A 131,785-nucleotide genomic window follows, 5' to 3' on the forward strand; every position below is an offset into this window, starting at 1 on the left:
AAGCGCGCCGAAGATACCGAAATGATTTAATGCAGCATCGCACTTTTATGACCGATTTCGCACTTTGGATGGTACAATTTTCCGTGCAATTAGCAATAGCTGGGCAAAAATAGATCAATCTCACCAGTAGTCCTTCGAATGGAATAGCGTTGCATCATTTGAGTTTCCATGAGTGGTTACATTATTAATTTATTTTTTTACCTGGTATCCATGAGCATTATTTAAATTTTTTCGGCCAGTTTTCACTATACAGTAGGAAGTGCTTCATGAGTTAAAACGAAACAAATAATTAAAATAATATATATTAAGCTTACCTACTTACAAGGTCGTGTGGCTCAGCCGTCACCCAAACCCGCAGTTTTGAGATCAGACAGCCGGGAACAACCCAGCATCGCACATCCTAGCTTGGCTACTCTATAAAGCATTACCAGGTAAGGCCACGTGGAGGCGCTAGGTCGGCACTTGCCTTCCCCATTTCATACCCCTTATTTTCCAGCGGAGTTGTATACACGAACTCCATTAAGGTTGCTCGTATCTCGAGAAGGTAGAGATAAGGACTGTATCGAAAAGTAATTAGCAACTTTTAAAATGATATTACTCAAAAATGGGTGAAGTTAGTTTTGCGTTCGTGCAAGCAAAAGTTTGTGTGCAAGTCTAAAAAAACTTGTGCAATCAATTTTTTTCGGTTACTTTTTTCCTTTTGGCTATGCCTCGGATTGATCTTGAAGCCAGAAAGAAAATTCTGCACACTTGGTGCACTGAAAAGGGTGTTACCTACAACCAAACCGCAATACGGTTTAAAGTGCACCACACAAGCGTGAAAAATATATCGACATATATGGAATAGAGTTCTCCTTGAAGGATCTGCCTTGGTCCGGAAGAAAACCTAGTTCCAGTTAGCCCCTGGTGGATTCTGTAGTAGTAACTCATATCAAATGACACCGATCGGTGTCAACGCGTGATTTGGTTAAACTGCTTGAAACAAGCATTGGGATGATTCAGAGAATCAAGGTCAGGAACTCCTTAAAGACACACAAGAAGTGTAAGGTGTCTAAGAAATCCAGAGAGCAATAATCTCGAGCCAAAACAAGCGCACGGAAACTATAAACGGATACTGGGCAACAGCAATAAGTGAATCTATGGACGACGAAACCTACGCCAAACAAGATTCAAGAGCGCTTCCTGGGCCGAAATCCTACACGAAATAAGCGGACAAGGAGGTGGACGATACCGACAGTACGATTGCGCTAGAAAAAAATGGACAGAACTAGAATATGGCAAGTTATTTGTACTTGTGGTCTGTGTTCACGTATTTTCTTCCCAAAAGGTGCAATAAATGCTCAAATTTACAAAGATAAATACTTGGAAAAAAGAGTTTTGCCCTTCTATAAACAGCATCAGTCTCCCTGTCTCTTTTGGCCGAATTTGGTTTCTGCACATTGCGCTAGGCCTGTACTACAGTACCTTTTAGACAATAATATCCAGTTCGTCGAGAAAAACATCAATCCACCAAATTGTCCAGCTCCGACCAGTTGAACGTTTCTTGTCGATTGTGAAGAGGATCCTCAGGAGGGAAGGAACAGTTTCCCAAAGCATGAAGGAATTCAAGAAAAATTGGACAGCAGCACCAAGGAAATACAAATAAGCAAGTGTGCAGAATTTGCTGGAAGGCATTTCATCAAAAGTGCGTCGTACTGATCTTCAATAAACCGAAAACACAAATTGGAATAATAATCGTATTTCATTTTTATTCACGGATAGATGTTGCTAAAGACTTTTCGATACAGTCCTTATGAGTTGCTGCATGAGAGGCTAATGATCGCTGCAGGTCTATTTTATAACTGCAGGTACGCGAGGTACCGATGTTACTCATTAACCAGCCGTTAACCAGCCATTATGAACATTACGAAGCAATATTTCTACGGCAGGAGCTCAAATGGCAACATTCGAGCGCTGCCGTGCAGTAAAAAAGATTGATTTTTGCATGGATGATGAAATAACGCAAGAGTCGTATCTGTTTGTCTCTTCGTGCTATTTGTAATAATTTCGGAACATATTTAAACCAGAAAAATTAACGCAAAATAAGTCTGGAAATCGGGGAAATCGAAACATATCTGGACGGTTGGCATCGCTGGTTCCAAAATTTAACTGGCAGCGTACGCATGAATCGTATACACTTAAAATATTTTTCATATCGAAACTACTAAGTAGCTAAATCATAAATCAACCAGGGGTGATATTGCGATTGCGATTCTCGTTTCGAGTGATTTTGGTTCGTTTCGACCACGTTAAACAAATGGACGAACCAAAATCACTCGAAACGAGAATCGCAATGTCACCCCAGGGGTTCATGCTATCTAACTCGAACCCGAAATTTATGAATGATACACGCAGTTAAGGACCCCATATATGTACGCATATGTTGAGTTGAAAATGAACAAAATGTTGGCGGGTCATTCAGGTCAGGTTTGCGAGACCAACATCTTTTTCTGCCAGCTTGGCTCGTAGCAAGAGTGTAGTGAGAGTGAGTGTAGCGTAGAGTGAGTGTTTGCCTGTTAATTGGTTGGGTTTAGCCAAAATTTGGTTGCAACTACTCAAAATGCCCTTAAAGTGTACAAACTCAGATTTTGAGTAGTTTTTCAACCAAAAAATTGGTAGTAGGAACTTTAAAGTACATCATTTGTCACCGAGAATAATTCAATTGTCGGTAGCAGGTAGTCAAAATTGGTTCAATTTTTTACCCAAAATTTGAGTTTGTACACTTTAAGGGCATCTTGAGTAGTTTCAACTATGTTTTAGCTAAATCCATCCTATTTACAGGTAGATTCATTTAAGCGTGTACGCAATAAAAATAAGTATGTGCATTACGCGTTACGCAATATGTGAAGGTTTCCTTAATGAGCAAGACTCTGTCAATAAGACTGCCGCTTGATTCGAGCTGTTTTGGAAATGTCAAAAAAACATGAAACAGCAAAAGCAGAATGATTGTATAAAAACAAAACGCTGCACATTCCAGTCGTTCCATTCCAGATGCACCTGTTTTATGGAAGTGTTGTGTTGAATTAAAAGTTTAAAAATAAGTACAAGTTCTTGATAATGCAGGCTATGATTCTTCTAAAGTACGAATAAGTGCTGGAATCGACTGATTGTGCTGTGTCCTGTGCCTTCCAATGATCCTGACTTTCTAATAGTGAATAGTGATATGTTTGAATTAAGCCGAAATGAGTCAGCAAAATGTTGGGTGATGAAATACGTGAAATACCACAATACTTATCGACCCGAAAATTTCGTTTGCGACAGGCAAAACTTTAAAATCAAAGAGCTGTTTTTCAAATCTAAAGGCTATAAAATTTTAGAAAAATTGCTCATTTGATTCAAACATTTATTATTTTCGGTTATTATTTTCGGAATGACAAACTTCAAACGGCAAATTTTTGCAGTGCACTGTCGATCCAAATTCAGTTAATTTATAATCATTCGTTTTATTTTAAAGATGCAGTTATTTGATAAATAAAGATAGCATTTAGATTTAAAACTCGTTTTTGACGTAGGACTACGTCTTTCAGGAAGATATGCATGTATAGGGGGGTCATTTCAAAAAATCCATCTCGAAAAGTGGTCAGGTTTTAAACGCTAATAGCTTAGCGATTTTCGAATCGATTTTTTATATTTGTGCACCAATCGATCGGTCAACCTACGTGTCAACCCAAATAAAGAACACTTGATTCTTAGGTGTACACTAATGAAAACTTGTAAATAATGAAGCTTTCTCCAAATGGAAATCCCCGCTTCGTGATTGGTTGGAAAAGATGTCATCAAAGTTCTAATGTGTTTTATGAAAAAACGTGACAGTCTCCCCGTCCCAACAGGTCGAAGATTCTTTACGACGACGATTAAACCTAGACCAACTTAATGTATCTGCCTGGAGTGCGCCAGAAAAAGTAACCAAGTCCCCTCGTCCCACCAAAATTTCTTAACACCGCGATTACTTCTAGACCAATTTAATGTCTTTGCTTGGGGAAATACACCAGAAAGAGTGACAAAGTCTCCTCGTAGGGTAACCAACCTAATTTGGACCCCTAGAGGAAGTAATTTTACATTTATTGGAATAAAATATATATATTACCATCTTTTGTTATGCAATTCATGCAAAACTCTCTTTTAGAACAACTTACCTAAATGGCAAAGTGTAAATGGCAAAATGTATTTTGGACACGGCAAATATCAACGAATATATTTTGGACACTAAGGATTATTCAACCAGGATGATAGTCCAGTCTACTTTTAGTATTTAAATTCATTCTCAATATCAGAAATTTATCATGGGATGAGATCGTAAATTTGAATATAAAGTCAATCACGACTTTATATGGTTTAAATCCGTTTTTTAATTATGCTTGTTCAGAAGACTTTTCAGCACAATTTGATTAGTGGAAATAAAAAACTTTCCGTTTATCATGTAGCATAACAGTTTCACATGTCTTCATGTTGATTGATTATATCAGACATGAAATTAAAATATACGATTTAATATGGTTGAAACGTTAGCAAATATCCTCAGGCAGGAGGATAAAATATTCAAAATTTAATGTAAGTAAAGTCCAAATTATTGCATTCTTGGTATCCGGTTCGTCGAGAAATACATCCGAGTGAATCACTGGAAACGTTTTCAGGGGATTTTGAGCTCTAATTTGCAGCTCACTGCCAGTCTCAATTTGCGAATCGTTCCGTTCATGATACGGTATTTAATGACAGGGCATCCCTTCAGAGCCATTTTCTTTAGCCATTCAACAAGCTCAAGTTCGTCAGCATGATCAAGTACTGGAGCAGTTCCGGGTCTTGACTGGTTTTTGTATTGATTGCTTAGCCGAAACTTGATCGTCGATCTGGGAATACCGAACTGGCGACATGCTGTTTTAATTGCCACACCGTTACTGATTTCCTGCCAGCATTCATTAATTGCCTCCTCCGAGCGGGCCACTCTACATGATTTTGTTGTATTTTGCATGATGTATTCCCTGATAAACAAGATGTTTTAAATAATGAATTGTTATAAATGTTCTTTTTACTTAAAATGCTTACCAATCCAATCACAAATCGAAGAAATAGATAGACGGGTACATTAAATTTGGCTTTTCCACTGAATCTTAATAGGTAAACAAACTGCTGCCAGAAATCAAAATACAGGGGTGTCCAAAATCTGATGGTAAGAAAATTTTCACGATACAATTTGGACACTATTTTTTTGTGGTTTTTAATTAAAATCTTGAGAAGAAACCTTCGAAACCACGTAAAATACGTTTTCCAGAATAAAACTTACTGATTTCATCAATACAAATTCATTGGATTTAGCTATTAAAACCAAATCGAAAATGTGTTGCAAACATCGTTTCCTCTTCACCGACGTCGGATTGTAAGCGGTATGTGGCAATACACTTTACGATTGTAAATTTTAGCTAAATACAGGTAATTTAAAGTGATCCGAAAGCATTCAGGCTTAGAAAAGAATCCAAAGAATATTATTACGATATCAAACTAATCGAATTTTGAGCTACTAGTTTAAAATGTGGCTAAATATGTTGAAAGGGTCCAATTCATGTAGGGGTCCAAATCAAGTTGGTTACCCTACCTAGTGATGTCCGTTAATCGTTCGATTAATTCAACTAATCGAATAACTATAAAAATATTCGAATAATTTTTAATCGAATACTGCCAGCACGAGTAGTTGAATTGATTGAATAGTTCAAAGGAAATAATATGAATGCGAATAATCCCCGAATAATGCCCGCTAATCGTTCATAATCGTTCGATTGATCGAATAAATGAAAAAAATATTCGAATATTTCTAATCGAATACCACTAGCACGAATAGTTGAATTAATCGATTAGTGCAGACAACGCTCGCCGATTAATCGGTAATCGAATAATTGAAAATTTCGGACATCACTAACCCTACCAGCAAAGTTTCTTACGACTACGAATAAACCTAGACCAATTTGATATCTGTGTTAGGGAACTGTGTCAGAAAAAATGACGAAAGTTCCTTTTCTCAACAGATCGTAAATTCTTTACGGCTAGACGTTTCAACCAGAGATGCCATATTTTCTAAAACAAATGTCTGCAACTGCTCGAAAACCGAAACAATCGAGCAGTTTTCCGGCTACTCGAATTTTCTGGTTTAAAAATAATCTGCGAAAATCTGCACACTTTTTTAGGAAGTCTGTGAAAGTTTAAAGAGCTTCGAACAAAAATCTGCACCAAAACAATAAAAGTCAGAAAAACTGCAAATATCTGCAAATTTATAATGATCTGCAAGACCGTTCCAAAAATCTGCAATTTGCAGACAAATCTGCAAATCTGGTATCCCTGGTTTCAACCTAGACGAATTTGATATCTGTGTCTGTGTTAGAAAAGTGCGCTACAGCTGTAGTGCTTTGTTGCTATATTATTCTGTATTGTGCGCGCATTTGCCATTTCATTGGAAGAGTTGAGGCAAGGATGTGCTGCTGAAATGTAAATTTATATTTGAATGTAATCTACTTTCAGGAAATTTCAACTGCTGTATATGTCAGAGACTACGTGTTAATATCGTTCAACTAGTTTTGCAAGTGAGTTGGATGTGACAAACAATTTTTATTATTTTGACGTAGGACTACGTCTTTGTTTACTATACTGGGACTGGGTAGCACTTTGTGAAAATGAAAATAGAAGTGTAACGTTTAAATGAAAGATTTCAAATACTAGTAACTACTAAACTACTGAACGAAACTGAACAATTTATATGTCGCTGGATAGATAAAATGACCAGCAATTTTATGGGGTGGTAAGAGAACAATTTTAAGGAAGGTGTAAGAGGAGGGGGGCTCCTATACAGATGAAACACAAATTTCCCCAAAACTCGAGAACTAATCAAGCAAATGGAACCAAATTTAGCATGTGGGGGTTTTTGAAGGCAGGATTTCTTTCTACGGTGTACTGAGACTTCTTCCCATTCTAAGAGGGGAGGCTCCCATACAAATGAAATACTCACTTCCTCATAACTCTAGAACTAATCAAGCAAATGGAACAAAATTTGGAATGTGGGGGTTTCAGAAAGCAAGAATTTTTTCTATGTTAAATCGATACCCTCTTTAGGAGGGGGGCTCCCATTCAAATAATATACAAATTTCCTCATAACTCGAGTACTAGTCAAGCAAATGGAACCAAATTTGACATGTGGGGGTTTTTGAAGGTAAGAATTTTTTCTATGGTGTACTGAGACCCCTTCCCCTTCTTAGTGGGGGGGCTCCCATATAAATGAAATACAAATTTCTTCTTAACACTAGGATTAATCAAGCAAATGGAACCAAATTTGGCATGTGGGGGCTTTAGAAGGCAAGAGTTTTTTATGGTCAATTGAGACCTTTTTTAGAAGGAGGAGGGGGCTCCCATACAAAAAATAAATAAATTTCTTCATAACTCGAGAACTAATCAAGCAAAAGGAACCAAAATTGGCAAGTGGGGGTTTTTGGAGGAAAGATGTTTTTCTATTGTGTACTGAGACTCCTGAAAAGGGGGCTCCCATACAAATAAAACATAAATTTCCTCATAACTTGAGGACTAATTAAGCAAATGGAACCAAAATTTGGCATGTGGGGGTTTTTGGAGGCAAGAATTTTTTCTATGTTGTAATAGGACCTTTGCTTTCTTTAAGAAGGGGAGATCCCATACAAATGAAATACAAATTTCTTCATAACTCGAGAACGAATCAAGAAAATGGAACCAAATTTAACATGTGGGGGTTTTTGGAGGCATGAATTTATTTTGAATTTATTTATTTTATGATGGTTTCCTCACCCCTGTGGTAGGAGGATAAGGACTCTCCTACAAATAAAACAGAAATTTTTGTGTATGTGCCATATTTTCTGCTTTGTAGCAAGCGGTAAGCTGTGAAAGCACACTAGTAAAACCTTCTCGAAGCAAAAGACAGTGGATCGACGCCGCTAACTTACGCGCCTGTTGCCATTCATGTCAAAAGAGAAGGACATTCGAATGGCACGTCATATTTGCGATGAACGTGCTTTAGCTTTAATGTTATTTGTAACCAATGGCCCTTTTGAAGGCCTACACGCGAGTTAAAGTAACATTATTAAAATAAATCAAGCTACGCATAATCCTATTCAATACAATATTCTGTGGGCTGGTCATTCATTACCATTTCAACCTTTATGATGCACACGAGTGATTTTTAAAAGAAATCTATGTCTGAAAGGTTGCAGGCGTTGTACTTATGAAACCCCGTCCACGCATTTCATAGCCATAATTGCATTCAATGAAGAATTGAATCTGAGTATTTCGCTATTCTCTTTTAAACATTCACTTAAACAACGGCACTCACAGATTCTTATAAACATATAGAAATGCAGTTTACATTAGTCTTTGATCTGATGATCTGATATAGTCCTACATCACCCTTTCGTACAACCCTTAGGGCTGTATACCTTGTATTTTTTTCTGAATTCAGTGAACAAAAATCTATAAAAATCAGTTGAAAAATTTTGTACAGTTTTTTTGATCAATATATTAATGGGTATTAATATATTAATAGGCTATGCAAACAAATGAATAATCCTCTTGGTGAATGACCCTTTTGGGTTAAAACCACTCTAAAAAAAAATGAATAATCCGTTTGCTGACATGGTAAAAAGTTTTGAGAATATCGTGAAAGATATTGTTTGCAAATCCCAATGGGGTGATATACCCAAGAAACTTCCTTCGCATCAGTGTTGTATCCTTTTTTGAATCCATTTGCTTTTGCTGCCAAAATTTGAGTAGAAATGAACCCACTTTTTACCGCGTGGCAGTGTTCAAAAAAACTATCCTTCCCCTCTACAAAAGCGTGTCGTTTGTCATTTGTGTCAAAAAAAAATTAAGGAAATATGACAAAGATATCAAGGTACGCTAAAAAATTGTTTTTTAAACTGTCCAGTCACTGACGAGCGAGGGGTCGACTATTTCGATGTATTAAAAGTGGAATTCCCTCTTTTACAATTTTCAACCAACAAAAAATTTCAATATTTTAGATCACGTATCAATATGAGCCCTGTTTACTCAAATTGTCACTGCAGCAAAGCAATTACACATGATTGTGACTTTTATAAATAACTTACCATAACTTAGAAGAATTATTTTTAATAAATTTCCTTAAATTGACACCATACAAACACATCGATAAATGATGTTTAATGAACGAATAGAAAAGTAGTTCTGACTAACGCGTCCGTCACTCACATGGGGCATGGAACCGGTCTGTATCTGAAAAACTACAGTTTTTAACCGCGAAACAGATGTGCAAGCATCAACTATCTAACTTACACAAATTGGTGAGAAATTGTTTTAGTTTGCATCGTCGAAATCGAGGATAAGCTCGAAATAGAAGTATAGGACGACGAAATTGGTCTCGTCCTCTATAAAGTTTTATCAATATCGGATGAATATTTTTTGTCAAATGTCAGACTTCTATTCACGAAACTGTAAGTTTCCATTAGTTTATCAGTTGAAGGGCCTAACTTACGATCTTTTCTATTGGGTGGTTCAATTCAGAAGGTATTTTATTATCAAACTGTTTCTGGAACGCATCAGAAACGTTTGGCTCAGGTTCCTTCAGCCAAGTACGTATCGTTAGAAATCCTTTATTGCAAACGAATTCCCTATTGCCGCGATTCATACATCTAATTTGTGTGCTTTTTCGGGGTTTACATCTTCCAACGACAACCAGTTGCAGTAAGGGGACTGCTAACTAGCAACATAGTGCAGTTGGAAATTGCACTGCATTTGAATTGGCGCCGACAGCATTCGTTCTGTGGATGAATCGTAAGTCGAATTGCGACGGCTACCGAAGCGCAAAACAATTTTCTCGTAAATTTGTGCTGGTCTTTGTAGTAACTAAATGAAACGCGAATACTGGTTTTAAACACTTTATTCGTACTCTCCACTTATCGACCGTTACGCCGAAAATTCAAACAACAATTCCTCGAGCATAGCTCTCGTTTACGATACATAACCGTTTGTACAGAGTTCCCAGATATTCTTTCTATATGATTATAACTTGCGCACAGGGTTGGAACTATGTCGAATCCTACATCCCTCCTCTACACAATGGCCGTGAACTGATTAAGTCTGATAATCATGCAGATAAGCCGGTTTGCATACCGACCGTCCTGGACGATGATTAGCTTTCTCTAGTGGAAATGATTTTGAACTTTCGTCGACCTTCCTCTCTTGCGACGCAACGCCGTCATCGGATTTTGATGTTCCATCAGGTTCACCTTCCGGGAATGGTGGCTTGGTTAGAGCTTTAAGATGTGATGTATTCCTATGAATGATGCGGTCTGTCTCAGTCGATTCCAAAGTTGCATCCGATCCAGTTAACTCAGTAATCCTAAATTCCTCAGGTGCGAATGTCGACGACAGCTTATTTTCCTTCACCGTTCGCTTTGCAACGACAATATCACCTTTTTTCAATTCTGTATGTTTGGCGTGGCGCCGAGCATTTGTGTATCCAGCTTGGTTTACCTTTTTGCTCCAGTCTCTATCACGTATCTCCTCTTCTTCCATTCGAGTTCTTCTGTTTTCAATGCTCGGAAGTTTATCGCGTAACACCCGCCCAAACATCAATACAGAAGGCGCTACACCCGTTGTTGTATGTGGCGTGGAATTGTACATTAGTAAGAAAGTTCTTAGGTCCCAAACCCAGTCTTGACTGCCTGATTCTTGACTGATCTTCAAATGTTTTAGTATGGTCCTGTTGGATCGCTCAACTTCCCCATTTGCTTGTGGCCAATATGGAGTTGTTCTTCGCAGTTCGATGCCATACTCTCGACAATATGTAGCAAGATCTTCGCTGATGAATTGCGGTCCATTATCAGCCCGCATTGTTTCTGGTACGCCGAATCGACAAAATGATTCATGTAATGCCTGGATGGTATGTTTGGCGGTAATTTGTTTCATTACTACAACCTCAGTGAATCTGCTATAGTAATCCACCATAACTAGAAGATTGTGTCCTGATGGTAATGGACCCATAAAATCCACAGCTATGTCAACCCATGGTTTGGTCGGCATTTTTGTTCTTTGAACATATTCTGGAGCTCCTAAAGAAGAAACTAACGTACACTCTTTACATCGCTTGACACAGGACTCTGCTGCTTTATCCATCGATGGCCACCAAACTTTTTGACGTAGGCGTCGTTTCATTGCTGATATACCCGGGTGAGCTTCATGGGCTAATGATATTATGCGATCTCGAAGAGCTTCTGGAATAACCAAACGAGTTCCTCTGAGAAGTATTCCATCTAGTTCACATAGCTCAGTTTCGTACGGCTTATAATCTCTTGGTAGTTCTTTTTTCTCTCCATTTTTGAGAGCACATAACGCAGCCTGTATCACATCATCTGCCTTAGTTGCGTTAACAATTTCTGTTAGCGTTAACGCGGCGGGTAATGCTTGTTCAACTATGTTGCAAAGGTACTCGTGACCTTCTGAATCAAACTGTTTTGCGGAGTGCACTGTCAGCCGGGACAACGCATCTGCGATATTGGCACTTCCAGGTATATGTTCAACAACGTAGTTATAGGTTTGTAACTTTAGAACCCATCTTTCGATGCGAGCGCATGGACGTGACCTAGGACTGAACAAAAACTCTAAAGCCTTGCAATCAGTCATCAAAGTAAATTTTGTCCCCTGTAGATATAATTTGAACTTATCGACACTCCATACGAGTGCAAGGGCTTCGCGTTCTGTTTGAAAATATTTTTTTTCAATATCGGTTAACGCCTTACTAGCATAAGCTATTACTCTGTTACGTCCCTGAGAATCTTCCTGGAGCAAAACCGCTCCAAGACCTGTAGGGCTGGCGTCTGCTATTAGCTTTGTGTAATCATTTGGATTAAAGAATCCTAAACAGTGGATATTGGAGATGGCGGATTTGATTGCTTCGAAATCTGATTTTTCCTTGGATGACCATCTAAACTTTACGCCAGATCGAAGTAATTGTCTTAATGAATCGGTTTTTGAAGCAAGGTCTGGAATAAACTTTCCAACATAACAAACTAGTCCCAGAAAACTTCTCAGCTCGGATACATTCTGCGGTTCTCTGAAATTTGTAATTGCATCGATTCGGCTATCTAATGGCCGTATACCATCCACAGAAAGTTCATGACCAAGGAACGGTAAGCAACTCACGTTGTAAACGCATTTCTTGTCGTTTAACAGCACTCCGTATTCTGATAGTCTATTAAGTACAGCATTTAATCTCTCGTCATGTTCCTTCTGACTTTTCCCGTGTACCACAATGTCATCGAGATAAACCACAACTCCGTCGAGCCCAGCAACCATTGATTCCATAACCTTCTGGAAGAGCTCTGGTGCGCAGCTAACACCAAACATCAACCTTTTATATCTGTTTTAAATATTATCCGCGATAATATGAGAAAAGGAACGAAAACGCGCAGAAAAAAAAGGAAGAAAGGATAAAAATCAATTTATTTAAAATAAATCAAGACGAGAAAAAATAGAGGCAAAAAGAAAACTTATCCAAATCATCTACCTGAATAAACCGTGTTTTGTAATAAAAGTTGTAATAGGTCTGGACTTCTCTGATATTTCGACCTGGTGATATGCGTCCTTTATATCAATTTTCGAAAAGCGTACTGCACCATTCATTGAGCTTAGCAGCTCATCAACTAATGGAAACGGGTGCGTTTCTCGCAATACTGCTCTGTTTGCTTGGCGCATATCGATGCATAGACGTATTTCGCCAGAATCCTTAGTGACTGGCACCATCGGAGAGACCCAGGGTGATGGACCGTTCACGGGTTCTATAATGTCCTGTTGAAGGAGACTTCGCAACTTTCCTTCAATCATCTGTTCCAAAGCAATGGGAGGTCGTCTGTAAGGTTGTTGCACAGGTTGTATGGCGGTATTAATCGGTATTTCTACTACTACATTCCGAAATTTTGGAAATGGCTTCAGCTTATCCTTGACTGTTCCAATGTTAAATCCCACTTGAAGAACCTTCAAATTTTTGGCCGTCTGATCACCGAGCAGACACTGTTGACCTTCGTCAATTATATAGAATGTAGCATTATCTTGGTTTCCACCGGCTTCTATTATTGCTTTGAACATCCCGGTGATTTTCATGGGCTGTGTTGATGCATACGCAATCAGACTACGATCAACATTTGTAGTCATATTTGTCACTTTCACGCCTGCCTCCTTCATTTGATTCCATACATCTCGGTTGACAATATTGGCATCCGCCCCGGAATCAATCGTCATCGGGATTTCTACTCCTCCTATTTTGAAAATAAAAACATTTCGTCCCATAGCGTAAAAAATGTAATCAGCTTTATCTTTCTCAGATACTTCGAATGCAGCTCGTATACGTTTTTGTTTTGGTTCTTCTGTCGATGATAACTCAGGCACTCGTTTACCTGGTTGACGTCGACTGTAGCAACGTTTTGCCCAATGGCCAACTTTTCCGCAACTGGCACATTTTGTTCGTTTCGCAGGACAATCCAGACTACCCTGCGTGTGACCGCGTTTACCGCAGCTATAACATATAAATCTATTATTTTGCGTATTTCGATAGAATTTTGATTGTGCCGCTCCTTGAACACGACTATAAGGTCGTATATCGCTTCTTCCTTCATGGGCGCCTCGTGAAAATGATTGCCGTATTACATTGACATGTTGGTTTTGATTATTCAAATTTTTAGATTGTTGTGTAGATTCAGCCATACTTGTTCCCAAACCAATCATGTCTTCCAAGGTCCTGTCTTTTTGAAGTAGTTTAGCACGTAGATCGTCTGATTTGCATCCTTGGATTATACGATCAGCAATTAATTCTTCCTGCACTGATGAATCATAATTACACCTTGCAATTTGTTTCCGAAGTCTCAATACAAAGTCGGTAAAGCGTTCGTCAGGATTTTGGGCGATCTGATTAAATAAATGACGTTCAAAGGTTTTGCGTCGAAAAGGTTCAAAATAAGCGTTAAGACATTTTACTGCCACATCGTAATAAGGAGGATCCATTGCTACATGTGGCACATTATCTACACCAGGGAGATGTCGTAATAACTCTTGGAGGCCTGGTCCACCCAGATACGCCAATTGAGCTCGCTTTTCGTATTGCGTTTCAATTCTCTGAGCTACAAAAAACGATTCCAGGTCATATTTCCAAATTTCCCATTCCAAAGGTAGCCGACTGGCTTCAAAGGTTACATCAAATGGTTTTATACGACTGGAACTCATCCTGTATAATAAATAAATAGAACAAACTATTTTCTTCCATACAAGTTCACATAAGATTTTTTTTTATTATGCTGACGTGCCTGTATATACTTGTATATTACTTGTGAGAAATAATAATTATTCACTTGCAGCTTAAAATTACATTTATTTTTTTTTAAAAGAAAATCAAAACAGTTACCTCATATACTGATTATTTCAATAGTGATACGTTCACTATTTTCAGAAAATATTATTTATTTTGTTTTGAAAGAAATAAAAGTGTTTTCCATACCTTTTTCAACAAAGTGTCATTTTTTTCTACCTTTTCTCCTTGTTACGTAATATTTAGGTACTCAACCATATCTTGCTGTGATAATTTCTGTGATCCAAATTGGTACCAAACCATTCACTTCTTCATTTACAACGGGTACACAAGACACAACCCTTGCGCTTCTTCCAATTATGGTACACAACCAACAAATACATTCTGAGCATCCGCGGGTACACAACCCATCTACATTTGGAAAAAAAAATACACAACCATAACCTTAGCATCTACCCATTACTGCAAAAAAAAAAAAAACTCCATAAAAACAGCTACTAGGAACTTAACCATCAACCACCAATATCCTTTGTTCTTATTTACTCTGATGTAGGTACACAACCTGAACATATAATATGACGAACACTTCCTTATTTGGCTGGTATAGGTACACAACCTAAGCACAAAGCACAAACGCAATTCCAATTAGATATTTATTTTTTTGAGAATTCTTCCTCCGCCATTTTGGTTTTTCATTTCTTCTATTGCCATAATAATAATACATGCACAACTCTTAAGATAACTTTTTCTTTGATACCTGATAATCAAATTTTCATTTTATTTTTTTGCTTGAAAATTTTTCAGCATGCGAAACACATAAATTAAACTTCCAGGCACGTCTAGCATAATTTGAAAGTGAAGCACTCAGCAAACTTACGCTCTCTCCTTCGAACTAATCTTAACTGTAAAAACCTTTTCTTCCAAAATATAACTTATTTACCGAGCACTTTTTCGTTTTGTCGTTCGACATCCAAAATAATAAACCAATTCCAAATCACCGACACACAATTTCATCCACCGTCGCCAAAAATGTAGTAACTAAATGAAACGCGAATACTGGTTTTAAACACTTTATTCGTACTCTCCACTTATCGACCGTTACGCCGAAAATTCAAACAACAATTCCTCGAGCATAGCTCTCGTTTACGATACATAACCGTTTGTACAGAGTTCCCAGATATTCTTTCTATATGATTATAACTTGCGCACAGGGTTGGAACTATGTCGAATCCTACAGTCTTGTGAGTTCATTTCCTTCGCTCAGGGTATCGTCCATCCGATGTCGTCTACCGTTTCTGGTAGCCGTGACCTCACATCAGTGCTTGAACATGTAATTAGTATAGAGTGGAAGCCGGTCCATTACCCCGTTGGCACTGTGAAATTCGTTAGTAATTTTCTCACATAGAATTTTTGGCGATGTGCGCGCAGGTGTGACGAATATTTACCTCCTTTTGCATGTCTCATAGACGGGGAAAGTTCAGTAGCCGTTCGTCCGCACACCAGAGGGATGATAAATGCCGGCAATGTTAAAAACGTATATTTTCTCCGCCATCGAAGCTGCGCTTGTACGTAAAACCGTTTACGAGTCAAGAGGAGAATATACTCCAAATCGTCGACGAAAATCAGTTGAATCATTGGAACGCACCCGGACAGGTTGGGTCGAGTAACTGGTCTGATGTAAGAAGAAAAGCAAAGTACTGATAGACAATTTTTGGATCCCAGTGTGCCGATAAAAATAACCTATTTTGAATATTGATGCTCACGATCTCGCGACAGAAAAACAACTGCAACCAAGATATCAGTTTGTTGAACGTGATTGTTATTTGCGAAAATTGTGACATAAGAAAGGCTTGAAGTGTGATAAAAATATCAAATAATTGTTCGAAGCCAGTGAAAATTGTAGTGATTGAAGTAAATAGAAAGCAGCAATCATGGACGAGAGCAGCAGTGACGTTGTGTTATATATTTACGACTTGACCCAGGGCATGGCTGCGATGATGTCTCAATCGATGCTTGGTAAGTACTTACTGAATCTTAAAATGCGTAAATGAATCAGGTTCTTTTGAGTGACAAGTAGGGTGCTGGATGAGTTTGTCTACGGTGGGTCTTCGTCTACTTTCCAGACATATCCAGACAAGAAACCTGCATTATAACCAATTTCGATACGAATTACATTCAAACTAACCTGGTATTGATATTTATGTATTTTCTCTTCGCTATCGAAGAAAAGAATATGTTAGAAAATTACTATTTGTCACTATTTGTTCAAAAAATAGTGCAAAATACTTGAGTATTTGCGGATTAATTCTTATAGAAACTCATAATAAAGTATGGATCGTGTTTACGTATGACGAACAGGGTCCGTACCTACAATAGAATTTTAAACATTACACAATAATTTTGAATTCAAGTGTTTTATCCAGAATTGGCAAAATATTATTTTATTAAAAATTTATATGAATTGTTAAAGCTTTCACCTTAATTTTTAAATGTTTATTACCGCTTATAAAATTAGGCAACGAAATTAGATGGTTCGTTATCTGTATTGTTTTATCTGTATTTTTTTTTTTAATTTCATGCATTGCATTTTATTTCAATCTTTATATATACGTTTATTTTCTCTAACAAAAAAAAAATGTAGTCCGAACAAATGATTTTAGTTCAACTGCTTATAGGGAAATCGAAAGCAGTTAGCAAATGGCTATGTATTGTTTTGCGCCCTCAAAATGCGTCTACATTGGCAGAGCCTGCTTTCGCCATGTGATTAGTGCTTCCAGTGCTGTTATTATTACCCGAAGCTAGTCATTCCATTTATCGATCCGCTATACATGGTCGGCAGTTGTCAGCGGATCAACTGTGTTCATGTTTACAAATCTTGCTATTTGATATACTTTACCAATACAACACTCAACCAAACGTTCCGGTTTGGAACGAAGACAAGATGTATACTGTACTTGTGTTGTCACATTAACACATAAACGTCAGCTACTTTGGGTTTCCCCTTAAGGTCAAGCTACGGTGTGCTCCTACCTGTTGGAACACACAATTTTGGGGCAGACAGCAGCAAAAAATCATTTATAGTATCTCTGGCGATGATTTCTAAAATCTTATACCGAACTCTTATTTACATTGTACTTAATTAAGGAGACTAGAAATTCTGCCAGAAATCCAGAGATGGCAACAATAATGCTGTCTACTGAGCACAGCTGGAACTAACGTAAGCTAGTGTGCACATACTTGAGTGTAATACAACATTGACACGATTGCACACAACTTCTTTCTACCGCTACATTTACCTGAAGCCTCCAGTATTACCAAAAGAGATGCGCCTTTACATGAAACTATGTAAAGGTTCATTGAAAGGATGCCAAACCACAGTCGTTGAAACTTTATTCTTGAATGCATCGTTGTATCTCCTTATTCGTATTATTGTCCGCGGTGACCAGAGATCCCAAATATACGAACTCATCTACCATTTCCAGTTCATCGCCGACAACAGTCACTGTCCGTGGGAGGCAAACGTTGCTTGCTCTGGAGCCTCTTTCTACCATATATTTGGTTTTCGACGCACTCATTGTAACCCTATCCTCCAAGCCTCCTTTTTTAGTCTGGCGTAGATTGCATCCGCAAGCCCATGGTTCCTAGTAAGTAATGATGTCGAGGTCGTCTACGAAGGCTAGGAGTTGGCTACTCTTGCTGAAGATCGTTTTCCTCTCGTTTGGATACTCGCTCGCCGGATCACATCTTCAATAGGGATATTGAAAACACAGGACATACAGGACAGTTCATTCCCTTGTCGCAAGCTTCTGCGCGATTCGAAAGGACCCAAGAGTGTCCCCAAAACGCGCACGTAAACATCATTCGCTCCAGGGTAGCTTTGATCATCGGCGTCAGTTAATCCAGAAAGCCGTACTCGTGTATTATCTGCCATTCGCGTTCGCGTTCAACTGTATCGTACGTTACTCTGAAATCCACGAAAATATGATGCGTGGGCACGTTGTACTCTCGACATTTGTGGAGGAATTGTCGGAGAGTAAAAATTTGATCCGTAGCATGGGCCCCATAAAGCCCGCCTGATACTGTCTTACGAATTGCTATTGGGGATAGACGACGCAACAATCTGGGAGAGCCCCTCATAGGCGGCGTTGACCAACGTGATGCCGCGGTAATTACAGACTACACCTTCCATCCACTCCTCCGGTAGTTTCTCCTCCTCCCAAATCCTAGAAATTATCGAATGAAGTGCCGTTGCTAGCGGTTCTTGACCATTTTTGAAGAGCTCTGCCTGGAGTCGGTCCTTTTCGGCTGCTCTATTATTCTTCAACTGACGAATTTCTCGCCAGATCTCTTCCAGATCGGGAGCCGGCACGCTGTTGTCATTTGTAGGCACAAATGTCCCTACAAATGTCAGGTTTAGGTGTGTAGCCCTTACGAGTTTGGTTCACCTTCTCGTAAAGCTTGTGCGTGTCGTTAGCCCGGAATAGTTGATCTAGCTTCTCACGATTTCTGTCCTCATTCTGGCGCTTTTTCCTCCTTAAAATCGTAGTCAACTCATTCCGACGATACTTGGCCAAATTTTCTCTCGTGAATATGCTTAGATAGTTTTTCCAAGCTCTTTTTTCCTTTCTATTGCTTGTTGGCATTCGTGCACACGAAGTTTCCACTCCTAGCTCCGCGGTTGCGCCCTCGTTGATGGCCGAGCGTATCATACTCCACTCGTTTTCGAGGGTCGACTCATCTAGCTCCACAGAGGAAGGCAGAGCTTCATCCAGTACGCGCGCGCGTTCGGCAACTGTGTTTAACTGCCGAATATTTTTCCGAGGAGAGCGGCTTTGTCGCGAGGTATAAACCGTCGACATTGAGCGCACGTATACTGCTACTAGATAAAGGTCCGAGCAGATATCTGCGATCCTCGATAAGAATATGGTCGATTTGGTTCGATATTCGTTGGTCAGTTGATCTCCAGGTGGCTTTGTAGGGAAAGAAAGTGCTTTTGATCACCAAGCCTCGGGAAGCTGCAAAGTTGATGCATCGCTGGCCGTTATCGTTCGTGTCGGCGTGCAGGCTATGGGGCCCGATCACCGGTCTATACATTGCTTTCCTGCTGGCCTGGGAGTTCATATCCCCGACGATGATCTTGATGTTCCGTGGTGAGCAGCTGTCGTACGTTGCCTCCAGCTGCGCAAAGAACGCTTCCTTCTCGTCTTCGAGTCTACCTTCGTGTGGACAATTATGCCAATGTATGACAATGCACAGTCTGGCCCATCAAGCTGTTTGAAGTTCACCAACATATAGATTTCGTCATTTATCAGCACAAAATCCAGCAATTTCCAGCTTGTGGGATTGTGTTCAGTCCATTTTGTTTTTTTTTTATTCTTATAAGTCGACAGTCCGGCCCGTCTTACAGCTTGATACACTGTTGGAAATGACGCACCCAGCTTGTTTGTGACATCTCGAACGGTGATGTTTGGTTTCCGCTTGAAACATTGGCCACTCTTTTTGTCGACGCTAAGGCTTCCGACTTTCGATTACCCCCACCAACCCCTGCCGCTTGGTTGTCGACAAACGTTCCTTGACACTTTTGTTACTTTGATGATAATTGTTTTAGTCACTTTTAACGATTTTGCTAACTCGACTTTCTTTTGATGCATTACTGCTCTTGCTTGGACGCCATTTTGATAACTGACGAGCAAACGTCAAAGTAGAAAACGAAGCCATCGTTTAACACGCACACACCTACAAAATGAGAGGTTGTCAGGTTTTTAAATGCACGATTTTTAATGCGAAATGCGTCAAATTTTGATCGTAACATTAATTATTAATAATTTTTTGAATGTTTTTGGGTTTGGGCGATACGGGCGCTTCAAGTCTTCGGTGGTTGGTCGACTACATTTAAGACCCGTCTAATTAGTTTTTGGCACTTTTGTCGGTAAAACTTTTTAAGTCACTTGATGAGATTGGATTGTGTTTGATCAACACATGAAACTTCATTTTATTCATCGTTTTTTACAAAAATAATTCATTTACAATGGTTGAGTTCCATCCTTACAGGTTTAAAATAAAAATGATACACAAATTTTAATATGTGGAATTTCTAATGAACCCAGATTGATTTATTCTGTAACTTTATATTCTTCAAACTTAAGTTCTCGTATTACATACACGTTCACTTTCTTTTCTATGTCATGTTGAGTAAGCAGTATTCTTAATACTACTTTTTATACTCGTGAGTATGTTTTTATTCAAAAGTTCTTCAAAGTTTATTCTCAGTCAATTCAATGTCGTTCATTGAAGCGGAGTCACCCGTAAACACGGCGGTCCGGCAATCAGTGTATCGATTTTGCTTACTTAACTGTAACACCTCAACCAACCAAGCGTCATCGTTGTTTTTCCGATTCGAAAATTTTGTGTATAGGGCATTTATAAAGCAAATTATTATCTATAAGATTGCTGAGCTAAGTTTTGCTCTATCTTAAGCATTTACGGCGCGCTCCTTGTTCACACTGGGTGGTACGCAGAAAGAGCTCTTGATGGATGCACCACCCGGTGTGAACTAGGAGTGCGCCGTAAATGCTTAAGATAGAGCAAAACTTAGTTCAGCAATCTTATGGATAATAATTTACTCTATAAATGCCCCATACATAGCATTTTTGAATTATGCTTGGTTGAGGTGTTACAATAAGCAAAATTGGGGCACTGAATGTAGGACAGCCCTGTCCGTAAATTAAAATTCACTCTTGTAAACCTTCTTTTTAACGATTGAGCATCGCAGCCTTTGAATACTTCGCGATTTTCGTTAATTCGCACAACGATAGCTTCTCAGAGTACCCTTTGTGCAGAATTGATCTGCGTGTCAACATGCTAATCCTACTCATATCCTTGAAATTTGCACTTATTTTGACATTTATCAGTTGTATTGCAAAAATTAGCTTTTCATATACACATTGAACACACTAGTATACACTAGTATTTAATAGTAAATTAACCTTGAAGTATTTAAAAACAAGTGTCCACCTTTTAAAATGAACATTCCTTAGGTCTTAAACGTATGAGTCACTGTAGGCGACCTTTGTCTTGAAACTTGGAATCTAGATATATTTATTCGCCAATGACGTTGTTCATAACTTTGTATTATTTAAAATTTATCTACGAGCATGAACGTCATCAAACATAAAAAAAATCCTAATGATTTGTACCACCACTACTATTAAAAGTGTACAAACGTTCGATTGACGATTAGTTTAGACTCGTCATCGTTGTTTTTCCGATGGTCCTGAAAGCCGGCCGACTGACTATGTTTTCTTTCCAATTTATCATCTATTTCCAGGACGTCACATCGAAGGTATTTGGCACACGGCAGTGGTCGTTTTCGGGCGAGAGCATTTCTTCGGCTCAAATGGCATCACCAGCTGTATACCGGTGAGTACATATATCTCCTCACTGTTTCGGCTTTTTTTTCGACCACTATCGAATTAAACTCTTCACTGGTGGGCGTACCACGTGCGAGCGCACACTATGAATCGCAGCGGTTTCTTTAAGTAAACAAATAGCAAAAACAAATACAGTGAGGAGGAAGTATTGAATGAGTAATGGTCCGAGTAAAAATAAATATGTTATTTGGTCAACATACAGGCGTAATAAAACTAAAAGAAAAATAGCAACAAAAGGTGAGTGATACTAACTAAATTTGGATTCGTTTGGTGTTCCTAACAGAAAAAACCAGTAGGTATTTAGTATTTTGTAATATAAATATACGTACTTCTGTATATTTATCATTTTGCTTGTTACCTGTTTGAACCGTATATATGGATCAAATTCCAGGCAAACTAAATTGGCAGCAGCCGTGCCGTACTGTTTCCTGTTTATTCCAAAATGTGCATTTGACTCAAACGAAGCGTCACACAAAGATTTGCCTCGCGGAGCAATTTGGCAGTGGTAACGCTATACTTCGCATGTCATTGGAATTTATTGGTAGCGCTCCCACGTACCTGGTCTACCTAGCGGAGACTGCGTGGACTGTGTGGACTTTCTGCGACGCAAAACCTACCGTTTCGAAAATACATATTGCAAAATAAAACATTCAACCTCCGACGAACGATTAATCGTTTACCTTTCTCGTAATGGCGTTTGCAGGAATGTCCATTTTTCTGTGGTTTTACGAACTACTTGAACATAAAAAGTAAGCGAAAACTTGGCAGTTGACGGAGTGATTAACTTAGTCGTTGTGCTCAATCCAAAACATAATTTTCACCTGCTAGTTTACAAACACCGCCAGTACTGTATATAGCAGTCTGTCAAGATTTCAGATCATTATGTGCCGTTTTGAAATGTCATCTGCATATTTATATTCGTTCGCCGCATCGCAGAAAATGCATCTGTGGCTATTATTAATAGTTATTATTAGCCGCATCTCAGGAATGGTGAGGAATGTGTTATTTTTAACGGTAGACTACTTGATGCTGGTGTAGTCATAATGTTAGGATGCGAAGAAACTAACTGATGATCCCCTGTGCGGTGAAAATCCATGATATTTTGTTGCTCATCATCAACGCTCTCAGCTTGATCCAAAATGTGTACCCCTACAATATAAGCCGCAAAAATGTGATGGGCATAATCAATATGTGATGACTGAATTATAAAAAAAACACAAAAAAGATTAGAAGCCTGGTGTAATGTAAATCCAAAAATTGCCTACCCCTCCTTTTTATTAGAACTGATGGAGGCGCCTTGTTTAATATGCTTGCAATGATGTGATAAACGATACCGTTTGCAATTCTGCACCTACAAAACACGAAATATTTATAGCATAGCATAACATATATCGATTTATTCGAATGTTTCAAATGTATATACCTATACAAGAGATTCGAGTTTGAGCGCCCCTGTGGGACTTTCGTCGTAAATTACAGTGTAGCGGAATACATAGGTACATCGTCCTATGCAGGATGCCACAGCACCTCAAGGTAGTACATCGTCCTATGCAGGATGCCACAGCACCTGAAGGTGGTTAAGTCAAACACCGTCGTTGGGACCCAATGAGACATCTCGAGCGAAGTTCCTTCCCCGTGGTCACAGTTTAATGTTAAGGCCAACCTGCATCCTGCTCATGGAGAAATGCAGAGCCTTTCAACCAGATGATATCTGAACTGAACGTAAATCGGGATCCTTTTTCTACTTGGTGGCTTCGTCCCCTGGGTTCAATTTAGTCGGTGCCCACTACCACTTGTTTGAATGACTCAGACTAAGAATATCACCAATTCGTAAGGCGACGAATTTATTATACCAGTGACTATCTGACCCGACAAACTTCGTATTGCCACAAATTAAACTATGTTGTACATAAACCGTGAATCTCGGAAGACCTATGTCACAATCTCGAGTTTTGCAAATTTCTAAGGAGTTCAACCTTAGATGATTCATTTTGGCAGTTACGTAACTATGAAAGCATAGGTAGTTTAATATACCTACAAATGTTTAACTTTTCCACACAGTAAAAAAGAAACCAACTTCCCCCATTGCTTAGCCAGATAAAATAAAGCGGATAGCTTTTAAATATTCGCCGTGATTGTATAACATTTCACCGAATACCATTTCGCGGAAAACCACTTCTCGGTTGACCATAACGCGGAATATAGTGTTTCGCTGTTGCTCATTAAGACCCAACTGAAGGAAAGTAATAGAGGTCAGTAGACCTATGAAAACAAATAAACCTAGACAGAGGTGATTTCTGCGGGGGACTGCCACTTCCCCGCTCCCCCCGCAGTGACCGGCACCGACAACACCCGTGACCTGGTAATTTGGAAGAGTCTAAAATTTCTATATTATTTGTATGTATTTGTATTTGAGTTCTCCCCTTCTCCCCTACCACAGGAGTGAGTGTTCTCAAACCATCATAAAATAAATTTATGCCTCCAAAAACCCCCACATGCCAAACATGCTTGATTTTTTTTGTCGGAAGATTTGACCACTGTTTGATTAGTACTTGAGTTATGAGAAAATTCGTGTTTTATTTGTATGGGATCCCCTCCTCTTAGGAAGGGGAAGGGTCTCAATGCACTATAGAAAACATTTATACTTCCAAAATGCCACACATGTCAAATTTAGTTCAATTTACTTGATTAGTTCTCGAGTTATACAGAAATTTGTGTTTCATTTCTATGGGAGCCCCCCCCCCCCCTCTTAAAGTGGGGAGGAGTCTCCATCCACTATAGAAAAAAATCCTGCCTCGTAACACCCTCACATGCCAAATTTGGTTCCATTTGCTTGATTCGTTCTCGAGTTGTACATAAATTTGTGCTTCATTTGTATGGGAACCACCCCTTTTAGAGGCAGGAGGGGTCTCTTACCATCATAAAAAACTTCCCCGCATCTAAAAACCCGTGCATACAAATTTTCACGCCGATCGGTTCAGTAGTTTCCGATTCTATAAGGAACATACAGACAGACAGACAGACAGAAATTAATTTTTATATTTATAGGGTAGTTGATCCAATAGTTGTGGTAGTACCAATAGTTGCGCTACTGTTAATTATTAATGCATATTTTCGTTCACCGTAGCATTTTAAATAAAACAATTACGTTCATTATATAAAACAAGTTCTTAGGAGTATTAGTACACCATTTAAAATTAAAGCATTATTTGCTAAAATGCCGATTTTCTAAAATCTAACACAACTATAGGCGCAGTTGAAGCGCACAACTATAGGCGCGCATTTCTATAGTTGTGCTGCAATGTATTTACACCTAGCATCTAGCAACCTAGCAATGTATACGGAATAACATAATTAAAGGAACGCCAAACTTAATTAAGGGAACATTAGCGCAACTATTGGTACAATGTAATTGAATCGGAAAATTCATTTTGACGTAGGACTACGTCTTTGTTTACTATACTGGGGCTGGGTAGCACTTTGTGAAAACGAAAATAGAAGTGTAACGTTTGAATGAAAGATTTCAAATGCTAATAACTACTAAACTACTAAACGAAACTGAACAATTTATATGTCGTTGGATAGATGAAAAGACCAGCAATTTTGTAGGGGGGTAAGAGAGCAATTTTAAGGAGGGCGTAAAAGGGGGGCTCCTATACAAATGAAACATAAATTTCCTCAAAACTTGAGAACTAATCAAGCAAAAGGAACCAAATTTGGCATGCGGGGGTTTCAGAAGGCATGATTTCTTTCTACGGTTCAATGAGACCTCTTCCCTTCTAAGGGGGGGGGGCTCCCATACAAATGAAATACAAATTTCCTCATAACTCCAGAACTAATCAAGCAAAAGAAACCAAAATTGGCATGTGGGGGTTTTTGGAGGTAAGATGTTTTTCGATGGTGTACTGAGATCCCTTCTTCTTCTAAGAGGGGGGATCCCATACAAATGAAATACAAATTTCTTCATAACTGTAAAACTAATCAAGCAAATGGAAACAAATTTGGCATGTGGGCGTTTTTGGAAGCATGAATTTATTTTGATTTTATTTATTTTATGATGGTTTGAGACCCCTCACTTCTGTGGTAGGAGGATAAGAACTCGCATACAAATAAAACAGAAATGTTTGCGTATGTGCCATATTTTCTGCTATGTAACAAGCGATAAGCTGTGAAAGTAAACTAGTTAAACCTTCTCGGAGCAAAAGACAGTGAATCTAAAAGAGTAGGACATTCGAATGGCACGTCATATTTGTGATGAACGTGCTTTGGCGGTTGGCGATCATCTCATGTCTCTCAGAGGCCATATGGCCGATTTCAGGTCCCGGACAGGTTCCTCCGAAATCCGTTCCGTGCTTGAATCAGAAAAGAAACCCTCCCCGGACCCGGAACCGGCCATATGGCCTCTGAGAGACATGGGATGATCACCAATCGCTATTTTGTCGAATGCTGATGTTTTTTGATATGCGACACGACATGCTTTACTGATGCTGAAATGTCCCGTTACGGGAACCGGTTCCGGATTTATAGTGTCCTCCCGGATCCGGGTGGCGCGCACCATGGCTCCTAACTGCGGCAAAGTAACTGATATGTCCACAGTCGATGATATGTTTACAAAAATCAACAGATTTCAAACAAATTTTAGATATTTGGCAACTTTATCTATAAAAGCTATATATCGGTCCCCCAAGGAACTCCGGAATAACTCCGGGACCATATGACATATGGCCATTATCTATAGATATTATGAGAATAGAAAATATTTTCGGCAAAATTCCCAAATTTGGTGAAAAAATATTGAAAAATAAAAAAGTTATGGCCATTTTAGTAAATTTTGCGGTGTTAAAAATGATGTAGACCTTAGAGGGGTTAAAATACAATGTTTCATGTATTATTTCAAATATATTAGATAAATGAAAAGCGTTCGAAGTTTGAATCATGTTTTGAGGTGTGATTCAAACTTCGAACACCCACGAATAATATGAGGTTTTTCCGAATTTTCCTTCGGGAAAATGAATTATCTGCATTGTAGAGCTGTACAAAGTTGACTTGCTTCAGAGGTGGTACATAGAGTTTGAAAATATTAGCCCTCTAACGGGTAAGACCGTCTGTAGACGGCCTTCGCTTTTGGAGCTCCAGAGCCGCATGCGAAATTTGTTTTAAATTTGCATTATGCAAAATGTGTTCAGAACAGATTTCTTGACATATTGATAGTAGTATCATAGCATTCTGACCATGCATTCAAATGTTATCATCTTTCAAAAACAAAAATTCCGAAAAATTCCGAAAATAGGGTAAGGAACGAGTTAAGCAGTGTTACCTATTTTAATCAGTTGAACATAAATGATCCGAAAATGCACTTTTTTATTCATATTTTCAAAATCTTTTGATAGGATCATCTTCACAAATAACTTAACCATACATTTGATTCACACAAGCACAATTTACTGGGTTTCCGACAAGAAATATGATGAATTAAAAATTGTTGTCCAAAAACGTACATTTTTCAGCTTCTCTTCAGCAATCGCCACCTCGCTACTAACGAATTCATCAAATTTTCAGCACTGATTACAACCACTCTGAAAGTCAAGCACTCAATTGTCACATACCATATTATTCAGTCTCTTTTTTTCTATTATCTAAGGCTTTGTCACTAGCCAAAAGTTTTATTATTTTCTAACAAAACTGAAAACAAATTCTGAATTGACGGAACCTGTTCACCACTAGCAGCAGCTGCAGCACAACTGATGAACTATCGTGTTGCCAAGACACTGTTTCGGTTCTGGAAATAAGAATTTTAAGTTTGAAATTAACTGAAACCTCCTATGGTGAAAACGTGGTTCAATACTTTCAAGAGAAATGTATGTTCATAATTAATTTTTCTTTATTGAAAACAACACAAAAGACAGCTTTTTCAATAATTTTCGAAGATTTTCTCAGTGATTTAATAAAGCAACGATGTGTTTCAATGTTATTTGCTTTGACAACACTGTCCAGTCGGATCGTTTGTACTGCTATCTGTTTACCTCTTTTGTTCTTCCACCATCCTTATGAACAGCGAGTGAGACGTCAAACTCGCAGTTTCCCATAAGAACACCAGAGAATAAAAGAGACGACGAATACCGTTTGCCGAACGGTGCGGTGAGTGTATGCCCCGATAAACAATTTAGACAGATGGCATTTTACGCATCTATGCCGATACGCTATGCCGATTACGCATCAGATGCCGATTAGTAGGTCGCGGATAGGAACGCGAACTTACTGAATAGGGGCAAAAGTTCGAGGGATTTTTTAACGGGACGTAAAAATATTCAGATTTCAGGATTGCTTAAAATAGCACCTTGCGGGTGAAAATGGGTTCGGTGTGTTCAAAATTAGTTCCGCCGCTCCAACTTTTAAAGCGAAAAATCAAAAGTTTAGATCAACAATAGTGTCTTCCAATGGTAACAGCTTGAAGAACTAAAGATAGCTAGAAGATTGGTATGCTGATATCCCCCACTTAGTCAACCCATCGCTTGTAATAAGGTAAAACAATCAGTGACCCGCTTAGACTGCTTAAAACTAGTTCTTTACCCTAATTAATGCGCGAATATTCCCTTTACTTTTGAAGAAAAAGGACATCTAGAACAAAATGATTGCCCTAAAAAAAATTTCTATGAGTAAATTTCATGCATCATTTTAATTTTGTGATATATCTGAATTGAAAAAATATCTGGGCAGAGCGTTAAACACGAAAAAAGAAAAAGCGAAATTGAACTTTTTCATACCTGGCGCTCCTCCAGATAATTATTTTTGCATGAAAATCAGAACTTAAGGTTTTTTTGTGTGTACTTTCATGATAAAATAGTCATTAGCTTGATCGCATCGTTTTTACGATGTTGCCCGTTAGAGGGTTAGCAATTGACTACAGAAGTACGGATTGAAACTAATTATTGTGTGAAAAATTTAAATCAGACTGTTAGCTTATTTTAAAAAGACAGTGTTTAAAAAAAGGATGAAATTTCACTTATTTAAGTTAAATGACACTAAAAACATTAATACTTTTCAAAGTAATACAAGTATTCGATGTCTGAGGCTGAAATATTCGAGCTTTGAATGTCGACCATGAAAGTGTTCGAAGTTTGAATCAAAACCGAACAGCAGTTTTTTAGTGTTTTTCAATGTAAATTAACATTTTATCCTCATTTTCAAAATTTTAACACGAAAATAATTAAATTGTCATGCTATTAAACCATTTATGGGAGTAGAATAAAGATGTTTTCGAACCTTTTTCTTTGAAGAAAGTTTCAGCATAGCTGTTCGAAGTGTTCGAAGTTTGAATCAAAACGGTAATAAAGAATAAATACCTTCTATTTGGTAACAAAATAATTAAAGTCGCAAGTCGGTTCCGTGATTTAAAGTTATGAATTTTTAAACATTAGAAACGTTCACAGATCACTATTATTTTGCAATCTAATGAAACATATTTAATGTGACAAATCAAAAATAAGATGAACTGAAAATCTTGATCTTAGACGAAAAATATCGACTAAGCGAGGATGAGAGTCGAACTCACAGCTCTCAATCACTAGTTGAGCGTGTTGTTTAACCAATTACACCACCAAGCCGTCTGATATCTTACAGTCTATCATCAAGTTTTGTTGCGTTATCGAACTTTACCGACTCGTTTTGTTCTTGCCACGCTGGCTGATAGCTTGGTTTGCTATTCGGTTAGCATATGAGAACGGTGAATCGTGGTTGCTGTCCCGTCAACAGCATCCTGTGGTGGTAGCCACCTAGTGGTAGCCACGATAACGCAACAAAACTTGATGTTGAGACTGTAAGATATCAGACGACCTGGTGGTGTAATTGGTGTGTAAACAACAAGCTCAACTAGAGATTGAGAGCTGTGAGTTCGACTCTCACCCTCGTTGAGTCGATATTTTTTGTCTAAGATCAAGATTTTCAGTTCATCTTATTTTTGATTTGTCACATTAAACATTTACTCTTCCCGTAAAAGAAAAAAGTTAAGTGACTTATTGTCAATCAAAAAAGGAAGGAATAACGAATCATAATAAAAAGATCTAGCATCTAGGCACTTAAAATGATCATGTCGATAGAAAACCAATTTCAGAGTGTAATTAAACGCTCTCACTGCCACCAATATGGAAGCCTTCACGCTTACAACGACGACGACGTGAAAACTCTGCGCTACGCCGCCGGGAAGAACTTTTCCGAGCTTGTAGGTGTTTGCGAGTACATTTTTGTGCCCGCTGAGAGGAAAATGCGACGGAACGGCAGAAACCATGATCGTCTACTCAGTAGTCTCGCGCTCGTACAATCCTTAACGACTGTTCTCCGATCAGAGGGGAAATCTTTGGTGAAAAAACGTGCCCGATTGGGAATAAAAGATTTTCCGGCTTTGTGGGTAAATTGGTGATGGGTAAAATTTGGTAGTTCTGTTGATTCAATTGAAAACTGCTGTTAGCTGCGGTGACAGGTGAACAAACTTTATTGGATATTTGCGTATTAGTTTTGATTTTGTGGTGAATGCCGTTGAGTAATGAAGAATTTTTCTCTCTATTGTGTTGTAGGGTACTACTGTGCTTGGTGAGCCACTTAAGAAGGAAATAATCGGACAGACCTTCATACCGTTACCTGTGTTCACAGATTATGTCCGTGGATTAGCGGAAAGTACCTTCAGGTGAGTGCACTGACCCAAATCTGATTTATTTTCTTTTCCTCCTTTTTCCAATCTGTCCGTGTGTGTGATTGATGGTGGTTCTCTAACCTAATTTAGTGTATGTATGCTCTATACGCACCGCAAGCGCAAGAGTGTAAATGACGTACAGGGTGAGAATTTTGCCGCATTTACCGGTGCGCGGTTTTAAAAATAAATGCACAATGCCACTATGGAGACGCCCCATACATCTTGTCGCAGTAGAACTTACAGAAAATCCGCAGAGATTTTCCGTTGGTTCTTTGTTAATGTTGTTGCTCTGCGGCGGGAGCACACTGTTTCTTTTTTCCTGCTCGAAGTAAATGGGAAAGATTTTCTGGCTCGACCGACTAAAAATAACGCGGGCCGATGACAGAGACAAACCGGCAGTTTTCTGTTTTAATTTTTCTTTGGTAATTGGGCGAAGGCGTTTTCGTTATGCAGTTTCGGCTGCATGTTTGCTGTCGTCGTTAGCCAACGGTAACCAAAGGTTGCAGAAAATATGGCACAGGTTCGTGCCGGAAGAGATCATTTCTTTTTACAGACAGTGACCTGTTTCTAATTGCGCCGAATGAAATTTTGGCACTTTGTTCTAGTATTTAATTTACGATTCATCTTCTACCTCTTTGATCGTGGGAGGGTCCTCGATACCGAGTTCCATTTCCATGAGTTTCTTCAATTATCTGTGTATGTTATGTCGTAAGTAAAGATTCCTGCTGTGAAAGCATTGCTGATTAAAAAAAAAATACTCCTGATATGATCAAGTAGGAACTGATCTTTTTAAAAGATGAAGACTAAAGTATTATTTCCATTTTCATTTTTCTCAGGAAATATTGTTATATATTTAAACTATTGTTGCAAATCGAGCGGCACGCATACATTATCTACACACTCACAAGTAATTATATGGAAGACTTCTCATTTCTCACCCGCGAGCGACGGACCCAGAGAGTGGAATCACCCAAAGCCGTGTTGATCACATTTTCCGTTGAATACAGTGCGAGTGTGAACCAGTGAGCAAAAAATTAATACTTCTGTTTAGATCAGAAAATAAAGTTTTGAAGTCCTCCTTCCACAATTACTAGTGGAAATATTTCTTAAGCTGCAACCTGCAAGTGTATAGTTAGCAGAACATTAATTGCACAATTCGGCTATTTGATGCTTAATTGATGCTAATTAATGTAGGAGCATTAAGAGCACGCTGAATTTAATGCTTCATTGGTTCATAAGAAAAAAGATTGTTCTGCTACCTTAAGACAAACTTAGCAGTGCGATGTCCGGAAATGGTACTTCCGGTGTAGATAAAGCTGCCGAACTGTGAAAATCATTTAATGCTTAATTATTGTTCCGAAATCATAGTTTCGATCATTTAATGTACACTACAGGTATACCTCGATATAAGACAATTTATAATTTCTAAAAGTGGTCTTATATCGAAATTGTCTTATATCGAAACATGTTTTTTTCGAAAAAAAAAATGCATTAGCGGTCGCCAGTTTTGCTCTGTTTTATGTGTTTACGGTTTTTGAACTATTTATTATTGTTTGAGCTATTAGTTTTTTACTATTTTTGGGGTTATTTTGAAATAATGAACATCTTCATGGCACCGATTTCAGAATGGAAAACCAGCTCTGGTATCGTTACCAGCTATGTCAAAGGGATTTGTTTCGATATAAGACAAAATTGTCTTATATCGAATTGTCTTATATCGAGGTTGTTTTATAACGAGGCTGTCTTATATCGAGGTATGCCTGTAGTACCAGAAGCAAGCTGTTGTCATTGCAAAATCAGTATCTTCAATGATCCATTATATTGCCGGTATGTAGGCAACGCTTGAAAAACACTGACACATAAACCATCTGCCTTCCTTTTGGTCTGCTGTAGAAGTACAGTAATCCACCCAATAGGCCCTTGGGTGGTGCTGTTTGCTCATCGCAATTTCTCAAGGTTCTTCAAATAGATTTATCTGGATTTTGGTAGGCGATAAGCTATCGATAAGCCCCAGCAAAAAATCAGCTTTATTGTCAATTGTGCAACTAAGAAATTACGGTTGGAGCACGCGCAGTACCAGCCATTGAGTTATTCAGGGGATTGCGTTATGGTTTGTACCATATAGGCGCTTTCGGCCTGCTGGAAATCCAAACCACACAGATACTACAATAAAAATGAGCGCAGCAACCTCATCATTTCTCGAACCTGTAACTCAAATTTAGCGTTTCATTAAGATCTAAATGCACCCAGATATACAGTAAATGTTTTCCAACCAATTGGTATGAAAATCTTGTCTCGAATAAATATAGTTTCAACGTAATTAATGAATATTGTTCAGGCCACCGCTTAATAGGCTGAAAATACCCGCATGAACCCTCACATTTCAAGAAAAAAAAGATATATATAATTATAATTCTGATTGTCCTTCATTGACTATTAACAGAGGCTCCAAGTACAACCTAATAAGACACAACTGTAACACCTTCAGCGAGGACCTGTGTCAGTTCCTGTGCGGGGTCGGTATTCCCAAGTACATTCTTGATCTGCCCCAGGAGATACTGTCACAGTTGGGCGGGGGTCTGCTATCCCTAGTCGAGCGTCTGGGCTCGGTCGGAGATCCAACTGGCGATTTTCAGTACGAATCCAATTCCGTTGGTGGCAATCGAGCACCCAGTCCCGGTCTCGAGCAGCTGAATAATCAAATAGAACAAGCCCGGCAGCAGTCGCAGGAGCTGAACGAGCGACGAAACAAGATTCGTGATAAGATCGACAAAAGTACCAAGAAAAAGGAGAAGAAATCTAAGCGAGACTCAAAGAACTCGGCTGATAGTGATCAGAACTCGAACGGAATGTCGGAAGGCGAAGCAGAATCCCAGAATGGCCTCAACGGCGTCAACGGTTCAATCCCACCGGAAATGCTCCCATCAGAAAAGGTACTAAAGGAGGAAGAAGCGGAGCGACTTGCAGAGGAGGAGCGCAAAAAAAATCGAGAACAACCAATCATTTTCAAGGAAGTTGACGTAAGTAAATCCATGATTGTAGGTTCTTTTATAGTAGCTTGACAAACTTCTGATTGCAGCCGAAATTGGAGTTGGAATGTTTGGTAAATCTGGTTGACGGAAAGCTATCGGAGGAAGAACAAATAGCGGTGGACGAACTGCATCAATATTTACTGCTTGGCGAAGGCGCCTGGGCACTGGGCGACGGGTTCCTAGTATTCGTCGGACGCATGTTTCGTGACAGTTCACTATCGACAGAAGTTCGGGTGCATTTACTCCGTGCTTTGGCGAATGCGGCTCTTAAGGACGACATCATCCTGCTATTGCATCAGGACAGACGGGAGCACGTGTTGATGAACTTTGCCCAAGACATTGATAAGCATCCACCGGAAGAGCAACAGGCTATGGCGCTTTTTGTAAGAGTTTAAAAAAGTTAAAGTACTAAGAATCAACGAAATTTATTTTCAGATGTGCAACCTTTTCGAAAACGACAACGCATCTGAATGGTTGTTGTACATTTCGGAGTGGTCGTATAACAACCAAACCACTTCAAATATTCGTGCTACAACCAAGGTGGCTGTCCACTGCTTACTGGCCACCTGTCCCCGACTGAAGGACATCGGCACTGCGCTGGTCCATAATTTAGCAAGTAAGGAAGTCAAAACCGTAGTATTTGACGACGTTGCCGTTGAGATTTCGATGGCTCTACTGCAGTTCTTCAACTCGGAACCCACCGAGGAGCACCTGTACCGAACTATGAAGGCGTTGGCCAAATTCACTCTAGTAAATAGATTATCTTTTGTTAACAAAATATCAATGCAAAATCGAATCTTTTTTTTCACTAACAGGTCTCGCCGGATGTCCCTCAATTCATTCAAATGATTGGACCGCATCCGAAGACTCTGCGGGGTAAGAGTGATCGCATCAACGAGTTGATTGATCAGATTTCCAAAAAGGTTCGTTAGATATCAACCTACGAGGTAAAATCAGCAAAAGTAAACGACAAACAGTTACATCGTTTGATCGTATGTATAACTTATGTACAAAACCGTACTGAACCAAACAGCAAACCAAAATATCCCATATCCAACCCATATTATCCTGGGTTGGAAGCAGTTGGAAAGAATATTGTTGGCATTTTCTTTGCAATTACCTTTCGAATCATTATCATGCCGTAACTTCCAAAACGAACCATTTCAACTAGCGCAGTAACAGGGGATAAACTTTTGTTAGTGGTGAAAGTGGTGAATGTTAACGGTGGTTTACTGTTCACGCTTTCGATTGGCTCGAACGCCATTATCAGAAGTTTATCATAATAACTTTTTTCCTTCTCTTCCCTCTGATATGTTTTGCTAAACGAATATAGACGGACATGTTTTTAAAAGCAATGGTTTGGATTTAACTTTAAGTAATGCATTATACATATAAACCTCATATTGGTAACACGTGTTTCATTATTATATTTGAAAGAAAATCGTTGAGCGAGGTAGCATTACCATAAACATAAGACACCGCCCATACTTAAAATAGTACTTAAAATGGATTTTTCATGACAATGAAGTTCAGTATCATCAAAATGGACGAAAATAAGTCTCTTTTAACCAAAACACACGTCAAAGTTGTATGTCTACGATTTCGTTACAATTATTTCAATTTGGATGATTTAATACTTTTATAACTTAGGAGCACTGTTACTAGACATGTTTCATTGTCATTCTCTAAATAAGCTAACGCCACGTTTTTCTTTGTTTTGACTTGAAGGTAGTTCCAAAATACTTATTGTACTTATTTTTCAGTTTTGTATGTTTATTTTTGCTACAACAAAAAATTGCAAGCAATATAATGATAATATTTGAAATTCAAACGTTTCTATGTTATTTATCCAAGTATTTTACAAACTTCAATCTAAATATGGAATAGTTCCAACATTTCTTGAGGTAATTTTGGTTTGTTGGATTTGAAGAAAATTGCAATGAATGAATTTGAACTTAGCAATAATCATTGCAAAAGGTTTTGGTAGCTACCCGTGGTGGCATCTAACGGGTATGAGTGAAACGAAAACTTTCAATATATTTACTATTCGATTCCGCTGTTTCTTTAGACAATTCTGCAATTGAAACGAGTACGTGATAAATCACCAAATGATTATAAGTGGGCAATTTATTAATAGATAGAAGAAGATAATTAATATTATGAGTATTTATCTACCAGCATTCGAGCAGTTTATAGCTTATTTCTTAAATTTTACCGTATTGATTGCGTACCCAGAGGACGAACGCTACAAAATAGTTCTGCAATGTTCAAGTAATTTCACTTTTAAACCAATTACACGGTGTGACAAAAATTTTTTTTTAATATACTTTGCAAGTGACCTAGTGTACGTTGTTAGTCGCACCTAGTACATCATTAAAACACATATGACATCATCCTAACACCCCCAAAATTTCAAGTTATTGCAAAAAAAACGTTTTTTGGGTTGGTATACACATACTATCAAGAATAACTCAATAACTTTTCAAGCAATTTTCAGTGTTTTATATATTTTTGGAATGCCCAGAGGACAAGCTTTCAGTACTTTGTAAAACTGCAATATTCTACACAACAACTTGCTCTAGAAATTCCTCATACATTACTTTAGCAAATTCTGCTTGAGAGAGGCTGTATAGTAAAATGAATCAAAATTAGATCAAATTCATCGTGCCATACCTCTCAACTATCAATCCTTAAATCAAAGGCGCCAAACTCATTAGCAAGTATTAGCAGCTAAAACCTTCACAGGTTCATTTTTAAGACTTAAATGAATCAGTAGATAGTAATTTGATGATTAGATTCGGGTAGAATCATAGTTAAAAACTAAAGTCAATTTGAATGTTTTAGATTTTCTGTAACTTCAAAACTTCTGTTTCACTCACGCACAACAGTGAATTAAATATTAGTGAATATCTAGCTCAACTTGTAAGAAATAGATGCTTTTCAAAGTTCCTTGATGAAAACCAACTGAAATTTGCTTTACGGTGACAATATTCACAATCCAAAAACCACATGTTTTTCAAGCTTATATCGAAAATGTCAAATGCTATATCACATCTTACGCTCAAATATGAACTGTCACTCAAATATATTGGATGAAAATGTTATTTTTGCCTTCTTGGGTTTATAATAGATTCGGAAAAATTTTAGAAACCGGAAAACAAAACAATTGTTTTTTCGATTATTGGCCTATGGCGGTACCACAGTGCGCTCTTCAATTCCTCGGTCATCGAGTACCCTTCGCTCCGCTTCGCTCCACCTGGTCTAACCATCTTGCTCGCTGCGCTCCTGGTCGTCTTGTTTCTACCGGATTTGAGGCGAACACCATTTTTGCAGGATAGTTGTCCGGCATTATTGCAACATACCCTGCCCATCGTATCCGTCAAGCTTTAGTCACCTTCTGGATACTGGGTTCGCTATAGAGCTGTGCGAATTCATGGTTCATTCTCCGCCTCCAGACTCCGTTCGTCCGTACGTCACCGAAGATCGTTCTGAGGACTCGTCGCTCGAAAACGCCGAGCACTCGCAGGTCCTTCTCGAGCATTGTCCATGTTTCATGCCCGTAGAGAACAACCGGTCTAATAAGCGTCTTGTACAGGGTGCACTTTGTACGGGGACTTAGTCTGCTCGACCGCAATTGCTTGTGAAGCCTATAGCAACCACGACTTCCGCTGATAATTCGCCTCCAAATCTCACGGCTGGTATCATTGTCCGCCATTACCAGTGAAGCAAGGTACACAAATTCGTTGACTACCTCAAACTCATCGCCGTCGATCAATATACTACTGCACTAGGGGGGATTTCCATACAAGCAGGCGAACAAGAATATTTTCGAATTCATTTTAGAATTTTTTATGTTTTCCTAGTTGGTATGATTAGAACATGTTCTTAGAGTACATTTGCAAACATTTCACGAACATATTTCGAAAAAGGTTTACCTTTTTGCCTGTGTCATATGCGAAAAACTAATATATGACTTTGTAAAATCGCCGTTTTAGGATAAATTCTTAAACGATTTTCGATCTGTTTTTTGCATTGGGGCATGTTTTTTTTATATTGGACAAGATGGTGGTCATAAAACGTTAAAAATCTTTTATTCCTTAAAATTTCAAAATCGGCCTTCGACTTAATTTTTTTCCCAGTGCCCAAACTCAAAAAAAATTAGTTTTAAGTTGAAACTCATCAAAAAAGGAAGCTAGAAAAGAAGAAAAATTGAAAAATTGTGGCATGGTAGAATACCTGGCTTTTTAGCAAAGCCCAAAAAGCTGAGTGTCATTCATTGTTTAACTCAGGTCGATGAGATCGACAAATATCTGATTGTATATATGTATGTATGTATGTATGTATGTATGTATGAATTTATATATACACGTATGAGTTTCTCAATTTTCTACCAACGTTTTCTCGGAGATGGCGCAAACAAATTTCACACAATATGTTTCATTTGCAAGATACTCCCATAAAAGCTTTGTAAGATTTACCGAAATTGGTCCATAAGTTCAGCAGATCTAGAAGATAGATCTTGAAATAGGCCATAGGTCTAAGAATTCAGCCTACTCAATATGGATTGCAATTTTAAATTTTCGTAGACGTTTCTTCGATGAACTTAGTAGGAGGGGCGTATGTTTTCTTCATAGTTCTAATAACGTCGTTAGATGGAAATCTCGATGGTGACTCCCTATGAATTACTACATATTAAAATCTGCTTAACCCAGTTTCTAAATATGATTACACTAAACACTGCTTCTGTTGACATCCTTTCACGTTGATCATGTTAGCTGAGCGCGCGCCTGTGTGTGTGTGTATGTGCGTTCGCGCGCGTGTGTGTGTGTGTGTGTGTGTGTGTGTGTGTGTGTGTGTGTGTGTGTGTGTGTATGTGTGTGTGTGTGTGTGTGTGTGTGTGTGTGTGTGTGTGTGTGTGTGTGTGTGTGTGTGTGTGTGTGTGTGTGTGTGTGTGTGTGTGTGTGTGTGTGTGTGTGTGTGTGTGTGTGTGTGTGTGTGTGTGTGTGTGTGTGTGTGTGTGTTATTCGCTGGAAATACATTTAGTCTTGAAATCTCCCATAGTGACTAGAAATTTTCAAAACATTATATTTCGCAGAGTGGCACGTATTTCTTTCATAGTATATAGTAGTTCATAGTATTAGTAGTATATACTTGAGATTGAACCCAGAATGCGGAATTAAGCGTTGGTAGCGAGTTCCAGTGAACAATGTCTTTAACAAACAGTGATGAACTGTAGTCCCTAGTGCTATGACGCGGCACAGAAAAGTTTCTAGTACACAAATTCTCCAACGGTTGCAAGATACTAGAGATACTCTGGTGTTTTAGTATGCTTTATCTTGAAAATAGCTACACAGGATCTAGACCTGTAAAAATCCGAAAAGCTACAACCTAGCAGAGACTTATGCAGGTGAGGAACGTGGGAATATCTAGAAAGATTATACACGTACCTCACACATGCATTTAAAGCCATACGAAGTTTATTTAAAAATCCTACGGAAGAATTAGCAAAGAGTGTTCGCCATATGTAAAATGAGGTAATAATAAAGATTTGAAAAGCTGCAACTTGGTTGACGTGTGAAGATGCTTAGTAACCAAATACAATTGCTTCAGCGTGCCATATATTTTACTACACTGGGAAAACACATGAGCATCCCATTTAAGCTGAGATGTAAACATAACACCTAAATTAGTAACTTTATCACAAAATGAAATTCGTTCTTGTAGGAATAATTGGGGAGGAGGAAGAGTAATGTTACTGTTGCTTCTAGAAAATAACACAGCCTTAGTCTTACTGGCATTAATGGACAAAAGGTTGGTATTTGACTATAGCAATAATTTATGTAAATAATGGTTCATTTTTGCTGCGATATCCTGTAGATCAAAGTTATCATTGGCACAGTAATATATTTGAACGTCATCTGCGAACAAATGAATAGAACAATAGTCTACGGTGGTTGGCAAGTCGTTAATGAAAAGCGAAAATAAAAGAGGGCTAAGAACAGAACATTGCGGTACTCCAGATAAATTGGTTGTAAAGAAGATAACACTATTAGAAGAAACAGCTTGATAACGATCAGTAAGGTATGACTTAATCAAAATTAGTCAAGATAGGTTTTCTGATGCTTAAATTTGTTTTTCACCCCCGCTGGGTTACCCTTGACGATCACCTAAATTTTCAAAGCGGAAACTGTTGAATGTAGGATGGATTGCCTTGGAATCATCTAACGATGGAGTAACTAAATGACCTCGACCTAGCCGACGACATTGTCTTGCTCGCACAACGCCGAAACGATATCCAGAACAAATTAGAAGACCTCTGCGAGTGCTCTTACAGTCGATGTAGCAAAAACTAAAACTATGCGGGACAACAAGTCGAGCAGGTTGACACCTTTCAATATCTTGGTAGCCAGATAACGCCCAATGATGGTACCAAGCCCGATTCAGCCACACGGATCAGGAAGGCAAGGGGTGCCTTTGCAGGTCTGCGAACCATTTAGCGCTCAAATCAGATCACTCTACGGACGAAAACTCGAATCTTTAATTCAAACGTTAAATCCGTACTGCTGTATACCTGTGAAACGTGGTGCGTCTCAGCGGAGACAACGCAAAAACCGCACGTATTCATAAACCGATGCCGGCGATATATCATTCGTGCCTGGTGGCCTGATAACTGGATATCCAATGAGGAACTTCATCGACGGTGTCATCAACGACCGATAGCCACAGAAATAGGTGAACGTAGGTGGAAGTGGATCGGACACACCTTGAGGAAAGTAGCGAACGAGGTTTGCAGAGAAGCACTCGACTGGAATCCACAAGGACAGCGTAGAAGAGGCAGACCTAAAGGCTCATGGCGTCGCAGCTTAGCCAACGACATCCGGGCTGTAGACGAGAACCTGTCCTGGTGACAGGTAAAAGCCATGGCGAGTAACTGTTAGCAGTGGAGATCTCTGATTTCATCCCTTTGTTTTGCCGGACCGGCGGACATGGATACATAAGTAAGTAAGTAAGTTTAGAGTGTATTGTTTACACTGTATTTTATAGCTGTCAGTTTTTACGAAAATTGGAAAAAAATGCGTCTTCCGGAAAGCAACGACGCGAATTGATTTTGCGCAAGCACCTGGAAAAACCTCAACGCTCTTATCGCGACTTCGAAAAACAACGCGGAACCGTGCAGTAAACGGTGAGTCCTGTGAACGTTACTACGAAACTGAGCATCGAAAGGAAGGAGAAATGCGGTTAGAATGGATGGTCTGTTAGTTATCAGGATCACAATCGTGTCGTGAGCAAGTTTAAGCGAAATCCCAATGCTTCGGTCAGGGATGTGAACGAAAAGTTGAATCTGTCCAAGTCTTTCGTTCAGAGCGCCAAGGACCAGGGGACTGCATACGTACAAAGTGCAGAAGGCTCCAAATTGCGACGAACGGCTAAATACGGTGTGAAAGTCACGGGCTCGCAAACTGTACACCCGGATGCTGACGAAGCCTCATTGTCTCATCATGGATGATGACACTTACGTCCAAGCGGACTTCCGGCAGCTTCCGAAGCTGCTTGTTCCGTAAGCGAATATAGTTGTTAATTTTATGAATTTATTCCTCGTACGTATATAAATTATAAAATTCCTGTAGCCGAGTAAATTGCATAAGAATGATTACAGAATAGTGATTATAGAGAAACTTTATGTTAAACCTACTTTTAGTGATTTTGCTTTTAGGAACATTAATTTAAATCCGTGAATCCAATGCACTTTCTGCTTCTCGCTAGGTAGTTTTATGCTTCCTAAAACTATATTAAATGCTGTAAGCTGGCTTGATATTTTATTATTCTCACCTTCTATCCTCGCTCAAGCTACTTTTAGTAAATATAAGTGCACTTTCTATGATTATTTAACTAGTTTTAAGTTTAAACTTTAGAATATCTTTTAAGTAAATTTAAGAACAGAAATTTCTTAGTAGTATGTTTTACAGAACTTTTTCGTTTCTATAGCTTCTTTGTTCTGGTTTGTTTACAGTCGAATTGCCCTTTATTTACCCGTCACTGACGAAACGATCCCTCGCATGAGCATGGGTGTAGTTACGTTGCTGGATCAATGTGTTGGACGATGGTTGATCGATACGTACATCTCGACAGGGCGCACTCAACACTCCCCCCGGAATGCGCGAAGAATTCTCTAGTAGCGGATTCTAAACAACGCCTATGTCGAGCACAGCTATGGATACCGCAGGTCGCTCGTATATGCCCCCGGAAGCAGTTTGTACGGTCACGCGACGTACCTGCCCATCGTTTCCTTGATGCGCTGCGATGACTCTGCCCTTGGGCCAGCAATTTCTTGGCATTTTCGGGTCGACGATTAGTACGATGTCATTAACGGTTATCGGTTTAGCTGGAGTAAACCACTTTGTACGACGAGTGATACTAGGAAGATAATCTCGCACCCACTGCCGCCAGAATCTGTCCGCCATGAGTTGTGATTGTGTGTAGAAATTCTTCAATAGCACGGGGCTATCGTCGAGCGGTGCCCAAGATCTTAAGCCGTTCGATGACCCGAGCAGAAAATCATTAGGAGTCAACACGGGAGAGGAGTCATCTTCGATCGGGATTTCGGTAAGGGGTCGAGAATTGACTATATTTTCAACCTCCGCCAGTGCATTCTGCAGGACCTCGTCTGTTGGCAACCTGCTCGATTGTAATATGGTCAGATTTTTCTTGACTGTACGGATCAACCGCTCCCATGCTCCTCCCATATGTGGTGATAGAGGCGGGTTGAAAACCCATTGAGTGTGAGGTGAGTTAAACTCTTTCGCGAACTTATCGTGATCCAGCTGTTTAATTGCTGTCCGCAGCTCCTTACTGGCCGCTTGGAAGTTGGTACCCCGATCGCTGTAGATGACAGCCGGAACGCCTCTTCTAGCCATAATGTTTCTGATCGCCATAACACAGGAGTCGGTGGTCAGCGTGTGAGCGACTTGCAAATAGATGGCGCGAGTGGTCATACACGTAGCGAGAACTCCCCATCGTTTTTCCGAACGGCGGCCCACTGAAACCTGAATCGGACCAAAGTAGTTCACCCCCATATGGGTGAACGGAAGGCTGAACGCTGTCAGTCGTGCCTGAGGGAGCTTGGCCATCATGGGTGGTTGCGGTTGTGCTTGAGAGTTCTTACAATATTGGCAATCTTTGCGCACGGCTTGGTAAGTTGCTTTTAGACAAGGGATGCGAAAGCGCTGCAGTAATTGGTTTACGACTGTTAAGTGGTTTTGGTGGTTGAACCGTTCATGCACGTCATTGATGATCAAACGTGTAACGTGATGATTCCGAGGAAGAATAACGGGTTCAGCTGCGTCACGATCGATGAATTCATAGGCACTTGTTCGCCCCCGGACACGAACAATTCCACTCTCGTCCAAGAAAGCATCTCGGAAAAGCGGATTGTGGCGGATAATGTTTATTCGTGTTCTTTTCTGTGCGTTGTTTACGGCTAATGTAGCAATCTCGTCAGCATATACTTCAGACTGCGCTAAACGGAAGAGATAAGTTTCTGCTTCGGCTAGCTCCCGTTGAGTCAAAGGTCCAGATAGACGTTCTTTGCGGACTCGTTTCAGATTGTTGACAAAACGAAAGACATGTGCTGTACAACGCAGAAGGGAACTCCATTTAGAGAAATTTTGTGGGGAGATGGGTGATTCCACCGTGGCTGTGTGGACAAGCAAGTGTGGACGAAGTTCTTCTGCTGTCGTTCTTTCCAGGGAAGGCTTCCCAGGCCACGTGTCTTGTCTTAGAAACTGTGGACCGCAGAACCAACGGCAATTCTCAGAAAGGTCGGGGACCCGCGCCCACTTTGTTCCTTCATCAGCTACGTTCATTCTTGCGGGAATCCGTCGCCATTCATCGATATCTGTCGATTCTAAGATTTCGCTGACCCTAAAGGCTACAAATGGACTGTATCGTCTGTGATCGGACTTTAGCCAGCATAGCACGTCCTTGGAATCGGACCAGGAATAGCGCTTACGAACATTGATTGAGTACAGTACAGCTGCTTGTAGTTCCGAACGTGGAATAGACAGGAACTTCAAGGGTGCTACTCTGGTTTTCGCTGCTACGAAGGAGCATTCGATCACGTCCCCCTCACGGAACCTGAAGTAGACAACCGCCGCAAATCCGCTCTCACTTGCATCGACGAATGTATGCATCTCGACCTCGGCTTTCTTAGACAACACTGACCGGTAACATCGTGGAATTTTAATCTTCGTCATCTCCGGAAACACTGCTAGCCATATCATCCACTTTGCGAACTGCGCGTCCTCTATAGGGTCATCCCAACCGACAGCTGTTCGCCATATTTCCTGTAAAAGTGTCTTCAGGAACATCAACAAATGCGCAATGAACCCTATGGGGTCATATACCATCATCAGTATTCGGAGAACTTCGCGCTTCGATGGTCGTCGGCTGCCAGTTAGGACGGCTTCGTCGTATCGAGAGGACAACTTGTACGTGAAGCAATCAGTTGATGTGTTCCACCACATTCCAAGTATTTTTTCGGTGGTTGCTTCCTCGCCGATATTCATGTCTTTCTCTTCCGCCGTACCCTCTTTCAACCGAACCAGGACACTACTAGAGTTGGAGATCCAGTTTCGCATCTCGAAACCAGCTTGCATATGAATGTTCTTCACCTGCTGCGCCAGCGCCACTGCTTCATCAACCGTTTCCATGCTCACGAGCATATCATCGACGTAGTGTTGCCTAGTTATAGCGTCAAATGCTTCAGGGTGATCTCGTTCGAAAAGCTTCGCATTACGATTTTTAACGTATTGAGCAATACTTGGCGAGCAGCAGGCTCCGAACGTCATAACTTGAACGATGTAGACGCTAGGCTCTGAATCCTCGGCACTCTTCCAGAGAAAGCGCTGGTAGTGTTGATCATCGGTTCGCATGTGCACCTGGTGAAACATCTCCCTGATGTCACCGCATACTGCCACCTTGAACTCACGGAATCGGATTAGCACGGAGAGAAGAGAAGTCAATTGATCGGGACCCTTCATCAGCAGTGAATTTAGAGAGATTCCATGAGCGGTCGCTGCGGCATCCCATACTAGACGGGTCTTGCCTGGTTTATTTGGGTTAACTACTGCAAATATCGGTAGGTACCAAACTCGCTCGCGCGACACGGCTAACTCTTCAGAAGTAAGCTTTCTCACATACCCCTTGCTTACATGATCTTGGATTTTCATCTGTAGTGCGTCAGCCAAACGGGGATCTTTATGCATCCGGTATTCAAGGCATTTCCATCGTCTCAACGCCATAGTTTTGCTATCTGGGAGACGAACATGATCAAATTTCCAAAGAAGTTCGGATTCGTAGCGCTTATTTATCTGCCGAGTTCGAGATTCTAGCAACGATTGGGCTCGCTGATCTTCTCTGGACATAAGTATGTTTGATTTAATGACGCCCATACTATCCAGAGCGAAATACGACTTCATCGCTCTATGTAAGTCATTGTCATTTTGTGAGTTGCACTCGCAATGCTGAACGCTATGGTGGTGCAGTTCTCCACCGTTTATTTCCATTTTGGTGCAGTTACCGTAAACGGTCCATCCCAGACGAGTTTTCATCGCAATTGGCTCGTTTCCCTTTCCTTCTCGACTCTTACTTCCATGGCCGAGATTAGCATAGTTGAGGCCGATTAGAAGCCGTGGATTGACTTCGTTGTATCCCTCGAGCGGCAGACCAGATAGATAAGGAAACCTTTCCTGTAGTTCGGTAAGCATCAACGTCTGTGGTCGAATTTTCAGAGACTATATGGTGTAGACTCCCGAAAGGTCAAATTTCGTTGAGCTATGTAATCCTGAGATCTTCAGGTTCACCTGTTGAGACTCGTTTTCCACTTTGCAGGTTCTGCCGGTCCACTTCAAGCATAGTTGCTTTTTAGGTCCTTTGATTCCGAGTTCATCTGCCAAGCTTTGCTCCATCAACGTCAACTCGGAACCATCGTCAATGAAGGCATATGTTCGCACTACTTTCTCTGGCCCGTAAAGCATGACTGGGATAATACGGAACAGTACTGCGGATTGGCCTTGATGTACGTTGCAGCTTGCAGTTTCCGATCCCGTCGATATTGCAGGTAACACTTGTTTTGATGACGAAGGGTTAGCATTCTGACTTTCGTGTTTGTGAAGTAGTGGGTGGTGTAGAAAAGTGCATCCATTCACCCCACACTGTTTCTGTTGCTTACAGGAGCCGTTATGCTTACGAAGACATTTTCGGCACAATTTACACTCCTTTATTGTTGCCCATTTCGATTCGTAGCTCAGCTCCGCGAATCTGCTACATTTGGCGACGGTCAGGCAGCTTCCTTTGCATACTACGCACTGATCGGTAGAATTATCTGCTTTCATTTTAGCATAGGGGTTGGCATCTTCCGTGAAGCTTGATTCTGACTCAACAAGCAGATTGAGAAACCCATCTCTTTTAGTAATGCGAGTTCGCTGGTCGTGACATGGTGTAACCATCACCGCACTGGCGTCTTCTGCTATCGTATATAGCCACGCGCTGAAATGTGCGATATTTGCGTTAACATAGCCTCGTGAGAATCTTGCCTAGACTGGGAAAGGATCAAGGATGGTGGCAGACGCTCCACCAGCTCGTATCGAAGTGATGCATTGAAAATATAGTCGTCGACTTCATAGGCTCGAATCGTAGCAACCATATTTTTTACCGACAGCGAAAAGTTTACCACTGTTTCCAGTTTTTCCATATTTGGTGGTGGAAGGCTACGAATTTTCCTTATGATGGACTGGATTAATGCTTCTGGTCTGCCATACAGCATTTTTAGCGTTGACAGGACATCAGCCACATTTGTGGGATGGAGTAATTCACATCTAACTGCTTCCAGTGCTTTACCCTTGAGGCATTTACGTAATCGCACCATATTCTCCTCATTCGTGAAACCGCACATCTGCGTTGATGACGTGAGCATGGCGTAAAAAAGCGGACAATCTTCCAGCGTTCCATCAAACTCAGGTAGATCCTTGGAAACGGCTTGTCGCGCCGCGATTTGGTTTCGGTTAAGGATGCAGATTGTATCATCAGGAGCGATTGCTGTAGCTCTACTTCTCACTTGGCCCAAACTTGTCGGTATTGGGGCTGTTTCAGTAGCAAACGTTGTAGCTCGTTGTCTCGGTTGGCCCGATGGTATCGGCGTTGAACGCTGGTTCGGAGCAAATTCATTACGTGCGTTCATCGAGGGAAAGAACGTCGACTGGTGAGGTATTTGCAATCGGCTATACTGCGGGTAAAATGCGTCATGTGGCGCATTTACAAATGTTGGATTTACTCTCAAACGTGTGAGATCCGGTACAGGTCCGTGTGTAGTTTGTCGTGTGTCGACCGCTGCTCTATCGTGGAACTGCAACTGGTCGGACCTGGTACCCTTCGGGAAGGATAGACTCACTCTGTTTATGTGGCTTACCAGCTGGTTGTTCGTGAAGTTGGCGATTATGCTGCATGGCAAGACCGGATGGGGGAACTCGTGACATACTTACTGCCCATAAATGGAAGACAGTCACATCTGCAAAAACGTGCAACTGCGAAAAACACTGTTGAAGCCACGACAATTTTTGTTTAATATTGAATCGATTTTGGAAACAAATAGTCCAAATCGTCATAAAATCACTTGAATCTACATAACAGAATACTTTTACAAGCAATTTGTTCACAAGTGACCTAAAATTTGTTCCAAAACTTAGAAAAACTGCCGAAGTTACTGATATGCGTTTATTTGTGCTTGAATAAGCAAGAATAAACGCATAACAGTCACAGGCACAGCAAGCCCTGATCCTTGCGTTGTCGGTGACTCGGCAGTATTTTCAAGACCACGTGTCGTTGTTGTTTTATTGTATTGTAATTTGTTATCTTGAGATCTCAGAAGCTGGTCGCTTTCCTGTGTGTCCGGAACACTCCCAGAACGTGTCCGAGTATGACGAATGTGATCCTGGACACTATATGTGACAACAAATGAACTATTTCAAACTAGTTTTGCAATTTCGAGTACCGACTTAGAGATGTCACATGTTGTATTTTAGTTAAATTCAGAAACTGATCCCCGTAGAGGTATCTGGAACATTCACGGACAATGACGTATTGAACGCTTTATACGACTACCAATAGTCTAGATTTGCATATGCGTGTATTTATAGGTGTCACATGATGGGTTTGTTGTGATTCATGGTGCTTCTATGTTCCCATATATTCCGGAACTTGTTCCTACTGTAACTTCGGAATCGTACATTCGATCCAAATTCTCCTCAATAGTGTTCTTCTAGGCCATAAAATCTTTCGTTTGGTAGTTGCTGCAGGCGAATCGGTCCAGGCATTTCCCAAAAACAGATGCTTATTGATACATTTTTACTACTGTGACTGTTATGCGTTTATTTGTAATATGGGACTGACATAGTTTGATATTTTTTTCAACATCTTGGGAACAAACATAACTTTTTTGTTTGAAATATTGAAAGAACAGTTAATTTAAAGATGATTCCCAGGTATATCTCAAAAGTGGTGAAAAGTCAGATGGGACTGTTATGCATTTATGGGCAGCTTAGTTCCTGTTGAAACTGAACATCTCGTTGAAAGCGTTGCCCTTGTTGGTTTGTAGGAAGACACGACGGATTTCGGTTTTGATGGATGACATCCAGAGCTTGGTGCTCTTTGAGACCGACATGTTCGGTGTTTGTCCGCTTACCTCCTTTTCAGCTAGACCGGAGTCTGCGTCTTCACCGTGACGTTCGGTCTCGGCTAACCACTCTGCGACTTTCGATTGGTTGTCTTCGTTTACATCAGCTACCGATGACACTTCGCTTCCGCATCTTCTAAGCACTTTATATTTCCGATCGAGGAATCGCTTCGCCATTTCAAACTCCTCTTTAAGCCGATTCAATTCAAGCTCTTTCAATCTCCTTGCCTCACTTCGGGCGGAACTAGCCTTGCCTTTAGACTGCACTGATGGGGGTCTGTTGGGGGGTGGATTTTGACGTTGACGAAAGCCCGTTTGATTATGATCACTGTTGTTGACCAAACTCGTGACATTAGTCATGACCTTGAAATGCGGTCAGTCATATATTAATATTTTTTTTTTTTTTTTTGAGACGATGGTTCTACAATTGATGAAGGGACGGTAAGGGAAAGTAATGAAGGACTTTTTTTTTCCCGGGAATGAAGGGGAAGGGTGGAAAGGAGGGGGGGGGGTAAGTCCAGCGCCTCTGTGGTTCAAAGGTACACGGGTACCAGTGAGCGACACGCCCTGGCAGGTGTTGTGGGTTCAAATCCGGTTATAATTTCTGATTACAGCTTGGTTCGACTCATGCACCTTCCAGCATTGGACAAAAGATAGGAGTCACAACGACAACTTGTTAATCATAGCTACCTATTACCCCCCCCCCCTCCTTTCCACCCTTCCCCTTCATTCCCGGGAAAAAAAAAGTCCTTCATTACTTTCCCTTACCGTCCCTTCATCAATTGTAGAACCATCGTCTCAAAAAAAAAAATCACTGTTGTGGCCACGCTCTACATTTGCACAATTCGGACAGACCCAGCTAACGTTGGCTACAGCCTCAGTAACTTGTACGCATACGAAATGAAACCACCTATCGCAACTATCACATTGCACCATTTCGTCATTATCACGCTCTTCACACAGCTGACATTGAAAATCCCGAACTCTACGAACTTCGCGTAACGGATTTCGTCTTACATCGTTCGCGGAACAGGTGTTACGTTGACTAACGGCATTTAGGCTACTGGTTTTCCCAGATACACGGGATGGCTCCTTATTGGCAACGTCAACATTTACCTGGGTTTTAACGCTAGGAGGAACAGGGATGACAGCGGCGGGTATTCCATTCAAGCTTTTCGCTGCAGTTGACGGAACGTTTTTTACATTCTGTTCAACGGTTCCAAACTGGGATAGTCCGTTTCCATTCGGTGCAGAACTGGACGACATCTTCGGCATTATAAAAGAATTTTATAAACTGTTCCGTAAGCGAATATAGTTGTTAATTTTATGAATTTATTCCTCGTACGTATATAAATTATAAAATTCCTGTAGCCGAGTAAATTGCATAAGAATGATTACAGAATAGTGATTATAGAGAAACTTTATGTTAAACCTACTTTTAGTGATTTTGCTTTTAGGAACATTAATTTAAATCCGTGAATCCAATGCACCTTCTGCTTCTCGCTAGGTAGTTTTATGCTTCCTTTCCTTTTCCTTTTTCCTTTTTTTCGGGTTATCCAACTGGTCGCTTAATAGCGTATAAAACTCTGCGCTGGGCCCCTTTGTGTTGTCAACAAAGTGTCAGGGAGACCTCAAACATCAGTTCTACCTGACGAGACAGGCACTGGCGCCCACTAAACACAGGTAGAGCCCCAAGCATAGCCGTCACGCCTATACCCGCAGGCGGAGGTGTTTCGGCCCTGCGCGGACTCCACGAACTGACTCTAAGATCTCTCTGCCAAAGGCCGGAATGTCATATTTTAAATATAATGGTGATGATGACGATGATGATGATAATGATGATGATGAGAAGAAAAATAATAGATCGAATTTGTAAATGTGCTTTGGACTTTTTGTACCACTCGAGTTGCAATATGTGGTATAGTGAAGAAGTGGAGAATTCGTCAGCCTCGCCTGACACCGGTCTTCAACCGCGCGCCCGCTTTCAGTTTTCCAACACAAACAACCACAAATGAACCAATAGGTAAGACAAATTTCGGAGCATTAGTGGTTATCAACTTATCAGGGCAAATTTAATCTTTCATCCCCTTAGTATTCACAGTGCATTCCCACGATACAAAGTAAATTGAGCGCAGCACAAGCTGGACGTTCGCGGTAGTCGACAGAAGCTTCAAAATATAGAGACTCGCCCGCCTTCCAACCCTCGAGACCAAAGTGCTGTAAAGCTCTGGGCTTAAACGTCTCTTTAAGACTCGACCCCTTCCCATCGACAGAGCCCGCGGACGGCCATCAGAGCTCAGGACAGCCACGGGGCCAGTGCAAAAATCCTACTCTATCTAGCAGCACCGCCTAGCCGAAACTCGAACACGAGACACGAATTGACCTAATTTTCCCATCTGCTACCTAAGAAGTGCTATTACCCGTAATCATTACAGAGTGGTCCTTCGGCATCCAATCGGATCTGGTATCCCGCTTACATCCCCTTACTAACCCTAAGCCCCCGACCAACTCAATCAATCCGACATTTTTCGGAGATATTTGTGACAGTTGTGATAAATAAGGATGAATCCCAGAAAACTTCATCTATTGTCAGAGATCCCCATACTGGCCTTATTCTTAAACGGAATAAAAGCACTTTCTGAACAACGCAACAATCACATTTGGTAAATTTTTACCCCGAGTCCCACTTGAAATCACAAAAGTATTTTGATATATACCCACATTCAGAAGTAAACGTGACCGCTGTTCATTTACTGATTAGTTAAAAAGCCCTACACCACGACAAGGTTCAGTTTTATCGTAGGGCTTTTAGGAACATTAATTTAAATCCGTGAATCCAATGCACTTTCTGCTTCTCGCTAGGTAGTTTTATGCTTCCTAAAACTATATTAAATGCTGTAAGCTGGCTTGATATTTTATTATTCTCACCTTCTATCCTCGCTCAAGCTACTTTTAGTAAATATAAGTGCACTTTCTATGATTATTTAACTAGTTTTAAGTTTAAACTTTAGAATATCTTTTAAGTAAATTTAAGAACAGAAATTTCTTAGTAGTAAGTGTTACAGAACTTTTTCGTTTCTATAGCTTCTTTGTTCTGGTTTGTTTACAGTCGAATTGCCCTTTATTTACCCGTCACTGACGAAACGATCCCTCGCATGAGCATGGGTGCTGGATCAATGTGTTGGACGATGGTTGATCGATACGTACATCTCGACAGGGCGCACTCAACACTGCTGTTTTCACCACATAGTACAAGTTTGATGTTCCGGAGGAAATAAGGAAGCAGAAACTTTCAAAGTTTGCCAAGAAATACATGATTTGACAAGCGATCTGCTCATGTGGCAAACGGAGTACGCCGTTCGTGACTACCGGGGCTGTAAACGGGCGCAAGAAGCGCCTTCTGTTAAAGCAACACGAGGGCCCCGCAATCTTCTGGGCGGATCTAGCTTCGTGCCACTATTCAAAGGATGTCCTGGATGAAGCCAACAGAGTCACTTTCGTACCCATGAACCCCCCAACGCATCGGAACTAAGGCCTATCGAAAAATACTCGGCTATTACGAAGCAGGCACTACGGAAGCATTCCAAGGAGGTCAAATCTGAGGAAGAAATAAAAAAAGGTGGGTTTCCGTACTAGTCCTACGTAGAAGTAGCTGCAGCCAGATGTTGTACAGAACCTTATGACTGGAGTTAAGCGTAAGGTGCGAGCATACGGTTATGGTAGTGAAGTTGAATGAAATAAATATGCCAAAAGCTTATTAATGGGTTATGTTTCATTGTCTGAAAATTTGAAAAGGATCGGTCAACTAGGTAATTTTCTACAGTGTTTTTTGTTCGTGATACAATTTGATGTGGGACATCCTTTATTTTATTCACTTTCATTAGAAAATTTGAAGCTCTATGCAAATATGTAATAATATTTGGCAATCCCTTAACAATTTTCCAAGCTAAAACATGGAAAAAGAGTAAAGAAAAGTCAAAACATTGTAACATTTTGGTGGAATGTGTCATACAAATATATGAATTATAAAATATTCGTAAACAGGCGGCATATATTTAGGAGTTGAAACAACTTTTTTCTTCTTAGATTTTTCAAATTTAGATTTGTTTGGTCTCTCGCATGCGGTGACTTTGCAGAGTCTTGACCACTTTTCTATGCTAAATAAATCTACGCATTGAAATAGATGGTGAGCAGACCTTGTCAAAAAGGGAAAAACACAAGCAAACTCACTATTTGCTATGATATAACCTTTTCTATGAGACGTAACCATGTATACCTGATTTAAGCTATTTTTGTAAGACTAATTCGCACGTACAAGTAAGCTAAAGAATATACGCATACCGCACTGTAGCGAAAGTCCAAATCGGATTGAGCTGATACAGAAAAGGCTATGCTAAACATTAAGCCAAATCTTGGCCGATATTAGAATGAACAGCACTAGAAGCCGTAGAGCAGTAACTGAGGTGCATTTTCTTCATTTCTAGAAACTACTGCACGCCAATGTTGTGCATCAAATGTTGAGAACTAAGGGCAACAACAACTTAAGAAGGGTTCATGTCGTTCCATTTGTCGAACAGGTCGTTAAACTGTTCCCATAATGAGCTTTACATACATATATGATGGTCATTTGTGATGAAGTTCAACCACGTGCCACGATTGAGATGTTAGGTGATTTGCTGAAACTTATGGCAACTTAATTGGTAAGAAAATTTATTCATTTTCTTACTTCACCTGATGTTGAATCGGGCCTTTTTTAAGTTTTTGTTCGAATCAATTCTTGCTTTTGATATGTACGTTATTATTTTACATGCAAAAACCTACCTAAAAAGAGACAAATAGCATAGAGATAACTCGAACAATGAGTGTTAACACCTTTAGCACGAAACAGAAAAGGAAGTTCTAAAAAGTAATGACCAAGAAGCGGTAAAAAAAACTTTCTTCCATCGATTTTAGTACCATTTTCGCAAGGAAAATAATAACGGATATATGAATATTAAAGTTTACATGCTGACTAGCGCCAAAAGCTTATGAGAAAACCATGATTAGGAAATGAAACAGGAACGCAAACAGTGCTTCAATTTTGTTGAATGCAACCGTGTTCGATGCATTTGCATGCTACATAATAATGATTTAGTTTTTTTTTATAAAAGTTACCGAAATTAAATGACTTTTCGTAGTAGTAGAAAACAGTTTCCTAGTTAATTGCCGTGAACATTTTGTACAGTTCTTCCCTGCCATTGAATTTGCCTTAACGTTGTTTCACACTATCAGTAACGCACGTTTTAAGTCGGTACACAGTGTGCCAGAATTAATTGAGCCAATGGCCCTCGCCCGAAGAGGCTCTCGGCCAGATCTGAAATCGAATTCGATATTACCGGTAAAATAGTTTCCATTTACAATCCGTTATGGTGTCCTGGATTTTGATTGCAACAATACGACAGCACTAAACTAACTGAATGAGCTGAATTATTGTTTTAATACCGTTATCTTCCGGTTGTTCCAATGCAATCTTTATGAATAGCAGTTTCGAAGAAAGGTGTTGCAAGCAACTGATATAACTATATAGCTGAATCTTCTACATATATGCATAGTTACAGTATGTTCATCAGTTGATATCGTTAATGATTCTGATTCACTGAGTATGCATGGCCTCGCAGATAAATCTGGAATTGCTTGAAAAATAGCCTCAAATATACCGCACTGTCTCGTATGTTTAACTCAATTAACGACAGGTCCGGAACGTTATCCATGAGCACTAGTTGTCGTATGCCATCATTATCGCACTAGGTAAATATGGCAGATGACATGGTTTCTAAAATTTACAGCATCCATATCTTTTGTGCACGAAAAAAGTGCCTTGGATTTATTGACCTTAATATTATTTTTGTGAATCAGCATAAGTAAAGAGCTGACAATGTTTATCGTCTGACTCGTCCAACCCTACATTCGCAAGTTTTCTATATTCAATTTTTTCGTGTGCATAATTTAAAACAATGTAATCCTACTAGAGGAACTCAGTTGTAGGCGGATGGTTGAATTAGTTTCAGTAGCACTTCTGTACTAACTGCTTGTTTTGGCAACCACGAGGAAGTTAAGATACATCACATGCACTATGAGCGAGTCGGCTGAAGAGTTGGAGAAACTGCGATCCGCACCAAAAGTTACCACGAAATCATCTGGCCATTGTAACAGTAACTGCATTCGCAAACAGCTACGTCGAAGAGTACATATTGTCAACTGGATTACTTCATACGATAAAGAAGATTTGATTTCGGATTTTATCGCTGGTATTACGCTGGGTTTGACTATCATACCGCAGAGCATTGCGTATGCCTCGATCGCCGGATTGCCGTCCCAGTATGGACTGTACACGGCATTTATGGGTGAGTTTGGATTAACATAGCATTTACGTGAATCGTAGGGTAAGTTATCCTATGGTGGACCCTTTACCTATAATGGACCTCGGGTACAGTTTCGGCGTTTATTAGCTTGTGCTACTTATTTCCGAGAAAATATGACATGAAACAGAAAGTGCTTAACATACCACACATTCCAGTTTATAAAGAATTAGCTGCATTCAATTATTAATGCCTTTAAATCGATATTTTCAACAAGTGAGGGTCCATTATAGGTTAACAACACAAAAGATGTCGCCATAAGTGGACCCTCTCCATGCAAAATACACTAGAATTCCTATAATGGACCCGGTCGCTATCCTATTGTAAACCACAAGCTCCGCTAAAGGAAAACGGACATTTCAATCTGTTTTAAAGAATGTGCAAAATATAGAGATTTTCAACATAAAATGATATTTTTTAGGCTTATTTGAAAGTTACTCGTATTGTAAGTGCCATCGGTTGTGTTTTAGCGTTACCAGTTTAAAATAATTCGTGAAAGAAAACTACTCAAGTACTAACTGGTCCACTAATGGTTAATTTACCCTATATTGCAACGGTGCTGGTTGAATACAATCAGTAACGATTGTAAAATGACTACAACGCACAGTGGGGCAGATTGACCCGGCTCTCGGACAAAACCTCATAACTTCTTTCATATGCTTCGTAGAGCTTTGTTGTCTTCAGCAACATTGTGTGTTATAAAATTTCGTAACTTTCTGGAAATTTTAAGTAGTTGTATTTTTATTCCTATAGATGGCGTTGAAGTCTAACTTTTTAAGTAATGACTTTAGAAATGTTATGTCTTCAGAATAGTTATTTGTCCTGTAAAGTTACGTAAAGTTACTGAACATACACTCAAGTCTTTTTTACACGGTTTGTTTTTTCCGATTACTCAAGAATGGTGCAACTTAGGGACCATTTACAAACTATGCGACGAAAGTCGGGTCTCTCCCAAATGTATTGAGAAATAAATGAATGGTCCCTGAGTTTCCCGGTTCTTAATAATCGAAAAAACAAACCGTGTAAAAAAAGTACTTGAGTGTACCAGAATTGTAGGACCTGCGGGAATCAATTTATAGTCAAAATTGGTATTCGGACGACCTCCTGTACAAAATATCACAATTTGTATATCAGGAGTAATTCAGTATTATTATTCTGGTATAGGGTAAATCAACCATTTGTGGATCTTCCTATAAATCATTTTGAACTCGTAACGCTAAACACCCAACCGATGGCACTTACAATATTAGTAACTTTCGAATAAGCCTAAATATATCAATTTGTGCTGCAAATCTCTATGTTTTACATATTTTTTAAAACAGATTGGAATGTCCATTTTCCTTTTATGGACCCTTGTGGTTTACAATAGAATAACGACCGGGTCCATTATAGGAATTTTAGTGTATTTTGCATGAAGAGGGTCCGCTAATGGCGACATTTTTGGCATTGTTTACCATATAATGGACCCTCACTTGTAGAAAATGTCGATTTTAAAGCATTAATAATGAAATGCAGCTAAAATTTAATAAACTCAAATGTGTGTTATGTTTAGTTTCATGTCATATACCCTCAGAAATAAGAAGTATAAGCTAATAAATAATAAAATTTTATCCGAGGCTCCATTACAGCTAAAGGCTTTACTATATAGGTTAACTTACCATTGGCGGAACTAGGGGGGGCTAAGCCCTCCCTAGAAAAGATTTAGCTCCCCCTAGAAAGGTTGACTAAGTTTTTTAATTTTTGTAAAACCAATAGTTAGATAACTATAGGTACGAAAAACTTCAGAGTAAAGTTTATTTGCATGACTGTTATAAGATTCCAGGCATCAATGTGCATTAAATGTTAATATGCTGACGAAATAAAACGGTTGAAAAAAATTCCAGGGGCTGTAGCCCCCCCTAGAAATGAGCGCTAGTTCCGCCAATGTAACTTACCCTACTATCTGCTTTAGTGCATTCATGTGTTTTTGATGGACTAACAATTTTAACCGCATCTCATTGCAAAGATGAAAATATTTCATATTTATTTTGCTCTGTTAGCATTTGTTTTGATTTTTAAAAGATAAATTACGGACATCTTTGCCTATTTTATGGAATGCCTCTCGATCATTTATAATGCTAAGTTTTCGTAGTACGATCTCCGTTATATTTGAAATGTTTATTACATTAGTTTGGCCATACGCAGCAAAAGGATACGAGTGGCGAGAAAGGCCGTCATCGGCCTCAGCCAAAGCCTGGCAGAAGACACAAAAAATAACGAGTAACTGACAGAGTAGCAATCTGTTTTTCCTACAAACACATATCAACATGTTCGACTCTAAATAAACAAAATGGAGGCTAGTTCAATCGAGCTGAAAGTCCTACAGAGACTGTAGATTACAGAGGCGCCGAGACACTCAAAATCCGCTAAATTTTGAACGAAAGCGGAGAGTTACCTTTATTTATAATGGTACTCTCCGTTTTTTCCTCATTTTGGCGCTTTTTTCTCCTCAGGATCGTGGTCAACTGGTTTCTAGCTCGTCGGTATTTGGCCAGGCTCTCTAGTGGCAATACTTAGATAATTTTTCCAAGCATTTTTTTTCTCCTCCACCGCTTGTTGGCATTCCCCATCAAACCAATCATTTTGTGTACTCCGAGGCTCAATACCTAGTGCCGCGGTAGCGGCCTCTCCGATGGCCGAGCGTATTCTGCCCCAACCATCTTCGAGGTTTGAAGCACCTAACTCCTCGGAAGAAGGCAGTGCCTCATTCAGTACTCGCGCGTAGTTCTCGGCAGCTTGTGGGTTATCTAGCTGCTTGATGTTCAGCCGAGGAGGGCGGCTTTGACGTGTCCGGTATACGGTGGACAGCTTTGACCGCACATGTACTGCTACTAGGTAATGGTCAGAATCAATATCCGCACCCCGACGGGAGCGCACGTTCGTGATGTTAGAGAAAAACCGGCCCTCTATGAGAACGTGGTCAATTCGGTTCATTGTACGTTGGGCAGGTGATCTCCAGGTGGCTTTGTGGATATCCTTGCGCGGGAAAAAGGTGCTTCGGATCACCAAGCCTCGGGAAGCTGCGAAGTTTATACATCGTTGGCCGTTATCGTTTGTGTCGGTGTGCAGACTATGGGGTCCTACCACCGGTCTATACATTTCTTCCCTACCGACCTGGGCGTTCATATCCCCGATGACGAGCTTGATGTCCCGTGACGAGCAGCTGTCGTACGTTGCCTCCAGCCTCGCGTAGAACGCTTCTTTCTCATCGTCGGGTCTACCTTCGTGCGGGCAGTGCACGTTAATGATGCTATAATTGAAGAAGCGGCCCTTTATCCTCAATACACACATTCTCTCGTTGATCGCCTTCCAATCTATCACGCGATCCTGCATTCCGCCCAGCACTACAAAGCCCGTTCCCAGTTCGTTGGTAGCGTCACCGCTCTGGTAAAACTGGGCCCTTCCGCCACGGATCTTCCAAACCTTCTCTCCTTTGCGACAGATTTCCTGCAGAGCTACGATGCCGAGTTTGCGGGGTTCCAGCTGTTCAATCAGCACCCGCTCGCAACCTGCGAAAGCACTATGGGCCAGAAATTAAAATTTCGGGACAAAAATATTTGCGGTTAAACGGCATGTCTCAGCTCAATATGGTCTTCGGCAACTTTTTGAATAAAAAATTGATGCATATTTTGAAGGGGTCGTCCAACATTTAAGCGTTACTTAAACAACAATTTAAGTAATAACTTTTTGAGTAAACTTTTTTTCACCTTTTTGGTTTCAAAATATTAAAGATAAACCAATTTTACGTAATTTTTCTGAAGACATGAAACTTCTACCTTTTACCCATTTTCAGCAATAGTCCTTTGTTTATAAACGACCCCTCAAATCACATTTCTTCTTGTAACATGTTTGTTTCAACAGACAGCTCAATGTGATTTTCTAGAAAATATTTTGCACATAAAAGAGGAATATTTTTGCTGAAGACTGTTTTGCTTTATATGCATTAATTAATAAGATATAACTGATTTTAGGTTAAAAACCGTCTGATGAAAAATCCGAATATCTTAGCCATCTGCAAGTATTTGCAATTAGTTTGCATACCAATTTGTAGGGAATTATTAAAGCTATCTGCCCAAATGTGTATTTCAGAGAATACCTGGGAATACCATGGCTGGGAATACCTGGGAATAGCGCGGATTTTTTTTCGGATATTACTGAGCTCGTGATGATCATCGGTGCTATGCCAAGGAGGAAGATTATGTATTGTGACGGCGAATAGCCCCCATATGTTTGGCAGTGTAGACTACACGCTGAGCATTTAATTTTCACTGGGCATATTTGACATGCATCACAGTGACGGATCGTATTGAAAACAAAAACAAGTCTAGCAAAATCGGAAAGTCACGCTCACAAGTTATAAGTTAAAATTGATTAAAATTATTGTTTAAAAGTGTTAAAAAGCTACTCTATTGGATAAAATTAATTTGTTGATTAAAACCTAGCTAAATTATTATTTACAATTAAAAGTAAGTAAAGTTCAGATTATCTAGATACCTAATTTACAAAGCGTATAAAATTATAGTTGAATGATCTAAAAGTGCTCAACATAAAGGGAAGAATCTCGTCGGTGTAGATTGTACTGAAAATTTGTAAGTTGTAAAGTGATTATGACAAACATTGTTATTAAATTAATAAAATCTTGCAGCTAAAGCTAAACCCATCAAACCGTTGCGTTTTGCTACAGAAACAGTGCCAACAATTTCTTTAGAAATTTTCATCAAGAGATCCCCTGGAAATGAGCCGGATGAGTAACGACAATCTGCAATCCGCTTGCGCAGTCTGCGATCGACCGGACAATGATGAAGACATGGTGGCATGTGACTCCTGCGGTTCCTGGTATCACTTTAGTTGTGCGAACGTAGACGAAAGTGTAGCGGATCAGTCGTGGAATTGTTCTTCGTGTGGCAACGCAGGTCGCGCGCAGTCGCAGAAAGCAGGTCCCAAGACGTTGACTGTACCATCCAACGCAGGGAAGTCTTCGAAGACATCGGATGTAAACAAATCCAACACCGGAAAGAAGTCTACAGCCAAGGGGTCTGTAAGTGTTGCTACTAGTGTTAAGGATAAAGCGATTCAGATAGAATTAAAAATGCTAGAAGAGCAAGAGCGAATTAAAGAGCAAGAGTTGATAGAGGAAAAGGAGATTAGGCAAAGAAAGCTACAGCTAGAAAGACAAATGAAAGAGCGAGAGTTAGCATTAGAAGCCAAAAGGTTGGCTGAGGAAAAGGCGTTCGAAGAGAAACAGCTCGCGGATGAGGAAAAGTTTCGTAAAGCTCAGTCAAAAATGAGACAGCAGTCTCTCGAAAAAATGAATAGTCTTGTCCGGCAACTGTCGCAGCGCGGTAGTGATACTTCGAGCGTTTGTCAAAGTGAGGCGGCGAAGTCCGTGGAAAAGGTTAATTTGTGGTTGCAGCAATCAGATAAGCAAACAGGTGGAGAGAATAAGAAACCAGTTGACAATGTCTTGGAACGGAATTCCGGTAAACTGGTCAACACTGATGCATCCCGTCCCAAACGCGATCATATTCGTAGAAGTATCCAGAAGCCGAAGGAACCCGGGAGAACTAAGGACGATGATAGCCAGTATTCCAATGCACGAGCGGAGATACCACCGACCAGCCGTCAGTTAGCGGCGAGACAAGTAATGGGGAAAGACCTGCCGGTATTTTCTGGGAATCCAGAGGAGTGGCCAATCTGGATCAGTAACTTTGAACGGTCTACGGTTACGTGTGGGTTTTCCCAGGATGAAAATTTAATGCGGTTGCAGCGTTGCCTGAAAGGTCCAGCGTTGGAAATGGTGCGTAGTAGGCTTCTTTGTCCAACCAGCGTGCCGTATGTCATCAAAATATTGCAGTTACGATATGGTCGGCCAGAAACGTTGATTAAAATGCTAACTGAAAGGATTCATCGTCTTCCTCCACTAAACACGGACAGTTTGGAGAGTATAGTTGACTTCGGTATAGCAGTTGATAATCTGGTGGAACATCTGAAGACTGCCAAGCAGCAATCGCATTTGATGAATCCGTCTCTACTTCACGAGCTAGTGGGGAAGCTTCCTGTTGATTACCGGATGAAATGGTCGGCATATAAAAGTCCTTTCGCGGAGGTTGATCTTGGAACGTTTGGAGCGTTCACGTCTTCGTTGGTAAAGTTGGCATTCGAGGTGATGGACGACACTCCAACAGGAACGACATCCAAGGGAACTTACCAGAAGCCCAAAGACCGAGGGTTTGTGCAAGCTCATTCGGAGCAACCCACGGCTGGGCCATCATCGGCAAACAGCAACACAGTCGCTTACTTGAAACAATCAAACAAGTACTGTATCTTTTGCCAGATAGAGGGACACAGGGTAGCGGATTGCTTCAAGTTTCAGACCTTAAACATAGATGAGCGGTGCGAGGTTGTCAGTCAAAATTCGCTGTGTTGGATGTGTCTCAATCAACACGGGAATTGGCCGTGCAAGACCTGGCAAGGATGTGGGATTGAAGGCTGCCGTCTACGTCACCACAAATTGTTACATGCGACGACACCATCAGTAAACAGAGAAGTCTCTACGAGCCATACTGCCCAGCAGACTACTGGTGCTCCTCTTTTCCGGATTCTTCCAGTAACTTTGTACGGGGAACGGTGTCAGGTTGAAGTGTATGCGTTTGTGGATGAAGGTTCACAAGTAACACTGCTGGATGAAGCAGTTGCTGTAGAAATGGGAATTAGTGGACCGGTTGAAAAGTTAAATTTACAGTGGACTGGAAATGTTACTCGGAATGAACCGAACTCCAAACGAATACGAATGGAGATTTCGGGTAGTGGATCTACCGAACGCTATGCGCAGTTCAACGTTCGGACCGTAGCCAGCCTTGACTTGCCGATGCAGTCATTGCGATACCACGAATTGGCAAACAATCACTCACATTTGCGAGGTTTGCCAGTCGAAAATTACAGAGATATTACTCCAAAGCTACTAATTGGTCTTGACAACCTGAAACTCACGGTTCCGTTAAAGATTCGGCAAGGAGGTTGGGACCAACCAATTGCTGCCAAGTGTAGACTCGGCTGGAGTATCTACGGCTGCATACAGCCGGCATCGGAATCATTCACTTGTGGGTTTCACGTTGGAGGATGGACCAATTCAAAGCTTGATTTGAACCAAGAAAAGGGCCACACTCGTCAGGTTACGAAGGTGGCAAGGCGAAAGGCTGATGTCCTTGAATCGAACCGTCGGCATAATTCATCCGCCCAGTTGGCAAAGAACGGTGAACTAGATAAAGCGATGGTTCACAGTGCCGAGGTGCGATATCGTTTCCCGCTGGACGGTATATTGACGAAGACGATTCCGTGTCAGAAAAGTCAGCAGCTGCAGTGGAAGGGGCGAAGACAGGATGCCATCCACCAGTTGTGGCGTTACAAGGCCAATGGCAATGCGCCCAAAGTGCGAACAACGCGGAACTGTCCTGCGACATTCTTCAATCGGCGGAAGAACAAGTTCCATCAGCACGATTCGCAGTTCAAAAACGAACCTGATGTGCGCATGCTGGAGATGAGGAAGGAAGAAAGAACACGAATAGAGGAGGTGCTTGTGGGACCAGATGATCGGGTACGGCAGACTTGGGCGTGTACGAAAGGAGGAGTTGCTCGAAGACCGGTAGTTAAGTTGACTTTGTTCGACGTCAGGATGGATGGTGATCCTGAGCAAGGAGATTGCAACGGATCACGGGCTGGGGAATGTGACGGCGAATAGCCCCCATATGTTTGGCAGTGTAGACTACACGCTGAGCATTTAATTTTCACTGGGCATATTTGACATGCATCACAGTGACGGATCGTATTGAAAACAAAAACAAGTCTAGCAAAATCGGAAAGTCACGCTCACAAGTTATAAGTTAAAATTGATTAAAATTATTGTTTAAAAGTGTTAAAAAGCTACTCTATTGGATAAAATTAATTTGTTGATTAAAACCTAGCTAAATTATTATTTACAATTAAAAGTAAGTAAAGTTCAGATTATCTAGATACCTAATTTACAAAGCGTATAAAATTATAGTTGAATGATCTAAAAGTGCTCAACATAAAGGGAAGAATCTCGTCGGTGTAGATTGTACTGAAAATTTGTAAGTTGTAAAGTGATTATGACAAACATTGTTATTAAATTAATAAAATCTTGCAGCTAAAGCTAAACCCATCAAACCGTTGCGTTTTGCTACAGAAACAGTGCCAACATGTATAATTTTTAGACATTTGTTTTGAAACACTTGAATTTTTTTACGATGTACCAGAGCACAATTTGACCACACTGGAGAAGCGTAAGTCAGAATTGAACGGAATGCAGTTTTATACAGCAATTGTTTGTTGTTTGTGGACAATTTGGATTTACGATTAATGAACGAATATAATATTCTGAAAAGTTTTTCAGATTTTTCCAATGTGCGCTGTACATGTTTTTGAAAGGTTAACTTTTTGTCTAGAACTAGTCCTAAATACTTTACATCATCTTTCCAAGGAATGTCACATCCGTTGACAGTCAGCTTTCTATGTGGCAACTTTCTTCTATTTCTGCACCGTGTGAAAAATATTGCTTCACATTTACTTTCATTAATTTTAATTTTCCATCGTTTACAATAATTTGAGTATTGAGTAAGACTTCTATTCAGGTTTATAGTCACTTCTTTAGGATCATTCGAAGAAGAACTGATAGCTACGTCATCTGCAAATTGATATCGAATACAATCGCCAAAGTCAGTTATATCTTATTAATTAACGCAGAAAAAGCAAAACAGTCTTCAGCAAAAATATTCCTCTTTTAGGTGCAAAATGTTGTCTAGAACATCACATTGAGCTGTCTGTTGAAATAAACATGTTACAAGAAGAAATGTGATTTGAGGGGTTGTTTATAAACAAAGGTCTATTGCTGAAAATGGGTAAAAGGCAGCCTCGTAGCCAGAAGGGGGGGCCTATAAAGAAGGATTTCTGTCTGTCCGTATGTTCCTTATAGAATCGAAAACTACTGAACCAATCGGCATGAAAATATGCATGTAGAGGTTTTTTGGGGCCAGGAAAGGTTTTAGTGATGGTTAGAAACCCCTCCCCACACTAAGAGGGGGGGCTCCCATACAAATGAAACACAAATTTCTGCATAATTCGACAAATAATCAAGCAAATAGAACAAAATTTGGCGTGTGGGTGTTTTCGGTGATAAGAATTTATTCTATGGTAAATTGAGACCCCTCCCCTCTTTATAAGGGGAATTATAACTCCTCTCCTCTTTAAAAGGGGGGGCTTCCATACAAATTTCCTCATAACTCGAGAACTAATCAAGCAAATGGAACCAAATTTGGCATGTGAAGGTTTTCGAGGTCAAGAATATTTTCTATGGTGAATAAGGACCCCTCCCCACTTTAAGAGGGGGGGCTCCTATACAAACGAAATACAAATTTCCTCATAACTCGAGAGCTAATCAAGCAAATGGAACAAAATTTGGCATGTGAAAGTTTTCGAGGGCAAGAATCTTTTCTATGGTGAATAAGGACCCCTCCCCACTTTAAGAGGGGGGGCTCCTATACAAACGAAATACAAATTTCCTCATAACTCGAGAACTAATCAAGCAAATGGAACAAAATTTGGCACGTGGGTGTTTTTGGAGACAAAATTTTTTTCTATGATGAATTGGTACCCTTCCCAACTTTAGGAAGGGGGGCTCCTATACAAATGAAATACAAATTTCCTCATAACTCGAGAGCTAATCAAGCAAATGAAACCAAATTTGGCATGTGAAAGTTTTCGAGGGCAAGAATATTTTCTATGGTGAATTAGGACCCCTCCCAACTTTAAGAGGGGGGGCTCCTATACAAACGAAATACAAATTTCCTCATAACTCGAGAACTAATCAAGCAAATGGAACCAAATTTGGCATGTGGGTGTTTATGGAGACAAAAATTTTTTCTATGATAAATTGGGACCCCTACCCACTTTAGGAGGGGGGGCTCCTATACAAATGAAATTCAAATTTCCTCATAACTCGAGAACTAACCAAGCAAATAGAACCAAATTTGGCATGTGGAGGTTTCTGGAGGCAAAAATATTTTCTATGGTGAATTAGGACCCCTCCCAACTTTACGAGGGGGTGCTTCTACACAAATAAAATACAAATTTCCTCATAATTCGAGAACTAATCAAGCAAATGGAACCATATTTGACATGTGGGTGTTTTTGGAGGCAACCATTTTTTCTATGATGAATTAGGACCCCTTACCTTTTTAAGAGGGGGGGGGGCTCTCATACAAACCAAATACAAATTTCCTCATAACTCTAGAACTAATCAATCAAATGGAACCAAATTTGGCATGTGGGAGTTTTAGATGGCAAATTTTTTTTTCTATGGTGAATTACGACCCCTTCCCCTTTTAAGAGGGGAGCTCCCATACAAATGAAATTCAAATTTCCTTATAGCTTGAGAACTAATCAAGCAAATGGAACCAAATTTGGCATGTGGGAGATTTTGGAGTCTTGAATTCATTTGACGATAGTTAGAGACCTCTCACCCCTGTGGTAGGGGGATATGGACTCTCATACAAATAAAACAGAAATTTTTGCGAAACTCAAAAACTAATCGAACTCGAGAAATTCGAGACTCTTCCATAAAACATTAGTCAATACAAGACCACAAAAACTATCTATAGTAACACTAGATCATTCAGGACGAGACGGTCGCGAATGTTGCCGGTGACCCGCCGTCGGAAGCGCCGCCCACTGGGGGGCTTGCAAAACTCGAGATTGTGACAAAGATCATCCGAGATTCATGATTTATGTACAACACAGGTTAATTTGTGGCAATACGAAGTTTGTCGGGTCAGCTAGTCTTATATATAGAAATGGATTTCTGTCTGTCTGTCGGAATGTTCCTTATAGAATCAAAAACTACTGAACCAATCGGCGGGAAAATTTGCATGTAGAGGTTTTTGGGGCCAGGAAAGGTTTAAGTGATGGTTAGAGACCCCTCCCCCACTAAGAGAGGGGGGGGCTCCCATACAAATGAAACACAAATTTCTGCATAACTCGAGAACTAATCAAGCAAATAGAACAAAATTTGGCATGTGGGTGTTTTGGGTGACAAGAATTTATTCTACGGTAAATTGAGACCCCTCCCCTTTTTAGAAGGGGAATTATGACTCCTCTCCCCTTTAAGAGGGAGTGCTTCCATACAAATGAAATACAAATTTCCTCATAACTCGAGAACTAATCAAGCAAATGTAACCAAATTTGGCATGTGGGGGTTTTTGGAGACAAAATTTTTTTCTATGATGAATTGGGACCCCTCCCGACTTTAGGAGGGGGGCTCCTATACAAATGAAATACAAATTTCCTCATAACTCGAGAACATCAAGCAAATGGAACAAAATTTGGCATGTGAAAGTTTTCGAGGGCAAGAATATTTTCTATGGTGAATTAGGACCCCTCCCCACTTTACGAGGGGGGCTCCTATACAAATGAAATACAAATTTCCTCATAACTCGAGAATTAATCAATCAACTGGAACAAAATTTGACATCGCTTCGTGATTGGTTGGAAGATTCTTTACGATGATCTAAACCTTTACCAATTTGATCTGTGCTTGGGAAGTAAGCCAAAACAAGTGACAAAGTTTCCTCATTTCAACAAGATTTCTTAACACCGCGATCAAACCTAGACCATTTTGATGTCCTTGCCTGGGAAGTACGCCAGAAAGAGTGACAAAGCCCCTTCGTGTCAACAGATTTCTTACGTATGCGATTAAACCTAGTCCAATTTGATGTCTGTGTTAGGGAAGTGTGCCAGGAAAAATGACATAAGTTCGTTGTCCAAACAGATAGCAAATTCTTTACTGCGAAACGATTAAACTAGGGATGGGAAAACTATCATTAACTACTGATAGTTATCAGTAAGCAATAATATCACTAAGTATCAGTAAGCCATCGCTGTTATTGATATTTACTGATATACTGATTTACTGATTAGAAAAATTAATTAGATTAAAGTTATTAGTCGGTAGTTGGGTACAATAAACGTGGATGACACAATATATCGTCGTCATCGCCAATAGCCTAAAGCCGGGGTAGCTTGTGCTGATTCAAGCAGCCGTTTCCATTCAACCCTTTATAAGGTCGTGGCAATTATATTGCCACCAACGAAAAATATTTGTTTTGCGTCTATAATGACATCAATATAATTATAGAAGCAAAATAAAAATTTTTTGTTGGTGGCAATATAGTTGCCACTGCCTTATAAAGGGTTAAAAGTCACAAATCACTTTCGACCTGGTCGAGCCATCTCGCACGTTGAGTCCCTGTTCCTGGTGCCGGTGGGTTTGTTGAAGACAACTGTTTTCGTCACACTGTCGCCCGGCATTCTTACGACGTGTCCGGCCCACCGTAGCCTACTGACTTTCGCCAAATGTACGATAGGATTCTCTCCAAACAATGCCTATAGCTCGTGATTGATACATCTCCGCCACTCTGCGCTCTCAGTTTGTACTCCGCTAAATATCCGTAGTACCTTTCGTTCGAACACGGAACAAGGGCGCGTATATCGTTCTTGAGCAATCTCATGACTTAAAGTCCATAAAGATCTACTGGCCTAATAAAAATGTTGTGCATTGTCAGTTTCGTACGGTAGCGTATGCTTCTTGATCGTAGCGTTTTGCAAAAGGCAATGTAGGCTCGATTTCCCGCATGAATGCACCGCTGGATTTCCTTACTAATGTTGTCCGCGGTCACCAACAATCCCAAATACACGAATTCATCTACCACTTCTAGTTCGTCAAGGATTACCATCCGTGAGAGGCACGCGCTTGTTTCCCTGGAGCCTCTTCCTTTCATGTAGTTGATCTTTGACGCATTTATTTTTAATCTGATCTTCCTAGTGCTATCTACTTTCTACTTTCAATCCAGTGTAGATTTAAAGATAATATCTAAGATATCAGTCATCTTGCTCCCTTGTCTCAACCCTCACCGCGTCTCAAAGGGACTCGAGTGTGTACCCGAGATGAACATGAAACACACCACTCGATCCAATGATAGTTCTGATCAGTAGCTTCAGTTTACCTGGGAAACCGTGTTCGTATATTATGTGCCATTGCTGGTCTCGCTCGACTGTATCGTGTGATGCGTGTTCACGATGTGCTCCCAACATATCTGCTGGGTGGTAAAAATCTGGTCCGTAGTTGCGCGAGCCTCCAGCCCGCTTGAACCGCTTGAAGTAAACTTACAATGAAGAACGCAGTTATAATATTACAATTTCCTATTTTTTGCTTCAATGTTTTGATGGATAAAATTACTGATATTTACTGATATTTATCGATATTTATCAGTAACGTACAGGAAACTACTGATAGTTATCAGTAACGATTTTAATTGATAGTTCCCATAAACCTAGGCGAATTTGATATCTGTGTTGGAAAAATGTGCTACAGCTGTAGTGTTCGGTTATAATATGATTATGTATGAATACGCATGTTTGCCGTTTCATTAGAAGTCGTGGGGAACCATGGGTAATAAAAACTATCTTTAATTTCTGTAAGGTAGCAGGAAAGCCATAGTTTGTGTTCTTGATTTTGTTGAATTGTTTCCAAATGCACATAGAAATAACTCTAAAATCTTTTAAGGATTGAACGTATGCAATGTTACTACTTTGATACATGTTACATACAACGCATGTAGCATGTATATATGTTGCATATAGCATGTATACATGAAGAATCGAATAATTACAAGCATGGATACATGCTACTATCACTACAAAGAGACTTACGTATTCCTGCGTGACCTATATATGCGGTCGTGTCTTGTACACAACCCTCTTGTATTTTTTCGTGTAGCTGATGGGATTGTCGAGACTGCCATCAAAAATCTAAAATATTCGTTAGTAGTCGGACCTAATGGTATTCCATTTTGTTTCTGAAAAAGTATTCTATTGATCTCGCTAGACCTCTTTCGCTACTGTTCAATGCTTCAATTAAGCAGAGTCATGGAGAGCCCTATCCTATGGAGAGATTCAGAAATGTTTATCTTTCCAGAGATAGCTTTGATTGAGGAGCCATGGTTGGTGGCCTGAAGATTGCTTTCGTTAGGTGGCAGAAAGCACAGGTCCGTTCCTTTTTTATCAGGAGCCGTAGTGTTAAAATTTCGAAGCATTGCCGAAACTCGTTGAGGTTGATATCGTGATTGGCGTGGCGGAAACGGCGCTATTGCCAGTCCACAAAGAGGAATACAATTAAGGGATTATAGGATTATGGGTCGGTGCGTACGGAGCACTTGCATTGAGTGGTCTTAAGCAATGCTTCTTCAGCCCGACGGAGTTCGTCGCTGGTGAGGTGACCCATTTCCAAATTGTCCTTTATTCTATGTCGGCGGTAATTGTCGATGCCGCGGAGAACAACACAGCTGCTAAGGCCACCGTTCTTCAAACTCGTAGAGGAAGATCGGTTCTCGAAACCAGGGATCATTTGAACGCACTCACGTGATTACAGTGCCTATATTGCTCCAATAGTAGCGTTGAACAGTCTCCAACAAGCGAACTGGACCTTCGCATTCAGCTCAAGTTGAGGGATTGAGTGCGTCTTCAGCGGTGCAACCTTGGTCTTCACCCCGACGAGTGCCACCTCGATATCACGATCGCTTTCCAAGCGGAATGCATCCACGAACAGGTGAATTTGCAGACGAGCGAAGTCATTCGAAAAACAAAAACAGCATCTCGCAATACGGCACCTCGTTCTTCAAAATGCTTAACAGATCGTCACGTATTCCGAAGGTTTAACACCAACGTCCTCGTCCGGGATTTTAGATTCACTTCATTCCCAACACCTACTGCGGTTGCAGGTTTTTCGACTCTCCTTCTGCCACTTCGTCAATTCCACGCAAAACTTCAGCCGCATTTGACAGGAATCGTCGAAGTATATGAACTTCGTTTCCTCGGTCGTCTGAAAGCTGGCTAAAGAGGCATCTAGATAATGTAAGCTCTTGGTATTCTTGAATATTCTTGATGGCTGCTACGGCTTTCGAATATTCACTGATAAACTCGAGGACAAGGTAAAACGAGGACATTTTCCTTTAGCGACCGTTGAAGGCGTACCAGAGTTTTCGCATCTATGTAACCGCAGTTACTAATAAAAATGGGTCACCGCTAAAAATGATCATTTCTTTCACAAAACCTGTCTCGCAGCACCTTGCGCTTGCAATAGGGTTGTACCAGAGAAAACGGCAGCTATTGACACTTGTGTTGGCCTTGGAGGATACGATCCTAGTACTGGTGCTATAAGTCGTGAACGTCGTGAAAACAAGATGTGTTTCCAGGATTCAGCACCGGCGGTAGAAGATGAACTGGGAAATACTGCGGTTCAATATTCTACGGAAAGAATGGTAGCGGGGAAGTAACTTGTTCCGCTACTTCCCTGTCCGTCTAGTCAATCCTTTGCCTTCTCGTTGGAATTGACGAACGAAGCATTCGCTGCCTGCTTCCATCAGCTGCCGAAGAAAACTCTATCGTATCTTGAGGGATTCCTTTCCTTAGTTACAGTTGTTTCCGCTTCAACTCAAACTTCTTTTGGTGTTTCTTTTGCCTTGTTTCTAGCAGTCGACGTTCTTCTTCCTCCAAAGGTCACTTCTTAAATTCCTCGTTGCTCATCTAGATTTTATTTTATTAGTATTACATTTGAATAAATACTGTTTACATTTATATTCAACAGCTGAAATTTTACAGCAGATTTACGTTGGCCAATAATTTGGGAAACCGTTTTTATTTAACAATATTAGTAGTCTTCAAGTTATTTTTTTGTGAAAAAAGTAATCTTATTTCTATATACGCCCTTTTGAAAAGTTACTCGTGATGAAAAAAATCAAGTCTAGCGGAAAATGAGTTCTTATGTGGTATCCAACATATCAGGAAAATCTCTTTCGAATCAAAAATTCGGTCGAGTCCAAAATGGCCTATTTTTAGCGTTTTGAGCTGGAATTGCTCTCTTAGGACTCTAAATTGGTCTAGATTGAAAAAGCTCCGTATTTATCAACACTAGCAAGTAAAGTTTTGACGAGCATTATAAATTGTCAATTTCCTTTTTTCCATATACTGATTTTTTTTTTTGTTTACTATTATACGAATATTTTTTGAAACATATTGTTTTGGATTATTAATGATATCATTTTTAATACATATTAGATTTCACTTGCGTCCTACCTCAAGATAAATATTTTATTTCCTTTTTTCTGGAATAATCCAGAATGTTCAGCTAATAACTTTCCATTATTTCCGACCAGCTGAGCAGGTTGAGAAACATGTTATCAAAACGTGAAGTCTGCCGAGAAACCTGGTTTAAAAATGCTGAGTCATTTTCCTACATTAGTGTGGGAGTCGTTGTATAAGAGACACAAATCATGCCGCTAAAAATCCCTCAACATGTCATTAAACAAAACATTTAAATTGTAAATACTGTATCTGGAGAAGTTGCTATCTAAGCATTATTACATGATAAATAAACATTAATAAAACTTCACGGGATTTTAAATTCTTTATTGTAAACCGATTTGCATGCGTGAGACACCAAGTTTAGGATAACTGGTTCTAGTTTCAACCTTTCGGTGGATGCTTCAATCTGCACGTTGATCAGACAACATATTCCCGAAGATGATCTCGGAAAGGCGCCTTCCACCCTGAATACACATACACAGAATCAGTCGAATTTACCACGTGCAAATCGTATTTTGGCACTGTGTCGCGATGTTTCCATTCCCAGCACTGCCCTATTCATTGTCCAGCGAAGCTAGCAAAAATCCCCAGGGTGATATTCATTGTGTATTTCGCGATCATCGTTCAGTTTGCTCGCAGTCCGGACCGATCAAGCCGTCGTAATGGTGCTCGAAATTGCAAGCTTCCGGAAACGGTTTACGCAATGTGCTAAAGTGAGTTTCAGTCCAGCTCAAGTGCAAACCGAAATTCGAAGAAGAATAAGTATTCTAAACTGGATCAGAAGCTATAGCCGGGAAGATGGGTTGTCGGATTTCATCGCTGGTGTCACCTTGGGACTAACCATTATACCGCAGAGTCTGGCTTATGCTCCACTAGCGGGATTGCCCTCGCACTACGGATTGTACGCAGCGTATGTTGGTAAATACATAATTCCGTTCGGTATTTAGTCTGTCAATTGTGGACGAGACGTTTACTTTAGAAATCGGTTATGCGACCAAGAACTAATATTTATGTTTTCAATTGACAGTGATGAGCAAGAGCAAAGTGCTATAATTTATAAGTCGCAAGTTTCTCAATGATTCATAATAGGCATTACGTTACGTGAAAGTGGTGATTCCATTCAGAATTAAGAAAACTCATAAATGATACTTGATAAATATGAAACTTTATGAAACTTGAACGCAATAAAAAACCGCGTTAATTCGAAAAACGTTGCAAATGAAACGCGTTATTTCAAAAATTTCTAGCCAACCAGTGGTATATGGATAATCTTACAGTCTACGGATTGTCAAACGAATTTCACACTAAAGTTGTTGCAGAAGGGCCAAAAGGGTTGACAAACCTACAAACGCATTTCGGGATTATAATTGTCTCCGCCTTAACCCACGTGTTGGTTTGTTTGTTCAAAGAGTGCAACATAACATAAACCATATTTCACGGGAAATTAGCAGTCATTGATTTTTCGTTGGAGAGCCCAGTTTCGGAAGCAGTTTTTGGGCCCAAAAACGGAGTTCTGTTTGTAAAAATGTAAATTTTGCATTCTTCTTGTCAATCTGAATACAGCGAATATATTTTCATGAGCAAAATGTTTGTTTCTAACAAAAAAAACTGCTTTTGAAATTGTCAGAACCGATGACTAATTTCACCTTCAGACCTTCAGGAGTTTCCTCCTAGTGATCCCGTTTAACTGTTCACTCCATCCTCAAGGCTTCCACTCTCATGATTTCTCCTTGAATTTATCATATAATGCATATAATGAAATTATATTCAATATTCGGGTGTTCGGGGTTTTACGCAAATTCTATTAAAATCCTTACAACTAAAATTTACTTTCTTTTGATATTATAAAATGAACAGGTAGCCAAATTCCCCGTAAACCGTTTGAAACCTGTTCCAGATCAATAGGTATCTTCTCCTAGAAGTATTTCAAGCTGTTTGAGACAATATGTGGTGATCATAAGCTTTCCAGTGTGAAAAAAATTGAAAAATTAAAAAATATTTGCTGAAATCTGACGCCGATGGTAATTTCCACTACAGCACTCGTTCGCTAATTGCACGAATGAGGCGATGCGATTAGCGAATTTCGTTTTTTAATTGCACGATAGTTGCCAATATTTATTGTAAAACGTGATGCGTTATCACTGTAAAGAACTCTTCACATGCATTCACACGTACGCTAAATTTTGGGAAGATCATCTAAATTTTTACAAACGAACTAAAAGCTTAATGAATATGTGTTCAATTAGTCAAAGTTTAACCAAATTTGCTTGAATTTGTTTGTAATGTATCTACGTAATGCAGAGATAGAGAGTTTGTATTCGGCAACGCTGCATTTTTGTTTATAGCAACCACCTGGAAAACCACGTGTAGTTTGACAGATAACTGTTTTTTAGTTGCACGATCGTGCAACTAGCGAACGTGCAATTAAAAGACGGTGCAGTTAGAGGACGTGCAATTAGCGCACGAGTGCTGTATTAGTAAATAAGCTTTTTTGGCGAAACAAATTAAATTTCGACTATTGATATCATTTAGTGTTGTTTGCTTATCACTATCCTGCGAATGTGTCAAAAATTCCAAATATTTTTATCTACTATTGGTTTATAATAAACACTTGAAAACAACTGGTGTTTTGGGGGTAAAATGAACACTTCACTATGGGGACAAAATGAGCAGTGTATAATGATGTTTTGTTTTCCATTTATCAGCAGCCGCGACCTAATTACAATTCGAGCAATAGAAATGATCTAGTCTCTCGAAAAATGACGGAAAATGACCGATGAAGCGAGTTGAAAGTCAAGCATTGTATGAACGTGGCGAAGATGCATTATGTTAACTTTGTGGAGTCCCATTTTAATTCCAACAACTCTGTTAAATATCTACAGCTTATGTAAAACAATGATAATGTGAAATAATGTTTAATTTAACCAAACTGCATGTTAACTTTAGTTGTCTATATGACATGTTCATTTTGCCCTCACTGCATGTTCATTTCACCCACTCGCAAAAAAAATCAGGCTCGAAGGTGACGCTTTCGAAAATAAGGAATTTTTCATGACAAATCGTCATTTTTCAAACATCTGTATGTATTGCGACGTGAAATATGAATCCAGCTTTCACTTCATGTAGTGCGTTCAGCTTTTGATTGATTCCTGGGGGAGCAAATGGCGAATTTGCTAAGGGTGTTCATTTTACCCCCGATTCCCCTAATAGTTATAGACGCAGTGAGTATAGATTCCGGGGTGATCTTTACTCCGTTTCGCTCTTTACTATCGTCTGTTTACAAAACGATTTGCAAATAAGCCTGTTACTTCATAACAATGAAAGGGGCTAAACTGCAAATTGTCTTTTGTTTTGATTAAACGCTTCTATCGCCCATCACTAAAAACTTGTTTTAAATAATTCTAACGATTAAAACAGAAGAAAGGATTCTTGCCAAGGATATTATCAGTCTTTTTAAGGGTGATGGTGTAATAAAACGATTTGTTTACAATTTGCTAGTTGAGCCCCAATCGCGAATCACTACGGAGATGTTTAATGCGTAGTCAATGACTGAATGGAAGTAAGTCGAAAAGTCCGCTGAAAACATCACAGTTTTTATTTTTACAAAAAAAAACAACGAAAGTCATATATAAAATTTTGTTTGCTTTTTAAGCGTAAAAATATTTCAAGGTTTCTCTTTGGTGGATGAAAATCATAATGACCGCCAACGTCGACGCTCAAACTAACGTCGAATTCTTTGTCGAAGGGTGCCATGCGGTTTCCGCTCAGTTTCCATAGGTTTGCTATCGGTGGTTTTGTGGTTTTCATTTCCAGAAAGAACAATTGTTCCTGGTCAATAGAATAGTATAACTCCTACAATCGTGCGAATTTAGCGCTCCAGTGCACTCAGAGACAAACATAAACTTCGTATCAGTCGAACAGAAATCGAATTTGCACTCGAACAGCGTCAGCTTGATAGGCAACCTCTTGGGGTTGTTGTTTAAGAGTAGTTTAATCAGCTTTTCTTACACAAATGTAGCATTTTCTTTATACTTTTAAGAAAAAATACGGATAAATTAAGGTACACCGGGGCTATTTGAAACGATTTTTTCAAGACGAACTTCAAAGTTCTCAAATAAAACTATAAAATAATTATTTTCAAATCTGCTGATGCCATTTACTAGCTTAGTCCAATGACTATCGATAAAAAATAACAAATAATAAAAGTTGTTTTAAATAAACCGATTATTAAAATTGTAGATGCTTATGTGCGGTGTTTCAACTTACCTCGTGTAGCGGGGTAAGTTGAAATACTGAACTGGCATGCGTTAAATATTTAAATTTTGCTTCTATATTTGCGTAATATGTTCCACAAGCCTGCAAATCTTTAAGTAACTAGCAGAATTTTTAAGTAACCAGGTCATAATTTTGTAAGCGGAAGGTTGAGAGCCTGATACACTGAAGTGAGCATTGAGTACTAGAGATGAAAATGAAGAAGATTGTCTCAAGGCCATACACACCTAGATTAAATGTTTAGAGACTATTTTTCATAATTTTATTCAACTCTGATAAAAACGATACAGTAAAAATCAGTGAAAAGATCACCAAAAAGTTTAAAACATACAGTTTGAAAGATTGAAACTGAAGGAATATTGCATTTTTAACTAAAGTTGTTCAAAGTCAAAACAACTTTAGTTAAAAATGCAATACTGCTCCAAACAAAAGCTTGTTTCGTCAATATTATAGATTCTCTCGGAAGGGATGTTGCGGGTAACGTCTCGGAGCAAATCGAAGTAACGTGAGATCAAAAATGAATCAGCAGCTTGTTTCCTGGCAAGTTTAACCGATTGTAGCTTCGTCAGAGACAAACCGTGCCTGCGCTTGAAATTCAAAAAAAAATGTATTATACCGATAATACGCTGGTAAACGCCGCCTACAAAGCACTCTCCCAGATCCTGTTACGCCGGTTGTCACCGATAGCACAACGTTTCGTAGGGAATTATCAGACGGGTTTCACGGGGGCTCGCGCAACTACGGACCAAATTTTTTCTATCCGACAGATCTTGCAGAAATGTCGGTTGTACAACGTGCCCACGCACCACATCTTTATTGATTTCAATGCAGTGTCACCTTGTTTCAACCCTCGCCGCGTCTCGAAGGGACTCGAGAGTGTCCCAGGGATGCGTACGAAACGCATCCAAGCGGGAAATCGGGCCTACTTTGCCTTTCGTAAAACGCTACGATCAGGAAGCGCGCGCCGCCGCACGAAGCTAACAATGCACAAAACTTATTAGACCGGTAGTTCTTTATGGACTTGAAGCCGTGATGCTGCTCATGGAGAACATACGCGCCCTTGCCGTGTTCGACCGGAAAGTGCTGCGGACGATATTTGGCGGAGTACAAATTGAAAGCGGAGAGTGGCGGAGGCGTAGGAAACACGGGGGCACTGCTTGGGGAGACTCCCATCGTACATCTAGCGAAAGTTAGCAGGCTACGGTGGGCCGGTCACGTCGTAAGGATGCCGGATGACAGTGCGACGAAAATAGTCCTCTTCAACCACCGCACCGGCACCAGGAACAGTTGAATGGAGACGAGTGCTTGAAATAGCCACCCCGGCTCTATGCTGCTGAAGAAGAAGAAGAAGATACTATAATGTTTGTTTTAAATCTCCGAACAGCAAAAAGTAAACAAGAGGACGGAGAGCATTCAGTCACTTCGATCTTCCATTTATGACAGTCAAAAGGTGCATACAGCAGCTAGGGTTGCCAAGTGGCCGGTTTTTGGTCGGCCTGACCGGTTTTTCACTTGTAAAGCCGGTGGCCGGTCAATCCGGCAAAAAGGCCGGTTTACTGACTTATGAAGCAGGATTTGTACCTTTTGCCTGATTTGTTAAATTTTCTGATAAATTTATTAGCAATCCTGAGCAGTGGATCATTGAAGATGGTCAGTTTTGCAGTAACAATAACTTGATTCTGGCGGTAATATACATTAAATACCACTCCACTAGCGCTAGAAGCAAGTAGTTGTCACTCTAAAACTAGCTACCTTCAATGATCCATGCGTTATGGTTGCGACTGTGACGTCCTGCCGTTTATTAACGCAGTATTTTCGCACCATTTTTTGCAAGAAGAATCTTCAAGTTTGTTCAATTATTATTGATCTGCACAAAGTTATACCTAAACAAATTTGACATTTGTAGTACAGTACATAGCAAAACAGAAGATAACCTGTAAATATCCTGTGATGCCAGCGCCAATACTTGTTTAGAGACTATGAGGTCTGTTAGTCAAGCCGATGCTGTTTGAGCACTAACGAACTGACATGACACAGGCATTTAAATTCCATTGTTTCTTGACTGCTGACTGCTTCCACTTTGTATTGTCAAACCGACATCACGTTTCACCACGTTGGGATGCATGGAAAGCTCCGAGGTAGCAAAGATATATATTTTTGGATAGAACTAAGTGTAAACTCAATTATCTGAACAATTTTAGGTGAAATTAAAGCAAAATTGTAATTGTGTGGGACATACATATTGTACCGGGATGTTGAATCTAAACATACTGTCGATAATTGTAAGCGGTAGGCACCATTCAATTGTCCTAGAGCTATCGAAAGATTCAGGCACACACACATATGCATATAGATTGTAAATACATTATCTGAACATGTGTGATTTACCACGCACACTGCAGCGACACTGGCATTCTATATATATTGATTATACTGTAATATATCACCCGAAATTCCAATATTTCAACAGTATAATCAATACCGTCGATTCGGGCGAAATTGATCAGTCGGGTGAAATTGATCAGCTTGGACTAACGAATAAAAAACTCTTTATTCTACGTTTATACTGATTCATAAAGCTGAATATGCACCCATCCATATAAAGATTGAGTTACAGGTCAAAGTCACTTGGCTTTCAGCGAGATTGATCTTGTAAATGGCTTGATTTTTTAAAATTTACTGTTTTGATCGAATCGCAATTTTCAACATGCCCGATAAAACTCTTTGCTGTTAACACAAATTTCGTTGCAGAAGGAAATTTTGATAGAACTAATTCGATTCTCTAATTATCTGGCTGTGCTTTGATAATTTCCATGAATAAAATTATGCGACAGAAATTGTTTGATTTGACCTTTTACGAAATAAAACGATTGATAACATCATGAACTGAGGCAACATAGATTTCTAGATCGCTATGGGTGCGAAATGGAGCTGCCACCTGCGAAAGTTTATTCTTTCTGTAAAGCAGAATGGAGATTTATAAAAGGGTGCAAAAGACAGACAATACTTCGCACAAATTTTACAAACGCTCCATATGGCAGTTGCATGAGAGTGCAAGAGATCGGTTTGTGCTTACATAGCGAAATGCAACTACACATTCAAAGAGACAGTCAAGCTCCCGTATATGAGGAGAATTAAATTATTTGTTTCACTAGATTGGTGAAGATTGTATACGAAAATCGTACATTTACACATATATACAGCAATGTTTAAACAAAAACAAACGATTACGATGCTAAAATTGGCTTAATATCTTTTCTATCGTTCATATTTATTTAGCAGATACATCAACCATGCTAATGTAGAGCTGACTGTTTGATTTTTGTGCTAGTTGCTGTACGCGACATTGTTGCCTACATACAGGCAATATCTCGATTACGCCAGATTTTATACTGCACGTTAGGTTATTGCTGTCAGAGCGTATGGTTTAATAGCAATATCGTCTTGATTTCTACGTGATCAATTTCACCCGTTATTTGTAAATTTTCAATTTCACGATTACATTAAGTTTTATCTAAAATAAAACTATTTATATAAGATATAGATGATACTTTCGTGTAGCCAGCACTACAGTACTTATTTTAAAATTGAATCATCTTCCTAAATATGTTTCTATTCAAAGATATTTAAAAAATACTCGAAAAAGTGATCAATTTCACCCGAATTCACGGTATATATAGAATGCCAGTGTCGCTGGTGTTTCATGGATATTTTGGTGGCAAACATGTTGGATACGGGAACAACATTGTCAAATTGCCCAATAGAAAATTTTCCTGCCGACGAAATTCCCCAAAACGACCAAATCGGGTGGTTTATCCTACGTGATTTACGGAAAAGCAGAAGGATTTTTTATTGGGTTGCCTTTTCAGTTTGACAATGAGATTCTCGTTTCGAATCGAGCACTCACACATATGCGTAGACAACGAAAATACATAATTTTCAAATGTGTGATGTTTACCACGAGCACTACAGCGACACTGGCATTCTATATATATTGATTCTACTATTTCAACACATGATGTTGCCAAGAAGTCAAAAAAGTCAAGACTAAAGCTGGATTACATACTGTACAGCCTGAATTCGTTAATTGGGCCACGACTGCACTCCAGCTGATTCGCTAATTGGGCCGACTGACAGTTGTTAGAAATTTCTAAACTCGAAAATTCCATACAATTTTGACATTCAAGTTGTCACATAGCCCAATTAGCGAACGCCCAATTAACGAACCACCAATTAACGAAACTTTGCTGTATAAGATTCAAAACTGCTCAAAGAGCGATGAAACTCAGCAAACTGTTGATATAATTCGCGCTAGCAAGCTCTATACAGAGATGTTGTGTGATGAAACATACGTGAAACGTCAAGGCTGACTTTCACCGAATCCCAGGACAGGAGTTTTACACCGGAAAAGATAAGTTCAATGTGCATGATCGTTTAAAAAAGAAGAAAATGTCAAAACTGGCATAAGAATCATATTTGACAAGTTGTCTGCACTCGAAGTGAACCTTTTGTCATAAAAGGTACCATCAATAGTGAAATTTACAAAACTGAGTACCTCCAAAAACGTATGTGTCATTTTTGGAGCATCACAGAGCACAATGAAACATTACTATTTTGGCCGGATTTAGCTTCATTCGAGGCTAATTCGGTATAATTCGTCCCAACGAATATGATTCCACCGAATTGGTGGAACCGTCGAAGAACAATGAACCGGCATCAAGAAAGCCTTCATCACGAGCATTGACGAAACCCTTCGGCAAAGCGTGTAGCGGGTGAAGGAAGTGGATTTCAGATGAAACTTTTAATTAAAATTTGACAGTTCGATGGTTATGTCGCTTCGAGTGGTTAAAATCAGTTCAGAATGCCCTTGGGGCGAATGACCGTTCTACGGTAAAAGCCCTTAAAAAAAAGTTCAGAATGCTAACCATTTCAAATGTTGTCAGATTGATAGTTACAGTATCCCCCCGCTAATCCGACACCCAATAATCCGACGACTCAATAGTCCGGATCTCGCTACTCCGGAAAATTCCGAATTTAAACGTATTGTACTTGACTTCTTTCAATCGAACACTACCTTCGTTTGGTGTCTCCGTTAAAGTCAGAATGGCACTCTTTCTAACTAAATGGAAATGGCACATGGTGCTGCTTCTAACTACGTTCACTTTTGCCATGGCTATAATATTTTCATTGCTACTCTCAATCGACAATACGTTCACTTTTGCCATGGCTATAATATTTTCATTGCAACTCTCAATAGACTGATGTGCTTGCGCTTATTTCGACACTAACTAAGAATTTCAAAGTATTTTGTTGACGAAATTGAGCATTACCGAGTATAAAACATAGTTATTGCGTACTTTCGACAGATATTTTCAAAAATTTCCGGAGTTGTTTACGTATGGATGTACACTCAAGTACTTTTTTACACGGTTTAGTTTTTTGAGTATTAAGAACGGGGTAACTTAGAGACCATTCATTTATTTCTCAATACATTTGGGAGTAGCTCGACATTCCTCACGTAGGTTGTAAATAGTTCCTTAGCTGCACCGTTTTCGAGTAATCGAAAAAAACAAACCGTGTAAAAAAAGACTTGAGTGTAAACAAAACCACATTTCAAATTCACACTGACGTCAGTTTGACTGTCGGATTATCGAGTCAAAATTCGCTAATCCGGCTATAAATTTGTCGGATTAGCGGGGCGGTACTGTATTATGCTTAATGAGAGCGTATAAGGTGAGGATGAAGATATGTTTCTGTAACAGTGAATTTATTTATTCAATCCGGGTTGGAACTGAATGAATTTTTGATGTTTATTTGCTCCTATTTGATAGATAAAATTAATCTCATTTCAACCCGGGTTGAATAAACAAGTTCGTTATATGATAAGCATCCATGCATTGGTGAAAAAAATCCAAGGAAAAATCAATGAAACACATCGACGTTCTCTTTCTCACCTGTGCATATCTCATTGGCTCTCAGAATATCCCAAGTAGCCAAAAGTTCAGATAATGGTGTCTAAGAAAGGTTATGAAGCTTGCTAAGCGGCTTCATTTTTAAGTAATTAATGAACTTTGAAGTTGCCTTGAGTTCACTGCATAGAACTCTAAAGCAGCTTCGAAAAAAACTTGTCAAAAACTAAAAAATGCTAATGACTAGCAACACTTGAAATTCTATTTTTATCTGTCGACCACCTTCCACCTACCTAACATCTACATATGCTTTCATCCAATTAGACATTCTTTCTGTATGTATGTATGTATGTATGTATGGGGACTACCACCGTTCATAGCAATGGGCCTATCTTGACAAGGGGAATTGTACAAACATAACGATTGGTCACGTGTACCAGCTCCTGTATGAAGGGCAAAAATGGAATCGGTCGGCAAGCAACATCACTTGCACGTACCAGGGGTATTTAAGAATCTCCTTCCAGAAACTAGATCATATGAGTCAATCGTTAAGTAAGCCGTCCCAATGCAGAATGACCCCAACAGGTGGAGAGAAGGGCCCGCTCATTATCCAATTAAACATTCTTTCTATATAAAAACTCAGTACACAGCTACTGTTGGATTTGAACCCGGGCATTCTGCGTGATAAGCCTATGATGTAGGTAACTATCATGTTATTGATATGCTAGACAACATAAATGCGCATAGTATGAATATAAAAATCATTATTGCATTTTTATTCATGTTCATAACTACAAATGATCAATGTTTTTTTTATTTATTTGAGTCAGTTTTCAGTTCTGCTAGTCTCATGCTCAGAGGTTTGTACAAGAAAAATGAACATTTCGCGGCTACTTAGAAAGATACCTACTACAGAACTTGTTAGCAACTTAGGTTACTTCAGAACTTCATGTAGCATCCTAATAGGTTGGAAGTATTCACAGCACTTCTTAAAACATTTAGTTCTACGTATACCTGATACACACTACTAATCAGCAAGAAAGTTATACGGAACTTAATTCTAACTAATTGTGAACTTACAGGTTCGCTTCTAAAGTAAAATCCGAACTTTTGGTTGCTTGGGATAACTATCGGACTGTTGAAAATAACCATGCTTCAAAGCAGGGTTATCTTTGACAGAAGGTGAAATAACTATCGAACTGTCAAATTTTAACTAAAAACTTAAAAAATTCGCGAAATGGTTTACAGCCTTGGAAGAAGATCGACCTGCTGAAAGCCGGCATTGAGTGAGCAACAAAACAACTGCCCGTCTACGATACGCCAAACTGGAGAGGGCTGTTGAACAATCTTGTATGCGGGACGAGAGAGCCTAGAATAACTTTCTAGCCGACTAAGGAGAGACCACCACCGCCAATGGTGATATCCGTTTGTTGTACGATATTTTTCGCCGCCTTAGGGGTGTCAAGATGAAAGATGCCGCTAGAGGTCAGAGCTACTGACTGACCGTACAGAACTGTTACCGTTTGCATATTTTACCCCATATACCACGTAGGGATAGCAACGCGAGAGAACGTTTATACTGCTATTCAGTATGATGTGCGTCAATTTAATGTTGCTTTAAAGTCTAAAGTCCCGTCATACTTGTTATTGCTAGTTTTTTCAAATTATATGTAACTTATGTTATTTGTATGTTAGGAGATGGGGTAAAATTGGGCACTAAAATTATTTACATACGGTCTAAAGGTAGGTTTAGACGGTCTAAAGGTAGGTAAATAATAAATTTGTAAACACACTAAACACGAAAATTGCTGGATCTGGGAAAGCGGATACATCTGACTGGAATAAACACTGGAAGGAGAGTTGTTAGAGGAAGAAAGGGGGAAAGGAAAAGGGAGGAAAGAACAGTTAGAGATTGTAGAAGCCAATTATGTCATGCCATTTCTCATTAAGTCGCCAATGACAACGGAGTGCAATAGTTAAAAAAGTATATTAGAAAGCGAGAAATATAGTCAATTAAAGATTGAAGTAAAGGAAAACCAAAGCTGAAGTGAAGTACAGAAAGAGAAAAGATAAAATTAAAGTAAAAGTAGATAGAATCAGGTATTATTGGGGAGAAAAGGGCAAATTTAAGGTAGACATTCTAGACAGTGCTTTATCGTTCCTTCTTTCCAACCCCCAGGACCCATCATTGCTGATTTGCTCAAAGTCAACCGCGTGGCTGGTAAGCCGCGGTCTATGTCATCCGAGCGGAACGTACGGTAACGCTAGTAACGCGTAGCTGAATTGGCCCTCGGTCACTGAGGATATCCAATGCGCAACTCCATCGTCGATGTCATCAACGGCCAATAGCAACAGAAATTCGTAAACGTAGGTGGATGTGGATTGGACACACATTGAGGAAAGGAGCGAACGAGACCTGCTGAGAAGCGCTCGACTGCAATCCCCATAGAGAGCGTAGAAGAGGTAGACCTAGAGGCTCATGGTAACGCAGCTTAGCCAGCGACATCCGGGCTGTTGACGAGAACCTATGCTGGTGATAGGTAAAAGCCATGGCGGGTAACCGTCGGCAATGGAGATCTCTAATTTCATCCTTTTGTTCTGCCGGACCGGCGGACATGGACACTTAAATAAAAATAAATCAAAATAAAATAACTATTAGTACAACTCTAAGGTTTCGACTTAACGTTAATTAAAGAAGAAACAAAATAACCTACGAAATTCAATGGAAATCGATATGTCATAATGTTTATTCTATTCTGACTATTAATCATCCCTGTTATTTTTTATTTCAGGTTCTCTCCTGTACGTAATATTCGGAACTGTCAAGGAAGTTTCTATCGGACCAACCAGCTTAATGGCTTTACTTTCCATTCAGTACACGATGGACAAACCGATTGAGTACACCATAATGCTAGCATTTTTGGCAGGTGTGGTGGAGCTGCTGATGGGCGTTTTAAATCTTGGTTTCCTTGTCAGCTTCATACCGATACCGGTTACGTCGGCATTCACTTCTGCTACCTCTCTAATCATCATTGGAACACAGATGAAACATTTACTGGGTATTCCAACCGCTGGCAATGGATTTTTCCAGACTTTGTTCAAATTGTCCAGCAAGTTGACTCAGTTTAGCGGAGGTGACCTGCTGCTTGGTTCATTTGCCATCGTATTTCTTTTGTCACTTCGACAGTTGACGCGGATTCCTATCAAGGACGATACCACGACAGGAAAGTTTCTAAAGAAACTGCTATGGTACATTAGCCTGTCGCGAAATGCACTGATTGTCATCATTTCATCAACCATCGCGTACAAATGGAGCGCATCGGGTGAGGCGGTACCCTTTAAGCTTTCCGGACATGTCAAGCCTGGAATTCCCGGTTTTCAAATCCCAATACACAACATTGAAACTGGTAACACAACAATCACGTATTTTGAAGTCGTGAAAGATCTTGGAAGCGGTCTTATCCTACTTCCTCTGGTTGCAGTGCTGGCGAATGTGTCAATCGCGAAAGCATTCAGTAAGCGTGGTTCACCACGTTTGATCGTCCGGAATAATGTTTAACACCCTTGTTTTTCAGCGGCGGGAAAAATCGTTGACGCTTCGCAGGAAATGATTGCCCTAGGACTGTGCAACATCGTTGGATCATGCTTTAGCTCTATGCCAACTTGCGGAGCCTTCACCCGGTCAGCCGTCAGCCACTCGAGTGGGGTGCGAACTCCACTAGCAGGAATGTATTCGGCCATTCTAACACTGTTAGCTTTGAGTCTTTTGACGCCATATTTTTACTTTATACCGAAGACGACCCTAGCTTCGGTTTTGATTTGTTCGGTGATATTCATGGTGGAGTTAGAACTTTTCCGACCGGATGTTAACCCTATATGATAAGCATTTATTATTTCTTTTTTCAGATTGATTTCAAAATTGTGGACAAATTGCGGAAGTCGTCTGTCATCGATACTTTATCCTGGTTTGGATGTTTCAGTGTTAGCCTGTTTGCAGGCGTCGAAGTCGGTTTGTTGTTTGGGATTTTAATCAGCGTATTGGGACTTCTCAAGGTATGGGTGCGACCCGATATTAAGCAGAACGCAGTCGAGCAGCAAGGCTTCCGCTACGTAAAACTTAGCCCAGAGACGGGACTATTCTTTCCGGCAGTGGATTTTCTAAGGACGAGCGTAATCAAAGTTGCTACCGAGCGACAGGTTCCGGTGGTGATCGACTGTGCAGCGGTAATCGGGCTAGATCATACGTCAGCAAAAGGTCTAAAGGAATTAAGCAAAGAACTGGAGCAAGTGAATCAGAAACTGATACTGCTTAACCTGAAACCGCAGCTGCGAAACCTGCTGAAAGAAAAGAAATCCGATAATTTATTTATCTACTGGGAAGACGAGGGAATGGTCAGTTCTAACAATAACAGTTCGGGGCTCAATACCGAATGAAACCGAACAATTTTGTTTTATTTCAATCTCTTATTGAATTTTCTGAAACATTAAAGTTTACTTTTCGTCTGTACATTTTCTCTCAGCTTTCTTCGAATAATCTTACCGTTCTCTGTCCTGGGTAAAGTCGAAGCGAAAAATACACCACCTCGTAATCTTTTATAATCCGCCACTTGATCATCGACTATCTGTAGAACTTTTTCCTCATTCAAATCGCTTTCTGGACTTTTAACAATAAACGCAGCGGGCAGATCATTACAACCGTCTTCAGCAAGCAATCCAGCAACGCTGACTTGCTCAACTCCCGCGATTCGTTCAATAATTGCTTCTAAATCGGCAGGCGCAATATGATAACCGTGGTATTTTATTAAATCTTTCTTTCGATCGAGTATGTACAGATATCCATCCTCATCAAACAAAGCGATATCTCCAGTTCGAAACCAACCGTCCTCGCTAAGCGCAGCTGCAGTTTCCGTCCTATTATGGTAATATCCGAGCAAAGGTTCACGAAATTGCACTAGCAGTTCCCCACGTTCTCCATTACTCAAAGCCGTACCAACTTCATCAACTATTTTAGCACTAACATTCGGTAATAACTGACCTGTGGAATGTGATCTGCGTCCAAATAAGTCGCCAGCCACTGTACCTGTTTCTGACAAACCATATATAATAACAGATCGTCCATTTGGAAGAAGATCATCAAAATAATTCCGAATATTTTCTGAAACATAACTTCCTACAAATACCCAAACTTTCAAGTAAGACCAATCCATAGTTTTAGTCCTTTTATCTCGCATCAGTAAATGGATGTAGGAAGGTGAAATGCACACAATATTAACAGGGTAGTGTTGCATCAATTCAAAAAATGTATCTTCGCTAAAAGGTCTGCGCGTTATCAGTCGAGCATCACCAATAGTTAGAGATAACAGCAAACAGCACAAACCTGTACCCCAAAACAATGGGCTAAAAGCGAAGATGATACCACTGTTCATAAACATAGCCGATCCCCCACAGAGTGTAATAAGATGGGCGTGTGATAGACACACTGCTTTATTCAGTCCCGCAGTTCCGGATGAGCACAATACAACAGCCACGGTTTCGCGAGAATTTCCCACATGAGGCGGACTGCTGAAACAAGACAAAAATTTGCTTTAAACCAAACTAATTAAATTCAATCCTATTGTCACTTACAGAAAGAAATCCTCATAGCCAGTTTCTTGCAGCAAATCTTCTGCCTTTTTCACAATCGACGACTCACATTCTAGTGCATAAAGTTCTAATTCTGGTGTTCCTTTCAATTGGATTGCTTTACGTACTGTTTCAAAGTTACCGCCATCGCAGATTACAAGTTTGGGTTGCGTGATATTCATCATGTGTACCAAATCATCCAGACCATAGCTTGGAGACATCAAATGGGTTGTCATTCCCAGAGTCAACATTCCCAAAACGAGCGGCGCTAAACTTTCACTATTAGTACATGCCAGCGCTGCCATGTCACCCGCTCGGTAGCCCAGAGCTTCCAGGGTCTGAGCAGCACGTACCGTCTTCAACCGCATTTCCTCGCACGTCATTACTTGGCCCGTATCGCCGTCGATTTGAATCACCCTATTGGGTGTCCTCTTCAGTAGAGCCATGAGAACCTGGCCTAAACTGGCCTCCGGGTTTAGCAATGGTGGCTGCTTGAAACCGGACCATACTTTCGTTTCCGGATCGAACATCGGGAACAGCAATCTTTTGCAATTGTACAATCTGCACTGTATGCAATGACAGTCAATGGCGATTTATTTAAGCGGTCATCTTATCAGTTCGATTCATATACATTTACAATCAATAATGATAACGAACTCTAAATACAACACAAACAGAATCAGTCAGAATTGTACAACATTAAGCTGTAGTATATCTTAAGAGATGATCATAATTAGATTAGATGATACACCTAGGTAAATAAAACTGTGGCTAATATTTCGCAAAGGTCCCCAATTTTCTTGTTCCACATTTCTTCAAGGTATGCAAATCGTCTAAATTATATAAGTACTGACTCTTTTTTTTTGCTAGATAGTGGCGTTTTTGGTTTGAAACCATGTGAATGTCCGGAACTTGGATTTAAAACCCAAACACTTTCCGCGCTTCACGGATCTGTTATATACTGCGACGCACATAGGGTAAACCCCCGAATAAACCCTCAATATCATAAGACATCCCAGCTTGATGATTTTGTCAAATTTGATATTTGTTATTTGCTTGACTACTATCCATGCCTCATGCCTCTCGTTTGCATGCCCGCTCCTATGATCATTCTCTTAAGAACGATGTTGAACAACATGCAGGATAAGCCGTCACCTTGTCTCAACTCTCTCGTCGCGACCTGATAGGATTCGAGATTGTCTCCGAGATGCGCATGAAACGCATCACACGGTCCAATATAGTTCTGATTAGTCGCGTCAGTTTTTTCGGAAAACCGTGTTCGAGCGTTACCTGCCATAGCTGGTATCGATAGACTGTATAGTACGCAGCTTTGAAATAAATAAATAAATGTTATGAGTGGGTATGCTATATTCTCGACATTTCTACAAGATCTGTCCTACGCTGTTAGGCTATTAGGCAGCCGCCGTAACTGAGACGTGTGGGCGACGTTATAGGAAAAACCACTCGTTCATCCATTCTTCCGGTAGCTTCTTCTCCCAAATGTTGGAAATAACCCAGTATACAGCCATTGTCAGTATTTCTCGAGCATGTTTATAAAGATCTGCTGAAAGGCAGGTAGGCAACGGCTTTCTTGGTCTACAGCAACCCAATTTTTCGTTTGACTTGCAGATCAGGTGCTGGAACATTACTAACTTCCACATTATATTATATTATAACATTATATTTGTTTAGTTACTAGTAGATAGATGTTTTATCTATACCTATAAAGAAGGATTTCTGTCTGTCTGTCTGTCTGTCTGTCTGTCTGTCTGTCCTGTGTTCCTTATAGAATCAAAAACTACTGAACCAATCGGCGTGAAAATTTGCATGTAGAGGTTTTTGAGGCCAGGAAAGGTTTTAGTGATGGTTAGAGACCCCTCCCCCCACTAAGAGGGGGGGCTCCCATACAAATGAAACACAAATTTCTGCATAACTCGAGAACTAATCAAGCAAATAGAACCAAATTTGGCATGTGGGTGTTTTCGGTGACAAGAATTTATTCTAGGGTAATTTGAGACCCCTCCCCTCTTTATAAGGGGAATTATAACTCCTCTCCCCTTAAGAGAGGGGGTTTCCATACAAATTTCCTCGTAACTCGAGAACTAATCAAGCAAATGGAACCAAATTTGGCATGTGAAAGTTTTCGAGGGCAAGAAAATTTTCTATGTTGAATTAGGACCCCTCCTCACTTTAAGAGGGGGGGCTCCTGTACAAATGAAATACCAATTTCCTCATAACTCAAGAACTAATCAAGCAAATGGAACCAAATTTGGCATGTGTGTGTTTTTGGAGACAAAATTTTTTTCTATGATGAATTGGGACCCCTCCCCACTTTAAGTGGGGGGGGGGCTCCTATACAAACGAAATACAAATTTCCTTATAACTCGAGAGCTAATCCAGCAAATGGAACCAAATTTGGCATGTAGGTGTTTTTGGAGGCAAGAATTTTTTCTATGATGAATAAGAACCTCTCCCCACTTTAGGAGGGGGGGGTTCCTATACAAATGAAATACAAATTTCCTCATAACTCGAGAACTAATCAAGCAAATAGAACCAAATTTGGCATGTGGGTGTTTTCGGTGACAAGAATTTATTCTATGGTAAATTGAGACCCCTCCCTCTTTATAAGGGGAATTGTAACTCCTCTCCCCTTTAAGAGGGGGGGCTTCCATACAAATTTCCTCATAACTCGAGAACTAATCAAGCAAATGGAACCAAATTTGGCATGTGAAGGTTTTCGAGGGCAGGAAAATTTTCTACGGTGAATTAGGACCCCTCCCCACTCTAAGAGGGGGGGCTCCTGTACAAATGAAATACAAATTTCCTCCTAACTCGAGAACTAATCAAGCAAATAGAACAACATTTGGCATGTGGGTGTTTTTTTTGGTGACAAGAATTTATTCTATGGTGAATTGAGACCCCTCCCCTCTTTATAAGAGGAATTATAACTCCTCTCCCCTTTAAGAGGGGGCGCTTCCATACAAATTTCCTCATAACTCGAGAACTAATCAAGCAAATGCAACCAAATTTGGCATGTGAAGATTTTCGAAAGCAAGAAAATTTTCTATGGTGAATTAGGACCCCTCCCCACTTTAAGAGGAGGGGCTCCTGTACAAATGAAATACAAATTTCCTCATAACTCGAGAACTAATCAAGCGAATTGAACCAAATTTGGCATATGTGTGTTTTTGGAGACAATTTTTTTTTCAATGATGAATTGGGACCCCTCCCCACTTTAGGAGGGGGGGTCCTATACAAACGAAATACAAATTTCCTCATAACTCGAGAACTAATCCAGCAAATGGAACCAAATTTGGCGTGTAGGTGTTTTTGGAGGCAAGAATTTTTTCTGTGATGAATTAGGACCTTTTCCCACATTAGGAGGGGGGGCTCCAATACAAATGAAATACAAATTTCCCCATAACTCGAGAACTAATCAAGCAAATAGAACCAAATTCGGCATGTGGAGGTTTTTGGAGGCAAAAATATTTTCTACGGTGAATTAGGATCCTTCCACACTTCAAGAGGGGGGGCTTCTACACAAATGAAATACAAATTTCCTCATAATTCGAGAACTAATCAAGCAAATGGAACCATATTTGGCATGTGGGTGCTTTTGGAGGCAACCATTTTTCCCATTATGAATTAGGACTTCTTACCTTTTTAGGAGGGGGGGGGGGCTCCCATTCAAACGAAATACAAATTTGCTCATAACTTTAGAACTAATCAAGCAAATGGAACCAAATTTGGCATGTGAGAGTTTTAGATGGCAGAATTTTTTTTCTGTGGTGTATTACGACCCCTTTCCCTTTTAAGAGGGTGGGCTCCCATACAAATGAAATACAAATTTCCTTATAATTTGAGTACTAATCAAGCAAATGGAACCAAATTTAGCATGTAGGAGATTTTTGAGTCTTGAATTTATTTTATGATAGTTAGAGACCTCTCACCCCTGTGGTAGGGGGATATGGACTCTCATACAAATAAAACAGAAATTTTTGCGAAACTCAAAAACTAATCCAACTCGAGAAATTCGAGACTCTTCCATAAAACATTAAACAATAATAAGACCACAAAAACTATCTATAGTAACACTAGATCATTCAGGACGAGCCGGTCGCGAGTGTTGCCGGTGACCCGCCGTCGGAAGCGCCGCCCACTGGGGGGCTTGCAAAACTCGAGATAGTGACAAAGATCATCCGAGATTCATGATTTATGTACAGGTTAATTTGTGGCAATACGAAGTTTGTCGGGTCAGCTAGTACATAATAAAAATTTAATACGTAATACGGATTTAAAGTTTTTGTGTGAAAATTTAGGTTCTGGTTTGAGCGCCAAATGTTTCGCAGATCTGCCTGTTCGGATCAGAATACGTGTAGCTAAATCAGTCTTGATACCATAGGCGTTGCCTGGCTACGAAGATATTGAAACCCCCAGCTTCCACCTGCTCAACCTGTTGTCCCGCTACTGTGAAGTTGGTGGGATTGTCGGTGTTCACTATCATAGACCTAGTTTTTGCTACATTGACTATGAGACCTATTACCTTAGGGCTCTCGAAGAGTTCATCTACCTAGCTCTTCATATCGATTCGGTCATTGTGTGAGCAAGACAATCTCGTCAGCTGGATCAAGGTCATTTAGCTGTTCCATCATTAGTGTTCCAAGGCAATCCTCGATTTAGTGTACTGTCAATAGCTCCAACAAGTATCTAATTCATAACGATGAGAAACAGTAGCGATGATAATAATGATGATGATCCCTAGTAGCACACTTTAGGTCCATTTAGTTGAAGCAACCGAATTACGACTGAAATTAGTCATAATTTAGTTACCACAACTATTTTGTAACAACCGTACTAGTAGGGGATGATAATAACCCTATCTCACATCCAATAATACTAGTAAGAAGATTCAACGACGCCTTAAAGCTGGAAGTCCAGCCTACTTTTCCCTTCGTAAGACACTTCAATCAAGGAGCATACGCCGTCGTACAAAGCTGACGGTATATGAAACGCTAATCAGACCTCTACAAACTTGAGCCAGTAACTTTGCTTACGGAAGACACAGGTATATTTTCCATATTTGAACGAAAGCTGTTGCGGACTATTTTTGGCGGATTCAAATGGATAGCGAAGAGTGGCGTAGGCGTAGGAACCACAAGTTGCAGGCACTACTTGGAGAGATTCCGATCGTACGGCAAGAACCACCCCAGCCCTTGGCTGGTAGAAGTAAAAAGTAAGTCTCACACCAGCAGTAACTCTTATAGGATCAGATAAGACGCTATTGCTGTTCGAGCCAAAGATGCTGAAGACGCTATTGTGCAACACCTTGCACGAGAACGCTTCGCACTGAGTCTCGATGAGATGGACTAGCTTATCTGGAACCCCGAGGTTTTCGTGGTTGAGACTGTCAAACACTTTTTCAAAGTCAACGAACACCAGTAGAATAGAGTCTTGGAATTCGTTTATCTGCTCCAATATAATACGGAGCGTTGTGATATGATTTACATGGAATCCAGCTTGCTGTCGCCAGAGAGTAAAGTCGATTTTCTCCTGGATTCGGTTGAGGATCACCTTACAAAGCACTTTGAGAGTAATACAGAGTAACATGATGCCACTCCAGTTACCGCATTCAGTTAGGTCTCCTTGTTTATGGACTTTGACCAATATACCCTGCATCCAGTCTGCCGGAAAAGTAGCGGTTTCCCATATTTTTGCTGAATACCCGATGCATCATCTGGACTGGCAACGATGAGTTAGCTTTGACCATATCGGCTACAACGCAGTCTATTTCTGCTATTCCTGGCGCTCTGTTAGATTTCATAGTTTTGATGGCGGCTGTAATTTGATCAAGTGACGGCTCCATACTTAACCGCGATATATCAGAAGGAAACGCAACGAAACTTAACCTAGGCTGCCCACAAACGACAACAGCGTGCCGGCTTCCAATCTCGAAGATATCCGGTGAGAAATTCATCAGCTGAAGAATAATAGAGCCGCCGGAAAGGACCGACTCCCGACAGAGCTCTATAAAAATGTCCAAGGTGCTCAGATTTTGCTGCGTCGTCTTTCCCCTATAGCAATAGAATTCCTAGAACAGTATCAGATGGGCTTTACGGGGGCCCGTGCTACTACGGATCGTATTTTTACTCTTCGACGTCGAGAGTACAACGTGCCCACGCGTCATATTTTCATGGATTTCAGAGCAGTATACGATACAGTTGAACGGCATGCATTATCATGAGTACGGTTTTCCGCACAAATTCTGAAGCGAGTGATGTGCTACGTGCGCGTTTCGGTGACACTCTCGAGTCCTTTCGAATCGCACAGGGGGTTGCGACGCACAGTGGCACAGTGGGACGGATTTAAACATAGTGAGACATAAATAATAGCATCGAAACTATAAGACATAGCATAACAGTTGCTTCAGAAAAGTTTCTTCATTCAAAAAAGACTTTCTAGTGGTGAAAAAATATTTGGACATTAGGGTGTCCCTAAGCAGATACAAAAAATATTTTCTTAATTTTAAGTTAAAAATGGTTACTATCTTCATAAAATTTGTAGCTAAAAGATTTTTAACAAACTTTTTTGAAATAAAATCCTATTAAACTGCAATACATTAATATTTTTGCTTTGTGAAAATGGTTCAAAACTATGGTTTTCATAGTTTCAGGCTTTAAAAACGGTATGGGCACCATACGCCACTGAGCATTATCGTCGCATTGGAAAAATCCTCAATCTCAAAACTATTATATTCGCTTTGTTAATTAAAGGCACGTGAAAATTTTTTGTTGGTCGTTTGCCGAAAGGAAAGGAGGGCTCTTTTGAGCTTCGTTGGCCCTCCGGCGAAACAGGGGGTTGGTGTAGCGGGTTTTGCAAGCCGTCACCACAAAAAAATACTAAAGCACACAACGAAGAACAAGGAAATTCTTACTCGAACAATCAAAATAGACCCACGCGACGAAAAAGGACTATGGATTGGAAACTCGGGACGTGGAACTACCGATCTCTCAACTTCCAAGGGAGTATTGAACGTATCCAACGTATTGAAGAGCCGCAAGTTCGACGTCGTAGCGCTACAGGAGGTGTGCTGAAAGAGCTCAACGGTACGTACGTTCAGAGATGGACATACTATCTACCAGAGCTGCGGCAACACACGCGAGCTGGGTACAGCTTCCATAGTGATGGGCGAGATGCGGAAACGGGTGATTGGGTGGTGACCATTCAATCCTCGAATGTGCAGGTTTAGGATCAAGGGCCGATTCTTCAATATAAGCATCATCAACGTGCACAGCCCTCACCTTAGAAGTACCGATGACGACAAGGATGAATTCTACGCGCAGTTGGAGAGTGAATACGACCGCTGTCCAAAACATGAACATTGTCATCGGGGATTTCAATGCTCAGGTCGGCCAGGAGGAGGAATACAAACCGGTGATGGGAAGGTTCAATGCACACCAGCGGACCAATGAAATGGGCCTAAGACTTATCGACTTTGCCGCCTCCAAGAACATGGCCGTACCTAGTACCTTTTTCCAGTACAGAATCCATCACAAGTGCACCTGGAGGTCACCAAATCAGACAGAATCACAGATCGACAGTCGGCACTTCTCAGACATTATCGACGTCAGATCCTATCGAAACGTTAACGTTGACTCGGAGGATGGTTAAGATGCGCCCAAGACTCTCCGTTGTAAGCAACATTCGATACTGACGCCAGCCTCGGTTAGATCTCGCGTGGCTGAAGCAGCCAAACGTCGCCGCAAACTACGCGCATTCACTCGAAGCTGAGCTGCCGGAAGAGGACGAGCTGGACGAAACCCCTCTCGAGGACTGTTGGAACACTATCAAAACAGCCATCAGCAGTGTAGTTGAGAGCACCATCGGGCATGTGACCAGGAATCAGCGGAACGATTGGTTGGACGATGAATGTAGGAAGGGGATGGATGAGGAGAACCAAGATGCGTAGTGTCACACGTCAGAACGTAGGAAGACACAAACAGAAGAAGAAGGTTTCGCTGCAACCAAATCTTTCGGGACAAAAAGTGCTACCTGGAAGAGCAGGAATATGCAAAGTTGGAGCGGCTGCATCGTTCTCAGGAAACGCGAAAGTTCTACCAGAAACTGAACGGATCCCGCAAAGGCTTTGTGCCGCAAGCCGAAATGTGTCGGGATAAGACTGGCAGAATTCTGACGGACGATCGTGAGGTGACCGATAGGTGGAAACAGCACTTCGACGAACATCTGAACGGCGTCCAGGCGGAGAACCATGGCGGCGGGGAAAGCGATGTAGACGGTGCAACAAACGGGGAAGAGGTGCCAGCCCCAACGATAGGCGAAGTTAAGGAGGCCATCATGCAGCTAAAGAACAACAAGCTGGGAAAGATGGCATCGGAGCGGAGCTTATTAAAATGGGACAAGAAAAGCTGGCCGCTTGTATACACCGACTAATTGTTAGAATTTGGGAAACGGAACAGCTACCGGAGGAGTGGAAAGATGGGGTTATCTGTCCGATCTATAAAAAGGGCGACAAGTTGAACTGTGAGAACTATCGAGCGATCACCGTTCTCAATGCCGCCTATAAAGTGCTGTCCCAAATCATTTTCCGCCGACTATCACCAATTGCGAACAGATTTGTAGGAACTTATCAAGCCGGCTTCGTCGAAGGTCTGCAACGGACCTCCAAACGGGCTGTGAATACCGAGTTCCCACGCATCATTTGTTCGTTGACTTCAAAGCCGCATATGATATCATCGACCGGAAAGAGCTATGGAAAATCATGGACGAGAACAGCTTCCCCAGGAAACTCATCAAACTGATTAAATCTACGATGGATGGTACACAGTGCTGTGTTCGGATTTCGGGTGGATTGTCAAGTTCATTCGAATCACACAGAGGGCTTCGTCAAGGTGATGGTCTTTCATGCCTGCTGTTCAACATAGCGCTACAAGGTGTTATGAACCGAGCGGATATCAACACGCGGGGCACGATATTCAACAAATCTAGTCAATTCGTCTGCTTTGCCGATGACATGGATATTATCGGCAGAACATCTGTCGCGGTGGCTGAACAGTACACCAGACTAAAGCGCGAAGCAGAAAAGATTGGGTTAAAGGTAAATACGTCTAAAACAAAGTACATGCTGGCCAGCGGAACCGAGGCCGAACGACACCGCTTGGGCAGTAGTATATTAATCGATGGCGATAAGTTTGAGGTAGTCGATGAATTTGTCTACCTTGGCTCACTGGTAACGGCGGACAATGATACCAGCCGTGAGATTCGGAGGCGTATTATCAGCGGAAGTCGTGCTTACTATGGGCTCCACAAGCAATTGCGGTCGAGCAGACTAAGTCCCCGTACAAAGGCACCCTGTACAAGACGCTTATTAGACCGGTTGTTCTCTACGGGCATGAAACGTGGACAATGCTCGAGGAGGACCACCGAGTGCTCGGAGTTTTCGAACGACGAGTGCTTAGAACGATCTTCGGCGGCGTACAGGAGAACGGAGTATGGAGGCGGAGGATGAACCATGAACTCGTACAGCTCTATGGCGAACCCAGTATCCAGAAGGTGGCAAAAGCTTGACGGATGCGATGGGCAGGGCATGTTGCAAGAATGCCGGACACCTACCCTGCAAAGATAGTGTTCGCCTCAAATCCGCTAGGAACAAGACGACCAGGAGCGCAGCGAGCAAGATGGTTAGACCAGATGGAGCTAGCTCTGGCGGAGAGTACTCGGTGTCCGAGAAACTGGAGAGCGGTAGCCCTCAACCGAGTTACATGGAGAAACTTTGTTCAATAGGCAATAGGTCTTAGGACGGCAAGCCACCTAAGTAAGTAAGTAGAAATTTTTTGTTAGGTCATATTCACATCAAGCAATTTGGAGATAAATAATCGAGTTGCATAAAACATAACTACTTTTCGTTATCATGTTCTATTTCTGTACTTAAAAATAGATAAATGTAGTTCTGCGTCAAGATCAAAAATATATTATAGAATAGTAGTAATCATCTTTATGTTTATGTTAGAATTTAAACATGATATCATACTAGGTTAACGTGGAGCGCTCACAATTCACTTTTTTACTTCTGCTAAAATCTGCAACGGGTTAAGCGACTATCTTATTTGTTTTGGATTTTATGCTTCTCCAATCAATGAGGCGCAAATGCACTTGCATCAAACGAAATCACTATAACGAAACGTGCTCTCTAGTTTGCTGTTCGGTTAGCTGCCTTCCAGTCCAGCAGAGACTTTCCTCTCGCCCGGACAGGTGCAGCTGTCTGTTTAAAGTTGTGGCCAATTTAGTTTAATGTTTTTCAAAGGGCGACCGCATCACGATCGCAAACGCACAAGCCAGTTGAGCTGTTTAAGCTGTCCACTAGGTATTAACAGTTCACAATTTACGAGCAGCCATATAGTAGTATTTTTCCCAGATGGAGAGGTCGATTCCATTTTAAAGACTAATTGCTTACATTGTAGTAAAAATTATGAAATTTCATTGGAATGCATGCATAATGAATTGAAAATCTTTCATGAGAGCACACAATCTAAAACTAAGAATGAGTACTCGGCATCATCATGAGTATTCTGAAGGCATGCAACATCGCTTTTGGTATAAAATTATTAATTAGAAAATCTATCGCAGATTCTACAAATCGGTTTTTATGATTTTGCTGTTTTATTCAAGAATACCATCGTCATTCGTTTGAAAAACCGGTACTTTGTATTGAAGAATAAAACAGTTTATGTTACTCAAGCATAATAAAAAAAACTCATATAGAAATAATACCGACAATACACAGGATTTCTTTACTTTCGGATTGGCGTGCGCCTTACAAGACGCCCCATTGCGTTCGTTTCAATGAACGCAATCGGACCGGACCGATGGGCGAAGTTCTTCAATTAATATAAATGAAATAAATACACAGACTAATGCGAAAATGACTGATGATGCCGAGTGGAAGTGTTATGCGATGAAAAACTGGTATTTTCTTTCTTCATTTTTTCTACTAAGTAACACGAGCCTTTGAGGAAAACTATGGTTCAGCACGCGTAGGGGTGTCTGTTTTGCTTACTGTTGCTTCGAAGATGCATACTTACGATCTATCGCTGAGGTGATCGACTTAGAAACTAGTAATAAATTACATGCATCGTTAGTCTGCAAAAAATAGTACATATATAATTTGTTTCAGCGCTGATACACATACAAAACATTTGTGTCATAAACATGTCATTTTACACCAGAGGCATCGAGTTATCGTTAAATCTTGCACTTTGTTAATAATTAACACATTAAAACTAAACCAACAGTTAAAATGTAGTAAGGTTTTCCCTTCTAAACCATCGTTGCAATCTCCGCTGGCGTGCGAAACAAAAATGTGAAAATACGAACACTCCTAACCGAACCACCCTCAGCGTGCAACCGCTGTCGGTGAACCGCAAGGCTTTAGAGGAGCCCAACAGAAAAATGCTTTCCAATCTTGTTGCTCAGTTCTGTATTTGCGCGCGAATTAGACGGTTTGACCAGGAAAGTGTTTAGTTACGGTGGCTATCGAGCACTGCAACCCGCAGCGCAGGTTGACGGTTCGGAACTTCATATGTACTGGCTTCCTAAGGTCAGTGGACCCTTTCGATTGGGATCGATGATTAAGACGAAACAAATTTGGTTGCTAAGAAGGTACATTGCAAGTAATTTGTTTTGCTGGAAAAGGCGCGGCCATTAACTAATTGGGAATCAAACTATTTTTGAGTTGGGAAACAACAGGTTGCATAACAAACGGAGTTCAAATGTGAAATGCAAAAGTGCGTACCACTAGGCGCAGCCCACCGAGTGAAGTTTCATTGCAATAACACCGACCGTTTAATGTAGCTACAGTTGCATAAGAATGCAACCAATGAATGCATCGGTTGCATTACTAGCAGTGTGTTCAAATCCCAACAGAAAAAAAACTCCATGATACGTAGTTTTACATAACAACCTGCTAAAGTTGGCTCATTAGATTAGTGATTGGAAATAGACTGTTGAACTCATTATTTTGTCTGTTACAAAAAGACCTTTTGTTATTTCGATCTAAGGAATGTTACAATCGGGGTCGTCGAGAGCGAATTTGGATGCTCGGACAACACAATGTGTTCTTATGTGTTTTAGCACTATATTTGTTGGAATTGTTCAAATTTGTGATAGGGCATGGAATGCTCGGAAAGTTTCCAATTAGCCCGCACTATTTTTGCGTCTTACAATCTCAAAGAACCAATCTATCAACACGAGATTAATGAGCAAGCAAAGTAGTATCTAGAAATAGTGACAATTTGCCCCTTCAGAATATGGAGAACCGAACGAGGGACCAAAATAAAAGTAAGCCTGAGAAACTAGTGCCGTATCCAATTTCAAGTTAGTTTTTTTAACAAGCTCCAATTTTTGTGTATAATAAAAATTATTGTGATTTTGATGATTTCATTCAACTCATTAGGGTGACACATATTTTTGTTTTTTAAATTATTCATTATTATAGTGCGTCCAAAAAGGATTAGTGTCTTCAGAAAAATTGTAGAACACACTAACGGGTTACTGTTTGAAATTTATTTCTCATGCTGTCAAAAAAAGACAATGATACTTGAAGATTTACCGTCATCCGGGGCGAGATTGTGCCAAAAAAGCATACGTTTTTATTCTTGAACTCAGTATACACACAATTTAGGAAATAAGTTGATTTAAAACCTGTCAATATATACAAAATTGTTCAATTAACAACTACCGTAGAGATGGTTTAGTTACAATGCAACCTAATTTTACTGGAAGTGCATAAACTTTGGCACAATCTCACCCCTTCTAGGGGGTGACATGGTGCCAAAAACATAAAGTTAAGGTAAATACCTAAGCAGTGAATATTAGCATATTTATAAACAATACACATAAATATCAGTATAAAGTAGGTCATATGGGGCCGTTCATGAACTAAGTGGACTATTACGGGCAGGTGGTCAACCAAAAACAACGCAATATACAAAAAGTATGAACGAAAATAACCCGGGGAGGTCTGAAATAATAAAAAATGAGTTCGTAGTCAATGGACAGCCTTTATATAGCCAGTAGCGTTTCTAGGATTATGAGAGGGAGATATATGGAGGGCGTGTATCCTAAGGGGGCATACCTTTTTGATCATTTAACAAATGTAATCATTACTTCGTTCGAGAACCCGCGGCCACAGGACATGTGGCCCACCCCACCTCCCTCACCCCCTTTTTAAAACTTGCAATTTATACACGGTATAATAATATTTGTCTTATATTAGAGCGTTTATTCAAAGCATCTGCAATTTCCAGAGAAAAAGTAAAAATTAGTTTAAAATATTTAGCAGACCTACGATGCTGTTTGCTCCAAAATGGATGATGCACCCTAATCTGTCAGAATATTGTGCTCAATAATAAAGAATGTGAGTGCCTGGTGTATACTGACGTATTTTTGTTGTGTATGGGAAATCCACAAATTGGATCGATCATTATGGCTTGGCACAATCTCCCCCCGTGAAGCTCGAAAAGTACAAAGTTTCGAAAAATATTATTTTCGTTACCAAAACTTATTCAACGCCTTTTAATACATTGTAAATGATTAGTTTATATACCTTCAAAATAGCTACTTGATGCGATTTCTTGTTTGGGTTGGTTTATGCGGGACATTTTTTACAAACGCTATTTCCGAGTATTTTTGATCGCGAACTTTGAAACCCTGTTTAGGCTAAATAGTTTGCTATATTATCTGTGTTCCATTCTAAGTTATGATTAAATATGTTATGTTCATCATCATTTTGAAATCAGGACACCAGTTTCCATAGATATAATAAATTTTCACAAATAAACATTTTTGGTTTTTGGCACAATCTCACCCCCGTGGCACAATGTCACCCCGGATGGCTGTACTGAAATTAAAGATACATTGTCCATTGTTGAAAAAATGGAATAGAAGCTTAGCCGAACAGCCGATTACGGACCGTTTTCAAATGTTCACTAATTTAAAAACGGTCCGTAATCGGCTGTTCAGCTAAGCTTCTCTTTGATGTCGGAACAGGAGCGCTATACGACCGTCATGTCAACTTTGCGAATGCATCTCTTGATTCTACCAATCAACTGTTTGCAATTTGTGGCTCTCCAGTTATTTTTGTACACCAAGGAGCTGAAAATCCCGAAGAAAACTTCGATTGGCCGACACTGAGGCAGATTTGTCGGGGTTTCAGTACAAATGGAATCGAAAGAGTAATCAGGAACTTTTTGGTGTAATATGATGAAGCTTTATCCGGCCAAAAAACGTATTGTCCATCTATATGATATTTTTGTAGAAACGAGATCAAAATTTTCTTCAAACATTCGTTCTGGTACACATCTTGATTGATAACCAAACCAGAGGGCTTCAGACATGGCTTACAAATACCTCTCTCGAAAATGGCAATGAGCAGCATCACCTTTTCTTCAAATTTACTTTTTAACTTGTATTTTATGTTCGGAGATGTGCATCTTCGAAAGAGGAAAGTAACTTTCGTCGCCCAAAACAATGCATTTTCGGAATAATTTTTAATCAACTAACCAGTATTAGGATTCTAACGTCGAAATCTGTTTCTCAGTGTATTTCGGAGCTCTTGTCTTCTTTCGGCACTTAATTCCAACTCTTTTCAATGTTTTGCAGATGTACTAGTGGAAACAGTTGAACTTTTTTGCGGCATCTCTTGTTGTAGGCGGCATGAGAAAGAGAACGAAGTCCTTCTACGTTCATAATTTTGGCTGGTGCTCCACTGCCTTGCTTGCGACTAGTTGCTAGGGATCTTAGAATATAGTAAATGGTCGAAGCCACAACATTTTCGCTTTTAAAATGATGCACCGTATACTTTTTGCCGAGATCTTTGTGCAATTCGTTGAAGTGTACAACACGCACGCTAGATGCTTCTTGTTTTGAAGCCATTTCGAGTTAAACTGGATAAGCATAAACAAAACAAAAATTACTGACAGAAAGAGGAGAAAAAGAGTTCACACATAACACTCTCATTTCTCCCTGAGCTCGTTTGTTATTGAGTATAGGGGCCTCGAAAAAATTCCAAAATTTCCCTTGTTCCTTCTAGGTGACACGCAACAAAGTCTAATCTTAATCTTTATATTGGTTCAGCGTTGCGTCGAATGTTCAGATCTGTAATGACCATTCACGGTTTTCTTAAAAGCAAAATACTGACCACAAACTGGGTACACGCGGCTTGCAAGATCTTTGGCAACAGAGAAACAATAGTATAAACTGATCGTTGTTTTTGACCTCAGAAGGCTCTGGAACAAGTAGTCCGGTTGCAGTTTATCTGGACAAGGCAGACGAAGAGTCCCTTCCGGTTAAATACTTATAAGGTTGCTATGCATTTCCTTGCAACATGAAGCCGGAATTCTTCAAAATTTACCTCATAAATTTAAAACTGTTTGTAACATGTAACATGAGTTATTGTACAAAAATTGAATTTTTCATGTTTTTTCCCCCCCCTCTCCCCCAAATAAGATTTTGTAAGATTTTTCGGAAAGCCACCCCCCCCCCCTTTCCCTTACGTAATTAGTGTATGGCCCGTTTATGATGTACACAACTGACTTTTAAAAGAAATCTGACTTAATTGGCCTAACGTCTTATGACAAGGCCTGCGCAGTATAATTTCTCCATCTGTTTCGGTCCATGGCAACTGATCGCCAGTTCCGCGGGCACCCAGTGCTCGCCAGATCTCGCTCCACCTGGTCTTGCCACCTCGCTGGGGGTACCCCTCTTCGTCTTGTTCCTACCGGATTTAATGCGAAAACCATTTTTGCAGGATAGTTGTCCGGCATTCTAGCAACATGTCCTGCCAAACTTATCCGGCCAGCTTTAACCACTTTCTGAATACTTGGTTCGCCGTAGAGACGCGCGAGCTCGTGGTTCATTCTTCGCCTCCTTACACCGTTCTCTTGCACTCCGCCAAAGATAGTTCTTAGCACCCGCCGTTCGAAAACTCCGAGAGCTCGTAGGTCTTCTTCTAGCAGTGTCCACGTTTCGTGCCCGTAGAGGACAACCGGTCTAATTAGCGTTTTGTACAGTGTGCACTTTGTACGGGGGCTCAAATAGTTCGACCGCAAGTGTTCGTGGAGTCCGTAGTAGACCCAATTTCCGCTGATAATACGTCTTTTAATCTCACGGCTGGTATTGTTGTCCTCTGTTGCCAGCAAGCCAAGGTATACGAACTCGTCGACTATCTCGTACGCACCCCCTTTGACTACCACGGTACTGCCCAAGCGGGCCCTGTCTCGCTCGGTCCCGCTCGCCAGCATATACTTCGTTTTAGACGTATTTATATTCAATCCAATCTTCTCTGCTTCGCGTTTCAGTCTGGTGTACTGATCTTCCACCGCCTCAAATGTTCTGCCGACAGCGTCCACGTCGTCTGCAAAGCAGATAAATTGACTGGATTTATTGAAAATCGATCCCCGCATTTCGATCGCCGCTCGCCTTATAACACCTTCAAGCGCAATGTTGAATAGCAGGCAGGAAAGACCATCTCCTTGTCGAAGTCCCCTGCGAAATTCGAATGGGTCCGACAATCCACCCGAGATGATAATGATAAGTTGCCATGATAAGTCTAGTAAGCTTACCCGGAAAGCCGTTTTAGTCCAAAATTTTCCATAGCTCTTGTCGGTTTATGCTATCATATGCGGCTTTGAAATTGATGAACAGGTGGTGCGTGGAGACTCGGAATTCGCGGCACTTCTGGAGGATCTGCCGCAGGGTGAAGATTTGGTCCGTTGTAGACCGACCCTCCATGAAGCCGGCCTGGTAGCTTCCCACATATCTATTGGCTATTGGCGATAGTCGATGAAAGAGGACTTGGGACAGCACTTTGTAGGCGGCAGGATAGTGATGGCTCGGTAGTTCTCACAATCCAGCTTATCACCTTTCTTGTAGATAGGACAGATAACCCCGTCTTTCCACTCCTCAGGTAGTCGTTTCGTATCCCAAATCTTGACAATCAGTTGATGCAGACAGCCGGCCAACTTGTCCTGGCCCATTTTAATAAGTTCCGCTCCAATGTCATCCTTTCCCGCTGCTTTGTTGTTCTTCAGCCGCTGGATGGCTTCTTTAACTTCCCTTATCGATGGGGGTGGCACATCTTCGTCGCTTGCTGCACCAATGTGGTCACTTCCTCCGCTATCATGGTCTTCCACCTGCACGCCAAAAGAAATCTCTATGTCTCAATGGTTGCAGGTGTTGTACTTATGAAACCCCGTCCACGTCCAACGATCTGATATAGTCCTACGTCATTCTTTCGTACAACACCTAGGGCTGTATAACTTGTAGTTTTTACATTAAAATTCATAGAAAAGACAAAAAATATGCGCCAGCTTGGGCCAGTAGACTTAAAATTGCATTTGCTATTAATTTTAAAATAGAACTTGACAAAAGATTAGAATATGGATTTCAATTTGAATTCAGACTTAAACTTGGATTTGACGTTTGGTTTGTAATTAGGCTTAAAACTGAACTGAAAATAAGATTTCAAATCGGATTTGAAATTAGGCTTGGAATGTGACCTGAAATAAGTAAAATTGTACATTAAATTCGACTTGAAATTGCGCTTACATCGGACCTGAAATTACACTTAAAATTGGAGTCAAAACTGAAATTGAATTAGAATTGAAAGTGGCCTAAAAATGGGACATGAAATTCAACATAAAATTAGACTTGAATTTAACATACATCGTATTAGACCTGAAATCAGTGTTGAAATTGTTCTCATATTGAACTTGAAACTGAAATTAGGCTTGAAATTGGACTTGAAAGTAGACTTGAAAGTGGACTTAAAGTTTTGCATAAAATTTGCACGAAATTTGATTCAAATTTGGATGTATTTACTTTGCTTGGTTATACTTCAAATTGAATATGGACTTAAAATTGGACGTGAAATTGGAATTTCAGTTCAACATGAAATTATACTTGAATTTGGACTGAAAATGGGTTTACTTGATTAGAAATGTATATGTAGGTATGTACGTATGGGGTTAGCCACCATCACCTCAAGGGTTTCCTATTGTATGCAAGTAGAATTACTGCAGAATCGAATTTATCTAGGGTAAGTTGCTACATCGTTGTAATTGCCTATTCCCGTCCTATTGAACACAAATTATTAAAAATATCAGCATTTTTATGACACACAATGCAAAACTAGTTATTCCCTAATATTTTAGTTTGTTGTCTATCACATGCGATCAATCAAAGTGAGCTGAGATCTATTCAAATGCTTTTTATCATTAAAGAAGTCCTACCAGCCAAATTTCCTACGTTTTTCCGTGCGACGAAGAAGACAATGTCTTCTAATCGTTTTAATTTCCGTCATTCATAAATGAAAATAACTCACGCAAGGCATTGTCGTTATTCTACAGCCAGGAAAACTTGCCTGACCTGCAGAAATTTTGTAGAATAACATTTGTCATGCCGTCCTACACAAATACATGCGTGTTAGCTTCGTAAACATTGTTGTGATTTTTAGTTCGGACGATGAAAAATTTTGATGGACGGATTTTAAAACGGTACGACGAATTTTAGAAATAAAGTCAGTTGCGTAATTTCAATAATATGCTTTAATAGTCGCTTTTCAGTGATTTCAAAGTTCACGGATCGGAAGGTAAGTGTGTTTTAGTCAAATCGGCACAAGAACTTTTGTATTTATTAAATCCATCCAACAAATGATGAAAATTAGAATGGCTTTACTTATTACGACGGGAATTAGGAAAAACCCTACCTAGCAACTTTCATGTAAATGCTGTTTGTTAAGGACCAAAAGGGGTTGGGTGGATCTATAAGCAATGTCGCTTATATGATTACACGGGATATAAGACACTCCTTCCAGCATACACACTTAAAAAAAAGCGCCGAAGTCGGCTAAATTTTGCCGAGATTTGGACAGCCGAGCGTTCGGTAAAAATTTCGGTTTTGCAAATCGACGTTTACGGATCTTTACTAACGTTTGGCATCATAAAAAATTTTGCCGAACGCTCGGCTGTCCAAATCTCGGCAAAATTTAGCCGACTTCGGCGCTTTTTTTAAAGTGTGTAGACTTCCAGTTTCTAGATATACATAACTTCGCCGTGCAAACTTATCTTGCGTGATGATTTGTGTGCTAGAAGGGCGCGTCAAAATCCTCTCCGACCTTATATGACTTGGGCTGGTTACCACATCCCTCATCCAGTCTTTGATTGATTTGATACCCTGATGCTCCTTCCCCTTTACGGTAATGATGGTATATGGCAATGTAATAAAATATGTGTTATATGAATATACATTATATGAAGATATATAGACAAAAACAGAACAATCCCACCAGCAGTCCTTCGGATGGAAAAGAGTTGCATCATTTGAGTTTACATGAGTGTTTCCATTAATTTAATTTTTTCTTCTGGTATCCATGAGCACTATTTAAACTTTCTTCGGCCCGAGTTTTCTTTGTACAGTAGGAGGTGCTTGCTCCATGAGCTAAAACGAAACAAATCATTAAAATAACTTATGTTAAGCTTACCTACTAACAAGGTCGTGTTGCTCAGCCGTCATCCAAACCCGCAGTTTTGAGATCAGGCAGCCGGGAACCACCCAGCATCGCACCTCCTAGCTTGGCTACTTAAAAGAGCATTACTAGGTATGGACACGTGGAGGCGCTAGGTAGGGGCTTGGGATGGCTAGATCTGTATTGCACGCTCCTCATTTTCCTTCCCCATTTCATACCCGGGTTTACTTGATTAGAAATGGGCATAAATTGGACTTAAAATTGAACTTGAGACTGACTGGAACTACTTTTACGCAAATAATTTACCGTAAACGCATCTAATTCTGTGCACCCCACATTTCAGTCACAACATATGCAAATACAGTTGGATTTTGATTTTGGCTTGGTTCGTTTTGGCATGGTTCGTTTTTGGCATGATTCGATGTTGGCATGCCTCGATTTTGGCAACAAAAGTATTCGTTTTTGGCAACACAAGATATTTTACTTCCAAAAATATGCTTAAATATCAAGCAGTTTCTGCATACATGCTTTAAATGACGAAGAAATGATGCCCTCAGTATGTTCGTGAAAAAAGTTATGTGATTTCGAACAATATTTTTATTGCCGTAGGACTACGTCTTACCGCAGGGTGTCAATAACTTATTTGCACCGGACGGATAGCTCTTAGCGGACTTTTTAAACATAAAATGGTTGCAATCATTGATTAATAATATTTAGTCAATTTCTAAAGCATTTACATTAAATTTTTTCATATCGAAAAAGGGTCTCGATTTTGGCAACATAGGCCTTTGTTGCCAAATTCGAAATCCTACTGTAATTGCAAAAATATCGGCTGCTGAAAGACTACGATTTTCTGCTTATACCTTGAGGAATTATTTTATTCAATATTAATTTATTTAGAGAAGATGGGGCACACCCGCGGATTACTTAGTTCTATCACACTATAGAAATCATTTTCAGTCAAATTTCCGCAACGTATCAAAATCCGTATGCATTATGTCTGGGCCTTTAGAGCAGTTACAATTTCTTTTTTCAACATTTTCGTGTTGAAATATGTATCTGTCGTAAAACTACTATTTTTAATCTGCTTCGTAAGCATTCATTGCACGTTCAAGAGAAGCTGTAAACCAATCAACGATAATTTTAATTCTCTAATAGCATAAAAATTATGATGCAAATCCACATTAACACACTAATCACAACGCGCGCACTTAAGCAATCTCATTTTAATTGGACCGGAAACAAATAGTTTCATTTCGACAGTCATAACAAGCGACTGCTTATTGTTCTCCGGATAGCTAGATGGTCCAAAACCACAAGTAAGCAAAAATGATTTAGGGTGGGGGCGCCAATGTTAGTTCTATTGCCTATTTGAATCCTATTTTCACTACAATCATTTATTTCATTTGCATTAAAGTTTGATCCATGTTTCAACGAAATAGTTTTGAAAATATGATTGACATAGGTTTAAGGCCGAAACCGCGCAAGCACCAAACAGCGTTGGTGCGATTGAGAAAAAATGGCATTTTGAAAATCTTAAATATTTCTTAAATAACGCTACAACATTGTTTTTCGAATGCATCATTGTGTGTAAATCCCGTATATGATATGATATGTCACAACAGTTGAGTATTCAAAACCATCTAATAAAAGCGCAGCCTCATTTATAATTTTGCTATGTCTTTTTTCTCTCTCTAGTGCGCTGGCTTGGCCTTAAAAGGTTTCCATCGATTTTAAAAGGTTTTCTATCGAATTGAAATACTTCACAAATATGCCTAATCTTAACTATAATGCAAATTCCTTTCGCTATAATTATTTTTAGTTATGTATAGGAATTTTCTTCGTTTCGAGATCTCAAAATACACTTATAACGGGTGGCAACTAAAATTTTGGAATTTTTTTGTCAAGCTGTCAAAAAAAGACAAAGATACATGAAGAAGATCTGATTTACCGAAACTAAAAATACATTATCCATTGTTGAAAAAAAATGGGTGTACATTTGAAAACAGTCCGTAATCGGCTGCTCGGCGATGTTTACGACAGGATTCAAGTTGTGAAACTAGTTACCCATCCGTAAAAATGTTGTCCAATTGAGTGAAATCTTCATTGATAAATCATCGGATCACACTTTTACCCTCTGTGCACTTTTTCCCCTCCTTACATTTCAATTTAATTCTGAGTTTTAATCCTGCTGTTGCATAAAGCAATACGCAGCTCAGCTTTTGTGTATAAACATGTCATGCTCGCAAAATATCCATCAATGAGTTATTACTTACTATAGTTAATCTTACTTACTCATTCTGAACGATTCCACAAGCGAAAACAAACTGACAGTTACCAATTCCCGTAGCGTGACACGTTTAACGATTCGAATGTTAATGAACCGGTTCATCTGATAACGCACACGCAGCAGCCGAGCATACAGGCAAAGAAGATCGTAGGCATACGTCTATTAGCAGCTGCCAGCCGGCCGTGGAAAACTAATCGATCATAATGGACCTCCCGATAATGGCCCAGGTGGAAAGCATCGCGAACCGTTTTCACTCGGCATCGCTCGGCACACCGTCAGTTGAAACCGATAGCATGCATAGCCAAGACACGAAGGGAATCATGGTATGTGATTTGAATAATAACGTCTCCGTGAAGGCGAATTCACCAGAGCCAGAGGAAACCGATCAACCGTATGAGATTCGGCCGTTTTACGATAACAAGAGCATTTTCGTCACCGGTGGTACCGGCTTCCTGGGAAAAGTGCTTATCGAAAAATTGCTACGCAGTTGCGATGGAATAAAACATATTTACGTTTTGCTGCGGCCAAAGCGCGGTCTCTCGAGCGAACAGCGTTATCGTGAATTCGTGAAGCATCCGGTCTTCGATAGAATTCGATCGAAGACGCCGTTCGTACTGGAGAAATTAATACATGTCGGGGGCGACATTGCGTTGCCATTGTTGGGGCTCTCGGAAAAGGATGTGCAACGCCTGGTGGAAAATGTTAACATTGTATTCCACGTAGCAGCAACGGTTCGGTTCAACGAAGGCTTGAAGGAAGCTGCAGTGCTCAATACGATTGGTACACAGCGTGTTCTAGATCTGTGCGTTAAAATGTTCCATCTGCAGGTATTTGAATGTCGCATAACTGAACTCAACCAAGTTCAAATTTGTTTTCGTTCTGCAGAGCGTAGTTCACGTCTCAACCGCCTACAGTAATCCCAGCAGGAATGAGGTTGACGAAGTGGTCTATCCACCTACTATGGATCCCGATTCTTTTGTACAATGCATCAACATCTTACCAGGGGATGTGGTAAATGCATTGGCTGGCAAACTACAGGGTACACATCCAAATACATACACATTGACTAAGTCGATTGCCGAACAGTTGGTATGTGACTACAGCAGTCGGCTACCGATTTGCATTGTACGACCTTCTATAGTAACCGGAGCGTTAAAGGAACCATTCCCGGGTTGGATCGATAATGTCTACGGCATCACGGGTTAAATCATACGATTTATTCAATCATTGATTATTTTTATCAAAAGAATTATTATTTTGCAGGAATCATGATGGAAATCGGAAGGGGCACAATCAGCAGCATAATGTGTGACCAAAAGTGTGTGATGGATGTTATACCAGTGGACATCGTGTGCAACACGTTGATCGCAGCCGCATGGGAAAACGCCACAACCATGTGACAAACAACTGGAGGTTAGGAAAACATCCACACAAACTTAATACGCTTTTGTTTTTTTTTCAGATCCAATCCAATCCGAGTGTACAATTGCACATCCGGCCCGGTTAATCCCATTAAATGGTACAAATATGGAGAAATCACACAAAAGTGGTCCTTGAGGAATCCAACCAAATATGTAATGCTATATCCAGGCTTTCGCTTTCGTACGAATAGAACAATGCATAAGATAGTGGAACTATTTCTACATCTGCTACCGGCTTACCTGTTCGATCTACTGATGCGAGCTCAGGGTTCAAAGCCGATAATGGCAAAGATTGCGAGACGTTTCCAGAAGGCAGCCGATACGGGAGAATTTTTCGCCATGCACGAATGGACCTTCCGCGTTCCGAATCTGAAACGGCTGTCGCGAAAGGTTCGGCTGGCACGTGATGGGGAAGAGTTCAACATGGATATGAGTGACATGAGCTGGGATTCCTACATCGAGAAGTACATGCTAGGAATTCGAACCTTCGTCTTGAAGGACGGGCTCGACAGTCTGGAAAAAGCCAGAACCAAACTGCGACGATTGTATTGGGTTAAACGTTTGCTGCAGATGGGGGTGCTGGTATTTTTATATTATTTTGTTTTCAAGGGGCTGCTATTCTAACACTTCTATGACACTTCACTATGATATTGCTGGAAAATTTCTATTGATAATTGAATGTGTTATCTTTTTGCATCAATAAAGAGAACGATTACATCGTATGCTGGCGAGGAAAACCCGTATTCACCGAAAATTTAGTCATTAAATGATCTAGGATTATAGATTTTAGACGTTGGCATAACAAATAAACGTTTCTCTCATACGTTTTCTTTAATACAGGAGGTACTGAATTATCACTCGGGACCAGCCATTTATTTTATAGTCTATACTTTCTAAACAATACTTTCTTCAACAATATTGTTGGTAATAATTAATTCTACGATCGCCTTATACCATTTGTTCGAATTATGTTTTACTGAGGCGACGTAGCCAAAAGAGCAAAAAAGCAGCAAAAAGAGCATACGACCTCTAGCATTCTGATTTAATAAGAGTCCACAGCCAATTAACCCACTACGTACCAACCGAAAAATAAAACGGTATCTGATCAACCGGGTACAGGTGTACCCACTTAGTAATTTCAAGACAAAAAGCTTTCCGATTTTGCTCAAATTTTATGTACCTACTTGTCTGTTTTCTTAAAATTTTAAACCCGCATTTTTAAATTGGCGCTCAAGGTCATAACTTTTGAATCACTCAACCGATTTTAATAATGTTACGGAAAGCATAATACGGTCGCGAAAAGCCGTGCCCGGAAGTTCAACCATCAAAAACTGTCAAAACCACACCAACGTGAAAGCGAACTTCAACTAAATTTCAGGGAACCAGTATTTCACTGCCACGGATAATTTTGATGTTCTAGGGAACCTCCGAAAACAGAAGATGTCGAGGGTTGTCAAGAAATTCTTGATTTGGCAAGCAACTTGCTTATGCAAAAAGCGGAGTACACCTTTCATGATCACATATACCCCCTTGATGGTATATGGTATGATGATGGTACAGGTGTATCTGGTTAGATTTGGCTTTCTGCCATTACACAAAGGACGTGCTGGAATGGTATCTGGTGAATAACGACGATTTCGGGCCGAAAGATCTGAGGGGTTAAGATCTTTCGGCGTATACCAGAACTTCGACCAATCGGTAAATACTGCGCTATTATGACGCAGAATCAACATCCTAAAATATTCAAAACAGTTGAAGAAAGCATCGGTAAATCTGCAAAAACATATCAATTTCGAGTTCGTGCGAAACCTCATGGGTGGGGTTAAGGGCAAAGTAAGGGCATTCGGATACGGAGGTGAAATTGAATAAAATAAAGATGCTAAAATTAAGTTTAGTTGGTTCATTTGTTTATTTGTTAGTTTGTTCATTTAACAGCCTGAATATTTGAGTTTGTAACTGTTAATCAAACATACATATTGTTATTATTCTCATGCAAACAAGCATAAATGTTTATTAAATTGTAAATCAATTAAAATTACAAAACAAAATTCAATCAATCTTCGTCCACGTGAAATTGTTTCACAAATAATTTCATAGGGGATGTCGCTTTTTCCGCCTCCATGAACGTAAAATGATTCTCGTGATTACCCAGATTTCACGGTAGCTGCAGTTATTCTCATTCACATTACTCCCGAAATAAGTAGGATAAAACTCACTGCACTTTTGTTTCACCGTGAATTGATTCCGGCGGTGATAATCAGGGACTCTGAATTTGCTTTCAAATGACCAAAACTTCTCCCTTTATGCAAGTTTTTGAGCCAATTAGCAAGAGTGGTTCGTTAACCAGCAGGCAGTTAATGCCAGCTGTTAAATGTAGACTATATATAGCATTAGAAGCTACGCGAAAGCTTTCAAAATTATTACATTCACTATATTACCACTAATCACCAGAGTAGATATGGGTGATTGCAACTAGTTGATTTAGCTTTTGACGGACAATAGGTTATTAAGAAATAATTGAACAACTACAAACTTTAAAAAACTGGTGAAAAAAGATATACTGTCCAGTGTCGCTTTTTCGTGTGGATTTACACCTTGAAATTTTTTATACCCTCTAATAAATCGCCAAGACTTTCTGTATGATCAATGGATTTTTACCACTGGGTTAACGACATGTGTTGCAAACCCGATTTGTTTGCTTGCCGTGAAAGTGTCAGTAATTGCCTTTAGCATATTCGCAGCGTGATCGGTTACAATAAGGTTGGTTTGTTCCTCTCTAAAACATTTCACTTCTTGATGCCTTGGAAACATGATAATATGCAGAGCAACTCTGATATTTTATGGGATAAACTTCAAGAACGACCAGTTCAGAGACAGATTGATTATTTTCGTTTTCTTCTTCTTCTTATATTTGATGCAGAAAATTCAAATAGTACCATTTAAATCAAGTCAGCAAGCTCAGGTTTGCGATGGGCATGAAATTACATCGCAAATAAATACTTCCCCTGTTTTTTTTAATCAAGCTAGCCCCGTTCGCAGTGACAGTTCTTACTCGGTTTCCACTGACAGGTTCGATGCACAAAAACGATCCCAGCTGGCTCCTCTCTCTCTTAGGGTTTTCAAGGAAATGCGGCACAAAGGAATCCTAGGTAATGGTTCTGACAATTTTTATAAATAATACAAAAGATTAGTTTTCATGTTTGTCATGGCATGTTCACAAAGACATCATTCCTGGCCATGTCCAAGAATTAAAGGAACATTTTCGGCTTGTGCATCATTCGAATACCAGCAAACCAGCCATTCAATCCTTCTCATGTTCAAAATGTGGGTCGCTATTTGAAAGGCTCAAAACTTGAAAATTAGACGAAATTTCGACAATTTGCCGCGATTAAAACACGTTTTGTGCAAAAAAAGTACACCTGTGACACAGTTATTACCGCGTGTCTTCATCATCTCGGCACACCGGAGTGCGAGCCGTGACTAAAAACCCAGTAGATGGCCTGCGCACACTACTCAGAACCGTAACTAAAAACCCAATAGTTTTCGTTCAAACTAACCTGCATATACCTGTCAGTGCAAGAACCCACAAGCACCAACCAAGCCAAGTGGGCAGCAAAGAACACGTCCAAAGCGTAGTACGATCATGAAATCATTGACCGGGCGCTAATCCTTCATCTAACTATCCGACGAAGACAGCAGTTACCCAACGACTGGGTCTAACCGAGAGTGGGCCAGAGTGGTTACGGCAGATAGAACCCAGAAAACGTGGCGGACGAGGACGACCCAACAGAACGACAACGGCGAGCGGATTTATTTATTTATTTATTTTATTTATTTATTTATTTGCAGTCAATCGTGTGTAGACCGTAATACAAGCTTAACCTAATGTTATCGATTACATATTCTATTTATGTTTGCTCGTTTCTGCTAGTTTTCTGTTGTTATTGGCTTGAATTACTTATTGTCCTAAAATATTGCTTCAATTTGGTTTTTTTAATTGTGAAGTCAATAAAATTACAATGTAGGTTGTATAGCACCATCATTTGATTTATGGGCCCGAATTTAGCATAATTAGTTCGATAATGATCCGTGGCAAATAGTGTACGAACACGTAAATTTCTAGTAGGTGCATAAAAATTTAATTTAGATAAGAGTTCGGCAGAGTCAATACGTTGTGAGACTATGTCATTAACAAATGAGACCATTGCAAATTCACGACGCGCCTTTAATGTTTCGATATTTATAAGCTTGCAGCGGTCGTCATATGACGGAAGAGGAAGGCTCGTCCAATTTAAATTACGGAGTGCGTACAACAAGAATTGTTTTTGTATTGATTCTATTCTATTTATGTGTGCATTGGCAAACGGAGACCATACCACGCTACAGTACTCAAGAATTGAACGAACGTAGTAAATGTAAAGTGTTTTTAATGTGTATGGGTCTCGAAAATTAAAGCTAAAGTGTTTTATGAAAGAGAGCATGTTGCTTGCTTTACAAGTAATAGTATTATAGTGATCTATAAACGTTAATTTTGAGTCTAGAATAACTCCCATATCTCTAATTCGTTCACAATTTTCTATCATTTGATCTCCAAGGGAGATGTTGGTTATAGGTGTATTTCGTTTTCTACTGAATTCAATTAATTTACATTTGTTCACGTTTAGTTGAAGTAAGCTCTTCTTACACCAATTATAAAAAATTTGAATTTCCTTACAAAATGTGTTGACATCTGTCTCATTTTTTATTTCTAAGTATAATTTCATATCGTCGGCGTAAATAAGGATTTTTATATTCTTGAGAACGAATGAGATATCATTAACGAATAAAATAAACAATAGCGGTCCTAAATGAGACCCTTGAGGGACTCCAGAAGTGACTTGAATGGGATTAGATGTTTTTCCTTTAAATTTAACAATTTGCTGGCGGTATGTGAGATATGATTCGATCCATATTAAAAGTTCTTGATGTATACCTATTTTTTGCAATTTGAAGAGAAGCATTGGTATATCAATACGATCAAAGGCTTTACTAAAGTCGGTATATAAGGCTTCAACGTAGTTTCCATTATCCATTGCGTTAAGCGAAAAGTTAACAAACTCGAGTAAATTTGTTGTGGTTGAGCGTCCTTTGTAGAAACCATGTTGTGTATGAGTAATTCTATTTTTTATTTGCGAGAATACCTTCTTATTGACAATTGCTTCAAAAAGTTTTGGAATACAAGAGATAATTGCAATACCCCTATAATTACGGATATCAGATTTCTTACCAGCTTTGAACACAGGCACTAAGAAAGATCTTTTCCAGATGCTTGGGAAAATTCCAGATTGAAGGGACATATTAAAAAGCCAGAATAGTGGAGTAGCTAGCTCTGTTGCTAGTTTTCTTATGAATGCTGGAGGTAAACCGTCTGGTCCGGGGCCTTTGGCGGAATCTAATGTTTCTAAGGCGTCTAATATTTCTAATACACTAATTTGTCTAACGTTTACGTCATTTGAGGATTCTGGAAAATGTGTAAAGTAGCCGTAATCGCGATCCTCTTCTTTGAATGTACCATAGATATCTCGGAAGAAAGTGGCAAAAAGGTCGCAAATTTCTTCTATGTTATGGTTTTTTCGTCCAAATGCATTCTAGATGGAAAGTTTTCTGATTTTAATTTTGATTTTACATAGTTGAAAAAGTTTTTTGGTTTTGATTTTATCTCACGCTCGGTTTTTTGTATATACTCTTCAAAGGCAACATTTATTGCTTGGTTTAGTTGATCACAGAGATCAAGATAATTTGCTAAGTTATTGTCATTGCTATAGTTTTTGTAAGCTTTGTGTGCCTTTTGCTTGCGATTTTTTATATTTTTTATTTGACTGTTGTACCATATAGGATGCTTTGAATGAGCCTGACGTCTTCTTTGTTTCATAGGAACTTCGTCTTTTAATATTTCAAATATGAGCTTATAGAAGGCTTCGACAGCCATTTCTACATTGTTTTCATTTCGAAATACATGTTGCCAATTAATATTGTGAAGCCTTTGTTTTATGTTCCCATAATTTGCGGACTGAAAGTCCGATACTTTTTCATATTCGCACTCGTAGGGTCGCAGATTTTCATGTATAAATAACGAATATTCGATGGCGGTATGAAATACCTCGTTTTTCCATAATGGAATTTGCGATTCAGTTACGCAGTTACGCAAAAAAGAAGTCTTCGCCTATGTTAGTAAACAATAAGTCTAAGTAGCAATCTTGCCTATTCTTTATGTGATTAATCTGATAAAGGCCCAAGTTGGCAGATTTGTCAAATATTAATTGCAGTTGTGACAGCAAGCAGCAGGTCCTTACAGTTACACGACACACACCTACAAACGTAAGTCATTTTTGTTGAACATTTAGTAGGGAGCTAGCAGCTAGGGACAGTAGGGAAATTCAGAAACGTGCCAAATATCGAATTACTATAAAAGTGATCTTATTCCTCAGGCTTTTGCTTATCCTCCAGCAATGTTGAGCCAACCCTGTAGAGACTTGTGTGACTGAGCGGGACGGTAGCGAAGGAAAGTTACAGTTGCAATGAAACAACGAAGAACAGTCTAGTTGCTCGAAATCACTGGAAAAATCAATCAAATAGCTACAAAAATGCGCAAATACATTTCTCTTCCAGAAACAAAAATTAACAAATTTCAGAATACTATCCCTGTATAAAGAATATTTGAAAGTTTTTTAAAATCTAAATCGATTCCATCGAATGACCACGACGCTTTAAAATTATTTACTAACTCTATTTTGAAAGGAGTTTTCGTAGATGTAGCATCTCCGCAAGATAATCTTGCATACTTGTCTGGAAACTGTCATATTTGTGCATACTTGTTGTGAAACTGTCGGACTCAATGTGGGCTAATTTAACGGAAAGCGCACGGTCGACGAGATAAGATTTCAGCCACTCAGTAAAGTGTATTGAAGCTCCGAGGAGTTCAATTTTAGCTTATAAGATAGAGTGATCGACACAATCGAACGCAACTTTCAAATCAGTGTAAATAGTGTGCACTTGCACGCCATTTCCAATGGTTTTAATGCAATGCGATGTGAACTGCAGTAAATTTGTCGTCGTTGATCTACCAGGGTAGAAGCCATACTGATCCATGGACATATAAGACTTGATCTCACGTGGTAGTACATACCAAACCAGTATTTCAAATAATTTTGATCCAGCAGAGAGAGAGAGAGATAAATCCTTGATAGTTAACTATATCATGTTTGTCTCCTTTTTTGAACACAGGAAACATAACCGGAATATTGCTTGCGACAACGATTGGTTAAATATCATTCTTAGCGGTACACATAGCGCAGTCGCGTTTTTTCAGAATAATAGCTGAAATACCGTCTGGGCTACTTGATGTTGAAGGTTTTAACTTTTTCATAGCTTCAAATACATTTTCGTTGGAAAAACTAATACCACTCAACTACTCAAGCGCTGTACCAAAACCCCTTGAAGTTATGTTAGGGAAAACTGGGATCATTAAGTTTGTATCTGTTCCTTATACGTTACTAGCTGACCCGACAAACTTCTGCAACGCCCATGCCCCTGCGACACGCCATATTCTACCTATTATCTTATCAATAGGATACATTTGATCATCCCATGCATTTCGCTTTTCACGATGACCCAGATTCGGCTAGGTACAGTAACCTACCGGCGCGATGTGGTTTAATTGTCAGCACATTTTTGCGTTTGTCTTTTGTAACCACGGAAGGCAACGACGACCGCGAGGTGCGTTGGCTTCCGTGTGGCCGTGGAGAATTGGATACGCGAGCGGCTTCCGCGTTGCTCCGCACAAATTCTTAAGCCTCTGTAAATATGCGCAAGGGCGAGAGAGTTTTCGCCCGCGCCAGAATTAAGTGAATTGAGTCACCCAAAGTGAACGTAGGGGAAGGGGAAAAGAGAAGCGTATAGAATTAGGCTTGGCACTCAGCGTGCAATAGAGTAGGACGAATAGAGTTAGGGACAAAGTTAGAGTTAGTACAAAACTCATTGTAATTGCCGAAAATAAAGAACTTAGTTAATCACCTTTCGGACCCTTCAGGTCGGAGAGGTTGCTAGAAAACAAGTGTTTTCCTACAATTCGTATTGCCAAAAAATTAAACTGTGTTGTACATAATTCCTGAATCTCGGATGGCCCTTATCACAATCTCGAGTTTTGTAAGTTTCTGAGGAGTTCATGGGTGTTTTAATATACAAATTTTCCTCGCAGTAAAATAGAAAACAACTTAGCTTAGCCTGATAAAATAAAGCAGATAGCATTTAAATATTCGCCATCATTACAAACCATTTCGCCGAATACCATTTTACGGAACACCAATTCTCGGTTGACCATAACGCGGAATATAGAGTTTCGCAGAATACTATTTCGCGAAAAACCTTACGCAGGATGTACCATTTCACGGAAAATCTTTTCGTAGAAAGTACCATTTCGCAGGGGTGACCCAACTGAAGGAAAGTAATAGAGGTCAGTAGATTTAGGAAAATAAATAAACCTAGATCGAGGTGATCTCTACGTGGGGCTGCCCTCCTCAGCAGTGGCCAGCGCTTTGACGGCAGGTCGCCAGCAACACTCGCGGCCTGTGTCCGTCTCGCCCTGAATCATCTAATGTTACTATTAATAGTTTCTTGTTATTGACTAATGTTTTATGAAGGAGTCTAAAATTTCTCGAGCTCGATTAGTTTTTGAGTTACGCAAAAATTTCTGTCTTATTTGTATGAGAGTCCTTATCCTCCTGCCACAGGGGTAAGGGGTCTCAAACCATCATAAAAAATTCCTGCCTGCCAAACCCCCCACATGCCAAATTTGGTTCCATTTGCTTGATTAGTTCTCTAGTTATGAGGATAGTTGTACTTACTTACTTTAATGGCAACGGTCCGTTACCGATCCTGCGCCGAACGAATTAAGGTCCTCCAGTACCGTCGGTCCTGGGCTGTCGTTCTCCAATCCCCACGAACACCAGCTGAACGTGCATCGTCTTCGACAGCACACACCCACCGGGTGCGGGGTCTGCCTCGGAGTTTACGGCCTCTTCCCAAGGGAATGCGCCATTAACGAGAGCAGCGAGTACAACATCGAACAATGAAAATCGATGTTTTGCTTTTTTCTTTTTTTTCTCGCTATGTTACTGCCATTGAAATTTGACACTTTTGGAAGCGTTGACAGTTTTGGAAGCGCGATGTTATCCTCTGTCAAATACATAGCGAGAGATAGCACAGCGCATCCCCTCGCCTCTTCCTGGTTCTCTGCTGAAAATAGTTTTGGCTACTCTTTCATCGGGCATTCCGGCCACGTGTCCAGCCCACCGCAGCCTGCCACATTGCACTACCTTCACTATATTAGCATATTTGTATACTTGGTACAGCTCCTGATTCATGCGTCTGCGCCACACTCCATTTTCCATTTTGCCACCAAGTATAGATCGCAGAATTTATAGTTGTATTTCATTTATATTGGAGCCATCCCCTCACTATTGAAGGGGGGAGGGGTACTAATTCCCCTCCTAAAGAGGGGTGGGGTCTCAATTTACCATAGAAAAAAAGTTTGCCTGCAAAAACACTTCTTCTTCTTCTTCAGCAGCATAGAGGCGGGGTGGCTCGTGCTGTTTCAAGCACTCGTCTCCATTCAACTCGGTCTTGGGAAACTCGTCGCTAATTTCCTAGTCGTCTCAGAACTCGCGAATCGCTTTCAACCTGGTCGAGTCATCGTGCACGTTGGGCCCCCCTGTTCTTGTTGCCGGTGGGGTGGTTGAAGAGGACTATTTTCGTCGCACTGTCGTCCGGCATCCTTACGACGAGTCCGGCCCACCGTAGCCTGCTAACTTTCGCTAGATGTACGATGGGAGTCTTCCCAAGCAGTGCCTGTAGCTCGTGATTCATACGCCTCCGCCACTCTCCGCTTTCAGTTTGTACTCCGCCAAATATCGTTCGCAGCACTATCGGCTCAAACACGGCAAGGGTGCGTATGTCCTCCGTAAGCAGCGTCACGGCTTCAAGTCCATAAAGAATTACCGGACTAATAATGGTTTTGTACATTGTAAGCTTCGTGCGGCGGCGTATGCTTCCTGATCGTAGCGTTTTACGAAGGGCAAAGTAGGCCCGATTTCCCGCTTGGATGCGCCGCTGGATCTCCTTACTAGTGTTGTCCGCGGTCACCAGCGATCCCAAATACACGAACTCCTCTACCACTTCTAGTTCGTCGCCGTCATCGGTTACCGTCCGTGGGAGGCGCGCGTTTGTTTCCTTTGAGCCTCTTCCTTTCATGTATTTGGTCTTCGACGCATTTATTTTTAGTCCAATTCTCCTAGACTCCGCTTTCAGTCTGGCGATTAGATTGCCTCCGCCGTCGCAAAGTTCCTGGCAATTATATCGAAGTCATCTGCAAAGCCTAGAAGTTGGCTACTCTTGGTAAAAATCGTGCCTCTCGTTTCGATGCCCGCTCGTCGGATTACCCTTTCAAGAGCGATGTTGAACAGCATGCAGGATAGACCGTCACCTTGTCTCAGCCCACGCCGCGTCTCGAAGGGACTCGAGAGTGTTCCAGAGATGCGTACGAAACACATCACTCGATCCAATGTAGCTCTGATCAGTCGCATCAGTTTGTCGGGAAAACCGTATTCGTGCATTATCTGCCATAGCTTGTCTCGATCAACTGTATCGTATGCTGCTTTGAAATCAATAAAGATGTGATGCGTGGGCACGTTGTACTCCCGACATTTCTGCAAGATCTGTCGGATAGTAAAAATTTGGTCCGTAGTTGCGCGAGCCCCCATGAAACCCGCCTGATAATTCCCTATGAAACCTTGTGCTATCGGTGACAGCCGGCGTAACAGGATCTGGGAGAGTACCTTGTAAGCGGCATTTACCAGCGTAATACCACGATAGTTGCAGCAGTCTACCCGATCACCCTTCCACCATTCCTCCGGCAGCTTTTCCTCCTCCCAAATCCTCGAAATAACCCAGTGTAGAGCCTTTGCTAGCGTTTCTCCGCCATGTTTATAAAGCTCTGCCGGTAGGCGGTCCTTCCCAGCGGCTTTATTGGTCTTCAGCAGCCCAATTTCTCGTTTGACTTCTTGGAGATCAGGTGCTAGGACATTACTATCTTCCATGCGTGCTCCTAGGTTAATTTCCGTTCCGCCTCCTTCTGCGACATTGAGGTGTTCATCGAAGAACTGCACCATCCTGTCGACCACCTCGCGCTCGTTTGTAATTAGATTCCCTCCCTCGTCCCTACACATGTCAGGTTTCGGTGTGTAGCCCTTCCGAGTTTGGTTCACCTTCTCATAAAAAGCTCGGAATAGTTGCTCTAGTTCTTCACGATCTCTGTCCTCCTTTTGGCGCTTTTTCTCCTCAGGATCGTGGTCAACTGGTTCCTAGCTCGTCGATATTTGGCCAGGTTCTCTCTAGTGGCAATACTTAGATAATTTTTCCAAGCATTTTTTTTCTCCTCCACCGCTTGTTGGCCCTTCCCCATCAAACCAATCATTTTATGTGCCCCGAGGCTCAATACTTAGGCCTCTTCGATGGCCGAGCGTATTCTGTCCCAACCGTCTTCGAGGTTTGAAGCACCTATCTCCTTGAAAGAAGGCAGTGGCTCATTCAGTACTCGCGCGTAGTTCTCGGCAGCTTGTGGGTTATCTAGCTGCCTAATGTTCAGCCGAGGAGGGCGACTTTGACGTGTCCGGTATACGGTGGACAGCTTTGAGCGCACATGTACTGCTACTAGGTAATGGTCAGAATCAATATCCGCACCCCGACGGGAGCGTACGTTCGTGATGTTAGAGAAAAACCGGCCCTCTATGAGAACGTGGTCAATTCGGTTCATTGTACGTTGGTCAGGTGATCTCCAGATGGCTTTGTGGATATCCTTGCGCGGGAAAAATGTGCTTCGCATCACCAGGCCTCGGGAAGCTGCGAAGTTTATACATCGTTGGCCGTTATCGTTTGTGTCGGTGTGCAGACTATGGGGTCCTAACACCGGTCTATACATTCCTTCCCTGCCGACCTGGGCGTTCATATCCCCGATGACGATCTTGATGTCCCGTGACGAGCAGCTGTCGTACGTTGCCTCCAGCCTCGCGTAGAACGCTTTTTTCTCATCGTCGGGTCTACCTTCGTGCGGGCAGAGCACGGTAACGATGCTATAATTGAAGAAACGGCCCTTTATCCTCAATACACACATTCTCTCATTGATCGCCTTCCAATCTATCACGCGATCCTGCTTCCGCCCAGCACTACAAAGCCCGTTCCCAGTTCGTTGGTAGCATCACCGCTCTGGTAAAACTGCTTCTCTCCTTTGCGACAGATTTCCTGCAGAGCTACGATGCCGAGTTTGCGGGGCTCAAGCTGTTCAATCAGCACCCGCTCGCAACCTGCGAAATTTAGCGATCTGCAGTTCCAAGTACCGGGTCTCCATTCGTCGTCCTTGTTCCGTCGCCTAGGTCGATGCCGAATATTCCGCTCCGAATATGCTTGAATGTTGTTAGTTTTTTAATTTAGGTGTGTAGCCGTACTCGGGCAACACTACCGAGTCTCGCGATGGGGCTGCCATCTTATAGTGCCGAGACTCACTATACCTCATTCCCGGTTAGTATACGACCTTAGTTTCCACCGGGGTTGGTTACCCGATCTCCGCTAAAGTTGCTCGTATTCCGGCTGGTACCACGAGGAGGTCGGGATCGGAGTTGCTGGATAAGAGGCTAACAACCACTATGGGGTCTATATTCCGCATTATCCAGCCGTTTACTAACCAAAAAACACCCACATGGCAAATATGGTTCCAATTGATTGATTATTTCTCGAATTACGAGGAAATTTGTATTTCATTTGTATGAAAGCCCCCCCTCTTAAAAGGGAGAGGAGTCATACTTCCTCTTCTAAAGAGGGGAGGGGTCTGAATTCACCATATTAAAAATTCTTGTCTCCAACCACATCCACATGCCAAATTTTGTTCCATTTGCTTGATTGGTTCTCGAGTTATGCAGAAATTTGTGTTTCATTTGGATGGGAGCCCCCCCTCTTAGTGGGGGAGGTGTCTCTAGCCATCATAAGAACCTTCTCTGGCCCCAAAAACCTCTACATGCAAATTTTCACGCCGATTGGTTTAGTAGTTTTCGACTCTATAAGGAACATCCCGACAAACAGACGTACAGATCCATTTTTATAGGTATAGATGCAAGAAGAAAACCAGTGTACATATAGTAAAGATATTACGCATTACATTCCTCTCACTAGTATCTTAACACTGGTTTTACAAAACCCGGAGGCTCGCAAGATGATAGCAGAAGAAACAGTAAAGGAAAGCCGCTTGTGCGTTTTCAAAGATGGCCAGCGGAACAAGAGTGACTCATTCTTTCTGTAAGTAGTTCCCAGACACACTGCACCTACCATATCATCTTGACGATGTCGAGTATCTCAACCCGCTAGGTTCTCGACGATCAAAAAATAAACTTACTAACTTTAGCATAAAAATAGAAAATTTTCACCCTGCTATCAATTCTAATCAGATTTACACAATATTATCAGTTCGCTCTGTAAATGTTAAACTGTTACCATTAAATTCTAAAAACCATTGATTCAGCATTTAGGACCTAAATGAGCTAGGATCAGAGGATGAAATTCATATAAATTGTGGAAAGAAATATTATACGATGAGAGCTGTATTAGTGTACGTATTAGGGGATACACTTGCAATCCATGACATTTTTGATTTTATGGGCCCACAGTTGACTTTTTTTACTCAATGTGCTGTGCTACCCGTACTGCTCTACACACGGGAGAAACCAACAATGTATTTACTATTCGAACTAATCGAAGTATCAGAGATGACCTAAATGCTCTTGCCAACAGTACTAAAACTCCATCGTAATATGGAATCATCAGGAGATCACCTGGAAGGTGTCACCATGGTCCCCATCGAAAGCATTCTAAATGAATATACAGAAAACCATTACCTACTGCTAACCAAAACAACCAAATTATACAGCATTTTAACTACGGAATAGCTGAAGCAGCTGATAAGCCTTCCGCCAATTTCACTTGTGAAAAAAGTCCGTGGACATGTCATCTCACAGTCAGCTTCACAATGTTGGCTCGAAGCGTTTCCCTTCATGTTTGTGCAGATTATTGAATTTAACACAAAATTATCTGTGCTAATTGGTTCTCTATTGAAAATAACACAGTTTTAGAGCCTTAGATAGACATGTGAAGCATTTGTTTCGATTCCCATATAGTCCTAGTAGTACTGGCGGTCGACCAAATATAAATAAATAATTTGTTTCGATTGAGACCAATAAGATCAATGTTCAATAAAACAAAGGTGGGAAACTTAATTGCAATGATTCATTTTCATTAAACTTTAAACTAAATTTTAACTCAAAAAGTTTTGCAAATGTACTCAAAAACAATAATAATCAAAACCTGAGAAAGATTATACTCAAAATTGAGCATAATTGAAGCTCAAAAATGATTAGTCTTTTATACAAATTTTGAGTAATATAGGGTGAATCAAATCTGTCTGAATGTTTGTCAAGTTACCCTGCTTTAGGGTTGTTTCACTTTCTATAGAGATGAGTTGAATCTTACTCATTTTTGAATTAAATTTTTTAAGTGCAAAGATCAACGTGACAGCGTGATCGTCCCAACAGGTCAGCAACACTTTGACAAAGTTGATGTCCTGAAAGTAAACAATTTTGTAAAAGTGTAAAACTATCTCTTCACTTCAACCAATTTTATCACTTTAACATTAAACCCACTTGATATTTTGAAAGTAAACCGTTAAAGAAAAGAACACAACAATTGAATCCCTTACCTTCAAGCGATTATATCAATATACTATGAGAATTTATTCGAAACTGAGCCGCCTATATAATCATATTTCATGTTGAAAAGAAAAGGAGTTATAAGGATACGGGAAAATGATATTGGGAAAGGGTAAATGATAATCTATACCTATAAAATGGATTTCTGTCTGTCCGTATGTTCCTTATAGAATCGAAAACTACTAAACCGATCGGAGTGAAAATTTGGTGCCAGGGAAGCTCTTTTTCGCCGGAAGCAGGGCTACGCATTTAAAACAATGTGAGCGAAGTCGCGTCGCGTCGGTGTCGCGTGCACTCTGTACGGGGCCGAATTCATTACTTTTTTAAATTTATTATATTGTGAATCCAGCACTAAATTAGACTTCCGAAAAAACGGCAAACGATTTTTCTTCCGTACCGTACATTAAACCTAGTGTCGGAAGTAGTGCGCTGTATAGCACGTCTCATTTACTATGCAGCGCACTACTTCCGACACTAGGTTTAATGTACGATACGGAAGAAAAATCGTTTGGCGTTCTTTCGGAAGTCCAATTTAGTGCTGGCGACACAATGTTATATAGATGTGTGAGATTACACAATGCAGTTTTCATTATAATAAAATTGATATAATAAAATTGGCATAATTTGTCCTACCTATGAAATTTACTCGAAACCTACGTCCTGGTAAAACCAAAGCAAAGCTATGGGTATAAACGTCCTTTAGAACTTGACCCTCCTTTATCGACAGACTTCACAGTCGGTTATTAGAGTACAGAGCAATTACGGGGCTAGTGTAACTATCCTATTGACTCTATACGAAGACCCCATTACTAACAAGACTGGCATATCCGTTATTTTTCCATATAAACGGCTTGCGTTACCCTCAGCGACGCTGTTTTTAGCGAAAGTGGTAAATTTTGTATGAGTGTCAGTAAGCGCTCCAAAATTCTGTATTGGTATTTGTTTTCGACTATGTTGGCATGGCGGTATAAATATTAGCGTTCACTGACACAGATGCATCCAGGGACCACCTTAGCCGGCAGAGCGAGCTACCATTAGTGTCTCCCGAATATTAGCAGAGCTGCCAGTCTTCTTGTTACAGGGGTCTTCGCTCTATAGCAGCATCGCCCAATCAAGAACGACTAGCTTCTTGATAGACCAACATCGTACCCTGAAGCTAACAGGGCGGACTCTACGTCCTAATCCTACCCTATTGAATGATTTCTCACGTCTTGTAATCCCCGTCCCAATCCACTCATCCTTGTCTATAAGCTTCATCTGATTTCACCGAACCACTCCATTGAAGATCACTAGTCTAGAGAAAGAGGGGGATTTAGTTGTTGATAGGTCCATTATTTTATGCATAGCATGTTACTTCTTAAATACACATGTCCTCTTTTATTATTTGTTATTCCTGGAGCTTGTGATGCTTTTTATGTATTTTTCTTGTTTGTTTGTTTGTTTGTACAGTGTGACACATATACATTCGAACAAACATCATTTTATGCTTGCAACGGCATATACAATTAATACAATCATACTAATACCATGTGTGTGTGTCATCATGACTTAAGCCTTACTTGACGTAGTTTCATTTTCGCATTGTGTCTCGTTCGTTGTACACATATCAATGTTCGAGTTGCGGTCGTTGATAATAAATAAATTCCGAAACACATGCATGCAGCACTATTTTTCTGACCTCAAACGTCTCGCCATAAAAAGAGGATTTGCATACTGTGCAGTAAAAAGATTTGTCGAGACGGGATCTATTGAAAATCGTAAAAAACCGGAATAAAACGAAGCGTTACAACTACAGAGGTCAAATAGGTTGTTCGAGAGCGAATTCTTCGCAGTTGCGACCGGTTCGCACGGAAAATGGCAGTTGAGCAGAATATCAATAGGGAATCTCTTCGTCGAATTTTAAAAATGGATCTGGATGTGAAAGCATTCAAAAACGTAAAATCTATGGATTAACGAAACAACAAGAACTGATGAGAAATTGTTAGTTCTTCAAACGCCGCATCATGCTCAAAATGATCGGTTGTGGTCGGTTTCGATCATCGACGTTCCAAAGCACTAACGTAATGTACCACGATACCGAAATTCATCAGCGGTCACGGTATGGGGAGGCATTTCAAAGAAAGGGAAAGGACCTCTTATATTTATTGAAAAGGGTGTGAAAGTTAATGCAAAATACTATCTAGAAATGATTTTAGAACAAAATTTGATGCCTTACGTTCAGGAAATGTATGGTGAAGAATATTACTACGTTTAACAAGATGGAGCTCCTGCCCACACTGCAAATCTTGTGCAGACGTGGTGCAATGTACAAAGCCAATCTGACGGATTTCATATCGAAAAAGGAATGGCCTCCAAGTTCTCCAGATTTGAACCTACAAAATTTTTGTACTTGGAGGTACATGCAGCAGATGCAGCTCAAGGATTATAAATATCATAATTTGGATGAAGTTAGATTAAGTTAGTTATCAACAAGATATATGGTGACATTCCGATGAAAGTAGTGCGTGCCACATGTAACGACTTCAAAAAGCATTTGAAGCGTGTTATTCAGGCAAAAGGCGATTCAATAGAGTAATGATTGTTTGTTGCGTTCTGTATCTATGGGGAAACAACATCTAAAACTAAAATACGAAATAAAGTCATTATTTACAAAAACTACAAGGTATACAGCCCTAAAGGTTGCACGAAAGGGTGACGTAAGACTATATCAAAACATTAGATCAAAGGCTAATGTAAACTGCATTTCTGGCATATGTATGTTTATAAGAATCTGTGAGTGCCATTGTTTAAGTGAATATTTAAAAGAGAAGAGTGATATATTCAGGCTCAATTCTTCATTGAATGCAATAGTGGCTTTGAAAATTCGTGGACAGGGGTTCATAAATATAATGCCTGCAACCATTGATACATAGAGATTTTTTTTAAAAATCACTTGTGTGCATCATAAAGGTTGAAATAGTAATGAATGACCAGGCCACAGATTATTGTATTAAATATGATTATGCGTAGCTTGACATGTTTCAGTAACCTTACTTTAACTCGCTTGTGGCCTTCAAAAGGGCCTTTGGTTATAAATAACATTAAAGCTAAGGCACGTTCATCGCAAACATGACGTGCCATTCGAATGTGCTTCTCTTTTGACATGAATGGCAACAGGTACGTAAGTTAGCAGCGTCGATTCACTGTATCTGGCTCCGAGAAGGATGTACTAGTTTACTTTCACAGCTTACCGCTTGTTGCATAGCAGAAAATATGGCACACACGCAAAAATTTCAGTTTTATTTGTATGAGAGTCATTATCCTCCCACCACATGGGTGAGGGGTCTCAAACCATCATAAAGTAAATTCATGCCTCACAAAACCCCCACATGCCTAATTGAATCGTTTGTTTGAGAAACCCCACAAACGCCATTTTTACGAAAATTGACTTTTTAACAAATTTCGAACCCTTGAGGATATCTACACCTTCCCTCAAAATTCCAGATAAAGTTAGTTCCGCGAACCCCTTTTAATTGGGGTTGCAAATATCCGTTTGTTTGAGAAACCTCAAATATCCATGTTTTCGATAATCACCTAGAGCGGCGCTGCGATAGGTACAAAATTATCATTCAATATTTAGGTGCAATGTTGTAAGCAGTATTCGCAACACCATTCAATAGTATAAAAATGTCTTCGGAATCGAAAAATTACGAGTTGGACACAGTCAAAAAGAAGAAACATAGTGTCCGGCGGACTACCGAATACAAGGCGAAAGGTATTAAAAGTAAAAGAACGGCGTATAAAATCGAAAAGAAAAGGATGTTTTAGTTGAAAAAATTAGAGTTGATTGCAAATGCAGATAAGCTTGGATTAGTTGGTCAACAAGATAAACGTAAATAAACCGTTCTTGTAAACTAGGTATAGTAAAAACTGTAGCAATCTTGTTCCAGAAATCGACAGACTAAACTACCCATGCGTTTCTCACAAAAGCAGTAACCCACCATTTAATATACAATGTTAATAATAGCACAATATATAAATAAAAGATTTAATCTTCTATTTATCTTTTTTGTAAACTCGTTCGTTTCTTCATATTGTAAGTAATCCGTCGAGCACTCCCGAGTAACTGTAAAATCAATAGTTTAGACGTTCGAAGTATTTAAGGTGCTGTTCACGTATCTCCATTTCCTTTTGGTATAACGTAATTTGAGAACAGACCCTTATTCTCAAATTCTGTGCCATAATCATAGTACGGTTAGTATCCAAGATTTAAGATGGTTATTTTCTGGTTATATTATCTTTAATTACTACTAGCAAAGTATCAAGGTATTCTTTTCGATGTGAATTCGTGTTACTCTGGTCCATTTATGCAATTCAAAACCCGCCGTTATTCCATTTACCTTTTATTTTTTAATATGTAAATGCAAACCATGATAAAAATTTCGATTTAAAAAGTACAAAACTTGTATTATTCTACTTCAAAATTTTTAATAAATAATATTTAGCGCCCGTCCCTCTTCTTCTTCTTCTTCTTCTTAGCGGTACGTACTTTTTTAACATCCTCAGTGATATATGGTAGCAAATTATATACTATGAGCACCACAAGATCACAACTTTGAATAGAAACGACCTAAAACTACTTAAGTGCACCGTTAATTTCTCGTTTGTTTGAGAAATCCCAAATATCCATCAACTTTGAAGCCTCGTAATTTCAGCTAGAATCATTATTTTGATCAAAAGATAAGTCTACATAATGTATTTTAGATATTATCACGAAACCTCATACCAAAAAATATAAGGATTGGTTCAAAATTTTGAGAGAATCAGTTTTTTGTTGTTTTCCAACAATAGTGTCGAGTGGACTTGTGGGGTTTCTCAAACAAACGATTCAGTTTGATTCCATTTGCTTGATTAGTTCTCGAGTTATGAAGAAATTTGAATTTCATTTTAATGGGATCCCCTCTTCTTAAAGATAGCAAATGTCCTAATTCACCATATAAAAAATTCCTGCCTCCAGAAACTCCCATATGCCAAATTTGGTTCCATTTGCTTAATTAGGAAATTCGTGTTTCATTTGTACAGGAGCCCCCTCTGTTAAAAGACGTATGGGTCTCAGTACACCATAGAAAAAGTTCCTGCGTCCTAAAACCCCCGCTTGCCAAATTTAGTTCCATTTGCTTGGTTAGTTCTCGAGTTTTGAGGAAATTTGTATTTCATTTGTATCTTACGGCATCGATAAAATTGCTCTTATACCCCCTCCAAAAAATTGCTGGTCATTTCAATGCTGTATGAATTGTTCAGTTTCGTTCAGTAGTTTAGTAGTTATTACCATTTGAAATCTTTCATTCAGACGTTACACTTCTATTTTCGTTTTCACAAAGTGCTACCCAGTCCCAGTATAGTAAACAAAGACGTAGTCCTAAGTCCCACACATAGATTTTTGTAATGTGCCCAGTAAATATACTTTATGTGCCAAACAGTTATGTGTTGTGATGTGATTGATTTATGTGTTTTCAACAGTTATCATTAAGGTGAAATTAGTCGTCATCGATTCTTCCAATTTCAAAAGCAGTTTTTTTGTTTGAAACAAAAATTCTGATTATGAAAATATATTCGCTGTGTTCAGATTGGCAAGAAGAATGCAGTATTTACATTTTTATAAACAGAATACTGCTTTTGGGCCGAGAAACTGCTTCCGAAATTGGGCTTTCCGACGAAAAGTTAATGACTGCTAGTTGCCCGTTAATATTTGCACATACTATTCATATGCGTATAATTTTTATATCGAAATTTACCGTTAGTTATGTGCAGATTATTTTGAGAGTATATTCCCGTTTGATAAACCCTTTTTTTTAGCTGTGGACGATGTGCGTCCTACGATTTAGTTTTCTATTTCCATCTCTGTGATCTTTGTTTATGAACTACATGATGGTCTTATGATGGTTGTTATTTATTTACTTACTTTGTTTCGTAAATAGAAGTAATCGAAACTCCAGCAGCGCGGATGTTTCGATTACTTCTATTTATTATTGTACAAAAATCACATCAAAAATTTGAGTTTGAAATTTTTCATTGATTTCCATCATTTATCAATAAAAACAATATTATACTAAACACCATACAATGTATTCAAACCATTGAAAGCCGTACAAAATTGACATTCTTCTACTCCTTTTTGCATGGCGACAATGCGTTTCAGCCATGCAAACTGATCTACAATATTGAATGATTTTTTTGCATTTGCGCGACATCATTCCTGACCAGAGCAGAGGTCTGATTTGCACTTCAACCGATCGATAATATACGGTGGCGATCTCCAGTATTCCTGCTCCAATCCCCATTAGTCGCATTTGTCGGAGGCGCTGATTGCCCCAGAAAGTGAAGCAGAAAATCGAATTTCATGTCTTCAGAAATAATGATTTCTTGCATACCAAATACGAAATGGTGGTAATAAATGTGACTATTAGCATGACCACCACGTTTACAGCGCCAAGTAATTACTTTCATCCACTCGTTCAATCGATTTCTTGCAAAGCCTTGCAGATATGTAATTTTTAGGCGATTGGGATTTATAGTCGAATAAAAACTTTTCGTGTTTTCCACTCGCACAACGTACTTTGGCGGACAATTAGATAGGTACAACGCGCTAGAACTTCACCATACATATCTTAGCTATTTAGTTTAAAAACTACAAGGTATACAGCTCTATGGGTTGTACGAAAGGGTGACATAGGACTATATCAGATCATTAGATCAAAAACTAATGTAAAATGCCTTTCTGGCATATGTATGTTAGCCCCCCCCCCCCTCGTAGAGGATGAAGGGTCCAAGTAACAATCTGGATTTTATTACACTTTTATGATGGCATTTAAGACCAAAATTGGCCTTGAAAACTGCCATGAGAGTACAATAAAACTCACATTGCTGCTTGGGGGGGTCTCAGTACACCATCGAAAAAAATCCTGCCTTTTGAAACCCTCACATGGTAAATTTGGTTCCATTTGCTTGATTAC

At 40.1% G+C, this 131,785-nt stretch overlaps 5 protein-coding genes across 9 annotated transcripts; 3 read left to right on the plus strand and 2 right to left on the minus strand.

Moving 5' to 3' along the window:
* The first annotated feature begins 3,007 nt into the window (after positions 1 to 3,007).
* LOC128736941 (uncharacterized) lies at positions 3,008 to 34,920 on the plus strand. Of its 5 annotated transcripts, none has more exons than XM_053831458.1 (8): positions 3,008 to 3,119; positions 16,154 to 16,393; positions 21,705 to 21,796; positions 30,378 to 30,487; positions 32,937 to 33,513; positions 33,573 to 33,908; positions 33,961 to 34,275; positions 34,341 to 34,920. In XM_053831458.1, the coding sequence occupies exons 2-8, from the start codon at positions 16,309 to 16,311 to the stop codon at positions 34,455 to 34,457; spliced, it is 1,632 nt and encodes a 543-aa protein (XP_053687433.1). In that variant the 5' UTR covers positions 3,008 to 3,119; positions 16,154 to 16,308; the 3' UTR covers positions 34,458 to 34,920. The 5 variants fall into 5 exon arrangements, with proteins under 5 accessions (XP_053687433.1, XP_053687441.1, XP_053687465.1 ...); XM_053831466.1 differs by having other exon boundaries at positions 3,017 to 3,119; positions 16,100 to 16,393; XM_053831490.1 differs by lacking the exon at positions 3,008 to 3,119 and adding an exon at positions 3,126 to 3,241.
* Positions 34,921 to 41,708: 6,788 nt separating this feature from the next.
* On the minus strand, positions 41,709 to 49,519 carry LOC128746075 (uncharacterized). The gene is made up of 5 exons (XM_053843126.1): positions 49,164 to 49,519; positions 48,263 to 48,530; positions 46,119 to 46,807; positions 45,387 to 46,071; positions 41,709 to 45,317 (listed from the first exon to the last, which is right to left on the minus strand). The coding sequence occupies exons 1-5, from the start codon at positions 49,517 to 49,519 to the stop codon at positions 41,709 to 41,711; spliced, it is 5,607 nt and encodes a 1,868-aa protein (XP_053699101.1).
* A 4,846-nt stretch (positions 49,520 to 54,365) lies between these two features.
* On the plus strand, positions 54,366 to 85,514 carry LOC128746076 (sodium-independent sulfate anion transporter-like). The gene is made up of 4 exons (XM_053843127.1): positions 54,366 to 54,636; positions 83,873 to 84,595; positions 84,656 to 84,918; positions 84,987 to 85,514. Exons 1-4 carry the CDS (start codon positions 54,366 to 54,368, stop codon positions 85,512 to 85,514), a joined length of 1,785 nt encoding a protein of 594 aa, XP_053699102.1.
* Positions 85,515 to 85,547: 33 nt separating this feature from the next.
* Positions 85,548 to 87,232, minus strand: LOC128746077 (uncharacterized). The gene is made up of 2 exons (XM_053843128.1): positions 86,706 to 87,232; positions 85,548 to 86,642 (listed from the first exon to the last, which is right to left on the minus strand). Exons 1-2 carry the CDS (start codon positions 87,230 to 87,232, stop codon positions 85,565 to 85,567), a joined length of 1,605 nt encoding a protein of 534 aa, XP_053699103.1. The 3' UTR covers positions 85,548 to 85,564.
* Positions 87,233 to 108,732: 21,500 nt separating this feature from the next.
* On the plus strand, positions 108,733 to 110,574 carry LOC128746078 (putative fatty acyl-CoA reductase CG5065). Its single transcript, XM_053843129.1, has 4 exons — positions 108,733 to 109,356; positions 109,415 to 109,730; positions 109,793 to 109,925; positions 109,992 to 110,574. The coding sequence occupies exons 1-4, from the start codon at positions 108,733 to 108,735 to the stop codon at positions 110,572 to 110,574; spliced, it is 1,656 nt and encodes a 551-aa protein (XP_053699104.1).
* Positions 110,575 to 131,785: the final 21,211 nt, after the last annotated feature.

This window comes from Sabethes cyaneus, chromosome 1 (genome assembly GCF_943734655.1).
Source record: "Sabethes cyaneus chromosome 1, idSabCyanKW18_F2, whole genome shotgun sequence".
Taxonomy (NCBI): domain Eukaryota; kingdom Metazoa; phylum Arthropoda; class Insecta; order Diptera; family Culicidae; genus Sabethes; species Sabethes cyaneus.

Bases quoted from the DNA above. Each gene is read 5' to 3' on its own strand.
- LOC128736941 (XM_053831458.1), top strand. From the start codon at position 16,309: ATGGACGAGAGCAGCAGTGACGTTGTGTTATATATTTACGACTTGACC. The intron at 30,488-32,936 runs GTGAGTGCACTG...GACTATTAACAG, and splicing joins TTAGCGGAAAGTACCTTCAG to AGGCTCCAAGTACAACCTAA. The intron at 34,276-34,340 runs GTAAATAGATTA...TTTCACTAACAG, and splicing joins CGTTGGCCAAATTCACTCTA to GTCTCGCCGGATGTCCCTCA.
- LOC128746075 (XM_053843126.1), bottom strand. From the start codon at position 49,519: ATGTCGTCCAGTTCTGCACCGAATGGAAACGGACTATCCCAGTTTGGA. The intron at 48,531-49,163 runs GTGGTTTCATTT...ACCCCCCAACAG, and splicing joins CAATGTGATAGTTGCGATAG to ACCCCCATCAGTGCAGTCTA. The intron at 46,072-46,118 runs GCAAGATTCTCA...CGCACATTTCAG, and splicing joins TTGATCCTTTCCCAGTCTAG to CGCGTGGCTATATACGATAG.
- LOC128746076 (XM_053843127.1), top strand. From the start codon at position 54,366: ATGAGCGAGTCGGCTGAAGAGTTGGAGAAACTGCGATCCGCACCAAAA. The intron at 54,637-83,872 runs GTGAGTTTGGAT...TTTTTATTTCAG, and splicing joins ACTGTACACGGCATTTATGG to GTTCTCTCCTGTACGTAATA. The intron at 84,596-84,655 runs GTAAGCGTGGTT...CTTGTTTTTCAG, and splicing joins GTCAATCGCGAAAGCATTCA to CGGCGGGAAAAATCGTTGAC.
- LOC128746077 (XM_053843128.1), bottom strand. From the start codon at position 87,232: ATGTTCGATCCGGAAACGAAAGTATGGTCCGGTTTCAAGCAGCCACCA. The intron at 86,643-86,705 runs GTAAGTGACAAT...GTCTTGTTTCAG, and splicing joins GGCTATGAGGATTTCTTTCT to CAGTCCGCCTCATGTGGGAA.
- LOC128746078 (XM_053843129.1), top strand. From the start codon at position 108,733: ATGGACCTCCCGATAATGGCCCAGGTGGAAAGCATCGCGAACCGTTTT. The intron at 109,357-109,414 runs GTATTTGAATGT...TTCGTTCTGCAG, and splicing joins TTAAAATGTTCCATCTGCAG to AGCGTAGTTCACGTCTCAAC. The intron at 109,731-109,792 runs GTTAAATCATAC...ATTATTTTGCAG, and splicing joins TAATGTCTACGGCATCACGG to GAATCATGATGGAAATCGGA.